This window comes from Nicotiana tabacum, chromosome 17 (assembly GCF_000715075.1).
Source record: "Nicotiana tabacum cultivar K326 chromosome 17, ASM71507v2, whole genome shotgun sequence".
Lineage (NCBI taxonomy): Eukaryota > Viridiplantae > Streptophyta > Magnoliopsida > Solanales > Solanaceae > Nicotiana > Nicotiana tabacum.
The window spans coordinates 36,819,382-36,963,560 of record NC_134096.1 but is presented as its reverse complement, the minus strand read 5'-3'; the positions used below and the strand labels follow the sequence as shown (position 1 = coordinate 36,963,560).

Genomic DNA, 144,179 nt, shown 5'->3' with positions numbered 1-144,179 from the left:
GATTCGTTGGTTGTATGCACCCATGGCGCAGTTCTATTGGGGCCTTATAGCGGAAATTATGCGAGATGGGTATTTGGGTGATGCATGAGTGGTTGCGCATTGGTTATGTTCTTTCGGGTTTGTGTGGCAATGTGTAATTTGCTTCTCCAAGGTTATGGTAATGCACTTTGAGTACTTGATGTCGGATTGCGCTTGGTTATTGATTTTGAGCATGTTGGCTGAGGTATTTCATATGGATCAGTGTTTGGATGGGGTCGCGCACTGCGGTAGAGTTATGTTGAGATATGATCCTTGTGTTAGATTCATGTGTTATGGTTCTACAGTGTGTGATGGGTTTTTAGCATTGCGTTGGGGTGGTACCCGTCGAGCTTATGGGATGATTCTCTTATTTGAGCCATTTTTGTGATTGAGTACATTTGAAAGGTTGCTTATTGGTGCACGGATTGCTCGGGTTATGGCTCTATATAGTATTGGTGTGGCATATCAATAGACTAGCTGGTATTTGATAAGATGAAGTCGTCGGATCTAGGATGGGTGCTATCATATTTGATTGTGGCATATTTGGAAGGATAATATCGAAAGTCTGCTTAGAAATTTGCTATGGTTCTTGTCGAAGGAGAGGGAGCTCCATGACTGGTAGATCTGATGAATAGTTACGAGTATTTGCTTGTTTCTTTCATCATTGGTGCTGTACGAAGGTTTTATAATGGAGTCTTGTTTGATATGAGGTTTATTACCGGCATGGGGTTGTTTTGAGCAGTTACTGTGATTAGAAATCATTGCTTCGAGCATTTAAGCTATGTGGTATTTGAGTTTTGAGTATTTGAGTTATGGTTATGGCTTTTGGTACAGTTTGTTCAGACTTATATAGTGTGTAGGATGCGGAATTCTGACCTTATAAGAAATTCCGGATATTGGAAATTGGATTCTAAGGCTTGTGGGCTAGGTAGAATTAAGAAATTTCAGTTTATGTGGTGTTATCATACCTATATGGTATAGGGTGACGTGGTATCACCCCCGTGTACGTGCGTGGTAAGATAGAATAGTGATTTGGTGGCTTGGAAACAACTCTAGGCACGTTCGAGGACGAACGTATATTTATATGGTGTTATTATACCTTATATGTAACGACTCGGCCGGTCATTTTGAGTGTATCAGCCCCGATCCTCTATTTACTGCATTCCCCATATCTGTTTCTGCTTATGTGGCTTGTCGGAAGGTCTTGTTTTTGGTTTCGAAGTGTTTTGGGACAATTAGTCCCTAAAACGGAAGCTTAAGTCTCAGGATTTTGACCGTAGTCAGAAGTGTGTGAAGACGACTCTGAAATGAAGTTTTGTCAGTTCCATTAGCTCCGTTGGGTGATTTTGGACTTAGGAGCATGTGCGGATTGTGAATTTGAGGTATGTAGCTAATTTAGGCTTGAAATGGCGAAAGTCAATTTTTTGGGAATTTTGACCGGGGGTTGACTTTTTGATATCGGGGTCGGATTCTGATTCCGGAAGTTGGATTAGGTCCAAAATGTTGAATATGACTTGTGTGCAAAATGTGAGGTCAATCGGACGTGGTTTGGTAGGCTTGAATCCGGGTGTAATTGGTGTTTTGATGTTGTTTTGAGTGATTCGAAGGTTCGACTAAGTTCTCATGGGGTTATATGACTTGTTGGTATATTTGGTTGAGGTCTCGGGGGCCTCGGGGGTGTTTCGGATGCCCATCGGAAGGAAATTTGGACTTAGGCATTGCTAGTTTCTTCTGGTGTTCTGGTGTTTCTGTAACGACCCGGCCGGTCGTTTTGAGTATTTAAGTCTCATCCGGTGGCATAAGGGCCTGAGCAGCTTCGTATTATATGTATTGACTTGCGTGCGTGGTTGGATTCAGTTACCGGGTGATTCGGTGTGATTTGGGACACTTAGTCCTTAAAACGGAAGCTTAAGTCTTAGGATTTTGACCGTAGTCGGAACTATGTGAAGACGACTTCGGAATGGAGTTCTGTCAGTTCCGTTAGCTCCATTGGGTGATTATGGACTTAGGAGTGTGTCCGGACTGTGAATTTGAAGTCTGTAGCTGATTTAGGCTTGAAATGGCGAAAGTCAAATTTTTAGAGATTTTGACCGGAAGTGGACTTTTTGATATCTAGGTCGGAATGCGATTCTGAGAGTTGGAACAGCTCCGTTCTGTTATTTGGGACTTGCCTGCAAAATTTGACGTCATTCCGGGTTGGTTTGATAAGTTTCGGCACTGGTTTTAGAAGTTGGAAGTTTTGAAAGTTCATAAGTTTGATTCGTGCTACGATTGGTATTTTTGGCATTGTTTGATGTGATTTGAGACCTCGAGCGAGTCAGTGTTAGGTTATGGAACTTGTTAGTATGTTTGGACGGGGTACCGGGGGCCTAGGGTGTGTTTTGGATGGGCTACGAGTCAGTTCCTTCTATTTTTGAACTGTTGTTTTCTGTCATTTGGTTTCCTTAATCGCGTTCGCATCCCTTCCTTCGCGTTCGCGAAGAGTAATTTTGGAGGAGGGAATATTTGTTCTTCGCGTTCGCATTCCTCATTCCGCGATCGCGGAAGCCAACTTTTTCCTTCATCGCGTTCGCGTTAATCCCACGCGTTCGCATAGCTATTCCATTCCACTCTTCGCGTTCGCGTACTACTTCACACATTCGCGAAGAGCAGTCATTGGCCATCAGATTTTTCCTCTCCGCATTCGCGAACGTGTTGTCGCGTTCACGAAGCACAACTGCGAAGCTTTCATTTTTCTTCTTCACGAACGCGAATGCTATTCCGCGTTCGCAATGCACAAACACCTGGGCAGAATAAATAGTACTCTATTCTAAGGGTTTTGCCATTTTCACCATTTTAGAGTTCTAGAGCTCGGTGTTGAGCGATTCCTTGTAGGATTTCATGCAAATCGATTGGCTAAGTGTTCTTCACCTAGAATTTATTATATTCCATGATTTTATCTTTATTTTTATCATTTAATTTGTGTTTTGAGTTGGGAAAAATGGTGATTTTTGAAGAAAAGTTTCAAAATGAAAAATCATGATTTGAGGGATGAATTGGCATCGGAAATTGATAATTTTAGTATGGTTGAACTCGTATCGGAATGGGTATTCGGGTTTTGTAAAATTTGTCGGGTTCCAAGGTGCGGGCCCGGGGGTCGAATTTTAGACTAATTTTTAGATTTTGATAAAGATTGAGGCTTTATGATCCGGAATAGTCTCTTATGAGTTTTATTTATGCTTTGAAGTTATTTTGATTATATTTGAGCTGCCCGGAGGTCATTTCACCCGAGAAGTTTATTTTAGAGTATCGATTTGTCTTCTTTGAGGTAAGTATCTTACCTAACCTTGTGTGGGGGAACTACCCCTTAGGATTTGAGTCTTCTATGCTAATTGTAGTCCGTGTACGCGAGGCGACGAGTACGTGCTCGGACTTGTTTGTGGAAAGTTATCCTTTTAGGGTTCTTAGGTCCTTGTATTTACTGATTATGCAGTTGTGATGTTATGAATACGTCTCTTAATTACTAGTTTCACCTCTACCTGCTTTAATTAGAATTAATTGGTTCATGATCCGCCCTTGATGCTTATTTGAGTCATCTGTGCCTTAACTGAAATTGTTATCTCTTCTATTGCCATGTTATTTTTTCCCTAACTGCTTATCTTTATTTGAAGTTATATCCTTAATTGAGGCTATGATTATCTTTTTGCTGCTTATCCCTAATTGAAATTGTTGTATCTCTTTCTTAATTGCCAACCTTAAAAGAAGTTAGATATCCTATATTTTAGTTGACTTGTCCTTATTTGGAATTATTCGTCTGGTGTTAGCTCCCTCGTTGTCGAACTGTACATTGTGGACCGTTATTACATAATATTTCCTTTCTTGTTGAGTTGTTCTTATTATGACTAGCATTCTCTATTGTTGATACTCCTTGTGAATTAGCTCCTTCGTTTCCTTGAGTTCTGGAATTTCTGAGTTGACTATTTGTCGTACCATTGTATTATTGTCATTGTTGCTGTTGTATTTATTGCGGTAATGCACGAGGTTTCTGCCGTGCGGTTGTTGTTATGGGGTTGCACGAGTTTTCTGTCGTGCTATTGTTACTATTGATATTTGCACATGCGGCATGACAAGGCGGGATATATATATATATGTGGGTTGCGCATGTGGAGAGATAAGGTGGGAACATTGTTATACATGTGTGGCGAGACAAGGCGAGTACAAACTATATTATTGTACACGTGAAAAGACAAGGTGGGTTGTGTGAGGGATTTATTTGTGATGATTTTTGATGGCCTAGGGGCATTCTTGTTGTTGATATTTGTGTAGTGGTACACTTACCTATGTGAGCTTTATCTTGTGAAAGTTATGAGAAAAGATTCTACGTGTTGTCCGTTCTTTTTCCTTATGCTTATTTGTTGGTATGGACTATGTTAGGATACTTGCACAAGCATATACGTAGTTAAGTACTCTTATCGGATAAGAGGTTTTCTTGATATTGTTGGACATAGATGCTCACCCTTGTTTACTTGCCTTCTACTTGAGAATGGCTCTATTGACACATGAGTCGTCAGTGCGGTTATGAGGTGTTATGAGGGCACAGGATGCCAAGTGTTAGGGTTCAGGTATTGAGACCCGTGAATTGTGATTTGTCCGAGGTTCAGTACCTCGTGGAGTTTATTGACTAAAACCTAATGTAAAAGCGGTTGTAGGTTCTAAGTTATTACTTGTCCTTGTTGTATTTGTGATTCCGGATTTAGGTTGTGTTCCATTCATTTTTCTGAGTTATTTTTCTGTATTGTGAGCCATATTGCATAGTCTTTATGTAGATATCATATTTCTGATGTTCATATACTTATACTTGTTCAGTTTATTAGACCAGTAGGTGTTTTCACTGTTCCTTGTCACTACTCCACCGAGGTTAGTCTTGATACTTACTGGGCACCGTTGTGGTGTGCTAATTCTACACTTTTGCACATTTTTGTGCAGATCCAGGTATTTGTTCGTTAGCAGTTGTGCGGGTCGTTGCTATGGAGACTTAAGGTAAACCTGTTGCTGTGTTGGCAGGCTTCGGAGTCACCTTCAAATTTTCATGTTGCACTGTTTACTTATTTCTGGACAGTTGTATTTAGAAGTTTTCTAGCAAACACTCTAAAGAGCATATGATTTGTACTACAAGTTTTGGGAATTTTAAATTTTATAGAGATTTCTATTTCAAAAATTGTTAGATGTTATTTCTTATTGTTGTTATTCAGTAAATGTTAGGCTTACCTAGTCCCTAAGACTAGGTGCTATCACGATACCCAACGGAGGGGAAATTGGGTCATGACAAGTTGGTATCAGAGCTCTAGGTTCATAGGTGCTACAAGTCATAAGCGAGTTTAGTAGAGTCTTGCGGATCAGTACGGATATGTTTGTACTTATCTTCGAGAGTCTACGAAACTAACATATTATGATGGTTTCACTACCTTCATTCCTATCGTGCGAATTTATTGATCTCGAAGTTTGAACTTTTATCATTTCATTCTCTCACAGATGGTAAGGACATGAGTTGCAGTTACTGATGACGTTGCCCCGGAGCAGATGTTGCTAGGGGCAGAGGTAGAGGCAGACGAGGAGAACGTGCCGCATCTAGGGAACCTATCAGATCAGCAGTTGAGGAGCCGCCAGTAGTTCCATTTGGGGGGCAGGTACCGGAGGTGCCTGTTGCTACCCCCGGACTTCAGGAGACCTTAGCATAGTTCCTGAGCATGTTTGGTACATTGGCTCAGGCGGGATTGATTCCGGTTTCACCAGCTACTTCACAGACCGGGAAAGGGACCCAAATTCCTGCTGCCCACACTCCAGAGCAGCGAGTTCATGTTGGTCAGGTTCTAGTTATCATGGCGACACAGCTTGTGGTTCTAGTTCAGCTTGTGGTCAGGGCAGCAACATCTGAGGAAGAGCAGCTTAGACTTGCAAGGTTCAAGAAATATGACCCTCCTACTTTCATTGGTTTGGCTTGAGAGGGTGCACAGGGTTTTCTGGAGGAGTGCCATCGCATTCTCCGTACTATGGGTATTATGGAGATGAGTGGGGTTACTTTTACTACGTTCCAGCTTAAGTGAATGGCTTATCAGTGGTGGCGGGCATATGCGTTGGGTAGCCCAGTCGAGTTAGCTTCACTTACATAGGTTCAGTTTTTAGAGATGTTCTTAAGAGAGTTCGTACCTCAATCCCTTCGGGATGCATGGCGCACGGAGTTTGAGCAGTTGCGCCAGGGCACTATGTCAGTATTAGAGTATGCCGTTAGGTTCAGTGATTTGGCCAGACATGCACCTGCTTTGGTCGCCACAATTAGAGAGCGTGTCTGTAGATTCATTAAGGGACTCAGGCATGATATCCGGTTCAGCATGGCTCGGGAGTTAGAGTCAGATGTTTCATTTCAGCAGGTGGTAGGGATCGCTCACCGTGTAGAGGGAATGTGGGATCAAGACAGAGAGGACAGGGAGGCGAGGAGGCCTCGTAGACCGGAGAAATCTACTGTTTCTTATTTTGGAGGCAGGGTACGACATGGTAGAGGTTATTGTGGGTCAGCCAGTTCAGTTTTCACTTCAGGCTTCGCACAATATTTCAGGTGCTCATGGGTCTTAGAGTACCCGTACCGCACAGTTCCCACAGCCACATCAGTAGATAGGTTGCTTCGAGTGTGGAGATACTAGCCACGGGGTGAGAGATTGTCCTAGACACTGGACAGATGTGTCACAATGGAGTATTCTAGCGAGTAGAGAGTGCCCAAGAGGGGAAGGCCCGGCATGTTGATATGTTTCATATAGTAGGCTTGAGGCCACTATGTCAGATGATGTCATATATGTATGCTTTTGAATTGTTACAGAGGGGCACCATTCGTATTTTGGTTCGGTTCTGCTTCTCGGGGCGAGTCCCCTATTTGTTGTCCCACATATGGGTGAGTTCATGACTTAGTATCATGTTTATGTGTTTGCCCCTATTAGCAGATTCTATGAGTGATAGCCGTGTCTATCGTTAATTAAAATTCATTATTGAAAGTTACGAGACTAGAAGTGAATTCATGTTGGCCATTATTGTAAGTTTGATGTGATTCCTGAGTAATTGGTTACGATTTGTGATTTGATACTCTACTAGGGTGAGAGTTCAGTAAGTGTTGTGATTGTATTGGCAGAATTGAGTTAGTGGAATATTTCCATTGGTATGATATGTATTCGACTTGTGATTCAGAGTTGAGGGTGAGATCCTCGCGATTCCATGTGATTTGATATGTTTGAGTCGGGCTGTGTGCCGCGGTGGAAGTTATATCAGGATGAGATTCTGTCACGACCCAAACTGATGGGCCGCGATGGGAACTCGATACCTTACTCAACCGAGTACCAACATAACGTATCTTTCGTATCATTCCATTATAGGTAAATGAACCAGAGTAAAGCATGAGGGAACAAACTTATACATATGACATACTGGCCTATAAGACCAAAACGATCACTCGTACACTGAACATAGGCCGACAAGTCCATACAATCTTTCATATACATAACATCTGTCTACAAGCCTCTAAGAATACATAATTGTCATAAAGGTCGAGACACAACCCCGCCATACTAAACAATGCACATCTAAATCATACTGACCAAACAAGCAACTCCGGAGGAAATGGAGTATACCAACATCTTCCGCTGAGCTAATCGCCTACTAGGAGGACTCTCGACCTGTCTATCGAGACATGCGGGCATGAAATGTAGTGTCCCCAGGCAAAAGGGACGTCAATACAAATAATGTACCGAGTATGTAAAGAATGAAAATCAGTAAATAATAGACATGAGAGAAACATGGAGTAAAAGACTCGACATGTAAGTCTGAATAGCTTTGTGAATCATTTAATATTATAATGTCATGCATATGCATATAAATGTCATACCATGCATAGGTGTATGCGTTCATAACATCATCAAGCCTCTGAGGGCATCCCATCATATCATCTCGGCCACTGTGGGAAAAATCATCAACGTATACCAGTTGATCAGGTGGTGGTGCGTATATACACGTATATAACGCCATCTGGTCATGGGTCAATGTACATGTATAAATGATACAATGTATGAGAAGTACGTCAATAAAATCTTTCGAAATGTCATAAGACCATTATGTCTTTGATTACTACCATGAAATAAACTTTATCCACTTACATATTTTCTGAGACCCATGAACAAATGATAAAATAATAAGACACATGGGGAATCAAGAATATAGACACCCCTAGTATTTCTATGAATAGAGTCATTTATGAAAGTTGCGTATTCTGCTCGTTTCATTTGTATCATTTGGATCATGCTAAAAGGAAAGAAAGGATAATCTTAATATACGTGAACTGATTCTCTTGACAATCTCTTTAACACCATCTTTTGCGAAGAAACACGTAACGGCGGATCGAAAGGGAGAAATCCGTATGATATTCTTAAGAAAGATTGTACCGTACTCCCTTAGAATCAAAATCACACGTTGCGATAACATTAGATAGACTTCGTATGAAATCTTTGAATCAATTTCGTTTCTATTGCAACATTAGCTTTGCTGAAGCTTGTTACGTTGCTATGAATATTGTGAAGTCTCGTATGAATATTTTTGTGTCTCTCATCCGTCACTTTGCAAACATAGTATCTCCCTTTTATGAATTGAATTAGGGAGGCCTTTTATTAATGTGGTTGTGGGCCCTACTTAAAAGATGACTTGTCCATAAAACTTTCTTAATGTGCCACCTTATATTATGGACTTAAGAGTCACATTTTGGGCTTTGAACCCTTCCTCACTTTCTGCCACGTTAAAGTTCAAGGGCTTATCCAAAAGATTTATCCACTAATTTCTTAATTAATTGCTAATCTTTCCCCAAAAATTCACAATTAACCAAATATCTACATAATTAAGAATTATCTCAAATTATATAAAATACTACTCACCTTTAATACATTTTATACACCTTACTATCATGGATATGTGGTACCTTGTATGGCACTAGTCCATAAATATCGGGTATTTTAGCTCGGGCCGTATTTTATCCCAAAATGTCAAACTTTGACGAAATTCCTTTTCTTCGATTTGCTTACCCTTTCTCCTTCACGAATTTACTCATCACGTGTTTGAAATATCATAATGCTTATAATTTCAAAATAATCTCATTCCCGAATTTTATGTCGATTAACTTACGACGAAACTTTAACATACGAAAATGCAGAATGTAACAGCATTCCCCCCTTTGGAACATTCGTCCTCGAATGTTGACTGATGCACTTATCATTTTCATAACCTATAACGCTTGCGAATACTTTAGTACTCCTCTTGCCATATAGGCAACTGTTCTATGAATGAATCCCAAACGCAACGGCATTCCCCCCTTTTGGCCTCTTTCTCACACCACGACTCGTGGTTGGAATCATTCCAATCTTGTAACTGTTGCTATCTTTTATCATGCAGCTTGTACGACTCTAACTTTGTAAGTGCGCCTATGCGACTCTTCTCTCCTTTTTCCTCCAGCCTTTAGCCAATCCCTAGGCCTCATTTTGTGAACATATATAGAGCTTAATAAGATGTCCCTCTGGGCATCTATAAGTACAATGAAGTTCTTCGCTTGATACTTTGTTGAACTTACGAATATTGTTATATCTTATTTCATAGACCCGGTTATCCATTCGTATGACTTTACTGCATCTAGGTAGGTCATACTATACCATAATTCTTACTTTGATTTATTGTTGCTGAGGTCTGCTACCAAACTCCAGGTTACTCTTTCACTGCTTATCATATATGTATAAGTCTAAATCCTTTAATGCTTCATCATTACTGTTCATCTTAAGAATGACAGCCTACTCTCATCTCATACTTTGTAACTCTTATCCAGCCATTGTTGATTCACCTCAACATTGTTCTATAATCTACCATTGATAATTTGACCTTTTATATAACACTACCGCTAGGGCTCACGTCTCATCAGGGACATCTGGAGTAATTACACTGATCCACCTAGGGGCGATACTATACTCCCATAACTATATTTTATAGCATCCCAATGTTATTCACCTTATGTGAGTATTTTAATCCCGTACAATTCATGAAATTTGCCCTCTCTTTTTTTCAAATCATTACTCAATCGAAGGCGCAAACGTCATTCTTCATCTATCACAATTACACCCTCATTCTACTACTAGGGCAGCATTCCATCTCTTCTAAATGCTATTAGTCTTAGACTCCTTGAGTTCATTCAGGCTATATTGAACTTTTTATAACTTAGAGAAACCATTAGCTTCCTTGTTTTTATGGGCTTAAACCTGAGGACTTATCCATTCTTGTCACCTTCTCACTCGCCTTTTCTTATCCTTAATCTTGCCTTCCTAAAACCTTGTCGCTTTACTATACTTTAGCTTGCGACCTACACATATCTATTTATACTACTCGCAACCTTCCTTCAACTTGCTTGCACCATAGTTTTCCTCGTGTTATTCTGTAACATCAAGAGAGACATCATATCATCTCCAACTCTTCTTTGCTCTCTTGATTAGACCTCTCAGTACCTAGAAACCATAGGCTGGAAGATATGCCACTGACGACGCCGCTATCATTCCTGGATACTGAATCCCCCGTGTTTATAGCCTTTTATCCGAAGTATGATCTGTTCACAACCTTCTGCATTTGAGTATCTCGTACATTGTTTACCTTTGCCTTAAAATCTCGCATCATATCTTCTATCTCTTTCATGATCTCCCTTCCACATAGGTATAATTCACATCCACAACTTGAAAGCTCTATTATAATATTTGCGTATCTGGTGCATACACAATCAGGTGGGAGCTTCGTACTGACTTTTTATGAGGTTGGTACTTTTCTAACTAGCTTTATTGTAGAGCCATTATAGAATATGGCTACTGCACTATCTCTCTTGTACCCCTGATATCTCAGACTAATCCTACAATGTTCTCAATCACGAGGTCTATAATTTTCTGGGTCCAATAATCAGAGTCCTGATTTACTTGGTTGATGTAATTCTTTAGTTTCCTCTTCCTTCTGATCAGCCTTTATGTAGGCTTAAGCTATCTTCTGATTTACGACTCCTGGTGTTAGTTATTACTTTTAGCCTACCATGGGCACTATGGAATATTCATGATAATATATCCTAACAATTCAATCCTTTGTCTATGACCTGGGCTAAATCCTTTCTTTTAACTTATACCGGAACTATATGATTGTCAACATATATGCTGCATGGATAATACTCTGAAATCTTAGGTGCATTCATAATGTAATTATCTCTGGATCATTGATCGATTAATTCCTTTCATTCCTTCTCAACTTTCTTTAAATGCAAGCAATCACTTTTCTTGGTCGGTCTGCCACTTGTTGCATGAATACTTGGCTTATCTTAATGCCCACACATATTGGAATTCCATACAACCCATATGATGTTGAATATCACCTTTGGATTTTTGTTTTCCGTTCATTAGCCATGATAGGTGCCACTTTCTTATGGAGTGCATACAATGTTGTTGTAAGACTGTTGCTACAAGACCATTTCCCCTTTTAGGTCACTGTGCTTAGGTTGAAGCCTTCTTCCTTATATCCTCAGGTACTCTTTCATTGTAGTACTTAGGGAGACCTGCTAGCTCTTGTAAAGTTACAAGCTTGTTATATCATTTACCCGACAGAATTTTTGATGTTCATACTCACCTATAATTATCCTTAGTTACTTACCTCCACGCCCTTGTGCTTGTAGGGTTCCTTCTGAACTAATATTTTGACTGTCTTCCCAGGGGCACTCTCTTTTATTTCCGTAACACTCATATGGTACCTTTAACTACCCCAGTGCTATCTGAATATTTCTCAAAGATTACAATATCATAACTGCAAGACTGAATTCACTGTGTTGGGGTTCACTATGTTTATCTCGCACGATCTACTGATTTGTATGTATCCTCTTGTCTAACCATAACTAGGCTCTTCCTGAATCAATTACTAACTACTCGTTGGCCCATTCTCATATCAATATTCCGCGTAATCTTTCTTGGGTTATTTCCTTTGTCTTAACTTACGTCTCATACTAGCTCCTTATTTATCAATAACATCTCGGGTAGGAACCCTTACTTCCTTTCCTGATGTTGTGCTTACATAATGTTCTGGAATCGTAGCATATCTATAGGATTTGGATAAGTGAAATCTCATTCCTTTCACATTTTTATCACATTCTTCCTTTACTCTTCCATAATTATTAGAACCACTTAATTCTGACTTAATGCCACATCACTCCATATTCCCCTCTTTAGGGGAGTACTAAGATTTAGTGCTACGATGATCTACCTATAGATGTTTTCCCTCTTCATCTTTGGAGTCTTTTCACATCATCGATGACCCTTACTCGCCTTGCGGTAATCTTTCTGTACTAAGGATAACAAAATTCCTTACCCACAAGGGTGACACTTAATATAACTGGCACACTTCCTCAATGACCTTTAAAGGTTATTCTTCTGTTATCCATTCTATTATCGCTGGAACGCAATCTAAAATTCTCATGATACTGACTATTATCAAATCACTCAGTCCCTAATTCATGTTTAGTTTATCTTGTTCACCAGCCCATACTGATTTTTATTGTTCTGGGGTCTAACTTTTCCTTCCAGTAGTCGCGTTGGAGTCACGAACTTATTTCTTGAAATGAGGATATGACTCTATGGCCTATACGTTTTTGTCGTCTCAAGGCCTATCACCTCTGATCTTTTCCTTCAATTGACTATAGACTCTGTAACAGTGTCATCCTTTTGGTCTATCGTTGTCATCCAGGTATTACATCTTACTCATAATGCTTCATTAACTCTCTTCTTATTTCCTGCTAACATTTATGTCTGTCACTTTATTCTGAAACCTCGAACAAGACATTCTTTTGCTTTTAGCTCCCCTTTGTTCCATCCAGTGGCTCTTTGGATTTCTTAACGTTCTCACTCTACTAGGGACGCGAGTCAAACTAAGGTAATATTTATCCCTTCCAGGCTTTCAGTGCCTATCTTCTGAATTTTTTTGATCATGCTAGTATTCACATCTAATTGTAATATTCTAGAGTGTAGCATCTGGGTGTCTCACAAGGAGATCTATTAGCACATTTGCCATATCATTCGGAAATGACAGCTAATGCTAATAATCCATCCACCATTTTGGGTTACCCTAACACCAACTAGATCCTGATATACTGCCTTCTCTTATACTACTCAAAAGGTTTATATTCCTCTGCGAAAATCTTCATTAGCTTGGTAGCTCGTACCCTTTTTCATCTTGCTTCTTTTACTTGCTGAAACTTGTATCTATCTTCCGATTCTCTTATTTCTTTTTACCGTAAGAGTGGATAGACATTCTTGCCTTAGGGATCCTTATCAAGAAGTTTACATATCTTAGTACACACATGATCTGCTGAATACCTCATATTTATCCATCATAAGCATGACGCAAAAATTGAGTTCCTCTGACTCAACTCTTCCATAGCCACATCAATCTCTTACCAACCATCTTTCTAGATGTAGGCATCGTAGTATTTTGAATAAGATAGATTTTAGGACATTGAGTTCTTACAACTGAGCTCTACCACACGATCTAGAGTAAGAAGAAAGAGTGACAGTCCTAAATGCCATATAGCCTCCTACTTATAAATGTGGTGCATGACACACTCATAAACAAGACTCTACTAGACACGGCTTATAGACTCCCTAGGACAAAACTGCTCTAATAACACTTTTGTCACGACTCAAACCGATGGGTCGCGATGGGTACCCGGTACCTTACTCAACCGAGTACCAACATAACGTATCTTTCGTATCATTCCATCATAGGTAAATGAACCGTAGTAAAGCATGAGAGAATAAACTTATACATATGACATACTGGCCTATAAGACCAAAACGATCACTCGCACACTGAACATAGGCTGACACGGCCATACAATCTTTCATATACATGACATCTGTCTACAAGCCTATAAAAATACATAATTGTCATAAAGGTCGGGACAGAGCCCCGCCATACCTAACAATACACATCTAAATCATACTGACCAAACAAGCAACTTCGGAGCAAATGGAGTGCACCAACATCTTCCGCTGAGCTGATCGCCTACTTGGAGGACTCTCAACCAATCTATCGAGACCTGCGGGCATGAAACGCAGCGTCCCCAGGCAAAAGGGACGTTAGTACAAATAATGTACCGAGTATGTAAGGAATAAAAATCAGTAAATAATAGACATGAGAGAAACATAGAGTAAAAGACTCGACATGTAAGTCTGAATAGCTTTGTGAATCATTTAATATTATAATATCATGCATATGTATATAAATGTCATAACATGCATAGGTATATGCGTTCATAACATCATAAAGCCTCTGAGGTCATCCCATCATATCATCTCGGCCACTGTGGGCAACATCATCAACGTATACCAGCTGATCAGGTGGTGGTGCATATATAACGCCGTAACCTTTTTCCATATACCATATATATATATATATATATATATATATATATATATATATATATATATATATATATATATATATATATGTGTATATAACGACATCTGGTCATGGGTCAATGTACATGTATAAATGAATGTAATGCATGAGATTTATGTCAATAAAATCTTTCGGAATGTCATAAGACCATTATGTCTTTGATTACTACCATGCAATAAACTTTATCAACTTACGTATTTTCTAAGACCCATGAACAAATGATAGAATAATAAACACATGGGGAATTAAGAATATAGACACCCCTAGTATTTCTATGAATAGAGTCATTTATGAAAGTTGCGTATTTTGCTCGTTTCATTTGTATCATTTGGATCATGCCAAAAGGAAAGAAGGGATAGCCTTAACATACCTGAATAGATTCTCTTGACAATCTCTTTAACACCGTCTTTTGCGATGAAACACGTAACGGCGGATCGAAGTAGGGAGAAATCCGTATGATATTCTTGAGAAAGATTGTACCGTACTCCCTTAAAATAAAAATCACACGTTCCGATGGATTTCATATTAAATATTTGAATCAATTTCGTTGCTATTGCCACATTAGCTTTGTTGAAGCTTGTTACGTTGCTATTAATATTGTGAAGTCTCGTATGACTTTTATTTTGTGGCTCTCATCCATCACTTTGCAAACATAGTATCTCCCTTTTATGAATTGAATTAGGGAGGCCTTTTATTAATGTGGTTATAGGCCCTACTTGAAAGATGACTTGGCCATAAAATTTTCTTAATGTGCCACCTTATATTATGGACTTAAGAGTCATATTTTGGGCTTTGAGCCCTTCCTCAATTGAGGCCACGTTAAAGTTCAAGGGTTTATCCAAAAGATTTATCCACTAATTTCTTAATTAATTACTAATCTTTCCCCAAAAATCCACAATTAACCAAATATCCATATAATTAAGAATTATCTCAAATTATATAAAATACTACTCACTTTTAATATACTTTATACATCTTACTATCATGGCCATGTGGTACCTTGTATGGCACTAGTCCATAAATATCGGATATTTTAGCTCGGGTTGTATTTTATCCCAAAATGTCAAACTTTGACGAAACTCCTTTTCTTCGATTTTCTTACCCTTTCTCCTTCACGAATTTACTCATCACATGTTTGAAATAGCATAATGCTTATAATTTCAAAATAACACATTCCCAAATTTTACGCCGATTAACTTACGACGAAACTTTAACATACGAAAATGCAGGATGTAACCGATTCTCGTGATTTGTTCATATACTTTGATTTTTCCTATTTAAGTTTATTCGTAGTATGGTACAGTTAGAGAGATGTGCCTATCGGGCTTGTTTGATATTTCTCTTATGTGTTTCTCTTTACATATTCAGTCATTCCCGTTCTGTGCTTCTTGAGTTTTAGCTTGTGGGGTGTGTGTCCGATGATGTTAGTTGTGACTTATTGATTCGGGTATGTAATGAAGGGATCTTAATGTGTCTTGCATCGTTGTCAATGTTGTGGAGGTTTGAATCGGGTTCCTATCGGATATGAGGTTAATTGCTGGTGTTGGTTTTGCTTGCGGGTAGTTATTGTGATCGAATATATCATTTTTGGGCCTATGTGTGGCATGTCATATTGAGTGGTCATACCTTGTGGGTGTAGGCATGAGTTGTTACAGCTGGTTGAGACTGATACCGGGTATGGATTTAGAATCGGGTCTTTTGGAGATGAATGAGAGATAAGAATTTTGACTCTAAGGCTTATTGGTGTTGGTAGAAAGGGTGAATTACAATTGAGATGGTGTCGTCAGGCTTATGTGGGTTGGGGTGACGTGGGGTCACCCGCGGGTGTATGTTGGATATGTACTTTCAGTGATTTGATGACTTCGAGGCGATTCTTAGCACGTTCGAGGACGAACGTTTGTTTAAGAGGGGAAGGATATAACGACCCGGTCGGTTGTTTTGAGAATTTAAGTCTTGTCCAGCGGCCCTGAGCAGCTTCGTATTATGTATATTGACTTGCGTGCGTGGTTGGATTCAGTTACCGGGTGATTCGGAGTGATTTGGGACACTTAGTCCCTAAAACGGAAGCTTAAGTCTTAGGATTTTGGACTTAGGAGCGTGTCCGGACTATGAATTTGAGGTATGTAGCTGATTTAGGCTTGAAATGGTGAAAGTCAATTTTTTGGAGATTTTGACTGGAAGTAGACTTTTTGATACCGGGGCCGGAATGCAATTTCGAGAGTTGGAACAGCTCCGTTATATTATTTGGGACTTGCCTGAAAAATTTGACATCATTCCGGCTTGGTTTGATAGGTTTCGGCACGAGTTTTAGAAGTTGGAAGTTTTGAAATTTCATAAGTTCAATTCGTAATGCGATTTATATTTTCGGCATTGTTTGATGTGATTTGAGATCTCGGGCGAGTCCGTGTTAGGTTATGGAACTTGTTAGTATGTTTGGATGAGGTACCGGGGGCCTAGGGTGTGTTTCGGATGGGCTACGGGTCAGTTCCTTCTATTTTTGAACTGTTGTTTTCTGTCATCTAATTTCCTTAATCGCGTTCGCATCCCTTCCTTCGCGTTCACGAAGACTAATTTTGAAGGAGGGAATATTTGTTCTTCGCGTTCGCATTCCTCATTTCGCGATCGCGGAAGCCAACTTTTTCCTTCATCGCGTTCGCATTCATCCCACGCGTTCGCGGAGCTATGTCATTCCACTCTTCGCGTTCGCGTACTACTTCACGCATTCGCGAAGAGCAGTCGTTGGTTTTTCAAGAAAATCGATTGGGTAAGTGTTCTTTACCTAGAATTTATTATATTCCATGATTTTATCTTTATTTTTATCATTTAATTTGTGTTTTGAGTTGGGGAAAATGGTGATTTTCGAAAACAATTTTCAAAACGAAAAATCATGATTTGAGGGATGAATTGGTATCGGAAATTGATAATTTTAGTATAGTTGAACTCGAATCGGAATGGGTGTTCGGGTTTTGTAAAATTTGTCGGGTACCGAGGTGCGGGCCCGGGGGTCGACTTTTGGACTGATTTTTAGATTTTGATAAATTGAGGCTTTATGATCCGGAATAGTCTCTTATGAGTTTTATTTTGATTAGATTTGAGCCGCCCGGAGGTCATTTCAAATGAGAAGTTAATCTTAGAGTATCGATTTGTCTTCTTTGAGGTAAGTATCTTGCCTAACCTTGTGTGGGGGAACTACCCCTTAGGATTTGAGTCTTCTATGCTAATTGTAGTCCGTGTACGCGAGGTGACAAGTACGTGCTAGGACTTGTTTGTGGAAAGTTGGCCTTTTAGGGTTCTTAAGTCCTTGTATTCATTGATTATGCAGTTGTGATGTTATGAATACGTCTCTTTAATTACTAGTTTCACCTCTACCTGCTTTAATTAGAATTAATTGCTTCATGATCCGCCCTTGGTGCTTATTTGAGTCATCTGTGCCTTAACTGAAATCGTTATCTCTACTATTGCCATGTTATGTTTTCCCTAACTTCCTATCTTTATTTGAAGTTATAATTATCTTTTCTATAATTATTCATCCTTAATTGAGGCTATGATTATATTTTTGTTGCTTATCCCTAATTGAAATTGTTGCATCTCTTTCTTAATTGCCAACCTTAAAAGAAGTTAAATATCCTATATTTTAGTTGACTTGTCCTTATTTGAAATTATTCGTCTGGTGTTAGCTCCCTCGTTGTCGAACTATACATTGTGGACCGTTGTTATATAATGTTTCCTTTCTTGTTGAGTTGTTCTTATTATGACTAGCATTCTCTATTGTTGCTACTCCTTGTGAATTAGCTCCTCCGTTTCCTTGAGTTCTAGAATTTCTGAGTTGACTTATTTGTTGTACCATTATATTATTGTCATTGTTGTTGTTGTATTTATTGTGGTGATGCACGAAGTTTCTGCCATTCGGTTGTTGTTATTGCGATGCACGAGGTTTCTGTCATGCAGTTGTGTTATTGTGATGCACGAGGTTTCTGCCGTGCGGTTGTTGTTATGGGGTTGCACGAGGTTTATATCGTGCTATTGTTACTATTGATATTTGCACATATATATATATATATATATATATATATATATATATATATATATATATATATATATATATATATATATATATATATATATATATATATATATATATATATGTGTGTGTGTGTGTGTGTGTGTGTGTGTGTGTGTGTGTGTGGCGAGATAAGGTGGGAACATTGTTATGCACGTGTGGCGAGACAAGACAGGCACTTACTTTATTATTGCACACGTGGCAAGACAAGGTGAGATGTGTCAGGGATTGATTTGTGATAATTTGTGATGGCCTGGGGGCATTCTTGTTGTTGATATTTGTGTAGTGGTACACTTACCTGTGTGAGCTTTATCTTGTGAAAGTTGTGAGAAAATATTCTACGTGTTGTCCGTTCTTTTTCCTTATGCTTATTTGCTGGTATGGGTTATGTTAGGACACTTGCACAAGCATACACGTAGTTAAGTACTCTTATCGGACAAGAGGTTTTTTTTATATTGTTGGGCATAGATGCTTACCTTTGTTTACTTGCCTTCTACGTGAGAATGGCTCTATTGGCACATGAGTCATCAGTGCGGTTATGAGTTGTTATGAGGGCATATGATGCCAAGTGTTAGGGTTCAGGTATTGAGACCTGTGAATTATGATTTGTCCAAGGTTCGGTACCTCGTGGAGTTTGTTGACTAAAACCTTATGTAAAAGCGGTTGTAGTTGCTGAGTTGTTACTTGTCCTTGCTGTATTTATGATTCCGGATTTAGGTTGTGTTCCATTCATTTTTCTGAGTTATTTTTATGGTATTCCACTGATACTTATTGTTTCCTTTCTTATTGCCATTTCTGTATTGTGAGCCATATTGCAAATTCTTTATATAGATATTATATTTCTGTTGTTCATATAATTATAATTGTTCAGTTTATTAGACCAATGAGTGTCTTCACTGTTCCTCGTCACTACTCCACCGAGGTTAGTCTTGATACTTATTGGGCACCACTGTGGTGTGCTCATTCTACACTTTTGCAATTTTTTGTTCAAATCCAGGTATTTGTTCGTTAGTAGTTGTGCGGGTCGTTGCTGTGGAGACTCAAGGTAAACCTGCTGCTGTGTTCGCAGGCTTCAGAGTCACCTTCAAGTTTTTGTTTTGCACTGTTTATTCTTATTTTATGACTGTTGTATTTAGAAGTTTTCTAGTAAACACTGTGTAGAGCTTATGACTTGTACTACCGGTTTTGGAAATTTTAAATTTTATAGAGATTTCTATTTCAAAAGTTGTTAGATGTTATTTCTTATTGTTGTTATTCAGATAATGTTAGGATTACGTAGTCCCTAAGACTAGGTGCCATCACGATACCCAACGGAGAGGAAATTGGGTCGTGACAAGTGCACCTGCGGTGGGAGCCTGCAAGTGAGGCCCCACAGAAGCGAAGAGGAGGACGCAGATGCGGGCAAGGTTGGGTTGGACTGGAAGTGCAGGTGCGAGGTTAGGAGCGGGGAGGCGCAGATGCGGAAAAAGGCCTGAGTGGGAAGAATCGTTGAAGCGGGCAGGACCCGCAGGTGCGAATATGTGACCGCAGATGCGGAATCTGGGAGCTAAAGTGGGATCCACACATGCGATGGAATTTTCGCAAGTGCGGCATCGCAGATGCGACAGGAGGTCCGCCTGTGTCGTTTTGCTGGGCAGAACCTATAAATAGAAGACTTCCAGATTTTTCACTATTTTCACATTTTTGGAACTCGGAGTTTGGATGATTTTGAGGAAAGTTCTGAAGTGTTTGCTGAGGTAAGTTCCTTGTGCCTATTTATCTTCAATAATGTTATTTACCCACTGATTTTACACCTAGTTGGTGAGTTTTTGAGGTGTGATTTGGGAGATTAGGGCTTGGGAATTGGAGAGTGAATTTTGAGGTTTTGGAGGGGAAAATGATTTCGGATTTTGATAAATTGGGTATGGTTGGACTCGTGAGTGAATGTGCTTTCGGGTTTTGTGACGTTTGTCGATTTTGAGATGTGGGACCAGGGGCCGGTTTGAGCCTATTTTGAATTTTGGCTTATAATTTCGTATTTTTCTTGTGAAATTAATTCTTTTAACTTATATTTATTATATCGTACTACTTGTGGCTAGATTCGGGGCGTTTGGAGACTGATTCGAGGGGCAAAGGCATTTCAAAGTAGGATTTTCTTGATTTGAGGTAAGTAACGCTTTCAAACTTGGTTTTGAGGGTTCGAAACACCGAACTATGTGTTATGTTATTGGTATTGAGGTGACGCACATGCCAAATGACGGGTGTGCGAGCCTGCACCGTAAGAATTGTGGCCTGATTGATTCCATGGCACTGTATAGTGACTCTATCTGGTTGATATCCATGTTTTCATCATGTGATAAAGTAATAGAGTTGTCAGTCATGCTAGATATCATGTTTAGGCTTTATGTCGTTACTGTTGGGACCCCTAGTGGTCGTTTCTTACTGTCATCTCACTGATTTCATTGATATTATGTACTCAGTCATGTTCATGCATTTCATATCATATCTCCGTCTCAGTCATTATTTATTGATACATCATATCATTATTTCGGGCTAGTTTTTATGATATTGTGAGCCCGTGACTGAGACTGGAGAGATTGATGACTGGGTGAGGCTGAGAGCCTAATTATGAGTGACAGTTATGGGATCGGGCTTCACGCGCAGCGGTTATACTGATTTTATGATAGCGCTTGGGCTGTAGGAGCCCCTCCGGTGTCTGTAACACACACCCAGTGAGCGCGGTTGATATTATTGAGGGATGGATCTTTCCTGGACATGGATCTTGTCCGAAGTACTTGATACCTGGAGATGGATCTTCTCCACAGGGCTGGATTGGCCTTCCTCGGTACTGGGTGACTTATAGTCAGTGATGTATATGTTCCGGGATGGATCTTCCCTGGTCCGTATGGGCCGTATGGGCCATATACAGTACCGAGTGGTAGAGCATTCGAGAGTGTGAGCACATGAAGTTGACAGCATGGTGCATCACATACAGCATGTGCATTGGCATGTAGAGATAGCAGAGTTATATTCTTTACATTGTTCGGATCTGCTTCACTTTATTGTTTTGAGTTGCCTATTTAATTTGAAAGCATGCCTATATATTTGTTACACCCCATATTTTCGTACGTGAGAGTACGCCATAAATAAATTAATGAAAGCTCGGGATTGAGATTATTTTGAGGTTATAAGTACGTTAAAAAGTTTCATCGTAAGTTAATCGACGTAAGCTCGGGAATGGGATTATAAGCATTATGCAGTTTCAAACAAGTGATGAGTAAATTCGTAAAGGTGAGAGGGGAAGCAAGTCAAAGAAAATAAATTTTCGTCCAAGTTTGACATGTGGGATAAAATATGGCACGAGCTAAAATACTCGATATTTATGGACTAGTGTCATACATGGTACCACATGACCAAGATGGTATGATGTATAAGGTATGTTAACATGAGTAGTATTTTAAGTAATTTCAGATAATTCTTAATTATGCATGTAATTGGATTAATTACCGGATAACGGGATATTATCTAATTAGTTAATTGATTATTGGATAAGAATAAAACCCCTCCCCCACCCCATGTGGCAGCAAGCCACCACCCAAACCAAATGACTCATTAGTCATGTTGGGTTAGGTGGCAACTAGCTAAAGTAAAACCTTGAAATTCAATAAAAAGCTACATAACCTTTAGCTAATTAAAAGGCTTCATATATCTAACATTTTGATGGATTAGGAAAGAGCTCTCCAGGTGACTCTCTGAAGCCAACAGAAACGCTTCTTGAAGCCAACGTGAAGGCAAATTGGAGCTAACATAGAAGGGTACAGATCTTTAATAGATCTGACAGAGATTTTACAATTTTAAGGGAGTACAGTGTAAACCTTCTCAAAAATATCACACGGATTTTTTCCTACTCCAGGTATGTTAAGGCTAAGTCCTTCTTTCTTTTTGGCATGATCCAAATGATACAGGAAGAAACGAGCAAACACACAGTTTTCATAAACGACTCTATTCTTAGAAATACTAGGGGTCTCTGTGCTTTTGATTCCTCATGTGACATATTATTATATCTTATGTTCATGGGTCTCAAAAAAATACATATTTGATAAAATATATCCGACAGGCATATTAATTTTATGACATTCCGAGAAAATCTTATTAACGTATTTCTTATGCATTTCATACATTTATACATGTACATTGACCCATGACCAGATGGCATTATATACGCGTATATTATATGTATATGGGATATGGGAAAAGGTTACGGCGTTATATACGCATCACCACATGATCAGCTGGTATACGTGGATGATTTGCCCACAGTGGCCGAAATGATATGATGGGATACCCTTAGAGGCTTGATGTTGTTATGAACACATATACCAATGCATGGTATGACATTTATACGCATATGCATGACATTATTAAAATGAAATGATTCACAGAGCTTTGCAGACGTACATGTCGAGTCTTTTACTCCATGTTTCTCTCATGTCTATTATTTACTGAATTTCACTCCTTACATACTCAGTACATTATTTTTATTGACGTCCCTTTTGCCTGGGGATGCTGCGTTTCATGCCTACAGGTCTCGATAAACAGGTCGAGAGTCCTCCAAGTAGGCGATCAGCTCAGCAGAAGATATTGGTGCACTCCATTTGCTCCGGAGTTGCTTGTTTGGTTAGTATGATTTAGATGTGTATGGTTTGGTATGGCGGGGCTCTGTCCCGATCTTTATGACAATTATGTACTCTTAGAGACTTGTAAACATATGTAGTGTACGTGAAAGATTGTACGGCCTTGTCGGCCTATGTTTTGAGTTTATAAATGATGGCGTTGGCCTATTAGCCCCGTATGTCACGTATATATAATGATGTAATAAGAAAGATACGTTATGTTGGTACTCGGTTGAGTAAGGTACCGGGTGCCCGTCGCGGCCCATCAGTTTGGGTCGTGACAAAAGTGGTATTAGAGCAGTTCTGTCCTAGGGAGTCTACAAGTCTTGTCTAGTAGAGTCTTGTTTATGGGTGTGTTGTGCACCACACTTATAAGAAAGAGGCTACATGGCATTTAGGACTGTCACTCTTTCTTCTTACTCTAGATCGTGTGGTAAAGCTCAGTTTTTAGAACTCAATTTCCTAAACTCTATCTTATTGATAATACGATGATGCCTCCATCCAGAAAAATGGTTGGTAAGAGATGTAGCTGTGGAAGAGTTGAGTAAGAGGAACTCAATTTTTGCATCATGTTTATGATGGATAAATATAAGGTATTCAATAGATCATGTGTGTACTAAGATGTATAAACTTCTTGATAAGGATCCCTAAGACTAGAATGTCTATCCACTCTTATGGTAAAAAGGAATAAGAGAATCAGAAGGTACACACAAGTTTCAGCAAGTAAAAGAAGCAAGGTGAAAGAGGGTACGAGGTACCCAACTAATAAAGATTATCCTTATTTACCATTCAGGAAGAGAGAGATATAAGCATTTTGAGTTACCTTCAACAGTAACAGAGGTATGTATAATTGGCCACACCGATCTAAGTTATGCTCTATGGGAGCTAACAAATATGGTTTAAGAGAAGGACATAATATCAGGATCTGGTTGGGGTTAGAGTAACCCAAAATGGTAAATAGATTGTTTGTGTTAGTTGACATTTCTGAAGGGTATTGCAAATGTGGTAATAGATCTTCTAGTGAGACACCCAGATGGTGCACTCTAAAATAGTATAGCTAGATATGAGTACTACAAAGATAGGCACTGGAAGCCTTGAAGAGATAAACATTACCTTAGTGTGGCTCCCGTCCCTAGTAGAAAGGGAATGTTAGGCAACTCGAAGCGCCAGGGGATGGAGCAAGGGGAGCTAAAAGCAAAGAATGTCTTGTTGAAGTTTTCTGAATAAAGTAATAGACATAAATGTTAGGGGGAAATAAGAAGAGAGTTAATGAAGCATTATGAGTAAGATGTGATACATGGACGACAACGGTAGATCAAAAAGATGACAGTATTACTGAGTCTATACTTAAGTGAAGGAAAATACGAGAGGTGACAGGACTTGAGACAACAAAAGAGTATAGGCCATAAAGTCATATCCTCATTTCGAGAAATAAGTTTGTGACTCCAACGCGACTACCAAAAGAAAAAGTTAGACCCAGAGTAATAAGAAATCAGCATGGACTGATGAACAAGATAAACTAAGCATGAACTAGGGACTGAGTAGTAGTCGGCATCATGAGAATTTCAGAGATTGCATCGCGGCGATAATAGAATGGAGGATAGAAGAATACCCTTTAAAAGTCATTCAAGAAGACGCTTCGCCAAAGTAAGCAAGGTGAGTAAAGTTAAGCTTAAGGGACTGTATGTGCCAGTTACACTAAGTGTCACCCTCGCGAGCGAGGAATTTTGTTATCCTTGGTACAGAAGGATTACCGCGAGGTGAGTAAGGATCATCGATGATGTGAAACTATGCCACATATGAGAAGGTAAAACATCTATACGTAGATCATCTTAACACTAAATCTTAGTGCTCCCCTAAAGGGGTGAATATGGAGTTATGTGGTATTAAGTCAGAATTAAGTGGTTCTAGTAATTATGGAATGGTAAGTGAAGAATGCGAAAAATAAATGAGAAAGGGGTGAGATTGCACTTATCCAAATGTTACAGATATGCTATGATTCCAGAACGTTATGTAAGTACGACGTCAATAAAAGGAAGTAAGGGTTCTTGCCCGGGATGTTATTGATAGATAAGGAGCCAGTACGTGAGGTAAGTTAAGACAAGGAAATAACCCAAGAAAGATTACGTGGAATATGGATATGAGAATGAGCCAGCGAGTAGTAGTAGTTGATCTAGGAAGAGCCTAGTTATGGCTAAACAAGAGGACACAGACAAATCAACAAATTGTGCAAGATGAACATAGTGAACCACAACATGGGGACTTCAGTCTCGCAGTATGACATTGTGATACTTGAGACATATTCAGATAGGAGTCGGGGTAGTAAAGGTAACGTATGAGGGTTACGGAAATAAAAGAGAGTCCCACTGGGAAGACAGTCAAAATATCAGTTCAGAACAACCCTACAAGTACAAGGGCATGGAAGTAAGTAACTACGGATAATTATAGGCAAGGAAGGACATCAAAAGGTCCGTCGAGTATACAATGTAATAAGCATACAGAATTGCAAGAGTCATAGGGTCTTCCCTAAGTACTACAATAAAAGACTAGCTGAGGAAATAAGGAAGAAGGCTTGAACCTAAGCACAGTGACCAAAAGAAGAAATGGTCTTGTAACAACAATCTCATAACAACATTGTATGTACTCCGTAAGAAAGTGGCACCTGCCATGGCTAAGGAACGGGAAGAAAAATCAAAAAGTAATATTCGAGACCATGTGAGTTGCACAAAAATTCCGACATGCGTGGGAACTAAGATAAGCTAAGTATACACGCAACAGATGGGCAGAAAGACTAGGAAAAGTAAGAGCTTATGTTTAAAGGAAGCTCAAAGTGAACAAAAGGGATTATGCACTTAAGACTTCAGAGTGATATCCATGGACCATATATGTTGACATTCATACAACCGTAGAAGACTCATGTATAAGTTAAAAGAAAGAATTGAGCCTAGGGCATAGACAAAGGATTGAATTATCACAAGATTGTATCATGAATATTCCATAGCGCCCATGAAAGGCTAAAGTAATAACTAATACCGTGAGCCACAGATCACAAGATAGCTTAAGCCTACATAAAGGTTGATCAAAAGGAAGAGGAAACTAAAGAGTTACAACAATGAAGTAAATCAGGAGTCTGATTATTGGACCCAGAAAATTATAGAAATCGTGATTGAGAACATTGCAGGATCGTTCTTAATATCAGAGGTACAAAAGAGATAGTACAGTAGCCATATTCTATAATGATCTACGATAAAGTCAATTTGAAGAGTACCAGCCTCATATGAAGTCAATATAAAGCTCCCACCGGAGTGTGTATGCACCAGAGGTGCAAGTATTATAATAGAGCTTCAAGTTGCGGAGGTGAATTATACCTATGTGGAAAGGAGGTCATGAAAAAGATAGAAGATGTGATGCAAGATTTTAAGGTAAGTAAGGTAAAGGTGAACAACGTACGAGATACTCAAATACATAAGATCGTGAATAGTCCATACTTCGGATAGAAGGCTAGAAGCACTGGGATTCAGTATGCAGGAATGATAGAGATGTCATTGGTGGCATATCTTCCAGCCTATGGTTTCTAGGTATCGAGAGGCCTAGTCAAGAGAGTAAAGAAGAGTTAGAGACGATGTGATGTCTCGCTTGATGTTCCAAAATAACTCAAGGAAATCTATGGTGCAAGCAAGTTGAAAGAAGGTTGGGAGTAGTATAACTAGATATGTATAGGTCGCAAGCTAAAGTATGGTAAAGAGACAAGGTTTTAGGAAGACAAGAGTAAGGATAAGAAAGGGCGAGTGAAGGTGATGAGAATATATAAGTCCTTAGGATTAAGCCCATGAGAACAAGAGAGCTGATGGTTTCTCTAAGTTATAGAAAGCTCGGTATAGCTTGAATGAACTCAAAGGAGTCTAAGCCTAATAATATTTAAAAGAGATGGAATGTTGCCCTGGTAGTAAAATTAGGGTATACTTGTGATAAATGAAGGATGACGTTTGGACCTTCGATTGAGTAATGATTTCATGAATTGTACAGGATTAAAATACCCCCGTAAGTGAGTCACATTGGGATGCTATAAAATACGGTTATTGAAGTACATTGTCGCCGCAAAGTGGATCAGGAAAATCACTTCAAATGATCCTCAATGCAACGTGAGCCCTAGTGATTACGTAATAGGTTTCAAGTTATCGGTGGTATATTGTAGAACAATATTGAGGTGAATCAACAATGGATGGACAAAAGTCACAAAGTATGAGATGAGAATTAGGTCGTCATTCTTAAGATGAACAGTAATGAGGAAGCACTAAAAGACCTAGATTTATACATATGGGATAAGCAACAAGAGTAAGATGGAATTTGGTAGCAGACCTCAACAACGATAAATCGAAGTAAGAGTTATGGTATAGTATGACCTACCTAGATGCAGTAAAGTCATGCGGATAGATAACCGGGCCTATGAAATAAGATATAGCAATATTCATAAGTTCGACAAAGTACCGAGCGAAGAACTTTAGTATACCTATATATGCCTAGAGGGACATCTTGTCAGGCTCTGTATATGTTTACAAAGTGAGGCCTAGAGATGGGCTAAAAACTGGAGGAAATAGGAAAGAAGAGTTGCATAGGCGCACTTAAAAAGTCAGAGTCGTACAGACTGCATGATAAAAGATAGCAACAGTTACAAGATTGGAATGATTCCGACCACGAGTCATAGTGTGAGAAAGAGGCCTAAAGGGGGGAATGCCCTAGCCTTTGGATTTATTCAAAGAACAGTTTCCTAAATGGCAAGAAGAGTATTAAAGTATTCGCAAGAGCTACGGGTTATGAGAATGATAAGGGCATCAGTCAATATTCGAGGACGAATGTTCCAAAGGGGGGAATGATGTTACACCCCATATTTTCGTACGTGAGAGTACGCCATAAATAAATTTATGAAAGCTCGGAAATAAGATGTCACATCCTGCATTTTTGTACGTTAAAAGTTTCATTGTAAGTTAATCGACGTAAGCTCGGGAATGAGATTATTTTGAGATTATAAGCATTATGCCATTTCAAACAAGTGATGAGTAAATTCGTAAAGGTGAGAGGAGAAGCAAGTCAAAGAAAATAAATTTTCGTCCCAAGTTTGACATGTGGGATAAAATATGGCCCGAGCTAAAATACTCGGTATTTATGGACTAGTGTCATACAAGGTACTACATGACCACGATGGTATGATGTATATGGTGTGTTAACATGAGTAGTATTTTAAGTAATTTGAGATAATTCTTAATTATTCATGTAATTGGTTAATTAGCGAGTAGCGGGATATTACCTAATTAGTTAATTGATTATTGGACAAGAATAAAACCCCTCCCCCACCCCATGTGGTAGCAAGCCACCACCCAAACCAAATGACTCATTAGTCATGTTGGGTTAGGTGGCAACTAGCTAAAGTAAAACCTTGAAATTCAATAAAAAGCTACATAACCTTTAGCTAATTAAAAGGCTTCATATATCTAACATTTTGAGGGATTAGGAAAGAGCTCTCCAGGAGACTCTCTGAAGACAACAGAAATGCTACTTGAAGCCAACGTGAAGGCAAATTGAAGCTAACATAGAAGGGTACAGATCTTTAATAGATTGGATAGAGATTTTACAATTTTAAGGGAGTACGGTGTAAACCTTCTCAAAAATATCACACGAATTTTTTCCTACTCCAGGTATGTTAAGTCTAAGTCCTTCTTTCTTTTTGGAATGATACAGGAAGGAACGGGCAAACGCACAGTTTTCATAAACGACTCTATTAATAGAAATACTAGGGGTCTCTATGCTTTTGATTCCCCATGTGACATATTATTATATATTCTGTTCATGGGTCTCAAAAAAATACATATTTGATAAAAATATATTCGACAGGCATATTATTTTTATGACATTCCAAGAAAATCTTATTAACGTATTTCTTATGCATTTCATACATTTATACATGTACATTGACCCATGACCAGATGGCATTATATACGCGTATATTATATGTATATGGGATATGGGAAAAGTTTACGGCGTTATATATGCATCACCACCTGATCAGCTGGTATACGTTGATGATTTGCCCACAGTGGCCGAAATGATATGATTGGATGCCCTTAGAGGCTTGATATTATGAACGCATATACCAATGCATGGTATGACATTTATACGTATATGCATGACATTATAAAAATGAAATGATTCACAGAGCTTTGCAGACGTACATGTCGAGTCTTTTACTCCATGTTTCTCTCATGTCTATTATTTACTGAATTTCACTCCTTACATACTTGGTACATTATTTGTATTAACATCCGTTTTGCCTGGGGATGCTGTGTTTCATGCCTAGAGGTCTCGATAAATAGGTCGAGAGTCCTCCAAGTAGGCGATCAGCTCAGCAGAAGATATTGGTGCACTCCATTTGCTCCGGAGTTGCTTGTTTGGTCAGTATGATTTAGATGTGTATGGTTTGGTATAGCGGGGCTCTGTCCCGATCTTTATGACAATTATGTACTCTTAGAGACTTATTGTAATACCCCAGAAAATTTCAAAGTACTTAAGTGGTAAGCCCGGTAAATTTTGCAAAGAAAATATGTTTCACCAGACAGGGAGATTGATTTTAGGATTGATGTGATGCCAGACACACATCCTATATCTATTCCACCGTACAGAATGGCACCGGCAGAATTGAAGGAGTTAAAGGAATAATTGAGAGATTTGTTAGAAAAGGGTTTTATCCGGCCAAGTGTGTCGCTTTGGGGCGCACCGGTCCTTTTTGTAAGAAAGAAAGATGAGTCACTGAGAATGTGTATTGACTATCGGCAACTTAATAAGGTCACAATCAAGAATAAGTACCCACTGCCAAGGATAGATGATTTGTTTGATCAATTGCAAGGTGCCAGGTACTTCTCCAAGATTGATTTAAGATCCGGGTATCACCAATTGAAGATCAGGGAGCGGGATATTCCGAAAATAGCTTTTAGAACTCGGTATCGACATTTTGATTTTCTGGTGATGTCTTTTTGGCTAACAAATGCCCCAGCAGCCTTCATGGATCTTATGAATCGCGTTTTCAAGCCATTCCTCGACTCTTTTGTTATAGTGTTTATTGACGATATTCTTGTATATTCACGAAGTCGAGAAGACCATGTCAATCATCTCAGGGTATTTCTGCAAACCCTGCATCAGCACCAGTTATATGCAAAGTTTTCAAAGTGTGAATTTTGGCTTGAATCAGTAGAATTCTTAGGTCATGTAGTTTCTAGTGAGGGAATTAAGGTTGATCCTCAGAAAATTTCAGCGGTGAAGAATTGGTCGAGGCCTACAACTCCAACAGAAATTCGCAGTTTCTTAGGCTTAGCTGGATAGAAAGTTTGTGGAGGGGTTTTCTACTCTTGCTTCTCCATTGACCCAATTGACGCAGAAGGCAATTAAGTTCCAATGGTCAAATGCTTGTGAAAAGAGTTTCCAAGAATTGAAAGCAAGACTGACTACGGCGCCGGTGTTGACTCTACCAGAGGGTATAGATGGATTTGTGGTATATTGTGATGCTTCAAGAATCAGGTTTGGATGTGTATTAATGCAACATGGGAATGTGATAGCTTATGCTTCTAGGCAACTAAAGAATCATGAAAAGAACTATCCAACACATGATTTAGATCTTGCGGCGGTGGTATTTGCATTGAAACTTTGGCGTCATTATTTATATGGGGTCCATGTGGATATATTCACGGACCATAAGAGCCTTCAATATATTTTCAAACAGAAGAAATTGAATCTGATGCAGAGAAGATGGCTTGAATTACTCAAGGATTATGACATTGATATTTTATACCATCCGAGGAAGGCTAATGTTGTGGCGGATCCTCTTAGCCGGAAATCTATGGGTAGTTTGGCTTACTTGGAGGCATATCAGAGGCCATTAGCCAAGGAATTTCACCGATTGGCTAGTTTGGGAGTTCGTCTTGTGGACTCTAGTGAAGGAGGGGTAATTGTGCGAAATAGGGCTGAACCATCGCTGTTGTGGAAGTCAAAGAGAAAAAATACAATGATCCATTGTTGGTGCAGTTGAAAGAGGGGATTCATAAACATAAGACCATGGCCTTTTCTCTTGGCATGGATGATGGTACACTAAGGTACCAAGGGAGACTCTGTGTTCCAATTGTGGATGGTCTCTGGGAAAGAATTATGACTGAAGCTCACACTTCTAGGTATTCTATGCACCCAGGTTCTACAAAAATGTGTCATGATCTTAAGGAAGTCTATTGGTGGAATGATATGAAGAGGAATGTGGCATACTTTGTAGCAAGATGTCCGAACTGTCAGCAAGTGAAGGCAAAACACCAAAGGCCTGGTGGGTTGGCACAGAACATAGAAATTCCAATGTGAAAATGGGAAATGATTAACATGGACTTTGTGGTAGGATTACTGCGCACTCCGCACAAGTTTGACTCAATTTGGGTGATTATGGATCGACTCACGAAATTAGCACACTTTTTACCGGTTAAGTCTACTGACACAGTGGAGCAGTATGCTCACTTGTATATCAAAGAAATAGTCAAGTTGCATGGCACCCCAGTTTCCATCATTTCTGATCGGGGGGCACAATTCACTGCTAATTTTTGGAAGAAATTTCAGCAAGGTTTGGGTACTCAAGTGAATCTTAGTATAGCCTTTTACCCGCAGACTAATGGGCAGGCAGAGCGGACTATTGAGACGCTTGAGGATATGTTGAGCGCTTGTATTATAGACTTCAAAGGTAGCTAGGATGATCATTTACCACTTTTAGAATTTGCATATAACAATAGTTATCATGCTATCATTCAAATGGCACTGTTCGACACTTTATATGGTAGGAGATGTAGATCTCCCATTGGGTGGTTCGAAATTGGGGAAGCAGAGTTGATAGGGCCATACCTCGTGCATCAGGCTATGGAAAAAGTTAAAATCATTAAGGAGCAGTTGAAGATTGCTCAGAGTCATCAGAAATCCTATTCGGATGTTCGTCGTAGAGATTTGCAATTCAAAGAAGATGATTGGGTGTTTTTTGAAAGTTTCCCCCATGAAGGGTGTAATGCGATTTGGTAAGAAAGGAAAATTAAGTCCTAGGTATGTCAGACCGTACAAAATCATTTAGAGGATCGATGAGGTAGCATACAAGCTTGAGCTACCACCTGAGATGTCATTAGTACACCCGGTGTTTCATGTGTCTATGTTAAAGAAAGTAGTTGGAGACCCGACGGTCATTTTTCTGGTTGAGACTATTGAGGTAAATGAAGAGATTCCAGTTTCTATTATCGATCGACAAGTTTGAAAGTTGAGAAACAAAGAAATTACATCCGTGAAAGTGCTATGGCAAAACCAACAGGTTGAAGAGGCTACTTGGGAGGCCGAAGAAGAAATGAAGAAAAAGTATCTTTATTTATTTCAACTGCCTATAATCGATGCACATCCGCATAGTACCATCTTTCTTTTTCACAAACAGAACCGGTGCACCCCAAGGTGACACACTAGGCCTAAGAAACCCCTTTTCAAGGAGTTCTTGTAGTTGTTCTTTCAATTGTTTTAACTCAGATGGTGCCATATGATACGGAGGAATATAAATGGGCTGAGTGCCCTGCACCAAGTCAATACCAAAATCAATATCCCTGTCGGGTGGCATACCCGGCAGGTCTACAGGAAATACATCCCCAAAAGTCTCGCAAGACCGGTACTGAATCAATAATAGGAGTATCTGCATCAACATCTCTCACAAAGGCCAAATATGACAAACATCCCTTTCCAACCATACGTTGGGTCTTCAAATAAGAAATTATCCTGCTAGGAACAAAATCTAGAAAACCTCTCCATTCAACCTTTGGCAACCCCGGCATTGTCAACGTCACGATTTTTGCGTGACAGTTCAGAATAGCATGACATGGAGACAACCAATCCATTCCCAGGATTACATCGAAATCAACCATACCGACTAATAAGAGATCAACTCTGGTCTCTAGTTACCACACATGACCGATACACACGGATGCACTAGGTCTTCACCCTAGAGTTAAGATTCTACACCCTAAACTCTAATTTCAAAATCATCTGAACATGGGTAATTAGCAAGATAATGTTTGGGCATGAGAGTTCATTATTTTACATGCATGTGATATCAAGGGGTGTAGGAAGATTGTTGAACTAAGCATGGTAAATATTGGGTTGTGGGATGATGGAATCCTCCATAAAAGGGACCTTGAAACCTTATGCACACCTTGTGTTTGATAAAATGCTCAAATGAGCTAGAAACATGACCATCTTCCTAATTGTGGTTCAATTTGTTATATTTCTAAAATAGATTGAAGTTGCTAAGAATTCCGGAATGTTTTAGAGTTTAAGGAAGCTCAATTGAGGTATGTTGGCTAAACTCTTCTTTAAGAGTTGGAATTCTCATTATCCTTGTAAGTTCCGAGATGTTGATTATAAATCGAGTATTCTGATAAGTTTTGTGATGAAGATATATGTTCAATTCGTATTTCAAATGCTCTTATCATATTGCATTATAAATTGAGGATGTGTCCCAAACTATGGATTACGTATCCACATGTTATAACTTCTAGTCGTGATTTATGTGAAAAGTATTATGCCAAGTTGTGTAGAGATTGTGATTGTGATACACCTCCACCCGTATATATGTATTGGGGTGAGGCGGCATGACCGCTTTGTGTAGGGATTATGGTATTGTGGGACTGCACCTCCACCCGCTTACATTGGGGCGAGGCGGTACGACCGCTTTATGTATGGTTTTGGTATTGTTGTTTCACCAATAAGTGGCGTGTCACAATACACAGTATAAGACTCTGAACTTGTAGGCAACACCAATACTGGAGTTGTAGTCAAAGCTGTTTTGAGCTTCTGAAAGCTCTCTTCACATTCATCCAACCACCTGAACGGAGCACCTCCTGGGTCAGCCTGGTCATAGGTGCTGCAATAGATAAAAATCCCTCTACAATGCGATTGTAATACCCCGCCAAACCAAGAAAACTCCGGATCTCCGTAGCTGATGACGATCTAGACCAAATCTGCACTGCTTCCACCTTCTTCGTATCCACCTTGATCCTATCACTCGATACTACATGACCCAAGAATGCCACTGAGTCTAGCCACAACTCACACTTTGAAAATTTTGCATATACCTTCTTTTCTCTCAAGGTTTGAAGCACAGTCCTCAGGTGCTGCTCATGATCCTCCTGAGTCTGGGAGTGCACCAAAATGTCGTAAATAAACACAATGACAAAAGAGGTCAAGATTAGACCGGAACACACTGTGCATCAAGTGCATAAAATCTACTGGGGCATTGGCCAGCCCAAATGACATCACAAAGAACTCGTAGTGACCATACCGAGTCCTGAAAGCAGTCTTCGGGATATCTGGCTCCCGAATCTTCAACTGATGATAGCCTGAACGTAAGTCAATCTTGGAAAACACCCGGGCACCCTGTAACTGAGCAAATAAGTCATCAATACGAGGTAATGGATACTTGTTCTTCACTGTAACTTTGTTCAGCTAGCGATAATCAATGCACATACGCATAGAACCATCCTTCTTCTTTACAAACAAGACAGGAGCACCCCAAGGTGACACACTGGGCCGAATGAAGCCCTTATCAAGCAACTCCTGCAACTACTCCTTCAACTCAGGATTAGCCATACGATATGGAGGAATAGAGATGGGTTGAGTGCCCAGCAACAAATCAATGCCAAAATCAATATCCCTGTCGGGCGGCATGCTCGGAAGATCAGCTGGAAACACATCTGGGAAGTCCCTCACTACTGGAACTAACTCAACTATAGGGGTATCAATATTGACATCTCTCACATAAGCTAGATACGCGTCACACCCATTCTCAACCATCCGTTGACCCTTAAGAAATGAAATGACTTAGTTGGGAGTGTACTCTAAGGTACCCCTCCACTCTAATCATGGTAGACCTGGCATAACCAGCATCACAGTCTTAGCGTGACAATCAAGAATAGCATAATGGGGCAACAACCAGTCCATGCCCAAGATAACATCAAAGTCTACCATACTGAGCAATAATAAATCTACTCTGGCCTCAAAACTACTAAGAGCAATCAAACACGACCGATACATGTGATCCACAACAAGAAAATCTCCCACAGGTGTAGACACATAAACAGGGGAACTCAAGGAATCCTGAGATACGCCCAAATACGGGGCAAACTAAGAGGACACATAGGAATATGTAGAGCCTGGATCAAATAAGACCGACGCATCTCTATGACAGACCGGAACAATACATGTAATGACAGATTCGGAAGCAACTGCCTCTGTATGAGCTGGCTGAACATGTGGGGCGGTAGCTGGTGCTGGAATCATAGCTTGAGGACCCGATGGAGCACGCGGTGGCTGAGAAGTCTGTGGAGGTGCACCCCTCCTATGTCTAGGGAAATCCCTCACCATATGGTGAGTGTCGCCACACTCAAAATAAGCTTTCAGAGAACGTGGCTGCTATGACTAGATCGGTCCAGGTCTACTGGACTGACCACTAAAAGCACCCTATACAGGAGCACACTAGATACTAGCGGTGCATAATAAGGCTTCTGGGCCTAGAAGGGGCTGGAATACCACTGGTGACTGGAAGATCTGAATGAATGGGGTGACTCACATAAACCCCACCATGGCGAACTACAGTTGGGGCACGAGTACCACTGTAAGTGCCAGACTCTTGAGACCTCTTGGCCTCCCTCTCCTCTCTATCCCGAGCGAGCATTCCCTCCAATCTCCTAGCAATACTCACAACCTGATGGTAAGAAATATCCATCTCCAACTCCCTCGCCATACTGATCCGGGTACTGGGGTGGAGTCCCTCAATAAAACGACAAACCCTCTCTAGAACTGTGGCAACCAAGGCTGGTGCATATCGGCCAAATCATTGAAGCGGACTGCATACTCTAACACAGTCATAGCACCCTAGCGCAGCTACTCAAACTCCGCGCGCCATGAGTCCCTAAGGCTCTGAGGGACATACTCTCTCAAAAACATGTCCGAGATCTGAGTCCATGTCAGTGAAGCTACCTCAGCCGGACTACTCAACTCATAAGCACGCCACCACTGATAGGCTGCTCCTCTAAGCTGGAAGGTGGTAAAAGAAACCACGTTTGTCTCTGCTACACCCATAGTACGGAGAATACGATGACACTCTTCCAGCAAACCCTGAGCATCATCTGTAGCCAATCCACTGAAGGTAGGTGGGTGGTACTTCTTGGACCTCTCAAGTCTTAGCTGCTCTGCCTCAGAAGCGGTTGTCCTAGTCTCGTGCTAAACTAGAGCTACCGGCTGCATAGGGATGAACTCTAGGGCTTGGTCAACCTAGACCCTCTGCTAGGAGTACGGGCTGCGGGAGTCTGTTCCCCTCCCCGGCCTGAGATGTGGCAAGAGATAGTGGGATCAATCCAGCCTGAGCCAAGGTGGTGAACATGCTCATGAACTGGGCTACAGTCTCTTGGAGGGCTGGTGCAGCATTAGGCACCTCCGGTGCCTGCCCTCCAGCTGGAGCTGCTGGGAGCTCCTATGTCGCAGCTCGCACGGGTGCTCTGGCTGTACCGCGTGGTCGTCCTCTACCCCGGCCCCGGTCTCTAGTGGCTCTAACAGGGAGCGTGGGTGCCTGGTTATCAAATCCTCCGGTACGGATCCTCACCATCTGTGAGAAAGAATAGAATAAAGAAGTTTAGAATTTGATGCCAACAACTTCGCACGGCAAGGAATCAAAGAGGTATAACTGTTCCTAACAGTTCCATAGCCTCTCGAAGATCGGTACAGACATCTCCGTACCGATCCGCGAGACTCTAATAAACCGGCTTGTGATTCATGACACCTATGAACCTAGAGCTCTGATACCAACTTGTCATGACCCAAACATCCCTCTGAAGCATGTCATGATGGCACCTAGTCTCTACGACTAGGTAAACCTAAGAGGTTGTGGAAAATATCAATAATGGAAACAAAACTTAACTACTAACTGCAATAGATACTGAATAACCAATAACAATGACGCTCGGCATGTACAATAACCAAAATGCTAGACGTACACAGCTTTCCCAAAACCCGGAACATCATGAGTTACAAACTACAGAAAGAAAATAGTATCTCTATACTCCAGAGTCTAATAAAAGGAAATACAGGAAGTGTTTGACATGGGAAAGAGTAGAAACAGACTCTGAGGTCTACGGACGCGACAGATATACCTTGAAGTCTCCAAAGCTATCTCGACTCACTGATAATGCGGCTGATAACGAGCACCTGAATCTGCACACAAAACATGTACAGAAGAGTAGCATGAGTACACTACAATTGGTAACCAGTAAGTGCCAAACCTAACCTCGGTCGAGTAGTGACGAGGTTAGGTCAGGCCCACTGGTATATAATAAATAAAGCAGGGGAATATAACAGTATAATAAGAGACTGGAGTTCAACAAAGGAAAACACAATGAAATAACAGTACAACACGTGGAAATAAACAACAGGGGAGAACTCCCGAGGTACCGTCTCGTAGTCCCAAAAGTAAATATGTAGGGAGAACTCCCGAGGTACCGCCTCGTAGTCTCAAGAGTAAATGTGCATGGAGAACTCCCGAGGTACCGCCTCGTAGTCTCAAAAGTAAATGTGCAGGGGGATCTCCCGGGATACCGTCCCGTAGTCCCAAAAGTAAATATGCAGGGGGATCTCCCCGGATACCGTCCCAAAGTAAATACACAGCGCAGACAATTACAGATGATAGGTACAACAAGAGAATCTACAGTTTAGACTAAGTAAAAGTCGAGAAAAGAAGCAGGAATTCACTAAGCATGCTGCAAAGAGTTCAGTTAAGCAATTAAGACACGTAGACATATGGTTCTAGGCTAACAGGGTAACTACACACGCTAGTATATCAATTAAGGTGAAAACAGGTAATTACTCAGTAAAAATTAGGTTTTGCGACAAATAGCTCATGTACGCACTCGTCACCTTGCATACACAATGCTCACATATCCATATCAGTACCAAATCCTAAGGAGATTTCCTCCACACAAGGTTAGGCAAGCCACTTACCGCGAACCAAGCTCAATCAATCGGTAGCAATGTTTTTCCCATGAATATCACTACTCAGAATGGCCCAAATCTAGCCAAAATCAATTACATACCATAAATATATCTATAAGAAACTAATCTAATCAATGAAATCTAAGCTAAAGCAAGAAATTAGGAAATCGTCCCAAAATGCCTCCCCGGGCCCACGTATCGGAATCGGATAAAAGTCACAAAATATGAACACTCATTCACTCACGAGTCTAACCATATAAGAATTACTCGAATCCGACCTCAGATCACCTTTAAAAACTCCAAATTTTAGTTGAAGAACTTCTTCCCATTTTTTCCAATTTTTTTTCAACCCCAAATCCAAAATTAAAGAATTAATTAATGATAGATTAGTGGGATATAACCAAAATGGAGTGTAGAATCATTACCCAATCAATGTCTCTGGAAATCCCTCAAACTCTCGTACAAATCCGAACTCCCAAACTCAAGTTTTGATAAAAATGGCCAAACCCTCGTTTTGAAATAATATAAGTCTGCCAGGTGATTCCTTAAACACGATCGTGAAAATAGCCTCGCGATCGCGAAGAACAACTTCGCTGCCCCAGGATTTAACCCTACGCGAACGCGACCTTGGCCACGCGTTCGCGAAACACCACTTCACACCACTACGCATTCGCATCCTTCTGCCCGCGAACGCGAAGAACAAAACTTCCGCTGCCCAGCTAAGCCTACGCGATCGCGGCCCCTCTTTCACGATCGCGTATAAGGAAACCAAATGCACCAGATCACAGTACTTGAGCCATTTCTCTAAGTCCAAAACACATCCGATAATAATCCGAAACACACCCGAGGCCGCCGGGACCTCAACCAAAGATACCAACAAGTCCTAAAATACCATACAAACTTAGTTCAGCCCTCAAATCACATCAAACAACGCTAAAAACATAAATCACCCTCCGATTCAAACTTAATGAACTTGAAACTTCCAATTTCTACAACCGATGCCGAAACCTATCAAACCACGTCTGATTGACCCCAAATTTTACACACAAGTCATATTCAACCCTACAGACCTACTCCAACTTACGGAATCAGAATCCGACCTCGATATCAAAAAGTCCACTACCAGTCAAAATCTCCAAAAATTCGACTTTTGCTATTTCAAGCCTAAATGAGCTACAGACCTCCAAAACACAATCCGAACACGCCCCTAAGCCTAAAATCTCCCAACAGAACTAACAGAATCAACAAAACTCCATTCTGGAGTCGTCTTCACATAGTTTTGACTACGGTCAAAAATCCTAAGGCTTAAGCTTCCGTTTAGGGACTAAGTATCCCAAAACCCTCTGAAACCACAACCACCACCTCCAGGCAAGACACATAAGCAGAAAATGACACGGGGAAGCAGTAAACAGTGGATCGAGGCTATAACTCTCAAAACGACCGGCCGAGTCGTTACACATTGCCACATAGAGGGTAGAAAAACAAATAGAGGGGAGGGGTAAAATGGGTTAGGGGCGCGGCGTACAACGAGCTTAAAGGTTGGCGACACAAGGTACACAACGTTGTTTGGAGCGTACATAATTTATTTTTATGTCATTTTGTGACTAACTCCTAGTGCCATGACCTCCCGTCGTGCTCTATTACCACTATTCTCTCCACTTCAAACTTATGAATTGGACCACAAGTTTTGCTTCAAACTTATGATTATGCTCCTGGGGTGATGGAAAGAATATAAATGGCCCAAAGAAACAATGTAGCATTTTGCACTTCTTGGCCTTTAGATGAGCTGTGTAATCCCGACTTTCTGGCAAGAAGAATTCCAGAATGTAGTCACCTTGTTCCTTATTCCTTGACTCCTTAAGTGGCTCGGATGACTCTATTTCTATATCATCATCCAAACACAATGTGGAAAACTGTTTGGAGTGTGGACCAATACTCTCAACTACATGAACATTGGGACTGTCTACATCCTCAACACCAATGACACTAGAGTCAACTAAATATGTATCCTCAATATCCTTGGTTGACTCTAGTATCTCTTCTACAACATCGGCATCCTCAAATTCTAGTTTGATTGATTGTTGGTGTTCTACTATGGACCCCTCTATTGGCACCTCAATTTTTGCATATAATGCATGCTCCTTTTGGCTACTATCCACAACATCAGTTTGTTGAGTATTAAATGCTTCAACTAATTGACTCACTTGTGCCTCCATGTTATAAATAGTTGCCTTTTGCCTTTGGATAGTATCACATAACCTTTGTATTTGTAGTTGTTTTTCATTACTTTGTTCCATGAAACACTTTAACATATCTTTATTCGCGGTTTACATTGATCAAAGAGTTGACAGTAAAGATCAGTCTCGGTGTGGATACGCATAAAGTATTCGCACTATCGAATCTTTTTTTAAACGAGACTCTCTTCACCAGGTATGTCTTAGATCCGATCTTTGACATGCAAAATAAATTTTAAACACGAAAACATCTATCTAGGATTGTTATTTTCTTCCGTTGCGTGTTATGAACACCTCCCACAATCCTACAGTGATATCAGAGCCGTAATTTATTTACGAAATATTTTAAGATTATATTTGAAGAGTTTAAACCATAATACATGTGTCTTGTGCAATAGTCAAATTGTTTGAATGCATATGAATTGATATAATTTTATTGTGAATAAAATATGTATATATGTTAAACTATTGAGATAGTTATGTCACGACCCAAACTCCCTCCGTATAACGTCGTGACAGCACCTAGTTTCTACGACTAGGTAAGCCTAACAAATTGCGGAAAATAACAAAATGAAAGAAAAACTTGGCAACTAATAGCAGTGGATAACTAAATAACTAGTAACAATGTCGCTCGGCATGTACAATAACCAATACTCCATAAATACGCAGTCTTCCCAAAACTCGGAACATCATAAGTCACAAGCTACAGAAGGAAACTAGTATCTCTATACACCAGAGTCTAACAAAAAAAGTACGGAAGGTAAATGACATAGGAGAGAATAGAGGGGGACTCCAAGGTCTGCGGACACGACAGATATACCTTGAAGTCTCCATACAACAGCAAGCACTCTCAGCTATTAGCGGGACTGATAAGAAGTACCTGGATCTGCACACAAAAACATGTGCAAAAGAGTAGCATGAGTACACCATAACGGTACCCAGTAAGTGCCAAGCCTAACCTCCGTCGAGTAGTGACGAGGTCAGGTCAGGCCCACTGGTATATAATAAATAAGCAGGAGAATGTACAGTATAATAAGAGACTAGAATTTAACAAAAGGAAACACAGCAAGGCAACAGTGCAACACACTGGGGTAAACAGCATGGGATCTCCCGAGATACTATCTCGTAGTCCGAAAATAAATATACAGGTAGAACTCCCGAGGTACCACCTCGTAGTCTCAAAAGTAAATATGCAGGGAGAACTCCCGAGGAACCGCCTCATAGTCTCAAAGTAAATATACAGGGAGAACTCCTGAACAACCGCCTCGTAGTCTCAAAAATAAATATGCAGGGAGAACTCTCGAGGAACCGCCTCGTAGTCAAAAAAGTAAATGTGCAGGGAGAACTCCCGAGGAACCGCCTCGTAGTCTCAAAAGTAAACACAGAACTCAAACCGACCAACACAATAGTTAATAGCAAGATTTCTACAGTTATACTGATAAAGAATAAGGAAAAGCAGGAAATCAACTAGGCATGCTTCATAGAGTTCAAATAAGTAGTTAAAGCACGTAGACATGCGATATTATACTAAACAGGATAACTACACATATTGGAATAGCTCAACTAAGAATGAAAACAGACTAATACTCATTTAAATGGTATAACTAAAATTAAAGGAAAAAACCTGGTTGCTCTACAATAAAAATAAATCGGGTTTTACAACAAATAGCCCGTGTACATACTCGTCACCTCACGTACACGGCACTCACATATCACAACAGTACCAAATCATAAGGGGATTCCCCCACACAAGGTTAGGCAAGCCACTTACCTCAAACCAAGCTCAATCAATCGGTAACAATGCTCTTTCCACGAATATCCGACTCCGAATGGCCCAAATATATCCAAAATTAATTACATACCATAAATTAAACTATAAGAAACTAATCTAATTAATGAAATCAAAGTTAAAGCAAAAAATTAGAAAATCGCCCCAAAATGCCTCCTCGGGCCCACGTCTCAGAATCGGGTAAAAGTCACAAAATATGAACACCCATTCACTCATGAGTTCACTCGTACCAAAATTATCCAAATCCGATGTCAAAATCCCAATCAAAACCCAAAATCTTGGTTGAGGAACTTCTTTCCATTTTTTCCAAATATTTACCCCAAATCTGAAATTAAATGATGAAATTAATGATATATTAGTGGGATATAACCAAAATGGAGTGTAGAATAATTACCCAATTGATGTCTCTGAAAATCCCTCAAAATCTCATCCAATTTCGAGCTTCCAAACCCAAGTTTTGATAAAAATGGCCAAACCCTCGTTTTGAAATGATATAAGTCTGCCTAGTGATTCCTTAATCGCGATCGCGGAAATAGCCTCGCGATCGCGAAGAACAACTTCGCTGCCCCAAGATTTAAACCTACGTGAATGCGCAAAACACTAGGCGAACGCGATGTGCTGGCTCTCAGACTTACGCGATCTCGAACGTCCTCACGCGTTCGCGGTGAGCAAAGTGCGTGGCTCAGCTTTAGCCTCCTTAACTCTACGCGAACGCGACCTTGGCCACGCGTTCGCGAAGCACCACTTCATGCCACTATGCGTTCACATCCTTATGCCCGTGACCACGAAGAACAAAACTTCCTCTACCCAACTGAGCCTACGCGATCGCGGCCCCTCTCTCGCGATCGCGTATAAGGAAACCAGATGCACCAAATCACAGAACTTTAGCCATTTCTCTAAGTCCAAAACGCATCCGATAATGATCTGAAACACACTCGAGGCCCCCGGGACCTCAACCAATTATACCAACAAGTCCTAAAACACCATATGAACTTAGTCGAGCCCTCAAATCACATCAAACAACACTTAAAACACAAATCACCCTCTGATTCAAGCTTAATGAACTTGAAACTTTAAATTTTTACAACCGATATTGAAACATATCAAATCATGTTCGATTGACCTCAAATTTTGCACACAAGTCATATTTGACATTACAGACCTACTCCAACTTCTGAAATAAGAATCCGACCCCGATATCAAAAAGTTCACTTCCGGTCAAAATCTTTAAAATTTTGACTTTCGCCAATTCAAGCCTAAATCAGCTACAGACCTCCAAAACATAATCCGGACACGCCCTTAAGTTCAAAATCACCCAACGGAGCTAACGAAACTGACAAAACTCCATTTCGGAGTCATCTTCACACAGTTCCGACCACGGTCAAAATCCTAAGGCTTAAGCTTCCGTTTAGGGACTAAGTGTCCCAAAACACTCCACCAAAAACAAAACCTCCCGAAAAGTCACATAAGCAGAAAAAGATACGGGGAAGCAATTAATAGGGGAACGGGGATATTACTCTCAAAACGATCGGCCATCTCGTTACATCATCCTCCTCTAAAAACAATCATTCGTCCTCGAACGAGCATAGAGACATACCTGAAGTGGTAAATAGATGAGGATAACGGATGCGCATATCCTGCTTGGTCTCCCAAGTCGCCTCGTCGACCGGCTGACCCCTCTACTGCACCTTCACGGAAGCAATGTTCTTCGACCTTAGCTTTCTGACTTGCCTGTTCAAAATAGCCATTGGCTCCTCATTATAAGATAGATCCTTGTCCAACTGGACTGAGCTGAAATCCAACACATGAGCCGGATCACCGTGATACTTTCGGAGCATAGAAACATGGAATACCGGATGAACACTTGCTAAACTGGAAGGTAAGGCAAGCTCATAAGCAACCTCCCCAACTCGACGCAACACCTCAAACTGACCAATGAACCTTGGGCTCAACTTACCCTTCTTCTCGAACCTCATAACGCCGTTCATAGGTGAAACCCGGAGCAAGAACCGCTCTCTAACCATGAATGCAACATCGCGAACCTTCCGATCCGCATAACTCTTTTGTCTGGACTGGGCAGTGCGAAGTCGATCCTGAATCACCTTCACCTTATCCAGGGCATCCTGAACCAAGTATGTACCCAATAATCTAGCCTCGCCCGGCTAGAACCAACCCACTGGAGACAGACACCGCCTACCATATAGAGCCTCATACGATTCCATCTGGATGCTCGACTGATAACCGTTATTGTAGGCAAACTCCGCAAGTGGCAAAAGCTGATCCCAAGAACCTCCAAAATCTATCACACAAGCGCAGAGCATATCCTCCAGTATCTGAATAGTTCGCTCGGATTGTCCGTCCATCTGAGGGTGAAATGTTGTGCTCAACTCAACCCGAGTACCCAATTCCTGCTATACAGCCCTCCAGAACCGTGATGTAAACTGCGTACCCCGGTCAGCGATGATAGATACCGGTATGCCATGAAGCCTAACAATCTCACGGATATAAATATGAGCCAGCTGCTCGGAAGAATAGGTAGTTATCACAGGAAGAAAATAAGCTGACTTGGTCAGCCTATCCACAATCCCCCAAACTCCATCAAACCTCTGCTGAGTCTGTCGGAGTCCAACAACAAAATCCATAGTGATATGTTCCCATTACCACTCCGGAATCTCTAACTTCTGATAACCCACCCGGCCGCTGATGCTCATACTTCACTTGCTGGCAATTTAGACACCGAGCTACATGTTCCACTATGTCCTTCTTCATTATTGCCCACTAGTAATGCTGCCTCAAGTCCTAATACATCTTCTCGGCACCCGGATGAATGGAGTACCGCGAACAGTGAGCCTCCTGGAGAATCAACTCACACAAACCATCCACATTAGGCACACATAGTCTGCCTTGCATCCTCAATGCACCATCATCCCCAGTAGTGATCTCCTTAGCATCAACGTGCTGGACCGTGTCCGTAAGAACAAACAGATGGGGGTTATCATACTAACGCTCCCTGATACGATCATAAAGAGAAGATTGAGAGACCACACAAGCCAATACTCGACTCGGCTTAGAAATATCCAATCTCACAAACTATTTGGTTAAGGCCTAAACATCCAACGTCAATGGCCTCTCTGCTGCTGGTAGATATGCTAAACTCCCCAAACTCTCTGACTGGCGACTCAAAGCATCGGCCACCATATTGACCTTCCCCGGATGATACAAAATGGTGATATCATAATCCTTAAGCAACTCCAACCACCTCCACTTACGCAAGTTAAGACCCTTCTATTTGAACAGATGCTGCAAACTCTGGTGATCGGTGTAAATCTCACAAGGGACACCGTACAAATAGTGCCGCCAAATCTTTAAGGCATGAACAATAGCTGCTAACTCCAGGTCATGGATAGGATAGTTCTTTTCATGCACCTTCAGCTATCTGGATGCGTAGGCAATCACCCTACCGTCCTGCATCAACATCGCACTGAGACCAATCCGCGATGCATCACAATATACAGTATAAGACCCTGAACCTATAGGCAATACCAATACCGGGGCTGTAGTCAATATTGTCTTGAGCTTCTGAAAGCTCTCCTCACACTCCTCTGTCCACGTGAACGGAGCACCCTTTTGGGTCAGCCTGGTCATAGGTGCTACAATAGATAAGAATCCCTCTACAAAATGATGGTAATACCCCTCCAAACCAAGAAACCTCCGGATCTCTGTAGCTGATGACGTTCTAGGCCAACTCTGCACTGCTTCCACCTTCTTCAGATCCGGCAAGGCTGTCATAACTACTACAGCTGACAAACCAACAAAATATGCATACAAGGCCTACAAGCCTAACATACTGCACTAACTGACAGGATATGTCTACAAGCCTCTACTAATGGATGTACCATGATCGGAACAGTGCCTCGACCTACACATAACTTATATACATATATACACAAGATGTACACAAAACTCCTAGACTCGGTAACTCCGAAAGACGTGGAGCTTACCGATAAAGCTAAACTCAGACAACACCTACTGAAGAGGTTTACCCGCCTGACTCTCTGAACCTGCACACATGAAATACCGTTTCCCCAGAGAAAGGGATGTCAGTACAAAATAATGTACCGAGTATGTAAGGCAACAAAATAACTGAAAGCTGAAACTGAACTGATAATAATAACTGAAAGTACCTGGGAGTCAAAGATGATCTAGAGATATACTTACCTGTTGATACTGACTCAACTCTCTCAATATAGTAAGTAAAATAAATGTCCGGCCATATAAGGCTCAGAACGTGTAACTGCTCTGCCGTAGTAGGCTCGCTCATAGGCGCTCGGCCATACTAGGCTCTGTATCTCGGCCATTCTGGGCTTGCTCATAGGAGCTCGGCCATAGTAGGCTTGGTATATAACTTACCATCTGATCAGTAGTTGCCCAATAGGGGCCTGTCCATCGATTATAGCTTGATGGTAATGAAAATACGGTAATACTGTATATATAGGTTCTTTGCTCTCTTGACTGGAAGAAGACAATACTCAATTAAATATGAAATCCTGATAAGGAGAATACTGTAATTTATGAGACTAGGATAATGTACATAAATTCTGGAGTATGAACTTCTCTTTATGCCTCATTATTAAACACATGTAATTACGAGATCATGCCAAAATGAAAGAAGGGCTTAGCCTTAACATACCTGGAGTAGGGAAAATCTGTATGATATTCTTGAGAAGGATTGCACCGTACTCCCTTAAAATTGCAAAATCTCACGTTGCTTAAGATGCTATGAAATCTTTGTTTTAATTGTTGAAAATTGGTACCTTACTTGTTGAAGATCACGTTGTTTCAGATTGCACCATACTTAGAGTCTTTGCTATTTTTGACTTGTTGAAAGATATGTATCTTTCTTTGAATTAAAAAGGCCTTATGTTTGAATTAGTGTGGGACCCACTCCATGTGGTGGATTAACCACACCCCTTAATCTTTGATTTTTGCCACATAACCCATAATGACTAAGAGTCATATATTTTGGTGGTGGCTTGCTGCCACGTGGGGGTGGGATGGGGATGGGGGTGGGGGTTAATCTTTATCACATATATTCCTAACTAATTAGGTAATATCTCATTACCTAATAATTAACCAATTACTCACATAATTAAGAATTATCTCAACTTACTTAAAATACTACTCACTTTTAACATACCTTGTACACCTTACTATCATGGTCATGTAGTACCTCGTATGGTACTAGTCCATAAATACCGGGTATTATGGCTCGTACCGTATTTTATCCCAAATCAACAACCTTCAACGAAACTCATTTTCTTTGATTCTTACCCTTTATCTTTCATGGAACTTACTTATTGCTTGTTATAAATAGCATAAATGCTTATAACCTCAAGAAAATCACACCCCCGAGTCTATGTCAATTAACTGAAGATGAAACTTTAAGGTACGAAAACGCGAGATGTAACATCCTTCCCCCTTAGAAAAATTCGTCCTCGAATGTTTACTCTTAGAGACTTTGGGAAAATTTTGCTAGAGTCTCCTTCATGCACTAGACTAAAACCAACCTGTACGCAGCCAGAAAACATACTATACATGCCACACATGGCCAATGTCTATAATTAGCAACACTTGGCTTCACACAGCTGTCCATTATAAATTCTGAAAGTCAAAAATAAGAGCTTACCTGATGACCTATTGGCCTGAATAGAGCTGTGCTGAGGTATCCCACCTCGAGCCATATCTTCAGTTTGAAATAGGTGGGGGTATTTAGACTTCATTTCTTCCTCTGCTTCCCACCTCATCTCTTCCACATTCTTGCTTCTCCATAAAACCTTCACGGAGGCTACCTCTTTATTCCGTAGCTTGTGGATTTGTCGGTCTAGGATGGCAACCGGAATTTCCTCATATGACAAGTCCTCTGTAATCTGTACACCATCCGTGGGCACCACTCGGGTAGGATCGCCAATGCACTTTTGTAGCATAGATATGTGAAAAACGGGATGGACAGACTCTAATTCTGAGGGTAATTCTAACTCATATGCTACTTGGCCCACTCTCCAAATGATCCTATAAGGCCCAATATACCGTGGGTTGAGCTTGTCTTTCTTGCCAAACCTCATCACGCCCTTTATGGATGACACCTTTAAGAATACCCAGTCATTAACCCCGAACTCTAAGTCTCGTCGTTACATGTCAGAATATGACTTCTGATGACTCTCGGCTGTCAACAGTCGCTCCCGGATAAGCTTTACTTTCTCTACGGCCTGCTGAACTAGGTCTGCCCATGTAGCCCAGATTCTCCAACATCAAACCACCCTATAGGAGATCTGCACTTACGCCCATACAAAGTCTCGTACGGAGTCATCTGGATACTGGAGTGGTAACTGTTATTATATGCAAACTCGATAAGAGGTAGATGTTCATCATAATTTCTTTTAAAATCCAACACACATGCTCGTAACATATCCTCGAGTGTCTGAAATATGCGCTCGGCTTGTCCATCAGTCTGTGGATGAAAAGTTGTGCTGAGATTCATCTGACTCCCTAGACCTTTCTGAAATGACCTCCAAAAATATGCTGTAAACTGGGCCCCATAGTCAGATATAATAGATAGTGGTACTGCGTGTAGCCACAATATCTCCTTAATATACAACTTTGCATAGTCTTGTGTTGTATATGTAGATCTGACCGGTAAGAAATAAGCTGCTTTCGTGAGCCTATCGACTATCACCCATATGGAATCGAACTTACGATGAGAACGAGGTAAACCCATGATAAAGTTCATGTTTATCGCCTCCCATTTCCACGTCGGGATCTCTATAGTCTGCATTAGCCCTCCGAGCTTCTGGTGCTTTACCTTAACCTGCTGGCAACTAGGACACTACGCGACAAACTCAGCAATGTTCTTCTTCATATCGTTCCACCAGTACACCTCCTTAATGTAATGATACATCTTTGTCGACCCAGGATGAATGGAGTACCATGAATAATGTGCCTCTGACATAATCATGTCTCGTAGCCCTGATACATCTGGAACACACAAACGCCCCCTATATCTGAGAACCTCATCTCCCTTGAGCTCTAACAACGGCTTCTTCTACTACGAAACTCGCTCTCTCAACTAGACCAACTCTGGGTCCTCGTACTACCTCTCATTTACTTCAGCTATGAGAGATGATTTTGCAGTATTTTGGAGTACAACTCTACCATCGCCAGAGTCTACTAACCGAACCCCCAAACAAGCCAATTGATGAATCTCTCTAGTTAATTGTCTTTTCTCGGCCTCTACATGTGCTAAACTACCCATAGATCGGCGACTTAAGGCATCTTCTACAATATTAGTTTTCCTTGGATGGTAGAGAATGTTAACATCGTAATATTTCAATAACCCAAGCCATTGCCTTTGTCGCAAATTCAACTCTTTTTGCTTGAAGATATATTGCAGGCTTTTATGATCTGTGAATACAGCAACATGAACACCATATAAATAATGCCGCCATATCTTAAGTGCATGGACAACCGCAGCTAACTCGAGGTCGTGGGTCGGGTAATTCTGCTCGTGCTTCCTTAACTTCCTTGAAGCATACGCAATTACTTTCCCATGTTGAATCAGGACACATCCTAACACGACACTTGAGGCATCACAATACATGGCATAACCATTTGGACCCTCTGGAAGTGCTAGAACTGGCGCTGAGGTCAACCTGTTCTTAAGCTCCTGGAAACTCTGCTCGCAAGCCTCCGTCCACTGAAACTTAGTTGCTTTCTGTGTCAACTTCATTAATGGTTCCGAAAGGGAAGAAAAACCCTTTATGAACCTCTGGTAGTATCCTGCTAAGCCTAGAAAGCTATGAACCTCTGTCGGAATGGTAGGTCTAGGCCAGGATTTCACAGCCTCAATCTTCTGTGTGTCTACCTTTATACCTCCATCGGATACAATGTGTCCCAAGAATGCTACAGACCTCAACCAGAACTCACATTTAGAAAACTTAGCATACAATTTACTATCACGGAGGGTTTGGAGTACCGCTCACAGGTGGTCTGCATGCTCATTCTCTAAACGTGAATAAGCCAAAATATCATCAATAAATACTATCATGAACATATCTAAAAATGGCCGGAATAGGCTATTCATCAAGTCCATAAATACGGCAGGTGCATTCGTCAACCCGAAGGACATGACAAGGAACTCAAAGTGGCCATATCGGGTCCTGAAGGCTGTCTTGGGAATATCTTTCTCCCGAACTTTGACCTGGTGGTACCCCGACCTCAAATCTATCTTTGAAAAGCATCTATCTCCCTGCAACTAATCAAACAAGTCATCTATCCTTGGAAGTGGATACTTATTCTTAATAGTTACCTTATTCAGTTGCCTATAATCTATACACCTCCTCAGCGAGCTATCTTTCTTTCGTACAAACAGTACCGGTGCACCCCAAGGTGAGGTACTGGGCTTGATGAAACCTTTCTCAGCAAATCTTTCAACTGCTCATTTAACTCCTTCAATTCGGCAGTTTCCATTCTATACGGAGGGATGGATATTGGTTGAGTTCCCGGAAGCAAATCGATGCCAAAATCAATCTCTCGCTCTGGAGGAATATCTGGAAGTTTATCTGTAAATACATCTGCGTACTCTTTGACTACTGGAATAGATTAAAGTGTAGGTATCTCAGCATCTGCATCTCTAACTCGCACAATATGATAAATGCACCCTTTTTGCGATCATTTTCCTCGCCTTCAGATAGGAAGTAAACCTACCTCAAGGTGTCGCTATATTACCTACCCATTCAAGGACTGGCTCACCCGGAAAATGAAATCTGGCTGTCTTTGCTCGACAATCAACTGTGTCATAATAAGCTGCCAACCAGTTCATGCCCATGATAGCATCAAAATCAAACATCTCTAGCTCAACTAGGTCGGTTGAGGTCTAACGACTACAAACTGTCATCGTACAACCTCGGTAAACCTGTCTAGCAATAATTGATTCTCCGACTGGTGTAGATACCACAAAAGGATCACTTAGTATTTCAGTAACTATATGAAACTTCCCTACGACAAATGGGGTAATACACGATAAACTAGATCCTGGATCTATCAAGGCATAAGCATCATGAGAGCAAATAGTCAACATACCTGTCACAACGTCTGGTGAAGACTCCAGGTCCTGTCGACCCGCTAAAGCATAGCTATGATTCTGGTTACCACCTGAACTGAAACCTCTACCTCTGCCTCGACCTCTACCAGCCGAAGACTGAGACTCGCGCCCTTGAAGGATGCACAGACATAGATGATCCTGTTGCTGAATTCGTTGGTTGTGCCATACACCCAGAATCTCTATTTGGGCAATTTCGCATCATATGCCCCTGATGTCCACATGTATAACAAGCATCGGAACCGGCTCAGCATTGGCCCAAGTGTCCTCTACCACAGATGTCACACCGCGGCGGAAATGGCCATGTCTGCCCTGAACCTCACTGTCGCTTCAAACCCGATGCTTGAGAGCTTTCACCTGGTCCTGACTGAATATAGCAATCATACATGTAACCCTGTAACTGAGGTGGCAGAGGCCTAGGTGGCCGTTCGAAGTACTGGGCCTATAACTACCATAAGACTACTCCTGAGACCTGTCAAATCTCATCCTCTTACACTGTCCTGACTCAGTCCTCTCTATACCCTGCTTCCGATGCCTACCCCTTTCTATATTCTTGGCGAATGCCTAAATCCGGGAGATATCCATACTATCCTGCACTGCAGTGGTGGCACATGCCTCGGTCAACTCTGGGGTCAATCTTGCTATAAACCAGTGAATCTTGTCCCGCATAGTAGCAACTATGGATGGTGCACATCTGGCCAATGAGTCAAAACGGAGACTATATTCTCGAACACTCATATGTCCCTGCTTGAGGGCTAGAAATTGATCGACTCGAGCCTGTCGGATCTCCCACGGTAAGTACTGGTCAAGGAAGGCATCCGAAAAATTCTCCCAAATAGCTAGAGGTGCATCACATCCCATTGACCTCTCCCATCCCTCGTACCAAAGGATGGCTATATCTCGAAGTTGAAAAGCTGCTAGATCAACTGCCTCTTTCTCCGTGGCATGCATAACCCAAAAGATCCTGTGAAGTTGGTCTATGAAATCTTACGGGTCCTCCCTCTGATCTTTCCCCGTGAACTTTGGGGGACTCAAACCAATAAACTCTCGGACCCTCGAACTCCCAGACCCCTCAGAAGATCCTGCACTAGTGGATGCCCTAGCCTGTTGTTGGGTAGCTACCAACTGTGTTAACAAATACACTGCACTCCTCAAGTCCTGATCTGATGGAAGCGGAGGGGGAACTGGATGTGTGGTCTCCCTAGGAATCTCCTCAGGTGGTGGAGGAACCGGTAATGGCTGAGTAGGGGTCTCTCCTTGGGCCTCAGATTGGGACCTATTTACTAGGGGTATCCTGCTAGTCCCCTCACCTACTATTGTATCTCTCCTCTAGCTAGCCATAGTCTTCTTAGTCACCGTCATTTGTGCATGAAAATGCCAGCACATAAGTTTAACTCCAATTTCCTATAACTCAGTTCTACAACACGATTTAGATTTGAAAGAAGGGTAACCAACTCCTAAATGCCATGTAGTCCCCTGCTTATATAATGTGGTGCACCACACATCTAAAAAAAAGACCCTACTAGAAACGGCTTGTAGACTCCCTAGGGCATAACTACTCTGATACCACTTTTGTCATGCCCCGAACCTGGGGGCGAGACCGGCACCCGGTGCCTCACCTATCCTTGCGTACCAACTTGTGACTAAGGGAATCTGAACATATAATGTCATATTTTGGCCATGGGCCACATTGCAATACAATTTGCGAAGCAAAATATAAAACTGAATGGATACCAAAGCTGACTAAACATCAATATAAAGCTGGGCCGGCAAGGCTAGCATAACTACTACAGCTGACAAACCAACAAAATATACATACAAGGCCTACAAGCCCAACATACTGCACTAACTGACAGGATATGTCTACAAGCCTCTACTGATGGATGTACCATGATCGGAACAGGGCTCCGACCTACTCATAACTTATATACATATATACACAAGATGTACACAAAACTCCTAGACCCGGCAACTCCGAAGGACGTGGAGCTTACCGATAAAGTTGAACTCGGGCAACAAATACTTAGGAGGTCTACCCGCCTGTCTGTCTGAACCTGCACGCTGAAATGCAGCGTCCCCAGAGAAAGGGACGTCAGTACGAAATAATGTACCGAGTATGTAAGGCAACAGAATAACTAAAAGCTAAAACTGAACTGATAATATAATAACTGAAAGTAACTGAGAGTCAAACATGATTTGGAGACTAATACTGACTCAACTCTCTCAATATAGTAAGTAAAATAAATGTTCAGACCTATAAGGCTCGGAACGTGTAATTGCTCTGCCGTAGTAGGCTCGCTCATAAGTGTTTGGCCATACTAGGCTATGTATCTCGGCCATTCTAGGCTCTCTCATAGGCGCTCGACCACAGTAAGCTCGGTATATAACTTACCATCTGATCAGAGGTTGCCCAATAGGGGCCTGCCCATCGATTATAGCTCGATGGTAATGAAAATACTGTAATACTGTATATATAGGCTCTCTGCTCTCTTGACTGGAAGAAGACAATACTAAATTAAATATGAAGTCCCGATAAAGATAATACTGTAATTTATGAAACTAGGATAATGTAGATAAATTCGGGCGTATGAACTTCTTTTTATGCCTCGTTATCAAACACATGTAATTACGAGATCATGCCAAAATGAAGGAAGGGTTTAGCCTTAACATACCTGGAGTAGGGAAAATCCGTATGATGTTCTTGAGAAGGATTGCACCGTACTCCCTTAAAATTGCGAAATCTCACGTTGCTTAAGATGCTATGAAATCTTTGTTTGAATTATTGAAAATCTGTACCTTACTTGTTAAAGATCATGTTGTTTCAGATTGCACCATACTTAGAGTCTTTGCTATTTTTGACTTGTTGAAAGATATGTATCTTTCTTAGAATTAAAAAGGCCTTATGTTTGAATTGGTGTGGGGGCCACTCCATGTGGTGGATAACCACACCCCTTAATCTTTGATTTTTGCCACATAACCCATAATGACTAAGAGTCATATATTTTGGTGGTGGCTTGCTGCCACGTGGGGTGGGGGACTTAATCTTTATCCCATAATTCATTAGTTAATTAGGTAATATCCCGTTACCCAATAATTAACTAATTACCCACATAATTAAGAATTATCTCTACTTACTTAAAATACTACTTACTTTTAACATACCTTGTACACCTTACTATCATGGTCATGTAGTACCTTGTATGGCACTAGTCCATAAATACTGGGTATTATGGCTCGTACCATATTTTATCCCAAATCAACAACCTTCAACTAAACTCATTTTCTTTGATTCGTTTACCTTTTATCTTTCACGGCACTTACTTATTGCTTGTTATAAGTAGAATAAATGCTTATAACCTCAAGAAAATCACTCCCCCGAGTCTACGTCAATTAACTGAAGACGAAACTTTAACGTATGAAAACGCGAGATGTAACAGTGCTGCTCATGATCCTCCTGAGTCCGGGAGTACACTAGAATGTCGTCAATAAACACAATGATGAAAGAGTCAAGATAAGGCAGGAACACACTGTGCATCAAGTGCTTAAAGTTGTTGGGGTATTGGTCAGCGCAAATGATATCACAAGGAACTCGTAGTGACCATACTGAGTCCTGAAAGCAGTCTTCGGAATATCTGACTCCCGAATCTTCAACTTATGATAGCCTGAATGTAAGTCAATCTTGGAAAACACTTTGGCACCCTGTAACTGATCAAATAAGTCATCAATACGAGGCAAAGGATTCTTGTTCTTCACTGTAACTTTGTTCAATTGGAGGTAATCAATACACATCCTCAAAGAACCATCCTTCTTCTTCACAAATAAGACACGAGTACCCCAAGGTGACACATTGGGCCGAATGAAGCCCTTATCAAGCAACTCCTGTAACTGCTCCTTCAACTCAGGAGGAGCCATACGATATGGAGAAATAGAGATGGGCTAAGTGCCCGGCAACAAATCAATGCCAAAATCAATATCTCTGTAGGGCGGCATGCCCGGAAAGATCAGCTGAAAACACATCTGGAAAGTCCCTCACTATTGGAACTGACTCAACTGTAGGGGTATCAATACTGACATCTCTCACATAAGCTAGATACGCGTCACACCCCTTCTCAACCATTCGTTGAGCTTTAAGAAATGAAATAACTCTACTGAGGAGTATACTCCAAGGTCTCCTCCACTCTAATCACGGTAAACCTGACATAGCCAGCGTCACGGTTTTAGCATGACAATCAAGAATAGCATAATGGGGCGACAACCAGTCCATGCCCAAGATAACATCAAAGTCTACCATACTGAGTAATAATAAATCTGCTCTTGCCTCAAAACCACTAAGAGCAATCAAACACGACCGATACATGCGATCCACAACAAGAAAAATCTCCCACAGGTGTAGACACATAAACAGGGGAACTCAAGGAATCCCGAGATACGCCCAAATACGGGGCAAACTAAGAGGACACGTAGGAATATGTAGAGCCTGGATTAAAAAAGACCGACGCGTCTCTATGATAGACCGGAACAATACCTGTAATGACAGAGTTGAAAGAAACTGCCTCTGTATGAGCCGGAAGAGCATAATGTCTGGCCTGGCCTCCCCCTCTAGGGGGGACCTCGACCTCTTCGACCTCCACCTCGAGTTGGCTGAGTAGGTGGGGCGGTAGCTGCTGCTAGAATCATAGCCTGAGGACCCGATGGAGCACGCGGTGGCTGAAAAGTCTGGGGCAATCTCTCACCATATGGCGAGTGTTGCCACACTCAAAATAGGGGCTCTCAGAGAGCGTGGCTGTTGTGACTAGTTCGGGCCAGGTCTGCTGGACTGACCGCTAAAAGCACCCCATACAAGAGGTGCACTAGATACTGGCGGTGTATAATAAGGCTCTTGGGGCCTAGATGGGAATGGAATAATACTGGCAGTTGGAAGAGCTGAATGAACGGGGCGACTCACATAACCCCTACCATGGCGAACTGCAGCTGGGGAACGAGTATCGCTATAAGTGCCAGACTCTCGAGACCTCTTGGCCTCCCTCTCCTCTCTATCCCGAGCGAGCATGCCCTCTAATATCCTAGCAATACTCACAACCTGCTGGTAAGAAATATCCATCTCTAGCTCCCTAGCCATACTAATACATATACTAGGGTGGAGTCCCTCAATAAACTGACGAACCCTCTCTCGAACTGTGGCAACCAAGGCCGGTGCATGTCAGGCCAAATCACTGAAGCGGACTGCATACTCGGACACAGTCATAGCACCCTGGCGTAGCTGCTCAAACTCCGCGCGCCATGAGTCACTGAGGCTCTGAGGGACATACTCTCTCAAAATCATGTCTGAGAACTGAGTCCATGTAAGTGAAGCTGCCTCATCCAGACTACTCAACTCATAAGCATGCCACCACTGATAGGTTGCTACTCTAAGTTGGAATGCAGTAAAGAAAACCCCACTCGACTCTGCTACACCCATAGTATAGATAATACGGTGACACTCCTCCAGAAAACCTTGGGCATACTGTGACGCCAATCCACTGAAGGTAGAAGGGTGGTATTTCTTGTACCTCTCAAGTCTGAGCTGCTCCGCCTCAGAAACTGATGTCATAGTCTCGTGCTGAACTGGAGCTACCGGCTGCATAGGGATGAACTCTGGGGCCTGGTCTACCTAAGCCCCCTGCTCTAGAGTACCGGTGACGGGAGTCTGTGCTCCACCCCCGGCCTGAGATGTGGAAGGAGCAAGTGGAATCAATGCATCCTGAGCTAAGGTGCGGAACATTCTCAGAAACTGGGCTAGAGACTCTTGGAGGGCTGGTGCAGCAACAAATACCTCAGGTGCCTTCCCTCCAGCTGGAGCTACTGGGGCTCCTCTGTAGCAGCTCGTGCGGGTGCCCTGGCTGCACAGCATGGACATCCTCGACCTCTACCATGGCTCCGGCCCCGGCCTCTCACGACTCTAGTAGGGGGCGCGGGTGCCTGGTCATCAGATCCGCCTGTACGGGTCCTCACCATCTGTGAGAAAGAATAGAATACAGAAGTTTAGAAGTTTTGATGTCAACAAATTTCGCACGACAAGGAATCAAAGAAGTATATTTTTTTCCTATCAATTTTATAGCCTCCTGAAGATAAGTACAGACGTCTCCGTACCGATCCACGAGACTCTAATAAATTGCCTTGTGACTCACAACATCTATGAACCTAGAGCTCTGATACCAACTTGTCATGACCCAAATTCCCTCCGTATAACTTCGTGACGGCACCTAGTCTCTACGACTAGGTAAGCCTAACAAATTGCGGACAATAACAAAATGAAAGTAAAACTTGGCAACTAACAACAGTGGATAACTAAATAACTAGTAACAATGCTGCTCGGCATGTACAATAACCAATACTCCATAAATACACAGTCTTCCCAAAACCCGAAACATCATAAGTCATAAACTACAGAAGGAAACTAGTATCTCTATACACTAAAGTTTAACAAAAGAAGTAAAGAAGGTAAATGACATATGAGAGAATAGAGGGGCACTCCGAGGTCTGCGGACGTGGAAGATGTACCTTGAAGTCGTCGTACAACAGCAAGCACTCTCAGCTAGTAGCGGGGCTGATAAGAAGTACTTGGATATGCGCACAAAAATATGTGCAGAAGAGTAGCATGAATACACCACAACGGTACCCAGTAAGTGCCAATCCTAACTTCGATCGAGTAGTGACGAGGTCAGGTCAGGCCCACTGGTATATAATAAATAAGCAGGAGAATGTACAGTATAATAAGAGACTAGAATTTAACAGAAGGAAACACAGCAAGGCAACAGTGCAACGCACAAGGATAAACATCAGGGGATCTCCCGAGATACCGTCTCGTAGTCCTAAAATAAATATACAGGAGGAACTCCTGAGGTACCGCCTCGTAGTCTCAAAAGTAAATATGCAGGGAGAACTCCCAAGGAACCGCCTCGTAGTCTCATAAGTAAATATACATGGAGAACTCGCGAGGAACCGCCTCATATTCTCAAAAGTAAATGTGCAGGGAGAACTCCCGAGGAACTGCCTCGTAGTCTCAAAAGTAAATATATAGGGAGAACTCCCGAGGAACCGCCTCGTAGTCTCAAAAGTAAACACACAACTCAAACCGACAAATACAACAGTTAATAGCAAGTTTTCTACAATTATAATGATAAAGAACACGGAAAAGCAGGAAATCAACTAGGCATTTTTCACAGAGTTCAAATAAGCAGTTAAAGCACGTAGACATGCGATATTAGACTAAGCAGGATAACTACACATATTGGAATAGCTCAATTAAGAATGGAAACAGACTAATACTCATTTAAATGGTATAACTCAAATTAAAGAAAAAACTTGATTTGCTACTCAGTAAAAATAAATCGGGTTTTATAACAAATAGCCAGTGTACGTACTCATCACCTCACGTACACGACGCTCACATATCACAACAGTACCAAATCCTAAGAGAATTTCCCCCACAGAAGGTTAGGCAAGCCACTTACCTCGAACCAAGCTCAATCAATCGATAACAATGCCTTTTCCACGAATATTCGACTCTGAATGGCCCAAATCTAGCAAAAATAAATTACATACCATAAATATAACTATAAGAAACTAATCTAATTAATAAAATCAAAGTTGAAGCAAGAAATTAGAAAATCACCCCAAAAAGCCTCCCCAGGTCCACGTCTCGGAATCGGATAAAAGTCACAAAATATGAACACCCATTCACTCATGAGTTCACTCGTACCAATCCAAATCTGATGTCAAAATCCCAATCAAAATCCAAAATCTTGGTTGAAGAACTTCTTTCCATTTTCCCCAATTTTCACCCAAAATCCAAAATTAAATGATGAAATTAATGATAGATTATTGGTATATAACCAAAATGGAGTGTAGAATCATTACCCAATCGATATCTCTGAAAATCCCTCAAAATCTCGTCCAATTCCGAGCTCCCAAACTCAATTTTCATAAAAATGGCCAAACCCTCATTTTGAAATGATATAAGTCTGCCCAGTGATTCCTTAATCGCAATCACGGAAATAGCCTTACGATCGCGAAGAACAACTTCGCTGCCCCTGGATTTAACCCTACGCGAATGCGCAAAATACCAAGCGAACGCGATGTGCTGGCTCTCAGACTTACACGATCCCGAAAGTTTTCATGCGTTCGTGATGAGCAAAGCGCGTGGCCCAGCTTTAGCCTCCTTAACTCTACGCGAACGCGACCTTGTCCACGCGTTCGCGAAGCACCACTTCACACCACTACGCGTTCGCATCGTTATGCCTGCGAACGCGAAGAACAAAACTTCCTCTGCCCAGCTGAGCCTACACGATCGCGACCCCGGCCCCTCTCTCACGATCGCGTATAAGGAAACCATATGCACCAGATCACAGAACTTCAGCAATTTCTCTAAGTCCAAAACGCATCCGATAATGATCCGAAATACACCCGAGGCCCCCGGTACTTCAACCAAATATACCAACAAGTTCAAAAATACCATATGAACTTAGTCGAGCCCTCAAATCATATCAAATAACACTAAAAATACGAATCACCCTCCGATTCAAACTTAATGAACTTGAAACTTTAAATTTCTACAACTGATGCCGAAACATATCAAATCATGTCTGATTGACCTCAAATTTTGCACACAAAGTCATATTTGATATTACAGACCTACTCCAACTTCCGAAATAGAAATTCGAACCTGATATCAAAAAGTTCACTTCCAGTCAAAATCTCTAAAAATTCGGCTTTCGCCAATTCAAGCCTAAATCAACTACAGACCTCCAAAATATAATGTGGACATGCCCCTAAATCCAAATTCACCCAACGAAACTAACGGAACCGACAGAACTCCATTACGAAGTCGTCTTCACATAGTTCTGACTACATTCAAAATCCTAAGGCTTAAGCTTCCATTTAGGGACTAAGTATCCCAAAACACTCCGAAACCAAAACCAAAACCTCCTGGCAAGTCACAATAGCAAAAATAGATTTTGGGGAAAGAAGTTAATAGGGGATCGAGGCTATTACTCTTAAAACGACCGGTCGGGTCGTTACTAGTTCGTAACTTGAATTTGAAATTTTTTGTATTAGATACGACGGTAATCTATAATAGGTTATTGGATTCTACTACTAGTTTAATTGCTATTAGTTCATGAGATATTAATTAATAATAGTTTTTTGGCATGAATTATTTTTATATGATATATATAGATTAAACATGTTAGAAGAATGTTGAATTTTGTTTTATGTCACGTGCTTGTTCATTACATAATTTTGAATTATTTATTACATGTGATGTAAATTAATTTAGGACTAAGCATATAGACAACTTGAACTAAATTCACATGCTATAAAAGATTTTATCTTTATGTTATTAAAAATTATTTTAGTAACAATACCCTCTTACTAAAATTTGAGTTCTTAAATAATAAAATATAATATATTTTATTGTAAAGATATCCATCAAAATAAATAATTTTATTTATTTTTTATTTATAAGGAGCGACCTGACAACCAGGAGACCTATAGTTCGAGAATATGTTAAAATTATTTATTGCATTAGATGCATGGATTGGAAGAATTATTTAATTTTACACTAGAAGCTTGGAATACCTGAGGGAGTATAAAATTTAATAAGTTCTTTGCTTTCATGATGGTTGAACTCAATTATGCCAATAAGATCGACCTGACTACCAGGGGACTATTTGACATAGAGCTATTTAAGGATATTGTATGGGGATACAATTGGTAAGAGTACCTACCTTTAAAATATATGTGAGAAACGACTTGACATCCAAGGGGCTCATGCATATTGTTAAAGGATTCCTTTATTCCACTAAAAGAAATAGAGATTTCTTAAACTATAATGAGGGTAAATAGTTTAAAATAATTAGTGGAAATATCATTTAGATAAAATCCATGTCTTTATGATATATGTAAATATGTTCTTATATTATTGCCTTTTCTTTTTCATATTTTAAATTTCTCAATATGTCTGTTATATCATTGCGAGAAATATTCGAGACCAACAAGTTGGTAGGACCAAACTTTGATGATTGGTATAGAAATTTGAGAATTGTTCTCATGCATGAAAAGCTCATTGATGTGATCGATAATCCTGCAAAAATAATCTCACCAGAGAATGATGCTCAAAGAACCAAGGATTATCAGAAACACTTAAAAAAATGTCTTGCTATTATACGTATCATTCTCGCTTCTACGAGTTCTAAACTCCAGAGGAAATATTAGAATATGGATCCAACTGCAATCATTGAATATGTTAATGTAACGACCCGACCGGTAGTTTTGAGTATTACAACCCCGCTCCCCCATTTACTGCTAAATTTATTCTTTACAGTGGTTATGTGACTTGCCGGGGTAATTGGTTATATGACTTAAATTGAAAAGGTTGATCAGATATTGACTGATGTGTAAACGACCCCGGAATAGAATTTTAATGATTCCAATAGCTCTGTATGGTGATTGTGGACTTAGGAGCGTATCCGAAAAATTATTTAGAAATCCGTAGTTAAATTAGGCTTGAAATGGCTAAAATAGAAATTTAAGTTTGGAAGTTTGACCAGGAAGTTGACTTTTTGATATCGGGATCGGAATCTGATTCTGGAAATTAGAATAGCTTTGTTATGTTATTTATGACTTGTGTGCCAAATTTGAAGTCATTCCGGATTCATTTAGTATGTTTCGGCACGAGTTTTGTAAATTAAAAAGTTTGAAACTTTTAAGTCTGAATCGAGGTGTAAATTGGAATTTCGATGTTGCTTGACGTGATTTGCAACCCCGAGTAAGTTCGTATTATGTTACATGGCTTGTTGGTATATTTAATGGGATCCCGAGTGGCTCGAATGAGTTCCAGGGTGAGTTTTGAGCGAGTCCGGGCATTTCGGCACTCTGACGATATTATGGAACAGTTAAAGTGCGGAGGGCACATTTTAGAGTGCAGAAGTGCGGCCGCAAACTCCCAAAGTGATGGGGCAGTAGGAATTGTGCGGACCGCACTTGAAGATGTGCGAACCGCAGTTGAAATTGTGCGGTCCGTAGAATTCTTCTCGCGGCCGAAGAAAGGTGATTTTGCAGGTTCGCTGGTCCGACTTTGGAAGCTTATATGTTTTAATATACAAGGAATTTGGAGATTATTAAAAAATAAAAGTTGTAGCACTTTGAATCTAGTTTCGAGAAAGGTATAGCGTTAACATTTGCACATTTGCACAGAATGTTATGGGCATTTTACTAAAGCCTAGTAGTGCAGTCACTATGAAGTACGGCCGCATAATTTGGATTGAGGCCGCAGCACTTGAAAATGTGCGGACATCACTTGAAAATGTGCGGACCGCACATTAGGAGATCAGACGTGGTACAATATAACCGAGGGTTAGGGTATTATTTCACATTTGGACGTTGGGAGCTCGATTTGTGACGAATTTCGTGGATTTTTCAAGAAATTCATCGGGGTAAGTGATTCTAACTCAAATTTGGTTAATATACATGAATATATCATTGTTTTCATCATTCAATTAGTATTTTGAGATGGAAATTTGGGGGAAATTATAAATTTTTGGGATTTGAATGTCGATTCGAAGTCGGATTTGAGTGAAATTAGTATGGTTGGACTCGTAATTGAATGGGTTGTGGGATTTTGTGAGTTTCGTCGGATTCCTAGATATGGGCCCCACTGGCAATTTTTGAGTTAAATTTTTGATTTTTGTGGGAAAAAATTATATTTTCATATGGAATTGATTCCTATAATTTGTATTGACTGAAACGAATTAATTATGTCTAGATACGACGCTTCCGGAGATCAATTCTCGAGACAAGGGCATAGCGGAGTAAGAAATTACACAGTTTGAGGTAAGTAACATCTCTAATCTTGGAGCTGAGTGTATGAACCCTGATTATACGTGTTATGTGAATTATTTAGAGGTGACGCACATACTAGGTAACGGGCGTGTGGGCGTGCACCGTAGAAATTAAGACTCGGTTGATTCCGTAGAGCTTTATAGTCAATTAACTCATATTTTTCTATGTATTTTTATGTGTTAGAGAAACTGAGCTGTGACTCATGTTAGAAATCGTGCTTAGGCAAATGTTGGTATTATTGCCTTATTGGGACCCACCGAGGTCATTTCTGGTGTCAAATTATTTGTTTAAATTGTAACTTCATACTCAGTCATGTTCATTCATTTTATATCATCTCTCAGTCTCTGTTGCTATTTATTGATTCATAATATCATCATTTTAGGTTAATTTTCATGACATTGTGAGCCTGAGAGACTGGAGAGATTGATGACTGAGTGAGGCCGAGGGCCTGATTGTGAGGATGATTATGGGATCGGGCTGCACGCCGCAACAGGCCATATTGGCTTTATATATATTATTTATGGGATCGGGCTGCACGCTGCAACATGGTTGACTAATTTATGCCATGATTGACTTGTTATAGCGCTTGGGCTGAAGGAGCCCCTCCGGAGTCTGTACATATCCCCAGTGAGCGCAGGTACCTACTGAGTACGAGTGTTGAGTGTCGAGTGTGAGTGCCGAGCGATTGAGAGGATTGAGTGAATGAGAGGATTGAGTGACTGGGAGGACTGAGTGACTGGGAGGACTGAGTGAAATGATACTCTGAGAGTATGCATATGGTTTTATCACTGAGTTACATCGCATTGACATGCACATTTGACATACATGTATAAATAAGCATTTTTCTCATGATGTACGATATCACGTCATTCATGACTTTTCACACATATTGGCATATGGGCATAGTGATGCATTTTTCACTAGCTATCTGAAAGAAAATAAAACATCTTATTTATTGATGAAGGATCTTTGGAAAAATTATTGTTTTCAAACTTACTCATATTTTTGGCAACTTCGCGAAAGGACTTGAGTTTTCACTGATACACTTGAGAGGCAGAACTATTTTTAGAAATTATGATTAAGCTGGGCATTTTATCTCTGAGTTACTTCTTTTATTACTTGATTTACATTGTTATGGACTGTTGTTGGCTATTGGTGTTGGACCCGATCTTTATTTCAGCTCGTCACTACTTTCAACCTAAGGTTAGGATATTGCTAAGTGAGTTCGACATCATCTATATGACTCAGAAGTGTACCTTGCGTGCAGATATTGGATGCTGATGTTGCTGGGATCGATGTGACCTGGATTTGAGGATGTACCTGTGTTCTGGTCGTAGCTGCCTCTTGTTCTTGGTAGCCTTAGATTTATAAAAATCTGTTTATGTATATTTCAAACAGATGATATATTTATTTCATACCAACTTTGTAAATTATAATTTTAGAAGCTCATGATTTGTACTACCAGTCCTTCGGGAATGTATAACATTTAGATATCTTCTTTTACTTAATTGTCTTGTTAAATTTCATTGGAATTTGATAGTTGATAAATGGCTTACCTAGCGGGTCGGGTTAGGTGCCATCACAACTCGTGTTTACAGGCTTTTGTGATAATTGAGTATTGATTCCAAAGTTGAGATTGGTATTTTGGAACCATTATTGAAGTAAAACTTGCTCTTGTTGATTCTACCTCCCTACTATTACTTGTTCATTATTATGTGGTAAAGGAGAGTGTTAATACACGGAGGGTGATATCGTGCCATATTGTGAGTGTTAATGCACAGAGGGTGATGTCGTGCCATATTGTGAGTGTTAATGCACGAAGGGTGATGCCGTGCCATATTGTGAGTGTTAATGCACGAAGGGTGATGCCGTGCCATATTGTGAGTGTTAAAGCACGAAGGGTGATGTCGTGCCATGTTAGAGAGTTAATGCACGAAGGGTGATGCAATGTCGTATCTATTGATTTTCATTGTGAGGTTGAGAGTAAAAGCACGAAGGGTGATGCCGTGCAATTTTCTTCATTGTGTTTAGTTGTTTTCACTGGTTAAAAGCATGTTGACTGTTCTGGTTATCATTTCCGTTGTATCTCTTATATCGTGTGCCCCTTTAGTATGTCCCCCTCCTAATAGTACATGTTTAATTGTTATTGTTATTTTCTTGTACATATACTGTTATCTGTACAGGTTTATTATGTGGGTGCTTGTCATAGTCTCGTCACTACTTCGTCGAGGTTAGGCTCGACACTTATGAGTACATGAGGTCGGTTGTACTCATACTACTACACTCTGCACTTCTTGTGCAGATTTTGGTACCGGCCCTAGCTGATCGTGAGACTCGGCAGTCCGGACTTGCTTATCGGAGACTCAAGGTAGATCTGCTGGCGTCCGCAGACCTTTGAGCCCTTTCTATTTTCCTTATTTTACTGTTTTTTTCATTCAGAATAGTTGTATTTCGGTCAGACTCAATTTGTAGAAAATCTTAGAAGGTCGTGAGTTGTGACTCCAGATCCGAATTGTATTAGATATTAGAGGCTTTATTGTCATGACCCAATTTATCCCTCTGTGAGTTGTCGTGACGACACCTAGTCTCTACGAGGTAAGCCTAACACTTTGCAGAAATGAGATAAAAACTTGAACATAAACCACTAACAGTAACAAATATCTAATAAGCAATTGGATGCCACTCGGCATATACAATTATCACCAATTCCCAAAACCCGAAAACCCGCAAGTCACACGCTACTAAAAAGTCTTAAATGTTCTATACATCTTTTCTATAGAAAGAGGAGGAAAAAAATGAACATAGGGGGATAGAGGGGGACTCCGAGGATCTACGGGCGCGGGCAGATGTATCTTGAAGTATCCAATAAGCAGCAGCGACTGCAACTAGTGATGAGGCTGGTACGATGAACCTGGATCTGCACACGAAAAAAACATATGCAGGAAAGGGCATGAGTACACCACAACGGTACACAGTAAGTGTCAAGCCTAACCTCGGTCGAGTAGTGACGAGATCAGGTTAAACTTCCGTTTTAGGGACTAAGTATCCCAAAACACTCCGAAACAAAAAACAAGACCTCCCGGCAAGTCACATAAGCAAAAACAGATACGAAAAAAATAATAAATAAAAAATTGGGGCTAATACACTCAAAACGACTGAACGAGTTGTTACATATAAGTCTTGTATCCGCAATTAGTTAGGAGAAAAGTATCCAATAATAAACATTCTTGGCGACAAAGTTCTGCAGCGCCTTTTGGTCAAACATAGATCTGTCTTTTCTCGGAGTGCCAGCATTTTTACCGTAACAATGAGAAATCTGAATTTATTATAGTATAAAAAACTTAGGAGGGCCAAAAATAATTCATTTTCTTTTAATTTCAGAATCCCAAGTTTCATTTTTTTATAAGATAGTGTTGTTCAGCATAAGAAACGGTACAGAAAATTATTGAAAAATATAACCGTTATAACAAATGAAGACATGTGAGTAATAAATCCGACAGCAGCAAAATGACAAAAACAATAGGAAAGTACGATTTTCCTTATGCAATATTGTTGACAAAATGACAAAGTTGATCTCTTAAGTTTGGGGTAGATTTAAAGTGGTCTTCTAAATATATTCTCAGCAGTTTTAATTTCTTAAGTTTGTCAAAAGTAAACATATTTAGTGTCCGTCAAATATCTAATAGATTCTGACCATTAAATTTAACATGACGTGAGAAAAACAAAATTTAACTTGAAAGATCAAGAAAGTCTTATCAAATCTTAGGAACCGCAATACTTAAAATTGCACCAAACATCAAAAATAAATTAAATAGCAAACAATGACATCTCCAAAAATTGCACCAGATTCTAGATTTTGACAAAAGTAGCAGAAACTTCAAAAAGTGCAGCTTCAAATCTGAGTCCATGTTAAATCTTAATTTTTTTATAGGTCTCATCAAATCTAATAATTAGAGTTTCTTAAATATTTAGAGACCAAAATTGCGCAGGAGTATAATTTATAGAGGATCGCTTTAAACCCACCCCTAAAACATAAGGGACCGTAAAATGCGAAAATTTTATTTTTTAATGAATACACAAGACGTTCATATGCACACTACCCAAGAAAGTTGCACAGCTTCTCTTCTTTTCTGTAGCTCACTCATTAAATACATCTCTCTATATTTTATTTTATATATATAAAAGAAAGAAGTCCATAATTGAGCTTGCTTTGTACCCTTTACTAAGCTAACACAATTCTTGTACTCTTGTTTACTTCTTCTGGTTTCTTGGAGAAGCAAATGAGTAGTTGTTTTTGGTGAAAATAAAAAGGATTTTGTCCTGTTTCACCCTCATTCTTGAATGAGGGTTATACTCAAAATGAAGAGGTCTATTTGGTTCAGTTTATTAATGGGGGTGTTATTTTTGGGGATATTTGTGGGTTGTGGCTGGTCTCAAGAGAATGCTGATTCAGCTACTGCCGCAGTGTATATTGTGACTCTGAAAAAAGCTCCTATTTCTCATTTTTATGGAGAACTGAGGGTGAAGAATCAACACCACTCCACAAATGGTAGAGTTACCAGACTGGACATACCAAGGTATTAATTTCTTATTTTTTTTAACTGTATTACACTGGCAGTGTAACAAATTTTTTACACTATTAGTCTAATTTAATTTTTTTTATAGCATGATATTAAATAGAGTTACGTGCAATTACTGTTTACCTGAACTAATTAGATAAATATTTTTAAATAAGTGCGTAGAACTTAAACTCTATTGAATATTGTGAATTGGATGGTTTCAAATGGAGTGGTGAGGATATTGAAGATTCATATAGCTGACCCAACTTTTATGGTATTAAAGTGTAGCAGTTATTGTTGTTACACCCATAAATCTACCCTTTATTTCTACGTTGCTTCTAACGAGTGGCCTTTTTTGTGCTTACCCCACTTTTTGGTTGTTCAATTTCAGCTATTTTGTTCAATGAAAAGGGGGTGTTTTTAGTTGTAACTTTTGGGCATGTGTAATTAAAGCCTTTTACTGGCTTCAGCATTCTATTTGTCTTGGAGCATTTGTAATTATTAAAGTGTTTGAAGTTCTTGATTTGTAAGTTAAAGAAGGTTATTTATTTGAAAGTTTCTGTTTTTTAGTGTTGAGTTTTCACTGATAGAGAATCAGAATGCAATGAATTATTATGTTAGAATTCTTATGGAATGAAGCTTAACTGATTTTTGGCGGTAAATTTTACACTTCTTCATGGCTAAACTCTAACTTAATAATTCATTGCATTCTTTCTTCTTATGTGAAATTGAGAAGTTCACTTCTTCAGTAATATTACTGAGTTTTTTTTTCTTTCTGAATCAGCAATATTTCGCATATAGATCGAATGAATGGTTCCTACGTTTCTCAAATGCATGATTCTTTATTGAGGAGGGCATTAAGAGGAGAAAAGTATCTAAAAGTTTGCAGCTACCACTACTTGATCAATGGATTTGCTGTGTTTGTAACACCTCTGCAGGTATGTTGGCAGTTATGTAGAAATTAGAATTATCTTTAACACGTCATACATAGTTAAGTCATTACTCATTACACAGGCTTTTGTGACTTCCGTGTATTTGTTCAATTTGAAGGCTTTCAAGCTTGCAAGGAGGAGAGAAGTGTCAAACATTGTTTTGGAGTTCTCCGTCAGAACTGCTACTACACATACACCAGAGTTCCTAGGTCTACCTCGTGGGGCATGGGCTCAAGAAGGTGGATATGGAACTGCAGGGGAAGGCGTTGTGATTGGTTTCATTGACACTGGAATTGATCCTACACACCCCAGCTTCTCCGATAATTCACCTGAGCAAACATATCCTGTTCCCGAGCACTTTTCTGGCATTTGTGAGGTCACACAAGATTTTCCATCCGGATCTTGCAACAGGAAGCTTGTTGGTGCCCGTCATTTTGCAGCATCTGCTATAACCAGGGGTATATTTAATGCAACTAAGGACTATGCTTCTCCTTTTGATGGTGATGGTCATGGAACGTAAGTGTTCTCTACCATATGGGCATTTTCTTTGTAGCTTTTTGTGGCTTATTTGGTATTCAACATGGGCACACTGAATGTTGTTGCTCTTGATCATGATTAATATGTTTCTTCATTTCTTCTGAAGTATAATTTTTGGTGATCCACCTCCTTTATATATGATTTCGGGTCATCAAACTTTCTCTGTACGAATAAGACTTGAAAATGGTGAAGGAACCACTGAAGTATTTCGGTTTTGATAACGAACAAAAGCCTGGTATTTAAGTGGAGAAAGATAGAGGGGTGGGCCCATTTCCACCGAGTTTCAACTCATGCACCACTGGCCCCCTTGAGGATTTCTCGGTTATCAAAATTGAATTAAAAACTTGAAAATGATGAAGGAGATGCGAATAGGCTATGTGAAAATTGCCAGCACTCTGATCAGCTATAGCTGTATATATCATTTGTTTCTTTGCATCCTACCAACTTTGATCTTTTAATTTTACCTTGGCACTGAATGTGAAGCTACAGTAGGTTCCTAAGAAACGCTGCATCAAGCATTCTCTAAAGAAGTTGATATGTCTCTCCTTTAGGTTTAAAATTTTGAATTTTTTGTTTAAACCTGTAAAATAATCTCTTATCCAAAGTTAAAATTGTGGGACCCCAAAACTCTGCTGTTCAACTTCAGCAACTATCTTCATATTCAAAATCTGTACATGATAATAATATGAACTTTAGGCCTACTTTATAAACAACTACACCTCGGTCGGCTATATGAATCCTCAACTAACCATGTTTCTCCGTTTAACTTCATCACAGCCCTACTTTGTCGGTGAAAAATAAAGAAGGAAACTTAATAGGCTACCCCAGATTAGCACTTTTTGATCAAGGCCTCTCTGAAGCCTCTTTAGGATATGTAAAGTTCTTATTTTGTTGGCCATAATGCATCATTCATGGAACTATCAACAGTTGAGCATGATACTCTAAGAATGTGGTGCAGTCTGGACCGGGGAGATGCTATATCCAATATCTTTTATGGAAATCCAATTGCTGAGGTTTCATTTATTTCAAATGTTAAATGGACCACCTTTCCATTAATAAATTCAGAAAGAATACAATTCAACAGACGCAGAAGATGCCAATGTCTAATTTGATGACAGTTACCTGATTTGAATCCTTGCTGATATCAAATTTACTCTGTCCAACAAATAATTGGTAATTGAACAACCACGACTTGATTTTCAAGGTTCCAGAAAACACAGAAAAGAAAAAGCAACAGTAAGAAAAATAAAGAAAAGATAGGACCTTGTTTGATTCAAACCTTCTTGATATCATCAATTTTGATGTTTAGAATATTCAGCTGCCTTTACTGCAAGGTTTAAGTTACTGAAAATAGTATCTACCACCAAGTAGCTTGATTTTCTTAATTGAACAGGCATACAGCTTCTATTGCAGCAGGGAACCATGGGATCCCCGTTATTGTAGCTGGACATAACTTTGGAAATGCTAGTGGAATGGCTCCTCATTCACAGTAAGAAATCTGAAGTTAATTTTTCTTTTCATATTTGATTTACCGATATCAACCTGAGAGGTGATGCTCAACATGCAGAAGAGATTCCAAAAAATGTAGCTATCATCACTATAGTTTAGGGAATCACAGTGTTGCAATCAACTTATGTTTTAATTCTTTTCCATATCTTCTATAAGCTCTTTGTTGTGTGCATCTTGTGGGCCTAAAATTTGCATGCAAGTATGCTCAAATGCAAGAGCTCTTGACAATTTAACTTTAGCAAATGGTTCATTTGTACCAAAATGATTCCGATCAACTTTTCAGGAGTTAACCAAACATTACAATTAGCACATGTTGTCTGAAAAGTGAAAATTAGCGAAGTTATGGAAATCTGAATCCATTGTTTAGGGGAGGGGGATCCTTGAGTACTAGGAAGTGCTTGAGTTGTGAGCACTTGGGGAAATTGACTAGAAATCTACTATTACTGATCTGATCTTCTTAAGTTTCCAAAGCTGGGATAGTTTGTCCCCTGTAGATTCTCATGTCAAACTTTTGGACTTTGTTAGCTCTTTATCCTTAGCATAGGCCTCATTGTAACAGAGCTAACAAACGCTCACTGCTGTGCTTTTGCTATTATGCATCTACTTGATGCCATTTATAATACCACCTACTTCATCCAAAAAAAAAAAAAACGAAGTGCTCATAACTCAAGCCTCCAGTGCTTTCTTTTCAATTCAGAGTTTCAGACGAGGAGTTAATTTCCTTATATCTCTCTTGCTACAAATTATTATTGGAGCAGATATAGATTACGTGCCATATTTCTAGCATTGCAGTTTACAAGGCATTATACAAGAGTTTCGGTGGCTTTGCTGCAGATGTCGTTGCTGCCATAGACCAGGTAGGTTTTTATTTTTAGCTAGATAGTGGAAAACATTTAAAGAAAAATAAAAAGAGAAAAGGATGTGCTGGTTTTTGACTTTTGGATACAGTGAGGAAAGGAAACAAATATACTGCAGATGTTGTTAGCATATCTTGGGAAAATGTCACATAAAGTTTCAGTAACATAAAATAGTCGTGCTACTTTATATTTGAATTGTTGGAAGGTGAAAAATGTATCTGCCGAAATAGGTCTAATTTTTGGGACAGAATAGAATGGAAAGCAGGTCAAGTTTTTATGGATGGAGGGCATATTCATTTCCCCACACACACACACATATATATATATATATATATATATATATATATACACACTTAGGTTGGGTCACTACTTGTTTGTTTACAATTATAGGCAGCCCAGGATGGCGTGGACATAATCAGTTTATCTATCACTCCAAACAGGCGTCCTCCTGGTTTGGCGACTTTCTTTAATCCGATAGACATGGCATTGCTGTCAGCAGTAAAAGCAGGCATTTTTGTAGTACAAGCAGCTGGCAATACTGGACCATCACCTAAGAGTGTTGCTTCCTTCAGCCCATGGATCTTCACTGTCGGTGCTTCAACCCATGACAGGGTTTACAGTAACTCTATAGTGCTGGGCAACAACATCACCATATCTGGAGTTGGACTTGCGTGTAAGTCGTCCTTGGTGATTGATAAATTTAATTCTATTTTGAGCATATGAATGGATTGGTTCTTTCCACAAGTATCTCATTATTGTAATCCCTCCCTCATTTAATTAGTCCTAATTTAATTGTAGAAGAAGGTAAAGAGTAGAGTTAAAATTATGTATTTCTTTAAAGGGAATTGGCACCAAATATCAGGTACCATAACCAACCACTTCAGTATAGTGGTTGTGGACAACCCAATTATACTGCTCTGCACTAAATTAAGTAATTTCCTGTTGGAACTTCTAAAGATAATTAATGCGACTCTAGGTCAATTGTTCCTCTCTCTCTCAGTTGCAATCCGGAGCGAGTTGGGAAAGAATAAGTAATAGGTCCCCAAATCGAGCATCGCCCCTCTTGGATTTGGTAAAAGCAGTAAATGGTAAGTTAGTACCGATCCAGAGAAGTTAGTTGATAGAGACGTCAGATGGGAGGCAGATGTCGACCCTACCTTAGTATCGAGTCAATCTGTTTCATGTCAGTCTCTTTGTGTGGATATCTTACTCTTAAAGGAATGCATCCGAGGCACGAATCCTTTTGCGAGAGGCTTCAATCACTAGATTTCTCAAGTGAATATTAAAGGTGCCATGGTCTATTACCTTTGACTAAATAGTTTGACTTAGACTTATTTAAGTATGTACAAGTAGTGTGAGACATTAGATAAATTACTGTATACATTGTAAAGTGAGTCGTTAGCAGTCAGTCATAAGTTTTTCATGCTTTCTTCTAATATTTTCTCTTATCTCTCACATGGTATAAAAGCGTGAAGAACTTTTGAATTCAAGCCTCATTGCCACCCTTTATTATGCACTTAGCCCAAGAAAAACAATTAGACTTGTGTATAATATGGCAAACCTAAAATAAGTACACATAAGTGTCCCCTCTCAAACATTTCAAGCTAGATGATGCAGTTTACATAATTTAATATGATATCTTCTCCCTGACATTGCTACTGATTTTATATTACATGAACCGCCTCGGATAAAAGTTGAATTGTTAGAGATACGAGACATGTTTATTATTATTTCCTGAAAATGCTCCAATGCCACAATAAATTGCGTGAACCGCCTCATCCAAAAGTTTTAACTGTTGGAGAGGAACTGTGTGGTTATTTAATTACTTTAGGTCTGTAAGAACAGAGACAACAACAACGACAACGACCCAGTGAAATCCCAGTAGTGGGGTATGGGGAGGGTAGTGTGTACGTAGACCTTACCCCTACCCCAAGGGGTAGAGAGACTGTTTCCAAAAGGCCCTCGGCTCAAGAAGATGAAAAGAAGACGAAAAGAGGCAATATATCAATACCATCAATAGAAACCATAAAACAAAGAACAACATCACCAGAACCAGAAAATAGATGAAAAGCAAAACAAAAACCATTAGATAAAGCCCGGCACTAAGAGGAACGAAAGAATAGTGTGAACTCAACATTAACGGCTAACAGAGAGAAAGTAATTTTTTTTTCCTTCTCAAAAAAAGAACAGAGAGAAAGTAAAAGGTGAACTATCTTTCATCTACAGGAAGTAGTTGCTATTTTTTAGGACTACCTAGAAAGAAAAGTAGAGCTATCTTTTTCGGACAAGTGAAATATAATTTCTTATCATGTATTTATAATCTCAACAAATATTTCCTTATCAAAATCAGTGGAGAATGAGAAATGATATCACAGGATTGCCTTTAAATTTGAGGAAGCGGATGCTCTTGAATTGTTAAGGAAAGTGCACAAGCAGGCTAGAACTTTTCTCTTGGAGATATTCTTGTTGATAATTTTCAACTACGTAAATTCCGTGCTGTTAGTCTTCTTCAATACTGTAGGTTCTTTTTCAGATTTGGAAGCTGAGAAGCATCCTGTAACATCCCCCAAAAAATGTTTGCCTAACTAGATGCCAGAGATTCCATAAAAAATGTATACCTAATTAGGTGTACTTTGTGGTAAATTTGGCATTGGTGCACTAAGATTTTTTCAATTATAAAAGCATTTTTTGAGGGGTTTCGGGTTTGGGGGGGGGGGGATCTTTGAGCATAAGTTGGTTAGTGTTCAAGTCGATACAATCACTGAAATGCTGCAATGAAACAGAACTTTAGTTGATAGTTGTGGTGCTGTACTGTATCCTTGACCAACTAAACTTCTTTACAACCTTTAAAGGAGTTCCATATAGTTCCTTGTCATGTTGCTCTCTCAGATTCTTTTTGTTTTTGTATACAGCTGGAACAGATGGCATGTACATGCTGGTTTCTGCAATTCATGCTTTGAATGATACAGCTGCTAAAGATATGTATGTCAGTGAATGCCAAGATGCCAGTAAGTTCAATCAAACTCTCGTTCAAGGGAATCTCTTACTTTGCAGCTACTCCATCCGGTTTGTGCTTGGGCTTTCCACCATTAAACAGGCCTCGGAAACTGCTGAGAACCTTAGTGCAGCTGGAGTTGTATTTTCCATGGATCCTTTTGTTATCAGTTTTCAACTTAATCCGGTTCCAATGAGATTACCTGGAATTATAATTCCTTCCCAAGATGATTCTAAGGTGAGTTTGGATGTGTAAATGCTTTTAGGATCTGAATAGATCAACTTGGACAGATTATTTTGGTTACATGTTTACTCGTTCTGTGAGTGTTGTTACACAAAAGTTTTCATCTTCGATTTTAATTTGGTGATCTTAATTAATTTGGCAGATTTTACTTCAGTACTACAATTCTTCACTGGAGGAAGATGAAACTACAAAGAAAATTGTTAAGTTTGGGGCAGTAGCCTGCATTTCAGGGGGAATAAAAGCTAATTTCAGCTTATCTGCTCCGAAGGTTATGTACTATTCTGCAAGGGGGCCAGATCCAGAAGACAGTTCTGTGGATGATGCAGACATATTGAAACCCAACCTAGTTGCTCCAGGAAATTCTGTATGGGCTGCTTGGAGTTCCCGTGGTGCTGAATCGATTGAATTTCAAGGTAGTCCTTATCAAAAGAACTAAACAATGCTCTCGTGAACTACCTCTAAAAGTGTGGGGGTACTCATATAGCAATATTTGCTGACTCAAGTACTTCCTATAATTTAGGTGAAAGCTTTGCAATGATGTCCGGTACAAGCATGGCTGCGCCTCATATTGCTGGTTTAGCAGCCTTGATTAAGCAAAAATTCCCCACCTTTAGTCCTGCTGCAATTGGATCTGCCCTTTCTACAACAGCCTCTCTCCGTAATAAATATGGGGGCCCAATATTAGCCCAGCGTGCATATGCTAACCCAGATTCAAACCAGTCTCCTGCAACACCTTTTGACATGGGAAGTGGATTCGTGAATGCTACTGCAGCACTGGATCCAGGCCTTATTCTTGATACAAGTAAGCTACTCTTTGCTTTTTGATCTCTTTACCCACGATGTTGAGGAGAAACTATTGTTCATTGGCATTTCTAAATGACAGATTTCATAATCTCGGGGGTGAGTGTAGTTCCTAGAATTGCAGAATGATGAGAATTGAGTAGACGAATTATGTTTGAATTTTAGATGCAAGTTTTCCAAACAAGGTTTGCTTAGTTCCTAGAATTGCAGAATGATGAGAATTGAGGAGACGAATTATGTTTGAATTTTAGATGCAAGTTTTCCAAACAAGGTTTGCTTAGTGTAGCTCCGAAGGACATCCCATACAACAATTTGCCTAGCCTAATTATCAGACAAAACTATGAACTGAAGTAAGTACGTCTAATGTGAATCTCAACACATTACACTCGTATTAGGGTTCATTATCTCATGCTTGAAGAAAGAACTAAGAGAGTTCTAACGGGCGATTTTTTTATTGCAAAAAGGATATTTGATTAGGATTCTCAAACTAAGAACACTATCGTATATAGTGATGGGAACAATCCTTCGGGATACGATAATTGATATTCCTATTGGACACAAGAGATAGACATATAGATAGACGCAAGACACAAGGAAAATTATTGAAACCAATAATAAAGGAAAAACTTTGGTCACACTTGAAGAGAGCAAAATAACCTTAATAAATCTACTCAACCTTAATAATGTCCTCGTCTGATGGAGTGACAGATGGAGTTGATTGTGGACTTGACAATCTCTCTTCGATCCACCAACCTAGACCATGTTTTATTTTTAATAGAGACATGCTCCTTCGTCTTTTTCATTTAGTGCATCTGAGTCGCTTGTTTCTTAATACGCTCCGAAGATACATTTCCAAGAACACAATCCCCAAGGAAATCTGGCCAAACGCAGGAGATTTTGCTAGCTGGAAGTAGACCTCTAACCGTCCATATTGGACCGTGCACGATGAAGCACTACTATTTACCAGTTTCAAAAAATTAAACGTGCATGATGAAGCACTAAACGAATTAAATAATGTGTTTTTCTAAGATTCTCAAGATCTAAATGAGATTGATACATACAATATACATAAATGGATTCAAACTGAATGTATCAATCTATACTCCACCAAGGAAAGGAAAAATCAGCTTTTTCTTATTCTTATCAAAAAGAAATTTCGCTCACAAGCAAGAGAAAAGAAACAAGTGGTTCAGGCGCACTACTTGTAAAAGACGACAGAGCAAGGCATTGCTCAAAAGAAGACTTGTAGATTGGTGGATCGAAGGACCTTTAACTATGCAATCAACCTCACAGTCCATCAGACAAGACGCATCAACCAATCAAATGTATTAATTAGGGTTTTCTTATTCTCCACTAAGATCTTAGTCGAGTGTGCTATCAGTAAGTAAATGCCAGTTGTCAATGTTTGTCCTTAACCTATATTATTGTTCTCAATAATTGTCTTTATGTCTATACCTTGTGTTTCCACAAGGAAACTCAATTATGAGATCCTTGTTCTCTTCCAACCTCTATATAAGGAAGCCTTCTTAGTCTGTGAAGTTTAGAATTGGGTCTTGTATCAACGTCATTTGTGCAATAATAAGAATGCTTTCTAGTTTAAACTCGTTCTTCATAATGTGAGAGGTTGATCTTTCTACAAGTGTAGATTGCTAAGAATCGCTATAGAGGTATTTACTGTAGTTTAAAATTTTTTGGAATCTCGCAATCTATTGGCAAGGAGTGTCACTGAGAGGATAGGCTAGGGCAAACCTTTCTAGTGTAGTTTTTGCATCTCTAATTCAAACTATAAATTTGTCTATTTAGTTGATTAGTTCTCATCATACTGCGATTCCAGGTCATAGACTCGTGTTTCCTAAGCATACGATTTGTTTCATATAAAGGGCTACGCGAGTTTTGACTGAAATGAGAAATGAGTTTTGATCGAAATGAGAGTTGAGAGTAGTTAAACACACAATCATTTAAAAATGTTTCCGAAAACAATGACTAATTATTTTGAGGGCGGACTTTGTTCAGAATACGTCATTGTAGCATATCTTTGTCTGTCAGACATGGAATTTAGAAATCTGATTTGTAGGTTATAACGACTACATGGCGTTCCTCTGTGGCATAAATGGATCAGCTCCTGTGCTTCTGAACTACACTGGTGAGAGCTGTGGTGTCTCTACTATGAATGGAATTGACCTGAACATGCCTTCAATCACAATATCAAAGCTGAACCAATCAAGAAAAGTTCAAAGAACATTGAGCAACATAGCTGGCAATGAAACATATATCGTCGGTTGGAGTGCACCTTATGGAGTTTCTGTTAAGGTTACCCCAAAGCGATTTTTTGTTGCAAGTGGACAGCAGCAGGTCTTGAATGTGTTCTTCAATGCTACCATGAACAATAGTACAGCAAGCTTTGGAAGAATTGGATTATTGGGAAATCAAGGTCATGTTGTAAACATTCCTTTGTCAGTCATAGTAAAAATCTCATACCACTCAACTAACAGCTGATGATATCTCTGATCTTGTAATTTTGTTAGGAATTCAATTGTTTGATTTGTCAGGCACTGTAAATGTGTTTCTAATGTAGGTAGGTAGGTATCCGTTGAGTAATGATAATTTTCAGTTCCTCAATCACAATCTCTCCCCTATATATTTATAATTTCGAAGTAAGAGTTTTCTATGCGAGGGTTTGTACAACATACCCAATGACATGATCAACTCAACAAGGTAGTAGTAGTAAAATTGTAAAAATAAGCCTGAGCTGAGACTCAAGTTTATGTTACCGTTTCCTTTTTGCGAGTCATGGGGAATTCAGAACTCAATTTCATCTACTAGTGAAAGTCTTATCACTTATGTCATATCATATTAGCTCTTTGTTATCCTTCATTTCATGGTGAACATTATTTTTTCTTTTTTTACCTCCCAAATTAGGAGGATCTAGTGTTTCCACACTTTCCCTCTAGCGTGACTCGAACCTAGGACCTAACGGTCGTGAACATGCTGTCTCCCAATATTAAGTCTTCTGATGCTGATAAGGTGCAGTTGGAGGAAAAAGCATTTCACGCTTATCTTTTTCTACTTAAAAAGAACAAGTTCGAATGTGAAGAGATAGGAAATCTTTTATGTTTCTAAATCAAGACTACGATAAACAGGGTCAGGAGAATAAAAGAACTACCCTATCGTAATTAAAGGATAAGGGCAAATGATTTGCTCCTTTATTGGAAACTTAAAGAGATGATCCTTTCCACATATAAATTGATCTTGAGCAAACAACACAATTCAGATTCAAAACTTCCTAGTACTAAGTTCCTACTACACATTTTAACGTCAGACATAAGATAAAGTGAATAATAGAAAGTGCTTTCAAATAGCAATTCATTACGTAAATGAAACAATGCAAAACAAAAGACAGTTCCACAGGTGTATTTGACAAAGCAATTCAGCTTAATAAATCAATAAGCTGTATTTTTTGACAAAGCAAACCACTTCCACAGGTGGCATCGTATTACTAACAATTTGAAGACACCAGGATAGATTGTTTTTAGTGTTTTAATAATACAATCAACAACTGCTATACCTCATTTCAAGTTTATTGTTACAATACAAACACTTATGGATATCATTTATTATTATTTTGCTTTCATAGAATATGATCTACTACTCATATGTGTTAAATGACTTATTCCTTAAAAAAAACTGGAATACGAATGAGATCCACAATGCCATCATCAGGAGAAAACATGCTTGAATTAAGCAAGGAACCGATACATACAATTACTTTCACTAGTATACACTACAACTGCACTCTGAAAATTATTCAGCTTCCACTGTCAGCTCATGTCTCTTTCTTTTCTCCTAATTCAAGATAAGAAAAAATCTACTGTCCAGGCCAAAAGAATACAATCATTAAAAAAAAAAAACGATTCATCTGACAAATCATAAACTGTGTATGACAGCTCCAAATTTGCTGTTAAGGACTCTTTCTCCCCTCAAAACTCCATTTGGTAATAAGACATCCAGTTAGAAGACCGCGCATCTGAGGAAATTGCAGAGTTATGTGAAGAGAAATTTCCAACAATAACTATTTTACAAATTTGTACATAAATGCGATAGTAGTCAATGACACAATTTGAGAAAATCCAATGATTGATATTACTCAGAATCAGTTAGCAATGAAACTCACATGAGATTTTAAGATGAAACATAAGTTAAATGTAAGCTTGGGCAAGTGTGAACTAATGAGCTTCTGCAGTGCACTTCTTCCATAATTGTTACTATAAACTCTGGCACATTTTCCACATCTCTAAGCAAGCTCTCATCTCGCTGTGATATTTCACATTTATCTACTACTCATCAAGACACTCTCCCCCTTGTTAATTACTAAACACAATCACACATCCACCTAATTGCGGCGATATAAGTTAAATGTAACTGATTAGATGAGCAAAGGCATTTTCAACAATGGAGCAGTAGGAGATGCAACCCATGCACAAATATAGGATGTGGCATGCTGCTTGTTTAGATAGGTTGTATATAAGTGCGAGTACAACAGTATCGCACATACTCAATGCTTTTCCTTATTACTCTTTTTCCATCTCTTTTATCTCTCACACAGCTTATCCCTGACCTCTGATTCATTATAGTGTCTCTTATTATCTATTCACATAAAGAGCCCAGTAACACCATATTTACCTTCAAATTAATTGTACAATATTGATGCATAGTCTTCAGGTGTCCTCTTGATTGCTCCAATCACGCTTATCCAATGTTTTTGAGATGTAGACTACTTTACAAGGAATCTATTGACTTGCTTCCGCACAGAAATTTTGTGCCAGAAACTCATCAAGTTGCCCCCAATTAGGAGGATTGGATTTACTATCAGAAGGCAATGATCTGATACATCCAAGCAGATGCTGAACATCACGATACGTTCTGTTACAAGAAAAAACAAGTTAATTAATAATAGGAGGTAACAGATAAAGGAATAAATAAAGAACTCCCAGGGAAGGTTTTAGTTATAATTAGAAATTGTAATATTCAAAGAATATTAAATAGTATTAATCACTAAACTACGTCTCATATGAATAAAATTTCTCATTATATAGACACTAGACAGTACCTTTGTCTAGCTTGTTGACTGCTAATATCCAATCGTGAGAATGCTTCTGAAATTTGTGAGTGAAAGATGATAACCACTTGCCTGCAAGTATCAGATTTTTTAGTACCATCTGTTGCAAGCAAGGACTAATTCAAGACGTACTTATGCTTAGTATCCCACACTCATTAGTAATGATAATCATTGGTACAAACATATTTGGTCACAAATACTTAAAGTCCTTTTTGAAGCAAGGGACGAAGAGAGAGAAAACACTTCTTCCAGTTTTCAAAGCCAGCATCCAGGGTATATAAATTAGTTTAATCAATAAATATAACTGGGGAAGTAGCTAGGGAAAGCCATACTTGAGGATGTTTATATCAACAAGAGTTATATTCACTGCCTATGTGAAGCTAATCTTCTAGATAGCTCTCTTGTAAAGTAAGCATGGATGTTACTCTTTTTCCCCCCTTTTTTCCGACAGAAGTGCAAGGATGGATTACTTTTTTACGAGAATCAAAAGAAGGGCATCACTGCTGGCGCAAGAAAAACCGAGCCCCCCTCCCCCCAACACACCACCCACCCACCCACCCAAAGGAAAAAGAAAAAGAAAAAGTCTAATCTTCTCTTCTAGCTCATGGACGCTTCAGGGAAGAGAACCTCAAATTTTCAAATCCTCACCTGAAAATAGCTTGAACATCTACCTCATGCAGAGTTCGAGATAACACACGTTGAAGAAGGCCGACTTCCTTCAAACAAATGAAAAAAGTAAAATGAGTTAATGGAACTTCTGATAAAACAAAGAGAATCTAAGGAAACAACAAAAAACAGAAGTAACAAGCATGTAAGAACTAAACACAGAAACTATGCAAGACAGTGAACTCACTAGCAAGATTGCAGAAATATTAAGAGATAACTGAAGATAGGAGGACAAGAAAGACGACCAAAAATCATTGTAACAATACATCAGATCAATTTTATTTCGAGAATGAGTCAAAAAACTCAGCTAATCTAGTTAAAGGGTAAATATTCCAAGAGGTGAGTGAACTTGTTAGTCATTAATATATCAAGTTAACATGGCAATATTTGGATTCACAGATTGGTTCATCAATATTCCAACGTGGAAGGTAGTAATCACGCTTCAACGGTTTCCCTTCTTCAACTCAATTTTTCTTCGCACACATCACCTTTGCACAAATTTCATGTTGATAAGCTAGAATGAATTGTTAGTTGCAGAAATTCCGTAAAACCTTTACTTAAAAAAGGGCAAGAACTGAGGTGAAAAAACATTCAGACATATCACAAACAAGCTTCTACCTTTGTGATTGAACGAGCATACTGACTTGGCTGTGAGTCAGTATCTTCCTGCCTATTCCAACTCTCAACAATTTGTGGCAAACTCCGAAGGTGTACCAGCAATCTTTCCCGCATTATCTGTACCAACTTGGAATGTATTTCATCACGATGAACTTTGTAGTCCTAATCACAGAAAGAAATTAGAGTCAAGGATTTCCAGCCAATATCTTGGATTATGATGCTTTAAAAGTACGATGATCTCAGCATAGAAAAATATTTGACTGGGGCACGGTAAAACGTAAAAGCAGTTGCCTTTATATTTTGATAAGCAAGTAAAGCAAATAAAAGTAAATAAATACAAAAAATAGTGTATGGACAGGTATAGCTTGACATGGTCCATACTTGCATAAATAATGGTAACATCTTATAAGATGCCCTTAATTCTTTTATTTACTTCCTGGCGATCTCGTACACGTATATGGTAAGATTAAATAGGGTACCCACTCTCTTTAATGAGTTAAAAAAGCATATAGTAACAGGCACGAACAAGGTGCAAAAGTACAAGCTTTACAAGAAAAGAAAGAAGAAAAGCCTTGAAGTTACACTCCCACCCCACCCCACCCCCACCGGCCCAACCCCAAAAAAAGGTGAAAAAGAAAACCTGAATTACACTAGCAGAGTGAACACAAAAATGAAAAATACCCAAGGAAATTTCACAAAAGAAAATGATACATCAAAACAAACCTTGAAGGTTGACCAAGAAGCAGAAATGTTCATTCCATAAGTAGCTACCTATTAGGAAGGAAGAAGCGTGCAGGAAAGAACATAAGCAAATATCTTCCTTACCTGTGCTACTCGATCAACCTCCAGCATTAGCAATCCCTTGTGTGTCTCCGGCACTTTCAGAAAAAGTATCCTCTTGATTTCTTCAATTATACAAAATATGCAAAATGAATATGGGTTACATAATAGGTATCAAAGAAACTCTGGAAAGTTATTAAAGCATGAAAAATACTTCTACGCCATTTTTTTGCAATTGAGGACAACATTTGTAGCTTAAATTCCAGAACCATATCATCTAATAGTAGATAAAAGCCATTACACAAGATGATTTCTAACATCTGCCCTTAGTCAACAAATTTAGTACGACAAACTTGGTCCTCTGCTCCTTTTTCAGATAAACTTTCCTCTGAGTATAAGGCCTATGAAAGGAAAAACTTTTGTCTCTTGGGTGTCCCTTTTTTTTGATAAAGTGTCTCTTGGGTGTCCCCTTTTTTTGATAAAGTGTCTCTTGGGTGTCCCTTACTAATCTATCTCTGGGATCAGGACAAAAAGACAACTCTAATGTCGGGAAAAGAAAGGAATCTTTTATAGCCTAAAGAAAGTAGTATATTTCTATAAAGAGATGTAGCACTTATTAGACTCATTTAGAGAGGTGAAAAAAATAGATGTAGCACTGAGTAGACTAATGAAGAAAGGGTGAACAAAAGTGTAGCACTAAATAGTCTGATGAAGAAAGGGCGAAGAACTGGTGAAAATGTGCATGGGAGCTTCAGGTTAAAATGACTATGCATATGGGACAGAGAGAGATGAAAGGAAGCTAAAATGTGTGATGAGATAGGTGAGACGCCACACTTGGAGATACCAGGTTCAAGTCAGAAAATCAGCAATTATTTGACATGATTGTGGCAAATCGGGAGTTTTCAATAAGAAAAAGGAAGCTAAAATGTGTGATGAGATAGGTGAGACACCACACTTGAAGATACCAGGTTCAAGTCAGAAAATCAGCAATTATTTGACATGATTGTGGCAAATCGGGAGTTTTCAATAAGAAAAAGGAATCATGCAACTATTAAGACTTGATGGAACTTTTTCAGAATTGCCAACTGACAGAGGTGATCATGTGTAATGCAAAAACACCCAAGGCAGGACGAGTTCGCAGATGAAGAGAGATTAACTCTACGGAAAACCTGAATGGCTGATTTCCTCTGGATACTCATTCAGACACTCAAGTAAAAAAAATGCCAATACATTACATTTTGTATAATAGGCAATGGACCACCTAATTTTCATGAATATCAACTATACACTGACAGAGGTAGAAAGATAACAATGTACATAACCAGCATATGTTCCACTTTAAATTCCAACCTGAATTCAGGTAGCAAATTAAATGAAAGGTAACCTTGGCATGCTATTACCAATGGAGCAATGTCGAAGCACATTGATATATCTTAAAGCAAAGATCAACCATGAATGCAATAGTGGACAAGGAATGAGACAAAAGCAAGAAACAAATAAGAACTCCATTACCAGGAATTATAGTGTATGTGAAACTGATGACTTGGCTTGTCAAAGCCAAGTGCTTAGAAGTAATAGACTTCAAACCTGAAACCTGCAAAATTTTCTCAAATTAAAGACACCAATACTGCATATACAAGATAGAACTGAGAAAATGCTTAAAGAGAAGAAATTGTGAAAAAAACGCTCAGTAGAGATGAAACGCAAATTAGGTCAAAAACTCTAATTCAAGTTACAGGCAAACTATAAAAGCAGAAAGCTTTACACTTCGATAATGATTTCCAGAAGAATACTTCAAAAACCAAAACATCAATATAATACATTTACTGGCATTGTGACCTTAGACAACTTAACAACCACCAGAAACAAGTCCCAGACCAGAAATATGTGCTCACTAACATAAACCCAAGATCTGTTAAGTGGGATATAACAACAATCAGAGTCAATAGTCAATGTGGTTAAATGACAAAAGAGAATACGTTTCTTCAGTGTAAGAAGAAATCTTTTGAAGGCCATCAAACAGGGACTAGCTGCTGAAGATTGATATGAACTCCTCGAGAACAGGAATAATTTTGAGTCAAGTTACAAAGGACTGAAAGAGCTTTGATGGTGTACCATCTCCTACAACTGGCATCAGAATGAAAAAAGCATGGGCATGACAGATGTGGAGCAAGAGAGTAGAGATCTGTATATAACACTAAATTGTAGAAGTTGAGAGTAAATTGATGAATTCTGATGATGAAATGAACTCAACACCGATAATGGACTTGCACTACGTCTTTCTGGGTTTCTACGCCATCTCTCCCTCTTTAGAAAGGTCTGAAGAGTCCTTGAGTGTGTCTTGAGGGAAGAGCCTACAAGAAGTGACTCGGATAGTTTTGGAGTGCGTCTTTGAATGGAGAGGAAAGAGCAAATGTCTGTTATTCAATATTTTTTTGATAAGTAAAGATAAACAACATATCAAATATTATCCCACACTGTGGGGTCTGGGGAGGGTAATGTGTACGCAGACATTACCCCTACCCTGTGAGGATAGAGAGGTTGTTTCCAATAGACCCTCGGCTCAAGAAAGTATAAGCACCACATTAATGAAAATATAGACAGGAAGGGACAGCACCAAAATCCATATAAAAGCAGAATAAAGACAACAAGATAGTAAGGTGATCGACAATGAGAGAAAACAACTGTTAGTCATAAAAACCTACTACCAGCAGAAAGCGAGACTGCGTGACAAAACTACTATTATGAACACTCTAGACTACCTACTCTACTACCCTAATCCCCGACCTTCATACCTTCCTATCAAGGGTCATGTCCTCGGTCAGCTGAAGTTGCGTCATGTCTTGCCTAATCACCTCTCCTCACCTCTTCTTTGGCCTACCTCTACCTCTCCGTAGGCCCTCCAATGTCAACCTCTCAGACCTTCTCACCGGGGCGTCTATGCTCCTCCTCCTCATATGACCAAACCACCTAAGTCGCGCTTCCCGCATCTTGTCCTCAGTAGGGGCCACACCCACCTTGTCGCGAATAACCTCATTTCTAATCCTATCTAACCTGGTGTGCCCGCACATTCATCTCAACATCCTCATCTCTGCTACCTTCATCTTCTGGACATGAACGATCTTGACTGGCCAACACTTAGCACCATACAACATCGTCGGTCTGACCACCACGCCGTAGAACTTACCTTTTAAGTTTCGGTGGCGCCTTCTTGTCACACAACACCAGAAGCGAGTCTCCATTTCATCCATCCTGCCCCAATACGATGTGTGACATCTTCATCAATCTCCCTATCCCCCTGAATAATAGACCCAAGGTACTTAAAATTTCCTCTCCTAGGGATGACTTGTGAGTCCAGTCTCACCTCCTCTTCCCCTCCTTGAGTCTCACCACTGAACTTACACTCCAAGTATTCTGTCTTGGTCCTGCTCAACTTGAAACCTTTAAACTCCAGGGTCTGCCTCCGTACCTCTAATTGCGCGTTCACACCGCCTCGCGTCTAGTTAATCAATACAATATCATCTGCAAATAGCATGCACCACGGCACCTCCCCTTGGATGTGGCGCGTCAGTACATCCATCGCCAGGGCAAACAAAAAAGGGCTGAATGCCGACCCCTGATGCAACCCCATCATAACCGGAAAATGGTCCGAGTCCCCACCCACCGTCCTCACTCGGGTCTTTGCTCCATCATACATGTCTTTAAACACCCTAACATAGGCAACCGGTACACCTCTAGCCTCCAAACATCTCCACAAAACCTCCCTCGGAACTTTATCGTACGCCTTTTTAAAGTCGATGAACACCATATGCAAGTCCTTCTTCCTCTCCCTATACTGCTCCATCAATCTCCTAACAAGGTGGATAAGTAAAGATATTATTATTAATATAAACTCAACATCAAGCAGGTACTGAAACAAAGTACACAAAGCTAGATAGGAGTGTCCTCTAAAGCTGCAGGATTCCAGACAATCCAGCATTACATCAAGATCATTAGAAACATCAGCATTACACCAAATTTGTAAACTATGAATGCGTCTATTCTTCAGCAGCGAAATGCTCTCTTCCTCCCCCTCAAAGCACCTTCTGTTCCTCTCGAGCCAAATGTTCCAGAATATGCATAAAGGAATGTCTGTTATACAATATTGATTTTTGTGAGAATGCACGGAAGAAAAATCTATTATTGATATTCTATTTAATTATAACACATTGAGCCCTAGGACCGCAGTACGGGGCAGACAATTCTATGTGAGACTAGGACTAATTCACATAACTATCTAACACTTCCCCTCAAGCCGGTGCATACAAATCATATGTACCGAGCTTGTTACATATGTAACTAATACGAAGACCAGTAAGGGACTTGGTGAAAATATCTGTAAGCTAATCATTCGACTTCACAAACTTTGTAGCAATATCTCCTGAGAGTATCTTTTCTCTAACGAAGTGACAGTCAATCTCGATGTGTTTAGTTCTCTCATGGAACACCGGATTTGATGCAATATGAAGGGCAGCTTGATTATCACACACAAGTTTCATCTAGCTGATCTCACAAAATTTCAACTCATTAAGCAAATGTTTGATCCAAACTAGCTCACATGTTGCCACAACCATTGCTCGATATTCTGCTTTTGCACTAGACCGAGCAACCACATTTTGTTTCTTGCTCTTCCAAGACACCAAATTACCTCCTACTAAAACACAGTATCCAGACGTAGAACGTCTATCAGAAGGTGATCCTGCCCAGTCAGCATCTGAGTACCCAACAATTTGCTCATGGCCTCGATCTTCAAACAATAATCCTTCGCCTGGAGCTGATTTTATATATCGAAGAATGCGGACAACTGCATCCCAATGACTATCACAGGAAGAATCCGGAAACTGACTTACCACACTCACAGGAAAAGAAATGTTAGGTCTAGTCACTGTGAGGTAATTTAATTTACCAACCAGTCGCCTATATCTTGCAGGATCGCTAAGCGGCTCCCCCTGCCCTGGTAGAAGTTTAGAATTCGGATCCATAGGAGTGTCAACGGGTCTACAGCCTGTCATTCCTTTCTCCTCAAGAATGTCCAAGGCATACTTCCGTTGTGAGATTACAATACCTAAGCTAGACTGAGCAACCTCAATACCTAGAAAATACTTTAATCTACCCAGATCCTTAGTCTAAAAGTGATTAAAGAGATGTTGCTTCAACTTAGTAATATCATCCTGATCATTGCTGGTAATAACAATATCATCTACATAAACCACCAGATAAATACTGAGATTTGAAGCAGAGTGTCGATAAAACATAGAGTGATCAGCTTCACTACGAGTCATGCCAAACTCCTGAATAATTGTGATGAACTTACCAAACCAGGCTCGAGAAGACTGCTTTAGACAATAGAGGGACCGGCGCAACCGACATACAAGGCCACTAGACTCCCCATGAGCAACAAAACCAGGTGGTTGCTCCATATAAACCTCATCCTCAAGGTCACCGTGAAGAAAAGCATTCTTAATGTCCAACTGATAAAGAGGCCAATGACGGACAACAACAATGGATAGAAAAAGGCGGACCGATGCTATTTTAGCCACGGGAGAAAAAGTATCACTGTAATCGAGCCCAAATATCGGAGTATACCCTTTCGGCAACAAGACGAGCCTTAAGTCGATCAACCTGGCCATCAGGACCAACTTTGATTGCATACACCCAACAACAACCAACAATCGATTTACCCGAAGGAAGAGGAACAAGCTCCCAAGTACCACTCGTATGTAAAGCAGACATCTCGTCAATTATAGCATGTCGCCACCCTGGATGAGACATTGTTTCACCTGTAGACTTGGGGATGGAAACAGAGGATAAAAATGACACAAATGCACAATGGGGTGATGACAGACGATGGTAACTTAAACCGACATAATGGGGATTAGGATTAAGTGTAGACCGTATAACTTTCCGTAGTGCAATCTGTTGACTAAGAGGAGACAAGTCCGCAGTATTAGCAGGGTTAGGTGCAGGACATGAATCAGTTGGGCCTGATGCTGGGCGCGGACAACGATGATAAATCAGGAGAGGTCAAGTTGTAGAAGGTTGAACTGGACTAGGTGGTGGAACTGGAGCTATAGGTGGTGGAGCGGCAACTGGAGCTGTAGGTGGTGAAGCTGGAGTTATAGAGGAAGATGAATTAGAGATAGTGACTGAATCTCCAAAAGATGGAATTGGTAGCACATCAGAAATATCTAAGTGATTACCTGGACTTGTGAAGTATGATTGGGTTTCAAAGAAGGTAACATCAACAGACATAAGGTAAGCTGGAGGTCAGGACAATAACACTGATATCCCTTATACGCACTTAAGAGCACAATGAGCTAACTTATCTTTTCCTGGAGTAAGGTTATGAACAAAACACGTGCACCCAAAGACACGAGGTAGAAGAGAGAACAAAGGTAAATGGGGAAACATAACAGAGAATGGAACTTGATTCTGGATGGCTGAAGATGGCATACGATTAATAAGATAGCAAGATGTAAGAATTGCATTCCCCCAAAAACGCAACAGAACATGAAATTCTATGAGTAGGGTACGAACAGTTTTAATAAGATGTCTATTCTTTCTTTCAGCTACCGCAGTTTGTTGGGATGTGTACAGACAAGATGTTTGATGAATAATCCCATGAGAGTTTATAAACTGCTGAAATGGGGAAGACAAAAACTCTAGGGCATTATAACTACGAAATGTGAGGATAGAAACCCCAAATTGATTTTGAATTTCAGTGTGGAAGGTCTGGAAAATAGAAAACAACTCAGATCGATTTTTCATCAAAAATATCCAAGTGCACCTGGAATAATCATCAATGAAACTGACAAAGTAGCGAAATCCCAAGGTAGAACTAACCCGATTAGGACCCCAAACATCTGAATGGACTAAGTAAAAGGTGACTCTGCTCAATTATCAAGACGCCGAGGGAAATAGGAGCGGGTATGCTTACCGAGCTGACATGACTCACACTTTAGAGTGGACAAGTGAGATAAACCAGGTACCATTTTTTGACGTTTTGACAAACTGGGATGTCCCAACTGTTTATGTAATAAACCTGGTGAATCATTAACATGACAAGTTGTTTAAGGAAGACAAGATGTGAGTCCATGTGATTTTGCAAGGATAAGGTAATAAAGTCCATCTCATTCACGCCTGGTACCAATGATCCGCCCTGTACTATGTTCCTGTACAAAAACAAGGTCATCAAGAAATAAAACAGAGCATTTATGTGATTTGGCTAAGCGACTAACGTCTATGAGATTAAAAGGACTACCGGGAACATAAAGAACTGAATCTAAAGGTAAGGAAGGAAGTGGACTTGCTTGACCTATTCCAGCTGCCATGGTTTGAGACTCATTGGCCATTGTGACTGTTGGGAGTGATTGAGAACATGAAATAGTAGTGAAAAGAGATTTGTTACCAGAAATATGATCAGATGCACCTGAATCAATGACCCAAGACTCAGAGGTTGAAGATTGGGAGACACAAGTCACCCTACCATCTATTTGAACAACGGAAGCTATCCCTGAAGATGTCTGTTTACATGCTTTGTACTGAAGGAATTCAATATAATCCGGTAGAGAAACCATCCTACTATTCATAGTATTGGATTCCATTTTGCTACAACCAATTTCTCAAATTCTTGATTACAACTTGTATGGTTAACCTTCGAATGCCAAATCAGAAACACCCCTTTTTTGGAAAACACTGTTCACGCGCCGGAAAATAAAAAAGTTTGCCGGAATTTGATGAAACTTTAATAGATAGACTCGGAATAACATCCTGAGAAAGCTGTCCAAAAGGAGCTTCGCCGGAAACTGACCGGAAAATGGTCCACGAGCCGGCGCATGGACAGATCTCGCCGGAAAATTCTCACTCCGGTCGGCGCGTGACGGCGCGTGGGTGGTGTTTTTCCGGTGGGGTTTTGTGGGGTTTGGTCGCCGGAGGATGGAGAACACTGTGGTGGTGTTGGTTTATGCACAACACCGGTAAAAAATGGTTTTGACGCAAACTTCTCAGGGCACCAGAAAATTGCACGGTGACAACTGATTTCTTCCCGGATGTCGTTGGATGACGCCCATTTGAGAATGCATGGGAGAAAAATCTATTATTGATATTCTATTTAATTATAATATAATGAGCCCTATTTATACAATACATATCATACTCCTATTCTATGTAGGACTAGGACAAATTTATATAATTTACATAACTATCTAACAATTTTGTTTTTTTAATATAAGTCATTTTTTTGTTTAGTTAATTTTACTTTCCTGTTTTCCTCGTAAATCATTGAGAAAAGGAACTCTTTATGGTTCTGCAAAGAACTACAGAGATTAGGGCGTAAAACAATTTTTTTTTATTACGTTAAGGGTGCAAACTGTAAAGAACTAAAAAATATCAATCAAGAAATATTATAGAAATAGAAGATATTTTGAAGGGATAGTTCAATCTATACATAGATTAAAAGATATATGTTTGCAGCAATTAGTTTTTTGGTGCAAACTCAAGATGTATATGCTATAGATAGTCCGATAGACTTTTTAATTTCCCTACACGCTCAGCCTGCTTTAGTACATAAATTTTTTCAGTTAGCACTCTTTTTGTTGTTGCTTACAGTAATGAATCACTTATTTTGTGTATTAAAAAAAAAAAGATCATCAACCATCCTCACTCCCAAACTAGTTGGAACCTACTATATGAATCCTCTATACCTGTTCCACTCTGTTTATTTTATTCTAAAAGGCACTATAATATGATTGAAGAACGGGACTGGGAGTGGAAGGGATGATGGGCTTGCGGGGCGCACGAAATTGTCTGGCATATCCAAGGAATGATCCATGAACCACACACTGTTGATTTAGAATGCAAGAGCATACCTGCATGGCTCCAGCTCCAAGGACAAGTTGACAAGTTCTCGTATTGAAAAACTTCAAGATGTCAACAACACGGTGAACCACTTCTGATGATAGGCCGGTTAAACTATTATTCATGTCAATATATTCTGACAACATCTTCACCAAAATCAAGCCGCTGAAAAGCAACAGTACGATGTTATTTTTGCAGGTTCCATCTTTAAGAAGAAAAATGAAAACATGCAGAGAATAAATCAGATGTTATACCAAATGACCAGGAAACCGTAGCAATAAGAGGAAGGAAGTAACAACAGCAACAACAACAATAAAAAAAACCCAGTGTAATCCCACAAGTGGGGTCTGGGGAGGGTAGTGTGTATGCAGACCTTACCCCTACTGCAACTTTAAGTCAAAAATAAGAGTAAGGAAGTAATTTTCATATTAATTGTAGCTAACTACAGGCTGCATTAAGTATTTAAGAAGAAAGGAACAAGAAGCGAAGCATTTGAGTCAAAATATTATGACAAAGAAATGAAAACTGGAAAAAGAAACTGCAACTTTAACTCAAAATACAGAAGAATTTATCAGAATAAGAGAGAATCACTGACCAGTTTACCATGTGATACGAAACACCCCCAAAGGAAAGCATTCTAGGATTAGATCTTCCGCTTTCTCTTGAGTTCGTGTCATTACTCTGAATTAAAATAGTCTAAAATCAGCACTGCGGTCCTTAGTTCTCCAGCTCAATTGTGAAAGACTAACCTGTGATGTACTATCTGGGTGTGTTGAAGTAGAATCACTCTGCTCCGTATTATGTGATATATTTGGGACTCCAGCATCCACCATGGAAGGATCACTGCTGCTTTGGACCACTTCAGTTTGGCTTGTTGCAGTGACAGCAGAATCGTCATCAGCATGTCCAGTGGTCCCAGACTTGGGACAGAACAGTGATGTGACGATGGTCTGAAACTCATCGGGGACATCAAACTCAGCCCAGTTTTCCTGGTCAAGTATAGCCTTCAACTTTGCCATCTGAATTAACCAACAAAACATTTAATAATCCAAGAAAGAGACAGTGGAACCACATAAATTCAGCTGCAAAAGAAACTAACTCGAGAATCATGTTGAAAATCAACAAATGCCTTGGCCTGTGATTGTATGGTTCCACGGATACTATACCCCAACCTTCCACCAATCTGTTCATATTTGAATAACAAAAAATTATTAGCATAAAAACCAAATTACAACAACAACAACCCAGTATAATCCCACTAGTGGGGTCTGGGGAGGGTAGTGTGTACGCAGACCTTACCCCTACCCTGAGGTAGAGAGGCTGTTTCCGATAGACCCTCGGCTCCCTCCCTCCAAGAACTCCCACCTTGCTCTTGGGGTGACTCGAACTCACAACCTTTTGGTTGGAAGTGGAGGGTGCTCACCACTAGAGCAAATTACAATTAGTAAATTTTATACTTCATAGAAAAATAAAGTTTTACCTTCTCAGTGGCAGTAATAAATTCCTGAGTGATGTTATATATGTTTAGGAACTCCTGCAACCTCAACTTAGGGTGGATAGGAGCACGTACTCCAAGGATCTTGGCCCATCTTCCATGAGCAGCGTCACAAGCTGCAAATACAGCTTCTGTATTCTCTCTCAGTATATCAGCTCTATCAAAGAAAAAAATAGCTGCATAAGTATCTGGCAAATCTATCTGTAATTTAAGTAGTCCCCGAAAGTAAGCTGCCAATTTAAAGCACATAATAAAATATTTAGCCTAATTTAATGTGACGAGCTTAACAATTCAATTATAAAGCAGACTTCAATAACAAAGACCAAACATGTTTAGAGAGTAGCTGAATTACTAGAAGGCCATCCTTGTTCAAGCATACTACATAGTACATACTAGCTGAATTACTAGCACCGGCCATCCTTGTTCATAGTGGTTGGGGAGTTCTCTCCAAACTACTAGGTCAAGGGTTCAAGGTTGGTAAACAATCTCAATATATATATGTGTGCGCACACACACACACTAGCTTGGCTCGTTGAATAATCAAGCAACATTCTGTGATCGAGTTTGACCTAATATGGGTTCACAAGTTGCGCACAGCTCGAGATAAATAAAAATAACATCAAAAAGCAAATTTCAAGCTTATAATTTGAGTATATAATATAGCATACTCATATAAGTCATTTGCAATCATTGTATCACATGTGGCGGACTAAGTTTGGCTCGAGTACTAAACTAGTACAATTTCTTATTCAAGATTAATTCGGAGAGCTAAATAATAACTCAAGCTTATACAAGTGGAATAGAGTTTTGTTTTGCAACAAACCCACTCATTTAAAACCCTAGTTACTAGTTATGAAACAAACATAATAGAAATCGTCTGTAGCACAGATATTAACACCCATTTCCAACACTAGCCTCCTAATTAAGGGGGCAAAAAAAAATAATTAATACAAGAAAGAGAAAAACGCCGAAAAAAATCTCAGCAACCAGTTAACATGCTTTTCAGATTAGTCAAGTGCTTCCACCAACACAGAATGCTTCAGAACAGAGTAATGAAAACAATACTCTGGCAAAAAATATGGTACATTCTCCGTCCAATCTTACGTGACATGGTTCACTTGACTGGAGTTTAATAAAGTAACTTAAGAGAAAAATTAAACTGGTAAGAGTGGGAGGATTATGAAGTAGCAGTTGATTAGTCATTGTAATAACATTACATCTTTGTTTAAATTAATTTGAATTTCTGCAATAAGTAGAAGATGGCTAGAGTAATTTTTTTATAAAGAAAAGATGGATATCATTACTTGTATAAATGCGTCAAACATTGGGATGTCCTGAAAGGGAAATGTGTCACACAAATAGGAAGGGGGTAATTGTGGTCTTGGTTTCTCAGGCAAAAGTCTAGTCTTGGTCCTCATGTCACTGTGAAGAGAAGTAATCAGGGAGAAGTATGGCATAGAAGGAAAATGGCTAACAAAATCTGTGAATGGACCTTATGGGGTTAGTCTATGGAAGTCCATTAGGAACCTATGGCCTAAACTCATGAATAAGTCCAAATTCAGAGTAAGAAATGGATTGAATATATCTTTTTGGGAGGATAATTAGTTAGGCCAAGGTCCTCTGAACCAAATTTTTCCAGACATTTACACTCTGAATCAGCAGCAAGAAGCAACAATAGGAGAAGTATGGGCCAACCAAGGTTCCAACCTTTCAGAAGATCATAAAATAACTGGAAGATTGGCAGGCTAACAAAGTTTTATAGCAATTGGAACAATTTAAGGGGATCGGTACTTCTGAAGATTATTTGACTTGGCAAGGGAGTTTTCTGTTAAATCAGCCTATAAGGATTAAACTTTTCAAATAATCAGACTGGTTGCTGGCCATGGAAGTTGATTTGGAAAGTTAAAATTCCTTACAAAGTTGCTTACTTTACATGGCTTTTGGCAAAAGAGGCAGTTCTGACACAGGATAATCTAATCAAGAGAGGTCACCATTTATGTTCAAGATGTTACTATGTAGAGAGGAGGCAGAGACAATCAATCATCTTTTTTGCACTGTAAATTGACTGTACAGTTATGGAGGATTTTCATCAGCTTATCATGTGGGCTATGCCAAAAAGAAAACCTGAAGTTCTAGCATGCTGGAACAGAGAAGGTAATCTTTCTAGTAAGAAAGAGAGATGGAGGATTGTCCACTTGCATCTGGTGGACAATTTGGGAAGAAAGAAATCAAAGATGCTTTGAAGATAAATCCAGTCACATTCAGAAGATGAAAATGAAGTGTAGTCTTGTTCTATTTTTAGTGTAAAGGAATGTACTTAGAAGATCATGAGTCTATTTTTGGCATTTTAGACTCCTTGTGAGAAGACCAAGGATTAGGAGCTTTTCTTCTTTCTTTGTTATTATGGGTGACTATACAGCTTTTTGTGTAGTCCATATATTAATATACATATATGTTACCTTCTCAAAAAAAACGAAGTACAACTACACACATTAAACCTTTTATTCATAGAAATGTGTTGTTGTTGACCTCCACAGACAACTTCCTATGTGTAAATTGGAGCACGTGAGAAGGAAAAAATTTCCTTTTTTTTTTACTCCATATTTTTGGAGAGAACATGTTATACTGTTATGATTTTTAAAATTCTGCAACCACCAAAATAACCTGCACTAGCATAACACAAGGATGATACATGGTTTTAGAAGCTCAATCCATTAATTTTTCTTAACTTTTTGTAGAGAGACCAAAAAGCGCATAATTTTTTTTTGGGTAGAGAGACCAAAAAGCACATAATATTAAATGAGAGTTAATGTGCTACTTGGATATTATGAGAACCAATTTCGAAAGTTTTCAATGGAAGAATGACCAGATGAGCAATTATCTATCAAACAAATATACATGCATCCCGCAGTTTGAAGGAAATATTTTCAACAAATAAATAACGACAAGAAATTAATTTCTGATAATAAAGACAACATAACAGCACAAACATTTAAGAATAACAGTAAATTAATGTTTGTAAACCTGAAATTTCTCGATAAATGTGACATAGTTGTCACATCATTGCCCTTCTCGTGGATTGAAAAACCCCTGGAAAAGTTGCTTGGGGGAGAAAATTGTGAAAAGGTGGTGATCTGACCATCAGCTTCACTAGCAGTTTCTGCAGCTGCTGCCCCAAGTGCAATTGCAGCAGCAACTGAGTCAGCAGCATAATGATCATCAAGATGGCAGATAATCCACTCAATTGTTTTTTTAACTTCAGAAGCCCGGGCTAAGTGGGCCTGCATTCACTAAAAGAAAAATATCAAGTTACATCATACCAAAATTAAATTTGAAAAAAGAACACGGCAAGGACTTCTGCAAGAAGCAATTACCCAGACTAATTCAAAGGGTAAAATTACCAACTTAAACACCAACAACAAAGTCCACTGCAAAGTTAGGGTCCTTAGGTTGAGCGTATAACATTTTTAAGAGAAAATTCTTTGAAATGAAATGCTTTATGGGAACAACCATCTTAATCAATTAGGTCTTTAGTTTAAATTCAAACTCTAGAAAATGTTGGCAGCTATGGCCGCAGTGAAGAGGTAGTGTCGGGTGAGGTGGTAGTGGACCATTGGGAGATGACAAAACGAGTATTCAATAGTTAGATGGATTGCTGATGAAGTGAGTCATAGTCAAAAATGACTTCTACCTATAATATTTTTTTTCTTTCTTTTTTATAACTGAGAAATCCCCGAGTTCCAGTTGCGGTTCGAAATTCAGCAATAATGGGCCCGCCGCCCCTCTACCCTTCTCCACTTTACTATAAATGGCATTAGTTGTTCCCATTGGTGTAAAAGATTTTTGTTTCATTTCCAGAATTCAAGATAACTACACACCTTAAATGGGATAAATATTTTGTGCCCCAAGAAAGGAAGCTTTAAAAGAACTATTTTTAAGCAAATGAAATTGCAACAAACGTTAAAACATCATAAACAAGACTAGACGCAATAAGGCATGCAGCGGAGCTATAAAACAGAAAACTGACTTCTCATGGAGAAATCAACTTATCTAGGACTCATCAGTGTACGCAGCCATCGGCACCAAATCAATTAACAATTAACGAGTCCATCTGAACCTGATGAAGGATCTCAGGTACTTACCATCACGTAGAATCAATTAACAACACAAGCATTGATTTAAAAGATCATGGGAGCTTAGCAGTGGCATTAACATTGCAATAGAATCCTTGTGGGTTCAAATATTGCATGATAATGAACTTTATTTGTTTGATTGCAAGGTTTGTTTCACAGTATGGCCAAGTACACATTACCTGCACTATCATGAAAATAGCCTTCAAAAGTTGAACAAAACTTTCTGGTGGCAGGCTTCTTAATCTACTGGCAAGAGATGAGCTTCCACCTAAGTCAGCAGATACATGAAATCAAAAACCAGGTATCAAACCTCCCTTCCCCCTCCCTGTGTAGACCAAAATGAATCAGCCCTTCCCACCTCTGTGAGCACCCTTTGGTTTCATATTAAAAGAAAAGGAAAATTAACCCTTTTGCCTATTGACGATTTACTTTTCTACCAAAGCTCTTCTCATCAAAGTTGAGCAGACGTGATAGATTAAATTGTTAACTTACCATCTGTATCAACCACTCGCTCGCCTGCAACAAAATCTGAATCCAAAGGTTGGGCACACAGAACACGAAGCAGCTCTTCAACTGCTGTCTTAATGGCAGTTTTCATATCAGCTGTAAGAGTGTCACGGTATATTCTCAACACAGCAGGGAGTTTTGCCTGGAATTTAACAGTCAAGCATGAGAAATGCTTTAGAACAAAAATCACTTTGCGAAACTCCAAATGCTCAAAAAACATTCATGAACATAGATCCATAAATTATACCCATTAAAGGGGACCAGATTATATCATCTTCTATTTCGCATATAATGCAACTTGATGGCTTGCATGTTAATGAGTCGAGTTAACAATCAATAATCACATACACACGCAGACGGAGAGAAAGCTATGGAACAAATGTGGATGAAAGAGGACGACGGGACACATAACCTCGATTCACTATTTCTTCCTAGTTATCAGTCTTCAGCCTTCACTCTTATGCCAACCTACTACTAATTTTGGTAACTAAACAAAGTTACTCTTCACATGCACTCGTCGAACTGGTAAATATGTAAGCCAAAATCCCCCCCAAACCCCAAATCTTTTAGTCTAGTATTTTTATCACTGTTGTAAGTTTCTTTTAACAACAACAAAAATTGAAGTGTTTGGGACAGATTCGAATATTGATCACCATCTGTCCAGAAACTGTTCTTTTTTCTAATATTTTATACTTTCAGAGTTCCTTGACATCCAAATCCTACGTTTTACCTTGTGACCTATATATCCCGCTACTTCACCTAACATGCTGTTTTAACAGTTTAACACTTTTCAGCATGACCTGATCCAGATTTATAGTTTTATACACATTTTTGCTTCATTAAAAACTTATTCCTAACCCAGATTCTGAGAGAGAGAAGAGTAGTGCATTTCTGGGAAGTGGTATGTTTGCGTAGTTGGAAGAGATTGAGTTGTGACCTAGATCATGATGCCACCACTTCAAGGAAATCGTGATCCCCCCAGAACTTCAACAACTTGTATAAGCAATGATGTCACAGATTAACCATAGAGAAAACTCACAGTTCTTAGTAATCCAATAACAAATGGAAGAAGCCGGTCTCGGAAATTTGAGGTTTCTTCTTCATCCAGTTTAACCTGCAATATATCAACATCAATTTAGTATGACCTGTTGCCAAATTACGTAAGGCACAGCCACATAGTACACTGCAACAGTAAGCATTCATACCACAACTATCTCATTGATAGATATATTAAATGCAGGAACAACAACAACATACCCAGTATTATCCCACACCGTGGGGTCTGGGGAGGGTAGTGTGTACGCAGACCTTACCCCTACCTTGTGAGGATAGAGAGGTTGTTTCCAAATATATTGAATGCAGGATGATACAAAAAGGACCGATGTAACCCCCCCCCCCCCAACACACAAAAAAAAATGGAAAATTGAGCAGCAGAAGATGCATAAACTACATCCAGAAGCAAGCATGGAGCAAGTTTTGAACAGTCGCTGTGTAGGGTTTCTTCATCTTCCAGCTACAGTTTGATAAGTTGGTAAAATACCAACTTATCTCGTCTTTAAGCTTAGATTTTTGCTATGTTTGATTGATAAAATCGTGTGTTTAATGTCGTTTACTTCTATTTTACAGGTTCTATGTGATTTAGAAGTGATCATGAAGAAACCAAGTGAAAACGGGTCAAAAAGAAGTTGAAAAGAAGAAATCTGGAAAATGGCCTCAGATGTCGCAATTGCGAAATCAACTTGGCAAATGCGAGTATCTCGCTTCAGTTCTGGGCACTTCTGTAATTTCACATTTTTTTGGCCCCAAACCCTTTAATACACGACCTAGCTCATTTGTAAAATATCTTTGGCAGATCTTTGGCCAGTCTCTGCACATCTTTAACATCTCTTGACTAAGAAGATAAGTTTTGGAGGTAAGGTTCTTGCACACACACACTTGGGTCTTGAAGATTTGAAGCTTTTGGTTGACAATTTCTTACCCATTTATGTTCATTTCTTCATTTCCTTGCTTTGTATTGAATATCTAAGTGTGTAGTATTTTTTCCAACACTTGAATCTTGTTTATGTGAATATTCATATTTAAAGTGTGGATTAAATATCTTGTTGTGCTAATGTATTAAACGATTTTTATTTATTATGAAGTGAGTTATTGTTTCTTTAATTATTCTTGTTCTTTAATGTTTCCAAGGCCATCTCAGGTTTACATGTGAACTGGAGTAAATCCTTGATTTTCACAGTTAATGAGGTCACAGATCCTCAAAGAATAGCTGGATCCCTAGGATGTGAAGTGGGATCTCTTCCTACCACCTATTTGGGGCTACCACTAGGTGCAAAGAGCAAGTCCAAGCAAATATGGAATGCGGTTCTAGAAGGTGTGAAAAGAAGTTATCCAGGTGGAAGAACAATTACCTGTCCTTGGGAGGGAGGGTCACACTAGTCAACAGTGTACTAGACTCCCTTCCCACCTACATGATGTCAATCTTTCCACTACATGTTAGTGTTGAGAAAAAGATTGATGCTTTGAGGAGGAACTTTATATGGCATGGGAATAAAGAGAAAAAAGGCTACCATCTAGTTAAATGGAAAACTCTCACGACTAGCAAGAAGGAAGGTGGATTGGGAATCAGAAATTTGAGGCAGCATAACAAGAGCCTACTTATGAAATGGCTATGGAGATTCCCATTGGAGGAACACGCCCTATGGAGGAAAGTGATACGTGGAAAATATGGGATTGAAGGCCAGTGGAGCTCAGGTACAGTGGCTAGCCCTTATGATGCGAGTGTGCGGAGATCTATTAGATCTCTCTGGCAAAACCTAATTAGCAATTCATGCATAAAGGTGGGCAATGGTGCAAAACCTCTCTTCTGGAAGGATGTTTGGATAGGGAATAATCCACTAAAAGACAGTTTCCCTGATCTATACTCTTTAGCGCAACAACCAGATGCTTCTATTGCTGATACCTGGAGTCAGCAAGGCTGGAATTTAAGATTCAGAAGATTTCTGAATGATTGGGAGGTGATCAGAGTAATTGAGCTTCTGAAACTTTTGGAAAACTTCAAAGGTCCAACTGAGCAAGTGGACAAACTGTTATGGAAAAACAATAGCAAAAGAGTTTTCAACGTGAAATCTGTATGAGGTTTTAAACAGAAGTTCGCAGCAACAAGAGGCTTGGATATGGAAGCACATCTGGAGGTTGAAGGTCCCTTTAAAAGTTAATGTGTTTTGCTGGCTAGTGGTCAAACAGGCTGTTCTGACAGACGAGAGCTTAATGAAGAGAGGAATGCCTCTGTGCTCCAGATGTTTTCTGTGCGGAAGGGTCATCGAAATCAACAATCATTTATTTCTTCATTGTGAGGTGTCCAATAGATTGTGGCAGCTTTTCATAAGTATGAAAAGCTTAAGCTGGGTGATGCCTAGAGAGACTATGGACTTGTTGTTTAGTTGGGACTTTTTAGCTACAGGAAGCAGCCAGAAGAGGTGGTGGAGTCTCATTCCAGCATGTATTTGGTGGACTATCTGGCTGGAAAGGAACTCCAAATGTTTTGAAGACTCAGCAAATCCTGAACAGAAGATTAAAATGAATTGTATATCTTTATTTCACTTCTGGTGTAAAGAAGCTTTAGTACAAGATGCAGATTCCCTAGTTGATCTCATCGGGTCCTTGTAAATGCCACAAGACTTGTTTTTCACCATTTGTTTTTGTTCATCAATCTCTTAGTTTTTGGAAGTCTTGTAACTAGGGACCTTTTCTCTCAGCACTATCTTGACGCTGAGATTTATCTATATATCAATGAAACATGTTATCATTTCAAAAAAATATATATATATATTTCCAAAGGGATTAGCTAACCCTAGGACTCGTCCATTAACTTCGAATTGATTTTGGAAAAGATAATTTGGGGTTGGGAAAGATTAATTAACAAGAACTTGAGGCGTTAACCCTCACTTTATAGATTCTACCTAGGGATAGGATTGAACTACTTATAGCCATATTCGGGTGTTCTTAATCTCTTAATTGTTTTAGGGATAATTCAATTAGGAAGTCTTGTTAGTCTTCGGAAGAAGTTAATATAGAATTATTACCCGAGGCTAATTAACATAAACTCGCTCATATTTGTAAAATCGTGAAATACATTGGATCGTTACTTGTGCATCCGTGCTTGTAGCCATTGATAATTTTACTTGCTTTCTAGGTTAGTTTATATTTTCGCATTTAGCTATAATATTTTCTCAAAACCCTTTCTAAGTGTTTGGCTTAGCAATTCAAATGATAATTCTCTTACACGCCTAATCGCCTACATATTGTTCTCTGTGGGATTCGACCCCGACTCATAGTTGGGTAAATTATATTGCATGCGACCGCATCCATTTACTTTTTAGTAGTGAATTTGGACGTCATCACAGTTTCATTGAGAATCAAGAGCTGTTCTTTATGTAAACTATTGGGTACTGGATCTTTTTCCAAAAGTGGGACTTTTTCCAAAAGTGGGACTTTTTCCAAAAGTGGGACTTTTTCCGTCTAAAGCAGAATGAAAACAATCTGCAACAATAACATCAAAGTACAAAATAACAAATCATGCTTACTTCATGGCCTTCTCCATTAATGGCAATGGTTGCCCGCGCTTTAAATTTTGATGTAATTGCCGCATCCATGTTGCCAGCTTCTTGTATAGTTACACGCATAAACTCTGCTGAAAGAATGCTACAATATTGGATCTGGTAAGTAACAATACCAAAGTATGCTAACTCAAAGAATGCTACAAGATGGGATCTGGTAAATAACAATACCAAAATATGCTAAAATGTACCTTTTTTATAAGGAAAAGTATGCTAAAAGGTTTCTTCAAGGGCATACTAGCATAATAGATACTAGTATGCTAAAAGGTTTCTTCAAGAACCTCAATAAGAATATATGCAGAAGATAAACTCACCAAATTTTACTGTGGCAGATGCAGACTTTGCTTTAAACTTTTGTTTATCCAACATATAAAATTAGAAAACCTTAATAAAATGAAATCAGCAAATCCAAGAGACAGAATAAAAAGCTAACTCGAATAGACTAACCTGTTGATAGAATCAATTGAAGTGGCCAATTCATCACGAAGGTGTCGAAAGCAATGTAGACCAGCCAGTTCATCTCCATCCTATCAAGCAGTAAATCATTTGACAAATAGAACATTTTCCATCATAAACATTTGCAATGTCCAAAACCCACAACAACAAAGAACTTTTAGTTTAATTTAGCATTTTAAGCCAAGAATAAAACTCAAGCATTATATAACCCAACTGAAATTCAAAAAGTTTGATGTATTTCAACATCGAATTGTAGAAAGAGATAGTGATAGAGAAGAGGTTACAGCCTCAACGAAATCCAAGAAGAAACTAGTGCGAGATAGTCAAAAAATAGGAAAGGCTAAGAATGGAAATGAACACCATATTACATGAGCTGTAACTCACCAATAAATGTTGCAAATCATCCGTGACATCTAAAGCTCCAGCACAATCTGCAGATGCAACAAGCTGTATAAAATGGCGGTTAGACTAATACATGCAGTAAAATATTGTTTTTCAATAGATTAAGGATAAAGTCTGAACACAGATGAAAAACTGACTCTGCCTAATGAAAAGGCAAATCAAAATGGAAGAATACTTAGTAGTAATTATTCTGTCATGCTGTCAATAGACAAATGGAGTAGCATCCCAAACTTTCTCATGCTGAAAGCCATTAAAACTACGGCAAAGGGCCAAATATACTCCTCTACTTTCAAAAATGGTCTAAGAATACCCCTCGTTATATTATTGGGTTATCTATACCCTGCAGTCATACTTTGGATTCAAATATACTCCTCATTTAAACGGAGGGACACGTGTCATCGTCCTGTTGGTCAATTCTAAATATCTCCTAATTAATTAAAAAGACCAATTATCCATACCCGAAAAATAATTTTCTTTTGTTGTAAAAACTGGAAAAAACTAAAAACAAAAATTTACTAAAAACTGAAAAAAATAAAAATATTTTTTTTTTCAGTTTTTACAAAAACAATGCTTTAGAAAAAAATGAAAAATATTTTCTACAACAATGTTTTGTAAAAACTGAAAGAAAAAAAAAGCTGATTTCTAAAGCAATTTTTTTGTAAAAACTGGAAAAAACTGAATTTGTTTTTACTAAAAACTGAAAAAAACGAAATTATTTTTTTTTTCACTTTTTACAAAAAAACTGCTTTAAAAAAAACTGAAAAATATTTTCTAAAACAATATTTTTGTAAAAACTGGAAAAAAAAAAGAGCTGAAAATCAATTTTCTAAAGCAATGTTTTTGTAAAAACTGAAAAAACAAATATTTTCTTTTTTTTTCAGTTTTTAGTTAAAATTATTTCAGTTTTTTCCAGTTTTTAATTGCTTTAGAAAATTGTTTTTCAGTTTTATTTTTCAGTTTTTACAAAAATATTATTTTAGAAAATATTTTTCAGTTTTTTTGTAAAAACTGAAAAAAAAAAACGTTTTTTCAGTTTTTAGTAAAAAATGTTTTTAGTTTTTTCCAGTTTTTACAAAAAAACAATTATTTTTTCGGGTATGGATAATGGGTCTATTTAATTAATTAGGAGATATTTAGAATTGACCAACAGGACGATGACACGTGTCCCTCCGTTTAAATGAGGGGTATATTTGAACCCAATAGTATAACGAGGGGTATTCTTAGACCATTTTCGAAAGTAGAGGGGTATATTTGGCCGTTAAAACTACTCAAGCGAAATTCAAAAGGCTGTCAAACAGTGACATGTAAAGATTGATCGTTTGACCATGCAAGCATGGAAAGAGAAGGGAAAATATCTTAGAACGAAATGAAGAGAAAATTTTCAACCTCGCATTACGCCATCCAAATGGAATACCCTTAATGAATGTTCAGTTGAACTTAAGAAAAAAACCCTCTTCTTCAGTTCCATAATAAAATAATTCCCCTGCTCCAAGATCTCCTCTTCCTTCAGGTCTCCTGAGTTCTTTTTACTTATTATTCAAGACCCAAAACACAGAGATTGAGTTCACGAGCAGAACCTCCTCAGTTGACCACTCGAGAAACAAAAGGTGACAATCAGTTTTTTCCAATTTGAATACAATATAATCTTTTGAATAACTGAATGTTTCCATATCCCAGTGAACATCTTTCTCCCTTTCTCAGACCATGGTTTCTCATTCTTCTGATAAGTTGTACCTAAAAGTAATGCTTTGAGTATATGTACGAGGATCCCCGCTAAGTATCCATGGCTGAATGGTTAGTACTACTGTACTACAGTATTTCGTTTTTCCTTCTCACGCTCTTTCTTGCCTCTGCAAATTGTCACCCTAACCAAAAAGTGAAAAGAGGGAACAATTAAAAAGATATCTTTCATGTGATATCTTTTCTTTACTTTTACTCAGCAGCATTCTCCAGCTACTGTTCACTATCTTCACCGGTTTGCAGCTAATTATATACTATCTCAAGAAGCACAAGATACTCCATGGTTGATTGTCGATGCAACAGCTCTTTCCTACAAAGCTCCAAAAGATCCTAAACAATCTAGTTATCAAAGCATCGCACAAATAAGATGCTCCCTCGCACCCAAGGGTTTGACCTAGTGGTCAATGAAGTGGGTTGAGAACCATGAGATATTAGGTTCAAATCCTAGGAGAGGTAAAACTACTAGGTAAAACTTTTTCCGTTTGTCCAAGCCTTGGTGGATGAAATTACCCAATACATGCGCTGGTAGGAGGTTGCAGGTACCCCATGGAATTAATCGAGATGCACGAAAGCTTGCCGGGACACCAAGGTTATCCAAAAAAAACAAAAAAGAATAAACGGGTGCTCCCTCATTTTATTCCCTATGACAGTGTGACTGGACACGGCTTTTAAAGAAAAACTTTTGACTCATAAACTAGGTGTTTATAACATACCAAAAGCACTTTAAAAAACTTGTGGTGTTTAACATGTCATGTTGTTCCTATTTTGTCATTAAGAGAAAAAAAGGAAGGTTAAAACTAAAGAATTTTCAAATACAAAAAGTTGTCGGTCTTTTGGAACGGGCCAAACACTAAGAGTATCATACAAAAATGGAACGTAGGAAGTAGTAGATTAATCCTGCACCCGCTCTTTAAACCTCGAAACTTTCATGATCAACTACGTTAAATGGTCATCACATTCTTTAGCGACGCCATCACACTTCCAATCATTTCAGTCACTTTAGGTGCTCTTTTGGACAGCACATAAAGAAAGAAACAAAAGAGCATTTGAGGATGTTGAAGATATTTTTGTGCCATAAGTGGAACTTTCTTATTTTTTGTTAAGTTTTGGAATTTAAATTTTAGTGACTTTGGCCGTCGAATCTTTTTTTTATAATCGAGAAATCTCCAAGAGCTAGTGGCATAAGGTTCGAAACTCAGCGGGTATTGAGCTCACTCCTCTACCCTTCTCTGTTTAAACGCCAAGCTTTTGTCTAAGGTAGGGTTCAAACTCGTGGCACGCCTAACCCACAAATCACGTGCAAAACTTTTACCACTAGACCGAAGACCTTTATAATTGTGAAATCCCCGAGAGCTAGTGGCACATAGTTCAAAACTCGGTGGGTAATAGGCTCACCCCTTCTTTTTTTGGTAAAAGCGTAGCACGTGATATGTGGGTTAGGCCCACTCCTCGAGTTTTCTCCACTTAAATATCAGGCTTTAGTCTACCGCATGATTTAATATCATGACATGCGTCTAACCACACATCAATAGTTACGGTTTTACCACTAGACCAAGGACCTGAGGGCGAGTTTGATAGTCTGATCTTATTTGTAGAGGACCATTTCATACTTGTAGGATTGTCTATTTCTGTATATATCGCGGCAGGGTTTCTCCCCGTCACACCAATAGAACTTTTCAATTAATCAAAGAAAAGAAATAAAAATGTAAAGTTGTTACACTCTCCGAGTGAAATAATATAAGAGCGTCTTTCGTTGTTTTTGTTTTTAATAGTCAGTAACATAGGGGTACCATATCATTTCTTACTTTTGAGAATTAGAGTTCAACAACCATTCTATATCTCGGCTAGGTCAACTTACATACTACAATTACACCTCAATTCCGAGCTAGTTGTGTTCGATATAAGAATCCTCAAATATTCATTTCGCTCCATTTGGACTTGTTCCAGTCCAATACCCAATAAGTTGGTGTAATCTAACACTAGAGGTTCTCTAAATTTCTCCCAATGTAATCTCTAAACAAACTAAAAAAAATTCTAACAATCACCGGACCTAATGTAAGTTTATCAAACATAATCAAGTTCTAATCCCAACTAGTTGGTATCACCTATATGGATCTTTTCTTCTATTATATTCTAAGTTTGCACGGATATTAAAGATTGTAGTAGGTCTCTGAGACAACCTCCATCCATGTAATTTTATGTCTACCCCATTGAACACATTTCTTCAATCATAACGGTGTCAAACTTATGGACCGGTGCATTTGAAAGTCTACTTGGACATGACCAGAGTCATCTCTTATTGTATCCTCTATGTACTACTAATATTGATATGGTCGTTTTAGATCTTGTCTAATCTTAAATGACCGTACATCCATTTTGACATTCGTTAACTTGAGGATATGTTAGCTTGAATACCCAACATTCGCTATCATATAACATTGTTGATCTTACAACCATTCTATAGAACTTGTCTTTCACTTTGGTAGATATACTGCTATTGCATATAACTCCCGTAGAACTTCTCTATTTCAGTCATATTAGTCTATTTTTTTGTGTTACAAATTCACCCATCATACAATTCCCTAAAACGTTGAGTCCATATTTGAGTTATTTGTATTTAGATACTGTAATCCTGTCCAATCTCATCTCATCTTCATTCTTCTTATAGTTATACTTGTCGTGCATATATTTTGTTTTACTTCTACAGAAACCCTCACTAAAGCGCTTCTCATCAAGCTTTTGGTTGATTCCCTCGATAATTTCATCAATTAACAGATTATATCTTCAAATAGCATACATCATTAACATCATCCTTTTTACTATAGGTTAGCTCATTATACTAAGATAAACAAGTATGACCCCTAGTGTAGATCCGCATTTATTGGAAACTCCCTTGCATAGCGTACCATTATTCTCATACTTGTAATGGCTCTTTTGCACGTATTCTTGTGGAATTTGTATATTTTGGTATATTCACATGTCTTCCCCAACACTAACCAAAGGACTTTTATTGAAATTTTATCTTATGCTTTATCTACATCAAAGAATATCTTGTGTAGATCATTCTGTCTCTACATTTTCATCAATCTTCTTAGGAAAAATATAGTCTCCATTTGTAGATGGCTAGATGCATGATGCATAAAACTAATTCTTTATCACCCTTATAGTCTATGCTCTATTACTCTATTCAAAGTTTCTTCTATGAATCATACGATTAGTGTCTATTGTTTATACAACTCTATTTTCTTCTGATAAAGTAATAAATTTCATTAAAAGAAGAGCAAAACGTGCTTGTATACAAGAAGTATACCAAAAGGTAGAATAACCTTACAAAAAGATATGGTTTTCTAGGAAAGACAATCTTCTACATATTTTATTTTGATGAAGTACTTGTTTTCATTAACGACATCAAGAAGATGCATAAATTACAAAAGAGTGTAGCAATTGTTAGCTCCTTACAAATGTTTATACTAGTACTAGGGAGCTAACAAAATTCAAAAAACTATCAGGGGAGTCAATAGGGGAAAGATAAGCCCAGTTATACAAATACATGAAGCATCTGGCCTTGAGTTTGTGAGGAGATGTCGATACTCCCTCGAAACACCTGTTGTTTCTTTCATTCCAAATGCTCCAAAAAATAGCCGCTGGTATCATCTTCCATACTTTCCTGATGTTGCTATCAACTTTCCAGTAACTCCAAGACTCAATAGCATCCCTGATATTATGTGGCATGACCCATCTAAGCTCAAAGAGTGATATGAACATACTCCATAAATCAGTTGCAATAGGGCATTGAAGAAAAAGATGACTGTGAGTTTCTGCCTCCCTCTGACACATGTAGCATCTATTCACAATCTGAAAATTCCTCTTGGCTAAGTTGTCTTGTGTCAGACAAGCCTCATAAAGTGCAGTCCGGGTGGCAACTTGATTTTCCATATTAACTTCCAAGGCCATTGTAGTTATTACATTGTGAGTTCCTGCTAACTTGTAGGCTGCTTTGACTGAGTACTTTCCTCCATCTGAACTACCCCATTTGAACTGGTCCGGTACTAGAATGTTGCTTGAAAAATTGTTGAGTGATGAAAGAAGTTTGAGCAGATCCTCATATTCCCAATCTTGCAAGTTCCTTCTAAAAGTTATGTTCCATGCGTTGCCCTCTCTACACTGATGAACTGTTGAGTCTGGATCAATAACCATTTGAAAGATAGCAGGGTAGTCATTCCTTAGGGGTGTGTTATCTAGCCATTTGTCCTTCCAGAATTTTATTTGTTGTCCATCTCCTACTGCGAAGTGGTGATTTTGTGAGAACTCCTCCCAGAGTTTGCATATGCTCTTCCAAACTCCAACTCCATGTGGCGCTCTAGATAGCTTGGTGCACCAGTGGCTTTGGGTTCCATGCTTGGAATTGACAACTTTCTTCCATAGGCTCTGCTCCTCTTGTGTATATCTCCGTAGCCATTTCATTAGTAAGCATTTGTTGTGCAAAGCTAAATCCCTGACCCCTAGTCCACCTTGGTGCTTTGGTAAGATAACTTTAGACCACTTTACCAGGTGGAACTTGTGACCTTCTTTAGTCCCTTCCCATAGAAAGTTCCTTCTGATCTTTATCCCGCTGCTTCAGGACCTTACTAGGCATTGGAAAGAGTGACATCTGGTAGGTTGGGATGATGTCTAGGACACTACTGATTAGAGTTAGTCTTCCACCCATAGACAAATACTGCAGCTGCCAAGAAGCAAGTTTCTTTTCAAATTTCTCAATGACCCCACTCCATATAGCTTCTGACCTGAACTTTGCCCCTAGTGGAAGTCCCAGGTAAGTAGTTGGTAAACATCCAGTATTGCAGCCTAAAATTCCAGCGAAATCTTCTAAATTATGCACCTCATTAACAGGGTAGATTACACTTTTGAGCATGTTAATGTGAAGACCCGAAATAGCTTCAAATATAAGAAGGGTTAGATTTAGATAGAGCACTTGACTTCTGTCTGCCCCACAGAAAATCAAGGTGTCATCTGCGTAGAGCATATGAGAAATATTGACTGTGCTTCCTCTCCCAACATCAAAACCTTTCAACCATTGCAACTGCTTAGCTTTATCCAACATCCAACTGAGTCCTTCCATTGCTAATATGAATAAGAATGGTGAGATTGGGTCTCCCTGTCTCAGTCCCCTCTGTGAAGAGAAAAAACCGACTAAGCTCCTGTTGATTAGAATGGAGTACTTCACAGTGGAGATATTGAACTTGATCCATTTTAACCATCTTTCCCCAAATCCCATTTGCCTGAGAATGGAAATGAGGTAGGTCCAATTTAGTTGATCAAAGGCTTTTTCTATGTCCAGCTTACATAGGATCCCTGCATCCCCTTGCTTTAACTGCCAATCAAGGACCTCGTTTGCTATTAGTGAAGCGTCTGTAATCTGCCTTCCTTGTATGAATGCATTCTGTTGATTTGAGACCAATTTTCCCATTACTTTCTTCAACCTTTCAGCTAGGACTTTGGCTATGATCTTGTACACACTGCCAATTAGACTAATTGGTCTGTAGTCCCTTAGCTCCATTGCCCCTTTCTTTTTAGGAATGAGCGCAATGAAAGATGCATTACATGACCTAACCATCCAACAGTGCTGGTGATAGTAACTCATGGTTGCAAGTATGTCATGTTTAATGAACTCCCATGAGTGCTGGTAGAAAGCCATTGTGAACCCGTCGGGTCCTGGTGCTTTGTCGGGAGCACTAGAGCTGATTGCTGCAAGAACCTCCTCTTCATTAAAAGATGCCTCCAACCCCTCCTTTTCTTCTTATGTAATGGTTACAATTTCTTCAAAATTAGCAGATGGCCTCCAACTTTCCCGCTCAATGTACAAGTTTTCATAAAAATCCAGTGTCTCCAGCTTTATCTGCTCCCTATCTTCTATGATCTCATCCCCGATCATGAGTTTGTCTATGCATTTGCTTCTTCTATGAGAGTTGGCAATCTTCTGGATGTATTTGGTGTTTTTGTCTCCTTCCTTCGGCCAAAGACACCTTAATTTTTGCCTCCATGAGATTTCTTCTGCTTTGGCTAATTGCTGCAATTCTATCCTTATACTGACCATTTGATTCGCCTCAAATAAAGTCAACTATCTGTCTTCTACAGCCTGTTCTAGCGTCATTAGCTCCTCTAGTGCCCTGTTTTTCCTGGTTTCCACCTTCCCAAACTCTTCCGTGTTCCAGGTAGTGATATCCTTCTTTAGGCTTTTTAGCTTTTGCACAAGGATAAAATCAGCTCTACCAGTGAATGTGTAATTCTGCCACCGGCTCTTTAGTTTGCCTAGAAATCCTTCTGATTGAAGCCACATGTTTTCGAACTTAAAGAAGGAAGGGGTTGCATCCCAGTCACCACTTTTCGAACTTATTTCTGCCCTCTTATGTCATAATTAATCCCACATGCTAATCTTTTCCTTTCCCCCTCTCCTTTATTCCTCTTCTTCTTCCCTGCCTTTTTGTTTTGATTCTTGTTGTTGGATTTGGACTTGTCTTCGTTGCTCCATCCTTAGAATTATGTTCAGAAGATCATGCTCGAACCCTGTCGCATTGACCCCAAATGCCTTGCACGCCTTGACCATAGTGATTTTGGTCCATTTTGAAGTCTCGATTAGGGATGGAGTATCAATAAGTTGTGCGCTGGGACCTCCCTCATACCATGTCAGTGGGAGGGCTTCACATATTGCTTGAGAAGAAAAATCTGTGTCTAAGCTAGTTGCTGGGACCATATCTAGTATCGGCGAATGTATGCGAAGTGGCATGTGAACTCTCTCTTTCGGGATCCCTTCATCATCTGCGTCTGAAGGGGAGTTATCTGGACTCTGGTTTACCAAAGCCATGGGGCAAGATTGTGTTGTGTTTTGTTCCTTCGAGGATGAGGGTTCAGCTGCGTGTTCTTTTAATTTTGAAGCATTTGAGTCGGGTTTAAGCTCAGTTACCCTCCACACTGCTTTCTCGTTAAAAAGCTTTGACTCATTTGACTTCCTTGATGTGGTCTTCTTACTAATTGGGCCTTTTTGGTAATATTCTTGATATGCTCCTCGGCCCGAGTTTTGTGATTGATTTGCAAGCCCTTTACCCTTTTTAATTGAGACCAATATAGCTGGTGGCCCTTTACCTACTGGTTTACCAAATGAACCAGCATTCAAATATAAGCTTTCAACCTGTCCTATATGTGAGACTGTTCCTGATGCGAGGTTCCTGCCAACCTGTCCTTCTACATGTGAGACTGTGTCCGATGCAGGGTTCGAGGTGCCCACTCCTGCCATCTTCACCCTTGCTTCATCGGAAAAGGATTTTTCGGCAGGTCTGATTTTTGTGTAAGCATCTTCTAGTAACGAGATTTCAAAGCCCCAGTCCTTCGTAATCAGCTCCAGGTTTCTTGGTAATTCTTCTCTTCGATTAACCACACAGATACGTGCCCAAAAAAAGTGAACTCTATGTTTAGTGTCATCGTCAATATCGACGAAGCCACCTCACTTGTCTCTGATGAACTTGAAAGTGTCCGGCGTCCATGCGTGGATAGGAATTCCAAAAGCTTTCACCCATCGATGCTCCAATTTTGCATATATCATATCTGCTCCGGCCACCGGAGACCACCATTTCAAGGTCAATCTTCTTCCATTCCAGAACCAGTCACCAGGTTTGACTCTGTTTGCTTCGAATCTGGAAGGGAACTCAAAAAGGAACTGGTTGTGCTCAATGGGAGTGACCTTGAGACCCACTGTGATTTGCCATCTGCTTGTGAACCATTTTTGAATTACTTCTGCCTTTGGGCTCAAGCTAAATGGGTCATTGAACTGACCTATGAGGCATTTCGATAGGAAGTTTTTATTTCCGAGCTCTTCGTGGAGTGCTCCATGTCCAACATTGGCATTATTTGTAGTTGGCCAATGTGATATATTAGCAGCTTCCTTATAAGACCTTGATTGATCAGCATAGAGATAAAATCTTGGGTCTACATATGTTCCCAGATAACCTTGTATCATACCTGCTATGTTCCCCCATCCTTTATTGTAATTACTTTCCGGTATAATGATTGCAGATCTGTTAGCCCCTATGATAACTTCAATCCTGACGAACCGACCATAACTGTTGAAATTTTGGACAACCCGGAAAGTGTATGTTTGCACCTTCCTGCCCCATCTTTTGCAGTTGTTGCCAATCTGGAGAGAAGCTTCGATCAAAGCTTCGCACACCCATCGGAGGTTGTCATCTATTTTAATCTTGCTTGAGAATCTTCTGCTACGTTCTGTAAAAATATACCATCCCTTAGCTTCCTCTTTGATACTCCTTAATTCAAAAGTTTTGCCACTAGAATTGAAGCTGAGCATTCGATCCATTCAGTTGACAGACGCAACTGCTGTGACTTCTCTCTTCGTCGGAAGCAATTGAATTCAACAAAATGGTGGAAGTTTAAAGGCTGATGTTGGAATGAACAGGCGACCTTAGTATGTGAAAATGAGGTCCGGAAAACCATTGCTCTCGCCGGAAAACACGATTCTGGTAACTGAAAATCCACAAAATTTTGAAGGGCCGAGTCAGAAAGGATAGGCGATCGGCACAGAAGAAAAATCAGACTTGGAAGATGCCGGAAATGGCCTCACGCGCCGGCGCGTGAAGTGTCACTCTCGCCGGAACCCTAACTTCCAGCGGCGCGTGGCGGCGCGTGGGGGCTTGCCTACCGGAGATCCTCACTAAGGATTGGTCGTTGGGGACCGGAGGACCTTGTGGTGGTGTTGGAATTTGCATAAACCCCATTGTTTAGTCGCCATCTGATCTTCATTGTTCACTGTTCACGCAGATCTGTCCTATTGACTTTTCTATGATAAAATTCCCATTTGGGGCTAAAGCTTTGCATAAAGAAAGTAATGATGTTCTTTGGGGCTAGGACATCAGTTCTTTGTCCTCCTCCATTGAAATATAAAATTCTTCACAAAATTGGTTAAGTTGCAGATAGAAAGCTTGAGGAGAGCTGGCAGCTATGGGAAAAAAGAAGCTCGAGCATAGTTTAAAAGGTATAACAGCCTGAGTTAACCCATATCTCCTTTATTTCAACATAACAGATTAAGACAATCTTCTACATATATAGCTTGTACAACTCTACTTATATCCTTTGTTCGTATATATCGAAATCAAGGTACTCTTTGACACTTATTTGGCATCTTTCCTCTCCTTCATTTATCAACGAATAGCTTCTATAAGACGTATTTCTCTAATTTCTCTAAGCCTTAAGGCACTTCCATACCTCTATAGGGAATACTATTTGGACGCATGCTTTTCTAAACCTTATATTTTCATTATTCCTTTACTCCTGTAGACCTAATTTTAAGAATATAGTTGATGTTTCTCTCTTGTGCATATGTACAAAGATATTGGTAAGTTTTCTTCATGATTAAAGCTGAATAATAGCATTTTTGTCTCTCTCTGATCTCTCTTTCTCCTATGAAGGACTTGTTAGTAGTAGACTTACATTTGACCTGATTTAAATCTTTACCCATCTTCTCTCTCAAACATTCTGGTATACACTTTTGATTTCCCTCTTGCGTCCCTAAATTTGGGTACAAGCAATGTAGGGATACCTCAGACTTTTCATCTTTACCTCTCTTCCATGGAAGACCTCCACCCCAAAGCAAGAATCGAGTTACAATTTAGTCCCCTAGTTATAATCCAGTGCCCCTTGCCCCCCAGGCTTTGGTTCAGTAATAAAGATGCAGCACGTCACTATGTGAATTAGGTGCACTCACGAATTCGACGACTACTGTGAACAAAGCTGGTTTTTGAGTTGGGAGAAGGGTAGAGTGGCGAGCTCATACTCTCCGAAATTTTGAGCCTTTACGCCAATTGGACTCGGGCTAAAAGTCACCAAGGAATTTCTCCGATATCAAAAAAATTATAATCTTCTACTCCCTCTGTTCCAGTTTATGTGACACATTTTCCTTATTAATCTATTCTAAAAGAATGACACATTTTTATATCTGGAAATAATTCAACTTTAAACTTTCCATTTTACCATTAATGAGAAGCTTCTATAGCTACACAAATATTATAAATGCTTAAAATCACAAGTTTCAAGCGTCTTATAGCCACACAAATATTATGACATGTTTAAGATCACAAGTTTCAAAAGTCTTCTTTTTCTTAAACTCCGTACTGAGTCAAACTAAGTCATATAAATTGAAACGGAGGGAGAATTGTTTAGCATCTCCACCAAAAGCTCCAAAAGCTTTTCTATTACTGAAGTCAATGTTTTCAAGACACCAACAAAGTTCTACGTATCTTCGGTCACTTTACTTTAGTGCATCATCGGGTCAATTTCTAAGTGCAAGATTGTATTTGTAGGAAATTTTCTTTTATTAACCTTTTTTACTGTAACTCTTCCACAGAAGATACTGTAACTCTTCCACAGAAGACCTCTACTCACTCTTTTATAGCTAACCTCAAGTTAAACTACCACAACCTACCAAATAAACCATTCAGATTCAAGTTGCCAAAAAATCCCAAGATTCCTAAAAGACTACGAGTCTTATTATTATAATCTTATAATGTATCCTCAAGCTACACCTAATAAGAAATTTTGAATCCTAATATTTTCATGTTTTTTCTCATAAATATCAATGCTATTAAAACTGTCAAATAGAGAGTACATTTCACTAACACTATTCCAGCAGCATCACAAAAGAGGGTGTCCTCCAAAACCTTCAACGAACAGTGGCTTGTGTTATACACGAGGAGATACATAAGTGCAACTTCTTCCTCTACCAAAGAAGATCATAAATAACCATTTCTCTACTATCATTCTTACAATTAGTGCCATTATCAATAATAGTATTTAGACGTAAGCACAAACGCAGATTGTTCGCAGAATTAAGAAACATATATAAATGTTCTTTGAAATCAAACATACCAAATTGAGAGTTGATAAAGCTTGATTAACGTATATAATGAGGTTGAGTTTGTTCTGAAGAGCAACCAAATCACTCCTCTTTACATTCAACTCCTGCAACTTTCTAGCAGGCCCCACCAAATTAGTATCCAGCAGCCTTATTGTCTCTTTCAATTCCCTGATCCTCTTACACCCTTCGACGATCTTTGAATTCAGATCCTCCAGTTGCCCCTGCGCCTCAAAAAACGAGCTCGAACGCAACGAAATCTCCCTGACCAAGTGCAATTCCACTACATCCAAATACTGCGACAACTTCTCTTGCACAACCAAATTCTCAGCCGTCACGGATTTAAACGTGACGCCATCCTCCAACTGAAAATCTTCCTTGAAGTACAAAGACGGCACTTCGCGAAGGCACGCTACAAGGGCATTTTCGCCATTTTGATCGTCGAGGAGGAGGGTAGATTTAGTGTGGGTTTGGATATCGTGAAAACGGGCAAAAGGATCGGAAAAAGAGGCAATGTAAGGGGTGAAATCGGTTCGGGTTAAATCAGATCCGGGTTTAGGAAGTGGGTTTAGTGGGGCGAATTCAGGAACGACGGGAAGGGATGAGGAAGTGGGCCACCACCATCCATCTGATTTACCGGCGTGTGGGTTGTTGAGAATGGATGCTATTGACGGAGCTTTCGCCGGAGCTACGTTTGATTCCATCACTGATGGTCTACATGTTCAGCCAACGAAGAGGTTTCAGATATATTAAAGGTTGGGTTGATTAAACGATGGACCTGCTTAATTTCTCGGGAGATGTGGGTAGATTGCGAGTAATAATACATGTATTTATTTTTAAACCATTATTTTAAATGCATTTAGTCTTTAGCCACTATTTTAATAAATTTTTATTCGCCCAGACGAAAATATCCTTCTACTATATAGGATTTCCATAATACCTACGCTCCTTATTTACGATCAACAGCAGCTCAAACTTAGGTGCAGAGAATTGTTATGATGGTCCAAAATTGCAGAAGATTCTCTTCCGATTTCAAACTTCCACTCTAAGTTCAAAATTCAACTTTCTCGTCCAAAATTCACCATAAAATTACAGTAAGTTCTAAAGTTTCAGATATCTCTATATCCTTTTGTGTATTTGTGTGGATTTTTATTTCGTTACTGAAGAATAAGATGCTAGGAATTTGATTTTTTTTTCTTTTCTGTATTGATAACGTTAAGGACATCGTGTCCTTAACTCTGTGATTGTTCTGTAAATATTGAGGACATAATGTTAAAGATTTGGTGTCCTTAACATGACTGTTGTTCTAAAAAATATTAAGGACAAAGTGTCGTGTGTTTTGCAACTTGTATTAATAAAGTTAAGGACACGATGTCCTTAACTTTATGACTGTTGTTCTAAATATTAAGGACATAGTGTCCTGTATTTGCAACTTGTATTGATAAAGTTTAGGACATGATGTCCTTAACTTTCATGACTGTTGTTCTAAATATTAAGGACATAGTGTCCTGTATTTGCAAATTGTATTGATAAAGTTAAGGACGCGGTGTCCTTAACTTCATGACTGTTGTTCTAAATATTAAGGACATGATGTCTTGTATTTGTAAATTGTATTGATAAAGTTAAGGACACGATATCCTTAACTTCATGACTGTTGTTCTAAATATTAAGGACATGGTGTCATGTATTTGCAAATTGTATTGATAAAGTTAAGGACATCATGTCCTTAACTTTTTCACTGCACACATCAAAGTTAAGGACACCATGTCCTTAACATTCACTACACACATCAGGGTTAATGACACCTTGTCCTTAACTTTTAAAATGCACACATCAAAGTTAAGGACACCATGTCCTTAACTTTTTCACTGCACACATCCAAGTTAAGGACACCATGTCTTTAACATTTTGACTGCACACATCAAAGTTAAGGACATAGTGTCTTGTTTTTGCAACTTGTACTGATAAAGTTTAGGACATGATGTCCTTAACTTCATGACTGCTGTGTAAAAATTAAGGACATAGTGTCATGTTTTTGCAACTTGTACTGATAAAGTTTAGGACATGATGTCCTTAACTTCATGACTACTGTGTAAATATTAAGGACATAGTGTCCTGTATTTGTAACTTTTATTGATAAAGTTTAGGACATGATGTCCTTAACTTCATGACTGTTGTTCTAAATATTAAGGACATGGTGTCCTGTGTTTTGCAACTTGTATTGATAAAGTTTAGGACATCGTGTCCTTAACTTCACGATTGATGTATAAATATGTCCTGAATTTCCCATTTTCTTGACTTGCAGGATGGATAAAATATGTATTATAGTTGCTTTTAATGGTAGATGGACTGCAGACTATAAGTATTTTGATCATCAAACAAAGTTTGTTCTAGTACATGAGGCAATTCGATTTGAAGATTTCATTAACCAGGTCTTTGAAGTTATTGAATTGGATAGAGACAGGTTTAAAGCAATGATATGGTTTGATTTCAATCTGGTAACAAGCAAGGGGAATGCGTGTATCCAAAGATTTAGATCTTCACACATGTATAGAGTTACTAAAAAGTCATTCACTCTTCAAGGGTTGTCGTTTCATAGTTGATGTTTCGGAAAGAGTTTTTGGTTATACAAGCACCTTTGAACATGTCAATACAGAAACTCAACAAGACAACCAAGACAAATGCCAACAGATAATGAAAATAGATGTGGTTGAAGCTCAACCAATAACTGAAGAGGTGCTTCAAACATTTGATTTTATTCAAGTGGAAGGACAAAGCATTATAGAGATTGACAGCGAACAAGCTTTGGGTATTCAAGTCTTAGAGAGTGCACCAGTAATAGAAGAAGTTGCTGAAAAAACCTTTACTCAACTAACTAGACGAAGCTCAAATTCTAAACAAAAAGAATCCCCAACTACGATATTAAGAGAAAATGCTTCGTTGGATGAAATAAAAGTGAGATCAATATTTGACAAAAAGAAGAGTATAATTAACTATTTTTCGAATATAGCAATTAAAGGACATTTTGAATTCAAGGTTGTTAGATCAAGCTCAACACGATATTCGTTGAAATGCAATGATGATAGGTGTGGGTGGTGTGTGCGTGCTTTCAAAATTAAAGATTAAACACTATTCAAGATAGTAAAGATTGAAAAAAATCATGACTGCTCAGTTAACACTATGAAAGCTGATCAAAGGCATGCAACTTCAAAGTTGATGAGTGGTTACATTATCGACAATCTTCGAGACCCAAGGTTTGAAGTTACACCATCCTTTGCCATGGCAGAAATGCAAAAATTGCATGGACTAGACATTGGTTATCACAAGGCGTGGCGTGCTATTCAATGTGCTTCAGCTTTAATAAGAGGAACTCCTGAAGAGAATTATGAATTATTGTCTTCATACTTGTATATGATGAAAAGTAAAAAATCGGGAACACACACTAACATAAAGATAGACGACAACAACAAGTAAATAATCAAAAAGAGTTTATTAGTCTGTTTTATAAACTTTAGGACATGGTGTCCTTAACTTAGATGTGTGCAGTAAAAATGTTAAGGACATAGTGTCCTTAACTTCAATGTGTGTAGTGAAAAAGCTAAGGACATGGTGTCCTTAACTTTGATAAGTGTATTGTAAAAGTTAAGGACACAACGTCCTTAACTTGGATGCATGTAGTGAAAATGTTAAGAACATTGTGTCCTTAACTTGGATGTGTGCAGTGAAAAAGTTAAGGACATGGTGTTCTTAACTTTGATGTGTGCATTGTAAAAGTTAAGGACATGGTGTCCTTAACTTTGATGTGTGCAATGAAAAAGTTAAGGACATAGTGTCCTTAACTTGGATGTGTGCATTGTAAAAGCTAAGGACATAGTGTCCTTAACTTTGATGTATGCATTGTAAAATTTAAGGACATGGTGTCCTTAACTTGGATGTGTGCATTGTAAAAGTTAAGGACACTTGGTCCTGAAGTTAGAGTTGCAAATTCAAAAATTAAGGATAGGTAGTCCTTAACTTATAATTAAAATTTCAAAATTTAAGGACACTTGGTCCTAAACTTAGACTTACAAGCTCATAAATTAAAGTCCTGAACTTAGAGTAACAAGCTCATAAGTTAAGGACAATTGGTCGTGAACTTAGAGTGGAAGTTCAAAAATTAAGGACACTTGGTCCTGAAGTTAGAGTTGCAAATTCAAAAATTAAGGACATGATGTCCTTAACTTATAATTACAAGTTCAAAAGTTAAGGATACTTGGTCCTGAATTTAGACTTACAAGCTCATAAATTAAAGGATAATTAATCCTGAACTTAGAGTAACAAGCTCATAAGTTAAGGACAATTGGTCCTGAACTTAGAGTGGAAGTTCAAAAATTAAGGACACTTAGTCCTGAGGTTAGAGTTGTAAATTTAAAAATTAAGGACATGTAGTCCTTAATTTATAGTTACAAGTTCAAAAGTTAAGGACACTTGGTCCTGAACTTAGACTTACAAGCTCATAAATTAAAGTCCTGGACTTAGAGTAACAAGCTCATAAGTTAAGGACAATTGGTCCTGAACTTAGAGTGGAAGTTCAAAAATTAAGGACACTTGGTCCTGAAATTAGAGTTGCAAATTCAAAAATTAAGGACAGGTAGTCCTTAACTTACAATTACAAGTTCAAAAGTCAAGGACACTTGGTCCTGAACTTAGACTTACAAGCTCATAAATTAAAGTCTGGAACTTAGAGTAACAAGCTCATAAGTTAAGGACAATTAGTCCTGAACTTAGAGTGGAAGTTCAAAAATTAAGGACACTTGGTCCTGAAGTTAGAGTTGCAAATTCAAAAATTAAGGACATGTAGTGCTTAACTTATAGTTACAAGTTAAAAAGTTAAGGACACTTAGTCTTGAACTTAGACTTACAATCTCAAAAGCTAAGGACACTTAATTCTTAACTTAGAGTTACAAGCTAAAAAGTTTAGGATATTTAGTCATGAAGTTAGAGTTGGAAGCTCAATACACTTAGTCCTGAATTTAAAATTACAAGTTCAAGACACAAATGTAAGCAATTAAGAAATAATGAATACATTTAGGGACTTACACTTTCTTGCGACCTTTCCTTTTCTCCTTGCCCAACCTCCCAATGAATTTCTTCAATAAGTTTTCATCATCTTTGGTATAATGAAAAATACATGTATGAGTATATTTTGATTTTATCCAGCCCGTATACTTGTGAGTATTTTCATTGTGCGCCATCGATGTTCCTCTTTATCTTTTCTGTTCAAAAGGAGATTTCAATTGCCAACTAAGCTTCTTATTCATTTTCCCTCGACCAAGCTCTTCTTCAACATTTCCTTCAACTTCCATAGACAAACCCTCATCAATGCTCATTTGTGTAGTCGGAGGAGTAGGAGTAAGAATAGCAAATGATGGACCATCAAAACCAATACTATCTCTCTTCCTTTTCCTAGTATATTAGTTAACAGATTCATTTTTGTTTTGCTCTGCTAACACTACATATACATTAGTTTGCTGTAAGTCGTCAATTATATGACAAATTGTCAAATGAAGAGACAAAAACTAAGGACATAATTTTTGAAATGTCCTGACAATTTGAATTATGGATACAATATTAAAGACACAATCAATACCTATGTTGGCCACACTGCCTTCTTGTATTTCTTTAACAGACAATGGATCTGACATATTGATTGCATTTTCTTTATCTTGCAATTGTTCTCTATGTTCTTCGATTGCAAGTTCACAAGATTCTGCAAAATATTTACAGGAGCTAACACAATTAGTACTTGTTACTAATCTTTGATTAAAACAAACATGTATAAGATGAAAAAAAACTCTGTCTAACCTTTTACAAATGTCAAGATCATGCCAGTTAAATCATTATCTTAACTAGCATTTTTTTGACTTCCAATATTGTCTGTAAGAGAGAGAGGTGTAGATATATCATATGTTCCTTCTATACATTTGCAAACAATCTCACTTATGCTTGTTCCTTGGGTATTTTCTATGTCTTGAGATTGTCCTCCACTTCTCTCTTTTAAAATTTCATCATCTTGATAATCCACTCCATTTTCTTTCCTTGCAGCTTCAAAAGATTCTGTAACATTTACAATTAATACTTGTTACTAATAGTTTACTAAAACTAACATTCAACATATCATGAAAATTCCATCTAACCTTGATTGGCATCATTTTGATTTCCAAATTTCTCTTTACGTGAGAGAGGTGTAAATAGATCATGTAACGACCCGACCAGTCGTTTTAAGCATTTACGCTCCTTTCAACGATTTGAAGTATTGAATAACTTCCTACGAGGTATTATGACTTGTGTAAATTATCGGTTTTGGTTTTAAGGTACTTCGGAGTTAGCTTGGAAGAATGAATTTCATGTTGGAAGCTTAAGTTGAAATAGTTGACCGGATATCGACTTGTGTGTAACCAACCTCGGAATGGAGTTTTGATAATTCCAATAGCTCTGTATGGTGATTTTGGACTTAGGAGCGTGTCCGGAATTTTTTTTGGAGGTACGTAGTGGAATTTGGCTTGAAATGCCGAAAGTTGCATTTTTGGAAAGTTTGACTGGGGGGGTTGACTTTTTGATATCGGGGTCAGAATTCAATTACGTAAATTTGAATAGCTTCATTATGTCATTTATGACTTGTGTGCAAAATTTGAGGTCAATCGGACTTGATTCGATAGGTTTCGATATCGAATGTAGAAGTTGAAAATTTTATAAGACTAAAGTTTCAAGTGAGTTCGCACAAGACCTAATTTTAGATGAGTATAACTATCATGATACGAAGTGTTATATGGTGTATTACCTATAAAATAAAATATCTTTGAGTCTAGTTTCCAACGTTTGAAACCGTTCGTCATTTGGACATTCCTACAAGAAGTTATGACCAAATTACCAAAGGCTGAAAAAATACAATTCTGCGACCCATTATGCGATCGCAAAACTGCTTCGGTGAGGTAAGGATATTATGGCACGTGAGTTGTCCGTATAGGATAGCACGTGAGTTGTCCGTGCAGCACGTGAGTTATCCGTGCAGATTATGGCGCTTGGGCTGTAGGAGCCCCTCCGGAGTCTGTACACACCCCTAGTGAGCGCGAGTACCCATTGAGTGTGAGTGTTGAGGGCTGAGAGCCGAGTGGTTGAGCTGTTGTGATGAGCTGAGTGACTGTTGCCTGAGAGGTTGTACTTGATTTGCATTTGTTGTTGCACTTGGTTGCTATCTGTCATTGTTGTGAAATATATGAAAGAATTTATTTTTGGATTACTTGAAATTGAACTGTATAAAATTGATTTGACTTAAACTGCCGAATTTGAAAGCATGTCTATTCTTTGCTGGAACTACTGAAAGTGAACTATGACTGTGTAGTCTCAGTTCCTTAGTTATTATTGTTACTTACTGAGTTGGTTGTACTCATACTACACCCTGCACTTCGTGTGCAAATCCAGGTATTCCCGGACATAGCGGGTGTTGATTCTTCCGTACAACTGATTTTCTAGAGATTCAGAGGTAGCTGCCATGTTTCGCAGACCTTGTCTCTCCTTCCCTATCTCTGTATTACTGTATTTTGGTCTTAGACTATTGTAGACCGTACTTTTCCAGACTTGTATTCATATTAGATGCTCATGAACTCAGTGACACCAGATTTTGGGAGTGTTGTATCAGATTTTACTAGATTTTGGTATTGTATTAAACGTTACGTTTTTAAATTGAAAGGAAATCATGGGTTATTGATGTTGTCGGCTTACCTAGTACTGAGATAGGCGCCATCACGACATGTTAGAATTTTGGGTCGTGACAAGTTAGTATCAGAGCTCTAGGTTACATAGGTCTCACGAGTCATGAGCAGGTTTAGTAGAGTCTTGCGAATCGGTACAGAGACATTTGTACTTATCTTCGAGAGGCTGCCGAACCCTTAGGAAAATTTCACTTTCTTTTATTCTATCATGCGGAATTGATTTAGCTTGAAACATAACTCTTTGAATTCCTTCCAAGCATTCGTATGCGCACATAAGCGCTCGGTATCAGCTGTGCATCACGGCTTGTTATTTCATGAACGAGGTTCGAAATGTGTATTCCGTGTTTTGGTGATGGGCCAGTCTGGAGGACTTGTGGCCAGGATTAGACCGCTGCTTAGGCTCGGTAGTTTTAGTTGTATGAGCTTGTACAATTGGACTCATATGCCCAGTGGTAGTGTCTCTATGAGTGGAATTTGTAGCTCGATGAATGGTTGGATGACCATATGATGATTTTATTGTGACCGCAAGATGTATTCAGATGGTTAAGGGATGTAAAAAGGGACTATTGGGTATTTGATTTCTGTCTCGATTTGACATAGAGTCTCGAGTTATGAATGTGTTGAAGAATCTTTTATGTTGTGTAATTGTGGAACAAATTAAATTTTCGTGTCTTGTTGATGAGTTCTAACTCATGAAGGTTAAGTGATTACTTAGGAGTTGTGGGAGTAAAAAGGGTATAGAAAGTTTCCAGTTTGAGGCTAAACATGCGAGATATCACCTGCAGAATAAACTACAGAGGTGTGATCTTTATAATGTTGTGTAGAGAATCTTCTTTTCTACTAGTAGGGCAAATGTATTGGGATTTGAATTTGAATCTGGTTGAGAAAGTTAACTTGACTGTCACGAGAATAAATGCAAACTTAGCGGATGCTTGAGGTAATTATGGTTGGTGTGTCTTGATCTTGAGAAGAATTTTCGTTGAACTGACTGTAGTATTATGGCAGTAATAAAGTATGAGTATTGTGAGTTATGAAGTGTTTTAATCTATAGCTTTGAGCCAAGTGGGGGATCCTGCTATTGACAATTCAATTCATGGTTATGTGTCAAATATTGTTTTTGTTTTGGTCTGAAGTATACTTGGGAATCAGTGATGACTTGCAGAGGTGGAGTTCGAGAATGAGTCGAGTAAGGAAATTTCTAGATACGGGTTATATTGCGCTGTATGAGTATATGAAAATCATGGGATGAGTGAGTTATTATTTGTGAATGATGTAGTGCGCACAGAGTATGAATTTGATAGGTGGTATTAAAGTAGAGTTACTCCTTTGAGTGTTGTTGTGCTAATGGAGAACATGTCTTTTGGCCCATTTGGGAGGTGTAATGTGGATTTGAACAAAGGGGGTGACTCTCGAGAAAGTTCCAATGGATTCAAGATTAATATGTAACAATTGAGAATTATTTTTTGGCGGATTTGTTTATGGCTAAAATATGAGATTTAAGTTGGATGGTGTCGAGACTTGTGCCATTTTTGTATATTATTAGGGATTTTATATTTCGGTATCAGGAAGGTGAACGAAACGACCTTAGACACAAATAAGGTATTTTCAGAGTGGGTGTTTCGGTTGTGGTATTTATAAGGGTAATTATGACGTGGAGAGACTCTACAAATGTTTTGGTGGCAATATTCTTGGGTTTTGGTGACCTACGTGGTTTGGTCGAGTTAGAGGAATATAGTTCTAATAGCTTACTTATGTGCAGATGGATTTCAAAGTGTTCTTGATGGTTTGAACCAGATATTTTCTACTGGTGTGGGAAACATGTTGTATGTTGTGATTTCCTCCTGGAACGAAGTGAGAGAATGGTTTCTAACTAACCGGGTATGTAATTTGTCGGTGACTCAGAGTTGATAATGAGATTCTTGTGCCTTTAACATGGTAGATGTGGTGTGTTGTGCGGGATTTAGATTCACACGCATAGGGTGGCAATTCATTCTTGAAAGAAAGATCACGAATTTTGGACAGAATGGTCAGTTTCAGATATTTAGAGGAATATTATAATTGCCCGAGGATCCCTGAGAAGGGTGCGCATTTCAGAAGGCGCGTCATGTTTTGACTTACGGATGTTCATCGATATTGCAGTACCTACCTAGGTTATAGACTGCTAATATTTAAATTATTTCTATATGGCACGAAAGAATTATGAAAGTATTTCTCATGGGAAGATCGTGAAAAGAAGACGTGTTAGTCATTCTAGTGCTGCAATTGGGATCAGTTACGGTGATTCATGTGTTTGACGAATTTGGGGACTGGGAGTTCTCAGAAGTATATTATTTTAGGTTGCGGCTTGTTTGAGGTGATTATTTTATTTTTACTCAGTGGAGGCACTAGTTGCGTTAATTATTTGTGATAGCTACGCGCTATAAGTGTGCATATATGTGAGGTTTGAGCCAATGTGCGGGCATCAGGGCAAGTACTCATACTCGAAAGAATGCTTAGGCTATGATATGCCTAGAGTTGACTGTTGAGCGTAAAGTTATAACATTTCTCATGTTCGTACCTTTGTTGAGAACTATCTGGCTACATTTGAGGTTTAAAAGAGGTTTATTCCATTGAATAAATGGGGTAGTTACTATTTTTGAGTTAAATTGCCAATTTGAAGTGTGGCACCAGACTTTGCACATGCTTACGCTATGGCGTGCTATTTATACCAGTCCAGGAGCATGTGAATCTTATTTTATTTATCACATATATGTGTACTTATTTGATTGCTCCTCTATGGCTTGGACTGGAGGCCTGTGACCATGCCTCGTGGATCCATATACTGATTTTTTGGCACGTGAGTTGTCCGTGCGGGTTCAGATATTGATACGATAGCACGTGAGTTGTCCGTGCAAATGATGTTAATGTGAGCTCTAAAAGAGTTGGTTACTGTTATTAAACTTGTGTGTATCGGTTGTACAATATATAATGAGATTTTAGCATTACAGTCGTGGTGGTTCTTGTTGAACTTACAATACGGTTCTCTACTTTGAGACATTTTCCATTTTTGGGTACAAAGTTGCGCAGTTGTGGATTGAGTTGTATTGGTGTGGCATGTCAATAGGATAGTTGTGTTTAATAATATAAGGTCATTGGACCTAGAATGGATACTATCATGTTGGATTCCGGTATATTGGGAGGATAATATTGAAGGTCGGCATAGAAAGTGATTTTTATCTAGGACTATGGTTATGGCTGGATACAGCCTGTTCATACTTATACAGTGTGTAGATGTGAGATTCGGGTATTGAAAAGAATTCTGGATGTTAGAAATTTGGCTCCATGGGTTTTGGGCTAAGGTTAAACTAATGATTATCAGTTATGTTGTGTGGTCAGGCCTATATAGAATAGGGTGACGTGAGATCACCCCCAGGTACGTGCGTGGTAAGATGGAATAGTGATGTGGTGGCTTGGAAACAACTCTTGGCATGTTCGAGGATGAACGCATGTTTAAGTGGGGGAGATTGTAACGACCTGACCGATCGTTTTAAGCATTTACGCTCCTTTCAACTATTTGAAGTATTGAATAACTTCCTACGAGGTATTATGACTTGTGTAAATTATCGGTTTTGGTTTTAAGGTACTTCGGAGTTAGCTTGGAAGAATGAATTTCATGTTGGAAGCTTAAGTTGAAATAGTTGACTGGATGTCGACTTATGTGTAACCGACCTCAGAATAGAGTTTTGATAATTCTAATAGCTCCGTATGGTAATTTTGGACTTAGGAACGTGTCCGGAATTTTTTTTGGAGGTACGTAGTGGAATTTGGCTTGAAATGCCGAAAGTTTTATTTTTGGAAAGTTTGACCGGGGAGTTAACTTTTTGATATCGGGGTCGGAATTCAATTCCATAAATTTGAATAGCTTCATTATGTCATTTATGACTTGTGTGCAAAATTTGAGATCAATCGGACTTGATTCGATATGTTTCGGCATCGAATATAGAAGTTGGAAATTTCATAAGACTAAAGTTTCAAGTGAGTTCGCACAAGACCTAACTTCAAATGAATATAACTATCATGATATGAAGTGTTATATGGTGTATTACCTATCAAATGAAATATCTTTGAGTCTAGTTTCCAACGCTTCAAACCGTTCATCATTTGGACATTCCTACAAGAAGTTATGACCAAATTACCAAAGGCTGGAAAAATGCAATTTTGCGACCCATTATGCGATCGCAAAACTGCTTCTGCGACCGCAAAACAGGTCGCAGAATGGACCAGAAGAGCCCAGTTTTGGGCGTCGATTTTGCGATCAGTTTTGCGGCCCGCATACCCATTCTGCGGTCCATTATGCGACCGCAGACCTGCTTTCGGAGGGTTAATTTTTCTATTTTCATAACCCGACCCCATTTTGATAAATAGGCTTTGGGACTCATTTTGGAGTAAAAATCTAACATTTTTAGAGAGAAGGGAGAGTGTTTTAGAGAGAGAAAGAAGCTCAAATGCTTTATTCATCAAGATCTTGTTCAAGCTTTGAAATCCAACAAGGAAATATCACAAGATCTTCACCCAAGAGGTAAGGTTCTAACCCCTAGTTTTTAATTTCGAGTTTGGGTAAAGATGGGTGATTAAGAGTATGATTCTTGGGTGTAATAGTATCATTTATACATATCAATAAGGTTTATGGAAAGATTGTTGAGTTCAAATGGGTATAGGTTGGGTTGAAAATGGTAGAATTCTTCAAAGACTTTAATTGAAGATTTGAGGGTCGAGTTGATGTCGGAATTTGTTGAAATTTGTATAGTTGGACTCATGGTTCGATGGGTGTTCATATTTTGTAACTTTTATCGGGTTCCGAGATGTGGGACCCACATGCAATTTTTGAGTTAATTTCGGATTTTATTGGAAATATTAGTATTTCCTTATGGAATTAATTACAATGATTGGTATTGATTGAATCGAATTAATTGTGGCTAGATATGAGGCTTTTGGAGACCAATTGTCGTGGCAAAGGCATATCGAAATAAAGAATTACATGGTTTGAGGTAAGTAACAGTTATAAATCTGGTCCTGAGGGTATGAAACCCCAGATTTTTATGTCATGTGATTATTTTGGAGGTGACGCGCATGTTAGGTGACGGACGTGTGGGTGTGCACCGAAGGGATTGTGACTTGGTCCGTCCCGTGAAACTGTAAAGTTGAATAACCTGTTGTTAGCTATATGCTCTCTTTGTTTTGAAGAAATTTGACTGTAAATCATGTTAAAAATCATGCTTACGCTATGTGATAGTACTGTTGGGACCCACAGAGGTCACGTACTTGTTGAATTAATTGCTAATTGTTGTCTTGTACTCAGTCATAATTTTTCTTTTGTATTATACCTCAGTCTTTCTGGATATTTGTTGATATACTATGTTATCTTTGTTTGGGCTTATCTTTGTGATTTTTGAGAGCCCGAGAGACTTGAGAGGTTGAGAACTGAGTAAGGCCGAGGGCCTATCGGTGAGGTAAGGATATTATGGCACTTGAGTTGTCCGTACAGGATAGCACGTGAGTTGTCAGTGCAGATTATGGCGCTTGGGCTGTAGGAGCCCCTCCGGGGTCTGTACACACCCCCAGTGAGCGCGAGTACCCATTGAGTGTGAGTGTTGAGGGCTGAGAGCCGAGTGGTTGAGCTGAGTGACTGTTGCCTGAGAGGGTTTACTTGATTTGCATTTGTTGTTGCACTTGGTTGCTATCTGTCATTGTTGTGAAATATCTAAAAGAATTTATATTTGGATTACTTGAAATTGAACTGTATAAAATTGATTTGACTTAAACTGCCGGATTTGAAAGTATGTCTATTCTTTGCTGGAACTTCTGAAAGTGAACTATGACTGTGTAGTCTGAGTTTCTTAGTTATTATTGTTACTTACTGAGTTGGTTGTACTCATACTACACCCTGCACTTCGTGTGCAAATCCAGGTATTCCCGGACATAGCGGGTGTTGATTCTTCCGTACAGCTGATTTTCTAGAGATTCAGAGGTAGCTGCCGTGTTTCGCAGACCTTGTCTCTCCTTCTCTATCTCTGTTTTACTGTATTTTGGTCTTAGACTATTGTAGACCGTACTTTTCCAGACTTGTATTCATATTAGATGCTCATGAATTCAGTGACACCAGATTTTACTAGATTTTGGTATTGTATTAAACATTACGTTTTTAAATTGAAAGAAAATCATAGGTTATTGATGTTGTCGTCTTGCCTAGCACTGAGATAGGCGCCATCATGACAGGTTAGGATTTTGGGTCGTGACAGATCATATATTCCTTCAACACATTTGCTTACAATCTCACTTATACTTATTCCCAATGGATTTTCTAAATCTTGAGATTGCACTCTAGATTTACAAATTATTTCTGTTACACTTGTCTCTTTTGGAGTTTCCTGGTCTTGACATTCCATTCCATTCCATCTTGAACTTGTACTCCATCAAAAGATTCTACTCACATTTGTAATCACAAAAAAGTTTATATGTATTACGCTATTGAATATAAATTTCAATGACTACAAATTCAAAAACTATATCTAACCTTTCCCAATTTCGATGCCAATATCAATTTCATCTTCTAGATGCGCATCTCTATAATCGCTTTCATAATGATCTTCTACATGCTCATCTATATCATCACATTGATCATCAACTGCATCTTTGCTAGTTAGAACTCTAGGTTCTCTCTCTGTGGTCCTTTCATGAGGTTTGTCAAAAAGCTTCAATAAAGTATCAATCTTTGATCCTAGGTTTTTCTTTAAAGCCTGTGAGATAGTATTTAAAATAAGAATCAGAATGTTAGCTGCTTATAAGTTACGGACACTTGGTCCTTAACATAGAGGTACAAGCTCACAAATTAAGGATAAATGTTCCTTAACTTAGAGTTACAAGAACAGAAATTAAGGACATGTAGTCCTGAACTTAGAGTTACAAGTTAAAAAGTTAAGGACATGTAGTCCTGAACTTAGAGTTACAAGTTAAAAAGTTAAGGACAGGTAGTCCTAAACTTCAAGTTACAAGCTCACAAATTAAGGACACTTGATCCTTAACATATAGGTACAAGCTCACAAATTAAGGACGTTTGGTCCTTAACTTAGAGTTACAAGCACATAAATAAAGGACAGGTAGTCCTGAACTTAGAGTTACAAGTTAAAAAGTTAAGGACATGTAGTCCTGAACTTAGAGTTACAAGTTAAAAAGTTAAGGATAGGTAGTCCTAAACTTCAAGTTACAAGCTCACAAATTAAGGACACTTGGTCCTTAACATAGAGGTACAAGCTCACAAATTAAGGACACTTGGTCCTTAACTTAGAGTTACAAGTACAATTAAGAACAGGTAGTCCTGAACTTAGAGTTCTAAGTTCAAAAAATAAGGACATGTAGTCCTGAACTTAGAGTTACTAGTTAAAAAGTTAAGGACATGTAGTCCTGAACTTAGAGTTGCAAGTTAAAAAGTTAAGGACATGTAGTCCTAAACTTCAAGTTACAAGCTCACAAATTAAGGACACTTGGTCCTTAACTTAGAGTTACAAGCACAGAAATTAAGAACAGGTAGTCCTTAACTTAGAGTTCCAAGTTCAAAAAATAAGGACACGTAGTCCTGAACTTAGAGTTACAAGTTAAAAAGTTAAGGACATGTAGTCCTGAACTTAGAGTTACAAGTTCAAAAGTTAAGGATAGGAAGTCCTAAACTTAGAGTTAGAAACTCAAAAATTAAGGACATGGTGTCCTTAACTTAGAGTTACAAGCACAGAAATTAAGGATATTACCTTGATGTCATTTTGAATCCTTTTTTCTGATAAAGCTATTTTTTGATGTACTCTAGTACATTATTCCTCCATATCCTTTTTGAACTTCTCCGATAATCTCTTAATCAAAAACCATAAAAACAAAAAAGTCTCTTAAGCAAAAATAAGCAAATAAAAAAGTAATGGTATTCAAAGACAGAAAACCTACATTAAAACTTTCCTTAAGCAAGATTTCATCAAATTGTGTTGAAGGCATTGAACTTTGATCTTGAGACAATGGAACATGCATACTAGTGGGCTCCGTATCTACTTCAGAAGAAAGAAATGGTACCATCTCGAGCAACTAATACAACTATTATATAAAAAAAAATGTAAGTATTCAGAACTAAAACACAAACCAAAAAATAGCTAGTAATCCTATTAACTTACTTTTTCATTATGGAAGTACTTTTTACAGGGTGTCATAATGTGGAGATTTCATATCTAAATAACATAGCATCCGAGGGAACCCACATTCTCTGAAGTTCACAAATTGTTTTTCCTGAAAAATTAAGAATACTTCCATAATCCAAACACAGAAGGCGAAAGGGAAGCCAAGTATAGTATAAATGTCCTTTTCTTTATCTTTCTCTTTCTCATTCTCATTCTCATTCTCATTGTCTAAAGTATTTTGTTTGGGCTTCAAGCAACTCTTCAATGATTTTAGTAACTTTTCATAACAAAGAGAGCCCCAATTGAAAGAAGAACAGAGTTCATCGTCATCTACAATTTTTATTACCCGCTCAGACACATTCCGATTCTTGCGCTTTCCCATCAACACAGATGCAACAAAATAAATTGTTGCCAACTTCACCGCATCGTCATGGCTGCCTACAAATGATGCAGCTGTACCATATGGGTGACTAGTAATAAAATGCCACAAATCGCCCAACTCGATTCTATCATTTCCAGGGAAGTAGACTTTCGAAAGCCTATTCTCTCTTTCAGGTAAAACTTTGAAGTCCACTGAAGAAGAACATTTCAACCCAGTAATTATCTGGAACGCTTCACGTGTAAACTTCACTTCATGATCAAAAACCTTGAATGTCATTGAATGCAAGTCATTGCTTATAATTTTTGAAAGAAACACACAATGAATAAGTCTACCACAGAACTTCACACCTTGTAATCGGAAAAAGTTTCCGAAAACACCATCCCTCAACTTCTTCTATTGCGTGTTCGACAAGAAACTTTTTATTGTTTCCTTATACTGAAAATCTCCTTTCCAATAGCTCATCGAATTACGCCAATCATCAAACTCGAAAACACGATCTCCTTCCATTAGCACACTTCAAAGAAGGAAATAGAACGTAAACATTAGGACTATTTTTCTGAAATGTCCTTAATATTTAAACTACAAAACTAAAATCCAGGACCTAAGTAGATACATCTTTAATAGAAGAACAGTAAACTAAAATTAGCTTACAAATTCTTAGGACTATTTTTCTGAAATTTCCTTAATATTTAAACTAAAAAACTAAAATCCAGGACCTAATTAGATGCATCTTTAATAGAAGCACAATTAACTAAAATTAGCTTATAAATTCTTAGGACTATTTTTCTAAAATGTCCTTAATATTTAAACTAAAAAAACTAAAATTCTGGACCTAATTAGATGCATCTTTAATAGAAGCAAAATTAACTAAAATTAGTTTACAAATTCGTAGGACTATTTTTCTGAAATGTCCTTAATATTTAAACTAAAAAACTAAAATCGAGGACCTAATTAGATGCATCTTTAATAGAAGCACAGTTAACTAAAGTTTCTAAACACAATTAGCTTACAAATTCTTAGGACTATTTTTCTGAAATGTCCTTACATAATCAATATATTGATTGAACTACAAACACATTTCAATACCAAAAGGTTCTCAATAACTTTCTCACAAAAATCCGCTCCTTATTCCTCAGCGAATCAAGTTATAATCATTATTTTGGACATTTCACACATACTTGATGACAAACACAACATTGATCACGATTAGAGATATACAAAAAGAAAAATGCATAAAAGCAAAATCGAAAACATACCAGTACGCTGGTTCGCTGCAGAGAAGATGACAAATGAGAAGAGATTAAGTTGGACAAAGTATACGCAGAAAATTGTTGTGGGCTGGGCATGAACGATATTGAGGGAGCGAAATTTTGCTTATGAAATTTTGACTCTGAACTTAAATCGAGAGAAGAGAGTTGCATGCAAGAACGATATTGAGGGAGCGGAATTTTGCCTATGAAATTTTGGCTCTGAACTTAAATGAGAGAAGCGTATAAAGGAAGGGTTTGGGAATAAAAGAAATAGAAGAAAGTGTAAAAATACCTTTTCATATTAATTTTAATAGAGTAGTGGCTATTTTTGCTCAACATTAGAATTAGTGGATAAAAAATAAACACCACCTTATTTAGTGGCTACCACACGCCATTTTTACTAATTTCTCTGATGTTATTGGGCCAAGCTTTCAACAACAATACATTTTGGGCCTACAATAATGTGTATATCCGGACAAGGAAGAGATATGAAGATAAGAGTACAAAATATTCTAGAATTACATTTAGGATAATAACGTTTATATTAATTTTATCTCATTGTACAGTTGTTCTATGGTACAGAGTCTGTTATAGGTCTTTGTCTTTTTATTCCTTCCATTGTATAAATATAGGCATATACATAGTGTAATACAACAGAGAGACATACAATATAAAAAGTTTTCTGAGAATTCTTCTTTGTTTTCATGATATCAGAGCAGGTCCATCATTTAATCAACCCAACCTTTAATATATCTGAAACCTCTTCGTTGGTTGAACACTATAGACCATCAGTGATGGAATCAAACGTAGCTCCGGCAAAAGCTCCATCAACAAACTTTGGTTATGGCTATTGGCATCAGATACTGATTTGGATAAATATTGCTTTTTGCTACTGCTACTACTTTTGTACCTTCCCGATGGTGGGGAAGGCCTTAAATCCATTTTGTGTATGTGATATAATTCAAGAATGTGTGCAGATCTGAAATTTTAAATAAGTAGTGTGGATTATGAAGAATTGTTGTTACCGTTTTTTGGATCAAACGAATGGAGAGAGGGAGTTGAATGGTGAGGCGGATCTGCACTCTGCAAAGGAAAGGAGGGAGTGAGAAGGAGAGCGCCACCCAGTAGGCGGGTAAGGAGGTAAAATAGTAATGTATTTGGGAAACGTTGGTGGCAAATAGGACCTGGCTGCTTTGATTTTGGACTCGTTGCATTGCAAATAGTAAGAAAATAGTTTTACTATAGATGGTGTTGACACACCAATTGATTTTACAGGAAAGTGTCATATTTCCTTCTGCTATCAAAAAAAATCTATATCTAACCTTCGTTTCAGTTTCATAGTGGGCGTGTTTGGACATAAAAATTATAAATTTTGAAAAAAGTGGAAACAAAATACAAGTAAAAATGGTATTGGAAAAGTAGAGTTGTGTTTGGACATGAATATAATTTTGGGTTGTTTTTGAATTATTGTGAGTGATCTCAGTGAAAATTTTGAAAAACAGCTTTTTGAAGTTTTACAAATTTTCGAAAAATTTCAAAATTCTTCTTCAAGTGAAAACTGAAAATTTTATGGCCAAACACTAATTTCGGGAAAAAGTAAAAATATTTCATGGCCAAATAGGCTCTTAGTGTAACTGTACTTACCATCATACTTTGGACCATATTTTTTCCCCACCCTTTAAATACTTTGTTAAACTTAAAAAACAAATCACGTGGCAAGCCCTGATTCAATATAAAAGACCCGCCCCATACTTCTTAGTTTGCATCCTCGTGAATTATCTACTTGAAGGATTCGCTTGGCATTTATCAAATTTATCATCTACATCAAAGGAAGATACATTAGGAACATTAAAGGTAGCACTAACACCATACTTATCGGAAAATCAAGCTTCTAAAGTTTTGATTGATCCATGAAATAACTCATCTAAAAAGCCCCATAAAGTTTCTTCATTAATTCGGGCTATAATTAGGCTAACGATAATAATTGAATTAATTTCAAAATACGTGCAAGCCCACACGAGAGTAACAAGGACCTCAGGATATGTGAATTCGCTTAAGAAACCAATTTAAAAAGGTTCGAGCTAAGGACTAATCAAGTGGAACAAGGAAAATAAATGTTCAAAGCTCCAGGTGATGCCTCGCATTTAGAGGGCATCTGGACACTTAGAAATATTTGGTAGAAGGTCCCAGTGGTAGTGAGCTTAGCCCTCGTCATATTTTGCATGGCATCTAATGCATAGAGCTCATAAAAAGCACTTTGATGATAAGGTGATGAGTCGCATCTATGTAGCATAAGGCTGCCAGTCTGAAAACTACATACAATTGTGGTACATCACACCTATGTAGCATCTAGCGTAAGTCTTTAGAAATATTGAGTCGGGGAGAAAGAAATCATTTGGTGTTCCGAGGAATTGAGTTTTAGATAGAGAAGCTCTCGGTTAGGGTCATCCAATACACTTCAAAAGTGAGTTTTATTGTATGATGATTAACATCAATTAATGATAGTATTAATATCTACATAGATTGAAATTCATAGGAATTGGCCCAAAATTTCAAAAACACCAAGTGGGCCCGACTTAGGATTTTACTCTAGTAATTTCTCTACTCTATACTTGAATACAATCATAGATTAAATATCTGGATGAGATTGTAGATTAGTGTTATTTGTTTGGAGTATTACATAAGTCTTGGAAAAATTTATTGTGAGCTAGGGTTCTTGAAAGAGGAAGATGATGAATAGTGAAATTGTGAATCTTGTTAAGATGTTTGGTAATTCTAATGACTTCAATAGCTTAATTATGATTAAGTATTAAATCATATAATATAATTAGGGCCTAAAGGTCAAGGATGAAATCGATTAAGAACAAAAGTGAATTGTATGGGAGAATTAAGCTTGTTGAAGACTTGAAGTCCACTTGTGAACCTTAAATGTACATTGACAAATATATTCGGGCAAGTTTTGTTATGTTTAGGATATCTATTGTAAATATCGGTTTTGTAAAGACCCGACCGGTTGTTTTGAGTATTTTAGCCACGTTTCTCCCTATTTGATGCTTTACTTATGTATAATTGTGGTTATGTGACTTGCCATGGTGGTTGATTTGATTTCGGGAAGGTTTTGGAGTGAATTGGGACACTTAATCTCAAGGTTGGAAGCTTAAGTTGTAAGAGTTGATCGGAGTTTGACTTTTGTGTTGATGACTCTGGAATGGAGTTTTGATGGTTCCAATAGCTTCGTATGGTGATTTTGGACTTAGACGTATGTCCGGATTGAGATTTGGAGGTCCGTAGGTTGGTTTAGTATTTTTTGGTGAAAGTTGAAAAATTAAAGGTGGAAGGTTGATAGGTTTGACCGGGAGTTGACCTTATTGATATCAGGTTCGGATTTTGGTTTCGGAAGTTGAAATAGTACTGTTGTATCATTTGGGACTTGGATGCAGAATTTGAGGTCATTCCAGATTGGTTTGATGTGATTCGACATGAGTTTTTGAAATTGGAAGTTCATTAGTTCCTTAGGCTTGAATCGTGGTGCGATTCGTGGTTTATATATTGTTTTACGTGATTTGAGGTTGCGAGTAGGTTCATGTTATGTTTTGGGATTGGTTGGTATGGTTGGACAGGGTCCGGAGGCCCTCGGGTGTGTTTCAGATTGGTTTCGGCTTGTTTTAAATTTGTGTTGCATGGCTGAAGTGTTGCTGAGTCTAGTGCATTCACACCTGCGAAGGACTGGTCGCACATGTGTGTCCACATGTGCGGGCAATAGGGGCGCAGAAGCTAACTAGGCTGGAGTTGGGAAAGATCGCAGGTGCGGAAGCCCTGGCGCAAGTGCAGGGTCGCATATGTGAAGACATGGTCACAGATGCGCAAGCGCATATGCATTTTGTAGGCCACAGAAGCGGAAGTCCTGAGGATTGGGCTGGATTGCAAATGCGGCATCCTATCCGCAGAAGCGGAGCCGCAGATGCGGTCAAGTGACTGCAGATGCGAAATCACTGGCAAATTTTTATATTCGAAGGTTTTGGTCATTTTTCACTATTTAGAGTTGTGGAGCTCGGTTTGAGGTGATGTTTGGGAGGCTTTTCACCACAATTGAAGAGGTAAGTGAAGTTTATTTAATTTTGATAATAGATATTGATTACTCATGAATTATTACATCTAATTTATGTGAATTTAAGGTAAAATTTGGGGAGTTTAAACTATATTATTGGAGAGTGAAATTTGATGATTTGAGGGTCGATTTGTAGTTAGATTTGGATGAAACACACATATTTAGACTCGTATCAGAATAGGTGTTTGAAATTTGTGAGTTTGGTCGAGTTTCGGGGTTGAATTTTTGCGTTGACTTTGCATAATCGGATAAAGACCCTAGATTTATTATTTGGGATTGTTTCCTATGACTTCTATTGATGATATTAAGTTGTTTTGACAAGATTCGAGTTGCTCGGAGGCCGATTCGCGTGGGAAGGGATTTTTGGAGTATTGATTTTCACATTTTGAGGTAAGTAACATATTTAAACTTGGATTTGAGAGTAATTATCCCTGGGAACTATGCTATATGAGATGTATTGGGGTTACGCACATGCTAGGTGACAGGTGTATGTGCATGCACCGAATATTCATGATCCGAGTGGACTTTAGACTATTACCCGACTTGTTTTGCTATCATGCCTCGGCATATCCGTGTTTTCTTTACTTGTATGATTATTTGAGCTATGATTCATGTTATAAATCATGTCTAGGCTATGTGCTTATTTATTTGAGACATAATGAGGCTATTCTTGCTATTTTGAGTTGTTTGCCTTAATTGTGGTTATATCCTCAGTCAAAATTCTTCATTTGCATGTCATATCTCATTGTATGTACATTACTTGTGTATTTCATCACATGCTATTGTTGTTTTCCATATGTGATATTGTTTGGATCGAGTTCCATGAGACTTGAGAGGTTGATGACTGATGTGGGCCATAGAGTCGTCCTGTGTGTTATATTTGGATCTGGTTGCATGCCGCAACAGATTATTATTTGGATCGGGTTGCATGCCGTAATTGATTGTTATTTGGATTAGGTTGCACACTGCAACATATCATATTGACTATCGATTTGCTCTTGGGCCAGGATCCGCCCCTCCAAAGTATGATATTACAGTGAGCGCATGCTCAATGATATATATATACACGCGCATTGGTGAAGAGCATTTATGACAGACACCCGTACAATGCTGAGTGTAGTGTGTGTGAAGGTGAGGGGCCTTGTGCGCATCGTGGGTGTGCTAAGTGTGGTTACCCTTGATGGCTTCACTATGATGACGTTGACTTGACATGTATATTTGACATGTAGGCATAGAGATGTACTTTTCTCATGCTAGCTGGTAAATGAAATGCCTTATATGTGTTGGACTTTAACTATTATACTTGGAAAGCATGATTCAATTCTTATAATGTGAACGAGCTGAACATGATTTCATTGGGTTATTTACTTATACTGTCCTTATATCCTGAGCTCGTCGCTGCTTTCAGCCCAAGGTTAGGTTTGCTACTTATTGAGTACATGGGGTCTGTTGTACTCATACTACACTCTGCAATTCATGTGCAGATCTAGGTACTTATGGACACAGTAATTGCTAGAGTTGTGTTGGTACTATCTTTTGGAAGACTATGAGGTAATTGTTATATCGTCCGCAGACCTGATATTCCACTGTTGAGATTGTTAAGTTCTTATTTACTGAGTTCATTGTGATTGTAAAACTGTTGTCTTGCCTAGCAAATAGTGTTAGGTGTCATCGCGGCTCCGGTGGGAGTTGGGTTGTGATAGGCTTGTAGCCGACGTTTGAGCTTTTTAATCAAATTAAAGCATTGTCGTATTATTTTGGAGCTTGAACTTGAGGTAAGTTGATTAAAACTTATTCTTTTTAAAAGACTTTCTCTAAAAGCATATTTTGACTTAATACGCGAGAAGTTTTCATAAATATGCATACGTGCTTATTGGGACAAATGGTAAAGGATGTCACCATGTATCTTCGAGTTGTGTTACATATGAAGTGTCATGTTGTTCTATAAAATCTTATTTTTAAAAACTTGTTAACAATTGACACTTGAGACAAACACTATATGTTTTATTAAAAAACTTTTGTTGTTGATAAAGGAATAAAATAATTGAGTGCTTTTGTTATGATTTTTATATAATGTGATGTGTGACATTTTCAAAGTTTTTACTTGTTTAAATAGTACTTGTTAAACCTTTAAAGATTGAAAACCTCATTTTTCTGTTAATTCTTTTAATATGAAATGAGAAAGAATTTTATTTTGTTCAAATGGTTTGTATTGACTATAAATGTTATGATTTAAAAAATAGTTCTGTTAAGGCTTCTAGGCTATGAACCTATTTTTGGAATATCAGATATTTTGAGAGTTAGTAGTGAAGACTATCAAAATTGATTCGAGTGCTGAGTTTGTTAACATGGAACTATACGTACCGGTGTAAGGACACGTTTTAAGGCTGAGCCAAAGTTTGTGAGATAATGCCCCCATTGCACGGGCTAATGATCATTACTTTATGTAATGGGGTTATGTTGACTCGTAGGGTACTACATAAATATAATGACCCGGCCAGTCATTTTGTGTACTTTAGCCCCGTTCCCCTATATGATTCTTTACACATATGCATTTGTGATTATGTGACTTGCAGAAGTGGTTGGCTTGGTTTTGGTGAAGTTTTGTATTGAATTGTGACACTTAGTCTCAAGGTTGAGTGCTTAAGTTGTAAGGGTTGGCCATAGTTTGACTTTTGTGTAAACGACACCGGAATGGTGTTTTGATGGTTCCAATAGGTTCGTATGGTGATTTTGGTTCTAAAGAGTATGTCCGAATTTGAATTTCGAGGTCCGTAGGTTGATTTGGTGCTTTTGGCGAAAGTTGAAGATTTGGAAGGTTCATAGGTTTGAACGAGAGTTGACTTTATTGATATGTGGTTCGGATTAAGGTTTCGGGAGTTAGAATAGATCTGTTGTGTCATTTGGGATTTGTATGCAAAATTTGAGGTCATTCCGAGTTGATATGATATGGTTCGACATGAGTTTTGAAAGTTGAAAGTTCATTTATTCATTACGCTTAAATTGAGGTGCGATTCGTAATTTTGATGTTGTTTGGTGTGATTTGAGGTCTCAAGTAGGTCCATGTTATATTTTGGGACTGGTTGGTGTGATCTAATAGGGTCCTAGGGTGCCTTGTGTTTATTTTGGCTTGTGTTGCATTGCTGAAGTTTTATCGAGTCTGATGCTTTCACACCTGCGGAAGACAGGTCGCAGATGCGGCCCTGAAGGCGTAGAAGTGATAGTGGGCTGGAGGAGTTGTGTTCGCAGATGCAGAACTCTTGGCACAGAAGCGAGATCGCACCTGCGATAGGAGACCGCAGAAGCGAATGTGTAGGTGAGAGGGGTAGACCGCAAAAGCAGGAGGTCGAGACTTAAGTGAGGACTGCAGATGCGGGCCTTTGACCGCAGAAGCGGAGCAACAAATGCGGCGGATTGTCCGCAAATGCAGAATCACTAGGCAACTTATAACATTACGAGGGTTGTATCATTTTTCATTATTTGGAGTTGTGGAGCTCAGTTGGAGTCAATTTTTGTAGGGTTTTCACCCTAGTTGAAGTAGTAAGTAAAGTTTACTTGATTTTGGTGTTAGATATTAATTACTATCCAGAAGATAAAAGTAGCAGAAATGAGTATGTTGAGGTGGATGTGCAGACACACTAGGATGGATAAGATTAGGAATGAAGATATTCGGGAGAAGGTGGGCGTGGCTCCCATTGATGACAAGATGCGGGAAGCGAGGCTCAGATGGTTCAGACACATACAAAGGAGAAGCCTAGATGCTCCGGTAAGGAGGTGTGAGCAGCTGGCTTTGGAGGGCATGAGAAGAGGTAGAGGACGACCTAAGAAGTATTGGGGAGAGGTGATCAGGCAGGACATGGCGATGCTACAGATTTCCGAGGACATGGCTCTTGATAGGAAGTTGTGGAGGTCGAGTATTAGGGTTGTAGGTTAGGAGGTAGTTAAGTCTCCCTTACTTCGTACCTTTGTGAGGCTAGTGGCAATGTTGTGTCTTACTATTTCTTTGTTTACCATAGTGTCGGGTCTATGTATTGTCTATCGCGTTTGCTTTGCATCTACTTTCTCATTTCCATGATGTTATTTTTCCTATGGTTTCTATTAGTGATACTGATATTGTCTCTTTTCATCTTCTTGAGCCGAGGGTCTTTTGGAAATAGCCTCTCTACTCCCTTGGGGTAGGGGTAAGGTCTGTGTACACACTACCCTCCCCAGACCCCACTAGTGGGATTTCACTGGGTCGTTGTTGTTGTATATTAATTACTTATGGATTATTATATGTAGTTTATGTGAATTAAAGTTAAAATTTGGAGATTTTTTACTATGGTTTTGGAGAGTGAAAATTGATGATTTGAGGGTCGATTTGAGGTTGGATTTAGATGAAACACATATATTTGGACTCATATCGGAATGGATATTCGAAATTTGTAAGTTTTGACAGGGTTTCGGGTTTGACTTTTTTGGTTGACTTTGCATATAGTAGAATCTGTCTAAATTCATATTGTCGGGACCATGAAATATTATTATTTTGTAGAGGTATTATTTATGTGATAAATTAATATTTATTAATTTAAAGAGTATTTTTGTAATGACCCGACCGGTCGTTTTGTGTTATAGCGTCATATTTCCCCTTTTGATGCTTCACACATGTATAATTTTGGTTTTGTGACTTGATGGGCTGATTGGTTTCATTTCTAGAAGGTTTCAGGTTGATTTAGACCCTTTGGTTTTTAGCTTGGAAGCCTAAGCTGGAAATGTTTATCAAACTTTGACTTTTATGAAAACGACTCCGAATTGGTGTTTTGATGGTTTCGATAGCTTCTTATCGTGATTTTGGACTTAGATGTATTCCCGGAATCGAATTCGGAGGCCCATAGGTTGATTTGTGTTATTTTGCCGAAAATTAGCAATTTGAGGCTTAGAAGTTTGACCGGACTTTTGGCTATCAGGTTCGGGATTTGGTTTTGTAACTTGGAATAGGTCCATTATATTATTTAGAACTTGCCTGCAAAATTTAGTGTCATTTGGAGTTTAATTGATAGGATTCAGATGCTTGGTTGCAATTATAGAGGTTCTTGAACTTTACTTTGAAATTCATGCATATTGGTATCCGATTCGTAATTTTAGATGTTATTTTTGTATTTTGATCAAGCGAGTGAGTTTGTATGATATTTTAGACTTATGTGGATATTTGGTTTGGATCCCCCAAGGCTCGGATGAGTTTCGGACGTGATTCAGAATATTTTTGATTGAAACTGTAATTGTTAGTGTGCTGGTGCTCTGATGTCGCAATTGCGAGTACCAGCCATGCAATTGCTAAGTGGACAGAGGGTGGTCTGATGTTGCAATTGTGACTCTCCCCTTCGCATTTGCAAAGTCCGCGGTATTGGGTTGGGGTCGCATTTGCGACCATTTGGTTGCTTTTGCGATGGCAATCAGCTTCGTAATTGTGAAGCCTTTGTCGCAATTGCAATTTATGTGAAGGGTGTCAGGGTTCCCAATTGCGATCCCTAATTTGCAATTGCGAGGGTTCGCAAATGCAAACCATGTGTCACAAATGTGACATCTGCAACTGAACAAAAGGGCCGGGAGTCGGGATTTCATATCATTTTATCATATTTTAGAACCCTAGGCTCGGTAGGAGGCAATTTGGAGAGGGGATTTTCATCTACAAATCAAAGAGGAAAAATTGAGAAGTTTTATCAAGTTTTTGAAGAAAAAGATGTATTGAGTTTTGAGAGTCGATTTGGACTTGAATTTGAAAACAAAACATATATATGGACTCGTGGGGTTATGGGTTATCGGAATCTACCCTTGGACCCGGGTTTTGACCGGGCGGTTGGGCAATTACACATTTACCACCAAACTACGACCGGTCGGGCAGTCATGCATTTACCACCGAGCTACGGCCGGTCAGGCAGTCATGCATTTACCACCATGCTACAGCTGGTCGGGCAGTTACCACTGATCAGTCGGGCAATTAACGTCACAAGAATGATGTAATCAGAACTATTATATTGTAGTTTTATTTATATATATACAAGATTGGACTTATTCTATATCTTATGGCCCTCAACGGCAAGTTAGAAGTTACATATTGACTTTTATCCCACACAGTGATAGTATCTTATTATTATGTTTCATTTCTGCCTTATATACTCGGTACATTCTTCGTACTGACGTCCCTTTGCCTGGGGGCACTGTGCTTCATTCCACGCAGGTGTAAATAGATGAGGCGAGGACCCTCCACTGTAGGCTGGCTCCAGATATCAGCTTTTGGTTGGTGAGCTCCACTTCTTCCTGGAGTATTGCCGAGTCATGTTCTGTATATGTTATTTT

General features: G+C 38.9%; 2 protein-coding genes across 3 annotated transcripts; one reads left to right on the top strand and one right to left on the bottom strand.

The window, feature by feature from the left end:
* Positions 1 to 67,415: 67,415 nt before the first annotated feature.
* On the top strand, positions 67,416 to 78,440 carry LOC107777286 (subtilisin-like protease SBT2.2). Of its 2 annotated transcripts, none has more exons than XM_075234199.1 (10): positions 67,416 to 67,965; positions 68,732 to 68,885; positions 68,998 to 69,395; positions 70,810 to 70,905; positions 71,710 to 71,782; positions 72,173 to 72,455; positions 74,695 to 75,014; positions 75,163 to 75,433; positions 75,541 to 75,822; positions 77,896 to 78,440. In XM_075234199.1, exons 1-10 carry the CDS (start codon positions 67,730 to 67,732, stop codon positions 78,315 to 78,317), a joined length of 2,535 nt encoding a protein of 844 aa, XP_075090300.1. In that variant the 5' UTR covers positions 67,416 to 67,729; the 3' UTR covers positions 78,318 to 78,440. The 2 variants fall into 2 exon arrangements, with proteins under 2 accessions (XP_075090300.1, XP_075090301.1); XM_075234200.1 differs by lacking the exon at positions 67,416 to 67,965 and adding an exon at positions 68,299 to 68,473.
* A 1,097-nt stretch (positions 78,441 to 79,537) lies between these two features.
* Positions 79,538 to 116,965, bottom strand: LOC107783146 (vacuolar protein sorting-associated protein 54, chloroplastic). The gene is made up of 20 exons (XM_075234198.1): positions 116,175 to 116,965; positions 103,488 to 103,550; positions 103,095 to 103,174; positions 102,615 to 102,732; positions 99,071 to 99,145; positions 98,017 to 98,173; positions 97,704 to 97,792; positions 96,416 to 96,672; positions 93,377 to 93,548; positions 92,996 to 93,079; positions 92,646 to 92,915; positions 92,492 to 92,577; positions 91,908 to 92,061; positions 84,514 to 84,595; positions 83,047 to 83,126; positions 82,222 to 82,383; positions 81,586 to 81,653; positions 80,929 to 81,009; positions 80,502 to 80,741; positions 79,538 to 79,845 (listed from the first exon to the last, which is right to left on the bottom strand). The coding sequence occupies exons 1-19, from the start codon at positions 116,862 to 116,864 to the stop codon at positions 80,609 to 80,611; spliced, it is 2,901 nt and encodes a 966-aa protein (XP_075090299.1). The 5' UTR covers positions 116,865 to 116,965; the 3' UTR covers positions 79,538 to 79,845; positions 80,502 to 80,608.
* Positions 116,966 to 144,179: the final 27,214 nt, after the last annotated feature.

What these genes read in the sequence shown, in the direction of transcription:
- LOC107777286 (XM_075234199.1), top strand. Translation starts at nt 67,730, where the DNA reads ATGAGGGTTATACTCAAAATGAAGAGGTCTATTTGGTTCAGTTTATTA. An exon ending in CTTCCCAAGATGATTCTAAG is followed by an intron (nt 75,015 to 75,162) that starts GTGAGTTTGGAT and finishes TTAATTTGGCAG; the next exon opens with ATTTTACTTCAGTACTACAA. An exon ending in AGGCCTTATTCTTGATACAA is followed by an intron (nt 75,823 to 77,895) that starts GTAAGCTACTCT and finishes TCTGATTTGTAG; the next exon opens with GTTATAACGACTACATGGCG.
- LOC107783146 (XM_075234198.1), bottom strand. Translation starts at nt 116,864, where the DNA reads ATGGAATCAAACGTAGCTCCGGCGAAAGCTCCGTCAATAGCATCCATT. An exon ending in CATTTATCGAGAAATTTCAG is followed by an intron (nt 93,549 to 96,415) that starts GTTTACAAACAT and finishes TTTCTTTGATAG; the next exon opens with AGCTGATATACTGAGAGAGA. An exon ending in CACATACACTATAATTCCTG is followed by an intron (nt 83,127 to 84,513) that starts GTAATGGAGTTC and finishes GTATAATTGAAG; the next exon opens with AAATCAAGAGGATACTTTTT.